Source organism: Convolutriloba macropyga, chromosome 14 (assembly GCF_964194025.1).
Source record: "Convolutriloba macropyga chromosome 14, txConMacr16.3, whole genome shotgun sequence".
Classification (NCBI taxonomy): domain Eukaryota; kingdom Metazoa; phylum Xenacoelomorpha; order Acoela; family Convolutidae; genus Convolutriloba; species Convolutriloba macropyga.
The window spans coordinates 19,056,669-19,194,168 of NC_134481.1; the positions used below are offsets into that span (position 1 = coordinate 19,056,669).

Here is a 137,500-nt window from a genome sequence, read left to right on the forward strand (position 1 = left end):
CACATCAACCTATAATGAACCAAATTCATTTAATTTATTCACTTGAGCGTGGTTGGGACCGTACTTTAAGGCTCTTTTAGAAATGAAAATTTTAATGAATTAAGATTAATAATTAATTATTGTATTGTGATTGACTTAAAATTGTAAGACCGTTTCTACGAGTTTCATTTTTTGAGATTCGTTTTTTTAAGTGTAACCCTTGCAAAACACGTGAACCAGAAAATGATTATCATGAAAAGACGTACAATTACCTATTCTGGAACTTTAAAATGCATCTTACACCTCAATGTCCCGTTGAATCTTACATCTCGGTCTCCCGTTGCCGTAATTGGAGCCAAATAAATTGGTGTTTTTGTCTCATCTCCTGTAAAAATGTCAACCAGCTACACAAACTTCGTACTCTTACTTCTTCTGGTCCCACTAGGCCACTTCTTGACTACAAGGTTTGTCTGCCCTTGTCCTCTCTGTCTTCCTCCCCCATTGATTTCAGCAACCCGCTTATGTAGCAAAGAGGCGGAGCAAAAAGATTATTTTATTTAGGAGGGTGGGAGTTTATTACTTGACTTAGAAAAGCTCTGGGCCCTTAACCTATCGGTTAATGGGAAGGCAGAGACAAGTTTTGTAATTAAATAATTAGCCCCTACTTATTACCCCAAATTACCACATTTTTACATTCATGGTGATCAGACTTAATTTTTAACTTCCATGACTTCTCATTACATCCGATCTTTACCAATTAATTACTCCAATAATTTACTTCTTCAAAAGGTCAAGGGTCAATAGATCACACAAAACAATATGAATAGTTGGGGACAAAGTTGGTATAAATAGCACGTGTTAGCTTCTTGTTCAATTCACTCGTTTCATAAGTAACCAAGATATAAATCAGCACATTGATGAGGTAGGTATATCGTTTCACACTTTAAACAAATAACATTATACTTTCATTATTTGGCAAGGGAATCGGGAAAATTACGCAAAAATCAGAGCCACTGGAATCCCAGTCCTTCAATTTATGAAGTACCACGTTTGACGCAAGATGAAAAAAACAAGGAAATGGTTGCCAGCTAAAACAAACTCCATATGTGTGTCTTCCCGAGAAATTTCGACCGACTCGGAAGTGTGGTATTGATCATATACGAATAACCGAGAAGAAACAGAACCGAGTCTAATAGCAGAGGAGGGAGAACTAAAAAAACCAAATTGATCAGCTGGTTGTGGAGACAGGCAAAATCAAAAAATGAGTCCATTAAGATATGGAGATTTAAGTCAAACTCAAAGCCACTGGAATCCCAGCACTTCAATATCTGAAAAACCCCAATTCAATCAGGAAACAAAAAGACACGGGACTTGTTGTCAACGACAACAGCAAAGTCTATTGGAGTAACTTCCTAGATATCAATTAAACGGCTATTGTAGGAAAGTACGGCATATACTAACCATAAAGAAGAAATAGAATCCATCTCTAAAGCAGAAAAGAAGAAAAAGGGAATCAGGACATCAAATGACTGCCTAATTCAATAATATAGGGCTTTTCTGGTTTTGCAAACTCATATGAATTAAATTCCTTGTCAGTGGTCAAAACCTTTTTAAAAGGGCTATTTATAAACACTAAATGAGAGGGGAACTCTAGCAAAACACTGAACCAGAAAATGATTAGAATGAAAAACGTACAATTATCTATTCCGGAACTTCAAAAGGCATTTTACACCTCAATGTACATCTCGGTCCAGCACCTGCGAGGAACACAACGAACGTGATAAAAAGCATTTCTGTCAAGATTGACAACATCAATGTTGGTGACAAAATGCTATCAAGGCCGCTTGTGAAAAAGCTGATCAAATGTCCGCTGCTGTAAATACTGTGGATAAAAATACAGCGGAAATAAAGTAGACAATTTGAGCAATAAAATAAAAAAAGACATTAGATTTACACCATCAATCAATGTGTCGAATTCTAAGGGCTACCTGAAGTTCCCGACATATCAGCAGGAGAAGTAGTAGATTCTGGAGCAGTAGTTTTGAATACTGATCGGAAAGAATGCGAAAAACGTCGTCTGTGGATGTCAGTTGGAGGTCCATATCAGCAATCTAGAGAAAAAAGTACTGCCTTGTTGATAACGTCCGGTCTGATGTGCTAAAAATTACTAGTTGCTTCCCTCAATTATCTTTGTTAAAAACTTACTGTTCTCCAAACTCTTCAATGACCTTCTTCAACTTTTGAGTTTCTCCATTACCTTTATTTTTGGCAGATAACTTGAGGGTTTTGATTATTAAGAAAACTTTTTGGAATAACAGAAAATTAAAACTAAGTGGACGAGAACCAGATGCAACTGGCTGACTTGCCTTAAGAACCTGAGGAGAAAGCTTCAGACCTCGAAAACAATTAAAACTTAGGCATTTATGTGTCAGAGGAACCCAAGCGGGAAAATAAAATTAGAAAGCAATTTTGGAAAACCAGCGGCGTCTTGTACCTTTTGAGGAAGAAAGTAGCCACCAAAAACAAAACAGTTTAAAAGCTGATTCCCTGCAAATCTGTTATTTTAGTCTTTTTTACATAAAAACTTTTTCGTAAAAGCAAAAAGTGTCCTATACATCTTATAATAATTCCATAAAAAAACCGTTACTTGGCAGAAAACGTTTTCGAAACCGTACAGCCAAACTATGGCCATCAGAATGTGTTCAACTGCACTTTCTGCAACCACCGATAATGTATTATGTGATCTCTTATTAATGAAGCAAGGAAACAATTAGACAAAAATGGAAATCAAAAAGCAAAAATAGGTAAAACTTTAAATTTTTTTCGAAATAAATACTTCCAAAGACATGAACGCCACTAATTACAGAATAATAAAATTAAATAGGTTCTTATATTCTTCCAAAAGAAGCCCATGAGAATTGAAATTATCCAGAATATGTCTCATGTCTACAGAAAGAACGTCAAACATGACAAAAATAAAAAATTAGTTCATTTTTTTTTTCGTGTCGAAGCCAGTAGAGTAAATGAAATCTTCAAAAACATTAGATTGAGTGACAATGATCACCTTTTGAAACGTTCCTCTGATAATAATGTCAAATTTGGCCTGTAATTAAAGAGGCTAGTAATTAACGAGGCCTGTAATTAACGAGGCTAGATAACAAGCAGACAATAAAAGGAACAAAATTGCGAAGTTAAAAAGTGTTTTTTTTTTAAATTTGGAAAACAATTGTTTTCAGAGTCATGAAAGCTATCAGGTATCTACTAAAATCAGGAAATCGTCTCATCAATTTTTCCATGAAAAGGCAATGACACCGGGTCATTGTACAGACAAAATTCATATGACTAAAACAGAAAGTAAAAACCGCAGTTAAAGACAATTTTAAAAAATCAACCAAATTCTTCTTCGAGAGAGTAGTGTCGAAGCCGTTAAAATCATAATCTATATCTTCAAACATTTTAATAATATCAATTGTGCTGTATTTTGAAAGCCAATAATGTGATATTTGAACTGTCAATAACGTGATAATGTGACAAAGCTGAAAATGTGAAAAATTGGCAAATGCCTAAAAATTAAGAAATCTAGTTGTATCAAAGCCAGTAGCCATAACTTTTTCGTAAAAACTTTTTCGTAAAAAAACTTTTTCGTAAAAGCAAAAAGTGTCCTATCCATCTTCTAATAATTCCATGAAAAAAACCGTTAGTTGGATAACGGGAAATAAGTGAGCTTGTTTATGAGCCAGTCCATGCTTCAGAAAATGCTTCGTTTCAATGTTTATGCAAATACATGATTTTATTCTCCTTAGAGTAGTCGAAAACAAAACCTCTACACTGAAGCTGCCACTGGGGCAATTATGTGATGGAATTGAAAATTAACAAGGCGGCTCGTTAATGTGCGATCGCACATAAGGTTCCGACCCCGCTCATCCACAATTTTGGCTTGATTGTCAAGCAAATCAGGAACATAGAAAAACCCAAAAATTCATGTATTTTTCAAAAAAATATTGGTGTATGAACAAAAATATAGCCTGCAACGCAAAGAAACGGTGGATTAAACATTGATGCATTAGTTTGATGAGATATGCCAATATTAAGAAACCGAGTCAAGACGAACAGCAAAATCAAACAACATCAACAAAAAAAATTAATTACATCAAAAATTTCATGTCCGTTTTAAAAAACAAAACTTCATAACAAAGTCATAATACCGTCAGATAGAACTGATATTAGAAAAATAGCTTATAAATCAAATGAAAAGATAAGGGAGTAGTCAATAAAAAGGCATGGTAACAATTAGACAATAAGGAACAAAAACAGTAAAGTTGAAAAATTCGCTTATTTTTTTAAACAATTAATTTTGAAATAATGAAAGTCATTAGAAATCAAACAAAATATCCCATAAGTGTACAAATACCAATGCTTCCATAGAAGGAATAAAGAGCTTCCGGTATTCAATTGTTTATGCGGTTACAAAAAGAACATATAGACAACGAACAAAAAATCAAATAAAACTTGGCAGAAAACGTTTTTGAAACCGTACAGCCAAACTATGGCCATCAAAATGTGTTTAACAGCATTTTCTGCAACCACCAATAATGTATTATGTGATCTCTCATTAATGAAGCAAGGTAACAATTAGACAAAAATGGAAATCGAAAAGCAAAAATAGGTAATTACAGAATAATAAAATTAAATAGGTTCTTATATTCTTCCAAAAGAAGCCCATGAGAATTGAAATTGTCCAGAGTTTGTCTCATGTCTACAGAAAGAACGTCAAACATGACACAATTAAAAAATTAGTTCACTTTTTTTTCGTGTCGAAGCCAGTAGAGTCAATGAATTCGTCAAAAACATTAGATTGAGTGACAATAATCACCTTTTGAAACCTTCCTCTGACAACCATAATGTCATAATTGACCTGTAATTAACGAGGCCAGATAACAAGCAGACAATAAAAGGAACAAAATTGCGAAGTTAAAAAGTGTTTTTTTTTAAAATTTGGAAAACAATTGTTTTCAGAATCATGAAAGCTATCAGGTATCTACTAAAATCAGGAAATCGTCTCATCAATTCCTCCATGAAAAGGCAATGAAACTGGGTCATTGTACAGTAAAAATTCATACGACTAAAACAGAAAGTAAAAACCGCAGTTAAAGACAATTTTAAAAAATCAATCAAATTCTTCTTCGAGAAAGTAGTGTCGAAACCGTTAAAATCGTAATCTATACCTTCAAACATTTTAATAATATCAATTGTGTTTTATTTTGAAAGCCAATAATGTGATATAGGAACTGTCAATAACGTGATAATGTGACAAAGCTACAAAATGTGAAAAATTGGCAAATGCCTAAAAATTAAGAAATCTAGTTGTATCGAAGTCAGTAGCCATAACTTAAGGCGTAAATCCGCAATAAAGATTGAATTTGATTGCAGCAAAAAGAATAAGTTTTTTTTCATTGCAGACAATGAGCTACAAGTTGACCAAAGAAAGAGAAAAATAGAGGCAAAAGTTCAATAAGTCATTATTTATTTGAAAATCAAATACTTTTAAAAGTCCAACGGCCATATGCTTTCAATTAATCAACCAGATACAATAATGTGGAGCTAATTAGGAACTCAATTGGAACTATCATTAATGAGCTAACTTTTGAAAAGTTCGGTTATTTAATTATTGTGGAAGAGATCGAATTTTTTTTAAAAAAAGACCGACTGTTTACAATCCGAATTCTTTTTTGGATTATACCAGTCCAAGATTGGTCCAAAACTAGCCCTGCTAATGCTGTTTGTTCTTTAAGAAGACTTATTCATTCGAATGTTATAGATATTGATTTTTGTAAGTTAATAAATCAAAAATAGATGCTGCGTTTTTGATAATCAACGAATAAATTTTGCAAAAAACGGCGAATTTTTAATTACAGAGCACTCTCAACGGAATTTGATGTAGAAAAAGCCCCCTTTTGAGACTACAAAAATTGTGTTGTTGGTTTTTGGGTCTGTACTTCCTTTAAATTTAATCAAATTGAACTAAAGAATTTGATTTCGTGCTGTTTTTGAAGAAAAAGTCTTAATTTTGAAATATATAGCCAGAACTTTTGACAAAAAAATTAATAAAAATAGCCTACAATAATCTTTTAATTTTGATTGTTTTTACAAATAAAAATCAACCAAACTTTCAAAAAAATTAACAAATTTTAGCAAACTTGGCGAAGTTTTATGCAAAAATTCCGGAAAAGTGAATAAAATCTCGCCGGAATTCACACTATTTTCTCAAAATTTAAACCCCGATAACTCCCTGTAAAAAACGAAAATTAGAAAAAAAATTTAAATTCCATATTCTAAGCTGGACCTCGAGGGTTCGGAACAATTATTCAATCTAACAAAGAGGCTTACTGAGAAATCAGTAGACAACATTTTAATATTCACGATTCGGAAACTAAATTGCCGCGCATGACGCAGATGCTGCAAACGACGCAGATCTTTCAGCGAATCTAGAATCATTTCAGGCATTACATATGATTTTTTTCCAGTTTATTTATTATTGAATAGCAGTTTAAGGTAGTGTAGCTGACAGAAGGTCACTGTTTGAAGGACGTTTCCTAGCGCATGGAGAAACAAATCGGTGTTCAATTAATTAGACTCTTTTTTTTTCAGGTATAGTACGTTAAAGCCAGTCTTAACAGTGTACCAGATGGGTTAACTCTGGGGGTTTGTTGGGCCTATTTTTGAAGCAATTTGACGAACAGATGTTTCTTGTCATGCGCATACCCTAAATTTTAACAGATTCAACTTTTCTCATGTCTAAGGACAGAAGCTGTCAACCTACGCCAACTTGCTTGAGTTTCTCTCGAGAATTTGGCAAAGAGAGTGATCCTCAATTTGGTTAGCGTTATTTTAAAGGCAGTTCCTGAAATTCTTTAATACTGTTTAGCTGTTAGCGCCAGCCATGTTCTTTTAATTGCGTGCTATTATTCGCAAATATGGAGTAATTGAAATAATGATTACCTCCTGACAGAGGAGAATATATATCATTTTTATTGATTTTTTTTGTATTTATTTCCCTCTCCTGTGTCTATGGTTTAGCTTTCGGATTTAAGCTAAGGCTCAAAAAATAACAACTAGTTGTTGCTTGTTGCCTTTAATGTTCTCAAATTTGGGTGAACCAATTGTTGGGTAATGTCGGATAAACCAAAGAAGTGGCAGCACACTCGACCATTTAACTATTAAGGTGGTCGCAGTCGCTTCAATAAGCTTGTTAACCTGATTGACATTTCTAGCAATTTTGTATTGTTTTTTTAAGATCTCTTCTTGCATGGGCGTAGCAGCTGGCCCACGGATTGGAAAAAATGAAAAATCTGATGCCACTAAAATACAGTAGCCCTACTAAAAGAACCAATTTCATGGCTGATGTTTTGGTGTCGATCTATTTGATTAGCTATGAAGAAGAGAAATTCGATAGTATTATTTTAGTGAAACTATTCAAAAAATCAGATTTTGCAATTATAAAATTAAGCTAGCTGCTGTGTGGATAATGCCAACTTTTGGATATTTCGATGCATAAAACAAATCGAACTTACACATGATCACATAGGTAAGTTGGAAATTCTTCTTTCCTTCTTTCAATTCGTTGTGCAAGTGTTCGCAACAGCGGTAACTAAGTGCAAAACCCTTATTCAAAAATAAGGACACCACGCTGACTTTGAGCAAAACCCTCCAAAAAAACCTCCTTGCAGATATCTCGATTTTGCTTTGACTGACTCATTCTCAAAAAATTTTCTACCCAATAGTACGTAGATGCAAAACTGAACAAGCACCAGTATGGTTTCCGACAGAAATGATTGACTGTACTCCAGCTACTGCCATACCTGAACGAACTCTACAAAAAATCTGATAAAACTGGAAAACTCGCAGTACAATTAATCTACCTGGACATTAGTGAAGGCTCTGATAATTTGGCTCATAAATTTGGCTCAAAAAATTTTATTCCAGTCGGAACCTGAGCTAACTTATCGATCATTCTGGCAAGCATCCTTGTTTGCCGAGAAGAATATGTTAAAGTTAAAAACGCCAAATTTATAACGGAAAAAGATATCAAGTGGTGGTCTATACTGGGACAATAGATGTGCCTTGTCTACGCGAGTGACTTGACAGAAGCCTCCAAAGACAACTCATGCTAAGGATTTGCAGACGATTATTAAAAGAATGAACAACAAGAAGGAAGCAGAAGGACAAAACGGTCTCGGAGACAAAAACTTGGAGCGGAAGAGACCAAACAGCACTAAACAATGCCAAAACGAAATACTATAACTCAAGGGTCAACCGGATTAAAAGGCACTCTTGGAACATGTAGCCAGGCAAAAGACCTTGGAGTCAGAGTAAGTCGGAATATTGTAATGAATCTCCAAACCTGTCCCCGCAGGACATCAAAAGTTGGAGTTCATTCTACTTCCTAAAAAAAATTCTTGAATATGTGGCGAAAAACTTGCTTAAAAAACGATTGATATAAAGGAATGTTCTTCCGCTCTTGACTTTTTTGAACTTTCCGATCTAACTCTCCCTAAAGACGGTTGAAAAAGGAAACTACAAATTTGATTCGAACCAGCTGCCGCACAGAAAAGATGGAAGAAAATGTGGAAAACACCGGCTGGTTGAGGACTTGAGGAATATGACGTCTTGTGCAAACAGTTTTAATTTATTGTTGATCTCTTAAATTCATATTTTACTCTAAGCTTACGTTGAGCTGATGCTACTATAAATCAGAGCTCTATAATTGACAGATCTTGTTTATCGGAGCCGTCCAGGAAGTTTTTAATTCCTCTGAAACGAAGTTTGTAACAATTTTATTTGCGATTATGCAATTTTTTGTCCAAAAAATTGACTTTTCGTACTCAAAAAACAAGTAACGCCGGAGGGCAAAGTTCTCGTAGAGACTTTTAGCTCACTAGACACTAAGTGCGTGCTTTGCATCGAAACTGTTTTGAAGACTCCGATTCAAATTCGCGGTGCCAGGACACCTCAAAACTCAAAACTACTTCCTTCTTGACCACTTTCAACCACAACCCCGCACATCGTTCCATCCTTAACGCAGAGCACTCGACGGCAGTACGGCCCTCTGCTCAAACAACCCCCACCCCTCACCGCGCCGCTTCAATTAAGTTGTGGTGGTGGTGGTGGTCAAGCACGCCAATAGGCAAGCAAGCCGAAGAATTTTGGGATACCCGTATTTTAAGTTGACCCTGGTGGGCCGGTGGGCGCGCGCGCCGCGATAACCGGCCCGCGGTTTCCGGATTACATCCCATAGCGGATGAGAGGCATAGCCATGGACAGCGGTCCGCTGAGGCCCGTACCCACTAGATGTCTAAAAATTGACGTATTTTTGTTTCTTTGGTGCATTGGAATACATTATGCACTATAATACTACATGCAGTATTGATTGTAACGGCTAACAAGGTAATTTCTGGTAGATTACATAGCTATTACATAACTTTCGGCTTGCTTCTCTGTTAACGTTAGCCTTCTTAAACCGTAACTAGAGACTGACAGAGGCCATCGATCGCCAGTTGTTTAGTTATTTAACGGCAGGTTTAGCTACGTTACTAAATTTTGCTTTGTCTTATCCCGGGTCGAGGGGTCAGCAGCTGTAAGCGGATATTTTTGTAAGAAATCCGCTGAATGTGCTGAAATTATGTAACGTTTGTGCTGATTTCGCTGAAAATCGATAAAAAGGTGCTGGATCCGCTGAAATAAAATATTTAAGCACATTTCAGCGCGTCTCTTGCATAAAATCAGCATTCAATTCATAACTTTTCTTACATAATTTCAACACTTGTGAAAATTTTAAAATCAGCGGATTCAGCGTCTTTTTTACATAATTTCAGCACTTGTGAAATTTTTAAATTCAGCGAATTCAGCGCCTTTCTTACAAAATTTCAGCACTTGTGAAAATTTTAAACTCAGCGGATTCAGCGCCTTTCTTACATAATTTTACGTGCAATTTTTTTTAATCACTATTGCTTATAACGTAGTCAGCATGTAGGCTCCTTCAAATTTTGCACTTAGGAAGAGCCACTAATCAATCAAAACTCTGCGTGATTTTTTTTAAATGAAAATTTAGTTTTCTGAAAAACAGACAGTGAAGAGCTGAGTGAAAAGCGTAACACTTCCATCATATGTATGGGAAGGAAGATAATTATACTTAAGCTACCTGGTTTCATTCTTTCAATTAATTTGGTTTTATGCCTCAGCTGCAATAACTGCTTTATCTTAAGTTTTGACAAAATTCTTAAGACTTTTGGCAGATTTCCAACTATTTTTAAGTTGAACTGCACTAGTGCAATGCTTTTTAGTCTTGCACAGTTGCTTCTTCTTAATGTACAGCAGGCAAAACAACTCAAAAAGTTTCGACTTGTGCAAGGAAACCATTGAAAATACATAAGATAAGTGCTGATAATGTGTAACATAGGTCCTGAAAGTTATGTAAGAAATGCGCTGACAACCGCTGAAAATTTATATTTTCAGCAGTTAGATCTTACATATCTATCCGCTTAATGTGCTGAAAAGTGCTGAAATCATGTAAGAAAGTGCTGAAAAATCAGCAGATTAAGCGGATCAATGTGTTAGATTTACCCGCTGAAAAATTTTTTTTCAGCGGTTTTCAGCGCATTTCTTACATAAATTTTGACGAATTCCTCGACCCGGGATCATGGGAAAGCCCTACTTTCTACACACAATTTTCAACTCCTTCACAATTTCTTTTTCCCCCTGTAAAAGATGCAACTGGCCTTCTTAAGTACAAGCTATCTACCAACAAAAGCAAACCTTCAACTGCCGTTCGAGAGCAATTTAATTGACTACAGTTGTTAATGTTTTTCCTGAAGATAAAAGTTATAGCAAAACTTTTTGGTTTGTTAAATTGATGAATCAATTTTATCACAAAATATCACTCAAATTGAAACGTAACTGTTAGTTGACTAAAAAAATTGGTTTCATACTGAAATATGAGGAAATGATGTTAATTTTGCATTGCGGATCAGTATGCCTTGGCGCAGACTGCACCTAGAGAACCCTGGAATGATGGCGTGTCATCCTCAAAATTGCAATTCTTGCCAAAAAGGGGAATTTCATTTGATGTTATTTTTGAGGCAAACTATCCATGTCCCCAGACCTGTCGACAAAGAAAAGTTCAAAGACAGCACATTCCAAAGTGAAAGGGATTGTAGTGATAAAAACCAGCAATTAAGAACTGTTAAGCAAAAAATTAAAGCTGGAATTTTTTGTGAACATTGCTCATGGAATGTGTGCGATAAAATAACGGTTTCCCTTTCTCAATGGATTCTCACAGCAGAGGTACGCCGAATCGTCTCTTGGCAAAAATTGAGCTACAAAATTTATAAAACCCCAAGAAGAGAGCCCTGGAAATATTTGACAATATCTTTACAGAAAAACAGCCAAACATAACATCCCGGGCCGAGGATTTTGCCCAAAAATAACGGGGAAAAGAGTGTAAAGAGTGTAAAAATAATATTTTTACACCGTTAGTGTCCCCCTTATTAAGGGTGGAATTCCCTGTTAGAGTGTAATTTTAGCGGTGTAATTTTAAGATTTAACGGTGGAAAAAGAGTGGAATAACTTATTTTTACACTCTTTTGATTACACTGTTGAAACTTATGTTTACACTCTTTATTACACCGTTAAAACTTATTTTTACACTCTTTATTACACCGTTAAAACTTATTGTTACACTCTTTGTTACACCGTTAAAACTTATTGTTACACTCTTTTTTACACTCTTTTTCTATAATTTACACCCGTAAATTACACTTTAATATGTAATTCCACCCTTAATAAGGGGGGCACTAACGGTGTAAAAATATTATTTTTACACTCTTTACACTCTTTTCCCCGTTATTAAACCCTTAGTTAGGGGGGCACTAACGGTGTAAAAATATTATTTTTACACTCTTTACACTCTTTTCCCCGTTATTTTGGGCAAAATCCTCGGCCCCTAAACCGTCTCGAAAGCACGTGGTAGTCTGATCAGATGCACTAAATGGGTCTATAAATTTAGCTACAGTAGTGTCGGAAATATCTCAATTTGATTTTAAAAAATCAACTTATGAGATTTTTCCATTATGATTTGGGTGTGTTTCCCTCCTCCTTATCTCAACCGGGCTGGGGACCGGCTACGGCGGAGTTATGAACATTCAACTATAGGAGATTTTTGAGCAAAGCACTGGCCAAAAAACGAGGTCTAAACTCTATCTCCAAAGAAAATAAAAGCAAACAATAAATAAAGCAATTATATAAACCATTATATAAAATTCAATAATTGCAATTTAAACGAAATAATAGCAAATTTCCGTATGAAAAACTAACTTTTTTCTAGGAAGGTTAGGCGGACCATTCTTTTTGCATTACAACCTAAATATTACTGGTAGTGTGGGATATCAATTTGGTTCACTTTGAACAACTCCTTGACCCGATGAAAAAGACCTATTTTTAAAATTGTTTATTTGAAATAATAGCAAATTTCCGTATGAAAAACTAACTTTTTTTCTAGGAAGGTTAGGCGGACCATTCTTTTTGCATTACAACTTAAATAGTACTGGTAGTCTGGGATATCAATTTGGTTCACTTTGAACAACTCCTTGACCCGATGAAAAAGACCTATTTTTAAAATTATTTATTTGAAATAATAGCAAATTTCCGTATGAAAAACTAATTTTTTTTTCTAGGAAAGTTAGGCAAACCATTCTTTTTGCATAACAACCTAAATAGTACTGGTAGTCTGGGATATCAATTTGGTTCGATTTGGACAACTCCTTGACCCGACGAAATAGACCTATTTTTAAAATTCAATAATTGCAATTTAAACGAAATAATAGCAAATTTCCGTATGAAAAACTAACTTTTTTCTAGGAAGGTTAGGCGGACCATTCTTTTTGCATTACAACTAAATATTACTGGTAGTCTGGGATATCAATTTGGTTCACTTTGAACAACTCCTTGACCCGATGAAAAAGACCTATTTTTAAAATTATTTATTTGAAATAATAGCAAGTTTCCGTATGAAAAACTAACTTTTTTTCTAGGAAGGTTAGGCGGACCATTCTTTTTGCATTACAACCTAAATAGTACTGGTAGTCTGGGATATCAATTTGGTTCACTTTGAACAACTCCTTGACCCGATGAAAAAGACCTATTTTTAAAATTATTTATTTGAAATAATAGCAAATTTCCGTATGAAAAACTAATTTTTTTCTAGGAAAGTTAGGCGAACCATTCTTTTTGCATTACAACCTAAATAGTACTGGTAGTCTGGGATATCAATTTGGTTCACTTTGAACAACTCCTTGACCCGATGAAAAAGACCTATTTTTAAAATTGTTTATTTGAAATAATAGCAAATTTCCGTATGAAAAACTAACTTTTTTTCTAGGAAGGTTAGGCGGAGCATTCTTTTTGCATTACAACCTAAATAGTACTGGTAGTCTGGGATATCAATTTGGTTCACTTTGAACAACTCCTTGACCCGATGAAAAAGACCTATTTTTAAAATTATTTATTTGAAATAATAGCAAATTTCCGTATGAAAAACTAATTTTTTTTTCTAGGAAAGTTAGGCAAACCATTCTTTTTGCATAACAACCTAAATAGTACTGGTAGTCTGGGATATCAATTTGGTTCGATTTGGACAACTCCTTGACCCGACGAAATAGACCTATTTTTAAAATTCAATAATTGCAATTTAAACGAAATAATAGCAAATTTCCGTATGAAAAACTAACTTTTTTCTAGGAAGGTTAGGCGGACCATTCTTTTTGCATTACAACTAAATATTACTGGTAGTCTGGGATATCAATTTGGTTCACTTTGAACAACTCCTTGACCCGATGAAAAAGACCTATTTTTAAAATTATTTATTTGAAATAATAGCAAATTTCCGTATGAAAAACTAACTTTTTTTCTAGGAAGGTTAGGCGGACCATTCTTTTGGCATTACAACCTAAATAGTACTGGTAGTCTGGGATACCAATTTGGTTCACTTTGAACAACTCCTTGACCCGATGAAAAAGACCTATTTTTAAAATTATTTATTTGAAATAATAGCAAATTTCCGTATGAAAAACTAATTTTTTTTCTAGGAAAGTTAGGCGAACCATTCTTTTTGCATTACAACCTAAATAGTACTGGTAGTCTGGGATATCAATTTGGTTCACTTTGAACAACTCCTTGACCCGATGAAAATTCTATATTTTTGAAAATAGAATAAGCGAATAAGTCAAAATTTCCGTATGAAAACCCAACTTTTTTTCTAGGCAAGCTATAGCAGAAATTCTTTTTGTTTTACACTCTAGGTACCTATGGGATTCTCCATACCGAGTTTAAATCGATTTGAACAACTCCTTGACCCGATGAAATTTCTATATTTTTGAAAATAGAATAAGCGAATAAGTCAAAATTTCCGTATGAAACAATAACTTTTTTCCCAGGCAAGCCATAGCAATTTTTTTTGTTTTAGACTCTATATATACAGGGGATACTCCATACCAAAATTCGTTTGATTTGGACAACTCCTTGACCCGACGAAATAGACCTATTTTTAAAATTCAATAATTGCAATTTAAACGAAATAATAGCAAATTTCCTTATGAAAAACTAACTTTTTTCTAGGAAAGTTAGGCGGACCATTCTTTTTGCATTACAACCTAAATATTACTGGTAGTCTGGGATATCAATTTGGTTCACTTTGAACAACTCCTTGACCCGATGAAAATTCTATATTTTTGAAAATAGAATAAGCGAATAAGTCAAAATTTCCGTATGAAAAACTAACTTTTTTCCTAGGCAAGCCATAGCAAAATTTCTTTTTGTTTTAGACTCTATATACACAGGGGATACTCCATACCAAAATTAGTTCACTTTGAACAACTCCTTGACCCGATGAAAAAGACCTATTTTTAAAATTATTTATTTGAAATAATAGCAAATTTTCGTATGAAAAACTAATTTTTTTCTAGGAAAGTTAGGCAAACCATTCTTTTTGCATAACAACCTAAATAGTACTGGTAGTCTGGGATATCAATTTGGTTCACTTTGAACAACTCCTTGACCCGATGAAAATTCTATATTTTTGAAAATAGAATAAGCGAATAAGTCAAAATTTCCGTATGAAAAACTAACTTTTTTCCTAGGCAAGCTATAGCAAATATTCTTTTTGTTTTAGACTCTATATATACAGGGGATACTCCATACCAAAATTGGTTCGATTTGGACAACTCCTTGACCCGACGAAAAAGACCCTTTTTTTAAAATTCAATAATTGCAATTTAAACGAAATAATAGCAAATTTCCGTATGAAAAACTAACTTTTTTTCTAGGAAGGTTAGGCGGACCATTCTTTTTGCATTACAACCTAAAAATTACTGGTAGTCTGGAATATCAATTTGGTTCACTTTGAACAACTCCTTGACCCGATGAAAGTTCTATATTTTTGAAAAAAGAATAAGCGAATAAGTCAAAATTTCCGTATGAAAAACTAACTTTTTTCCTAGGCAAGCTGTAGTAAATTTTTTTTTGTTTTAGACTGTATATAAACAGGGGATACTCCATACCAAAATTGGTTCGATTTGGACAACTCCTTGACCCGACGAAATAGACCTATTTTTAAAATTCAATAATTGCAATTTAAACGAAATAATTGCAACTTTCCGTATGAAAAACTAACTTTTTTCCTAGGCAAGCTATAGCAAAAATTCTTTTTGTTTTAAACTCTAAGTAGCTATGGGATTCTCTATACCGAGTTTGGTTCGATTTGAACAACTCCTTGACCCGATGAAATTTCTTTATTTTTGAAAATAGAATAAGCGAATAAGTCAAAATTTCCGTATGAAAAAATAACTTTTTTTCTAGGAAAGTTAGGCCGACCATTCTTTTTGCATTACAATCTAAATAGCACTGGTAGTCTGGGATATCAAATTGGTTCACTTTGAACAACTCCTTGACCCGATGAAATTTCTATATTTTTGAAAATAGAATAAGCGAATAAGTCAAAATTTCCGTATGAAAAACTAACTTTTTTCCTAGGCAAGCTATAGCAAATTTCTTTTTGTTTTAGACTCTAGGTACAAAAGAGATACTACATGCCAAGTTTGGTTCGATTTGGACAACTCCTTGACCCGACGAAATAGACCTATTTTTAAAATTCAATAATTGCAAAATAACCGAAATAATTGCAACTTTCCGTATGAAAAACTAACTTTTTTCCTAGTCAAGCTATAGCGAAAATTTTTTTTGTTTTACACTCTAGATACCTATGGGATTCTCCATATCGAGTTTGGTTCGATTTGGACAACTCCTCGACTCCACGAAATAGACCTATTTTTAAAATTATTTATTTGAAATATTAGCAAATTTCCGTATGAAAAACTAACTTTTTTCCTAGGCAAGATATAGCAAAATTCCTTTTTGTTTTAGACTCTATTTATACAGGGGATACTCTATACCAAAATTGGTTCGGTTTGGACAACTCCTTGACCCGACGAAATAGACTCATTTTTAAAATAATACTCGCAAAATTATTCGAAATAATAGCAAATTTCCGTATGAAAAACCAACTTTTTTTCTAGGCAAGCTATAGCAGAAATTCTTTTTGTTTTACACTCTACATACCTAAGGGATTCTCCATATCGAGTTTGCTCCGATTTGGACAACTCCTCGACTCCCCGAAATAGACCTATTTTTAAAATTATTTATTTGAAATAATAGCAAATTTCCGTATGAAAAACTATTTTTTTTCCTAGGCAAGATATAGCAAAATTCCTTTTTGTTTTAGACTCTATATATACAGGGGATACTCCATACCAAAATTGGTTCGGTTTGGACAACTCCTTGACCCGACGAAATAGACTCATTTTTAAAATAATACTCGCAAAATTATTCGAAATAATAGCAAATTTCCGTATGAAAACCTAACTTTTTTTCTAGGCAAGCTATAGCAGAAATTCTTTTTGTTTTACACTCTAGGTACCTATGGGATTCTCCATACCGAGTTTAAATCGATTTGAACAACTCCTTGACCCGATGAAATTTCTATATTTTTGAAAATAGAATAAGCGAATAAGTCAAAATTTCCGTATGAAAAACTAACTTTTTGTCTAGGAAAGTTAGGCGGACCATTCTTTTTGCATTACAATCTAAATAGCACTGGTAGTCTGGGATATCAAATTGGTTCACGTTGAACAACTCCTTAACCCGATGAAATTTCTATATTTTTGAAAATAGAATAAGCGAATAAGTCAAAATTTTCGTATGAAAAACTAACTTTTGTCCTAGGCAAGCTATAGCAGAAATTCTTTTTGTTTTACACTCTAGATACCTATGGGATTCTCCATACCGAGTTTGGTTTGATTTAGACAACTCCTCGACCCGACGAAATTGACCTTTTTTTTAAAATTATTTATTTGAAATAATAGCAAATTTCCGTATGAAAACCCAACTTTTCTCCTAGGCAAGCTATAGCAGAAGTTCTTTTGTTTTACAATCTAGATACCTATGGGATTCACCATAACGAGTTCGGTTCGATTTGGACAACTCCTCGACCCCACGAAATAGACCTATTTTTAAAATTATTTATTTGAAATAATAGCAAATTTCCATATGAAAACCCAACTTTATTCCTAGGCAAGCTATAGCAGAATTTTTTTGTTTTACACTCTAGATACCTATGGAATTCTCCATTCCGAGTTTGGTTTGATTTGGACAACTCCTCGACCCGACCAAACTGACCTATTTTTAAAATTATTTATTTGAAATAATAGCAAATTTCCGTATGAAAACCCAACTTTTCTCCTAGGCAAGCTATAGCAGAAATTTTTTTGTTTTACACTCTAGATACCTATGGGATTCTCCATTCCGAGTTTGGTTTGATTTGGACAACTCCTCGACCCGACCAAACTGACCTATTTTTAAAATTATTTATTTGAAATAACAGCAAATTTCCGTATGAAAACCCAACTTTTTTCCTAGGCAAGCTATAGCAGAATTTTTTTTGTTTTACACTCTAGATACCTATGGGATTCACCATAACGAGTTTGGTTCGATTTGGACAACTCCTCGACCCCACGAAATAGACCTATTTTTAAAATTATTTATTTGAAATAATAGCAAATTTCCGTATGAAAACCCAACTTTTTTCCTAGGCAAGCTATAGCAGAATTTTTTTTGTTTTACACTCTAGATACCTATGGAATTCTCCATTCCGAGTTTGGTTTGATTTGGACAACTCCTCGACCCGACCAAACTGACCTATTTTTAAAATTATTTATTTGAAATAACAGCAAATTTCCGTATGAAAACCCAACTTTTTTCCTAGGCAAGCTATAGCAGAATTTTTTTTGTTTTACACTCTAGATACCTATGGGATTCTCCATTCCGAGTTTGGTTTGATTTGGACAACTCCTCGACCCGACCAAACTGACCTATTTTTAAAATTATTTATTTGAAATAACAGCAAATTTCCGTATGAAAACCCAACTCTTTTCCTAGGCAAGCTATAGCAGAATTTTTTTTGTTTTACACTCTAGATACCTATGGGATTCTCCATTCCGAGTTTGGTTTGATTTGGACAACTCCTCGACCCGACCAAACTGACCTATTTTTAAAATTATTTATTTGAAATAATAGCAAATTTCCGTATGAAAACCCAACTTTTTTCCTAGGCAAGCTATAGCAGAAATTTTTTTGTTTTACACTCTAGATACCTATGGGATTCTCCATTCCGAGTTTGGTTTGATTTGGACAACTCCTCGACCCGACCAAACTGACCTATTTTTAAAATTATTTATATGAAATAACAGCAAATTTCCGTATGAAAACCCAACTTTTTTCCTAGGCAAGCTATAGCAGAATTTTTTTTTGTTTTACACTCTAGATACCTATGGGATTCTCCATATCGAGTTTGGTTCGATTTGGACAACTCCTCGACTCCCCGAAATAGACCTATTTTTAAAATTATTTATTTGAAATAATAGCAAATTTCCGTATGAAAAACTAACTTTTTTCCTAGGCAAGATATAGCAAAATTCCTTTTTGTTTTAGACTCTATATATACAGGGGATAGTCCATACCAAAATTGGTTCGGTTTGGACAACTCCTTGACCCGACGAAATAGACTTATTTTTAAAATAATACTCGCAAAATTATTCGAAATAATAGCAAATTTCCGTATGAAAACCCAACTTTTTTTCTAGGCAAGCTATAGCTGAAATTCTTTTTGTTTTACACTCTAGGTACCTATGGGATTCTCCATACCGAGTTTAAATTGATTTGAACAACTCCTTAACCCGATGAAATTTCTATATTTTTGAAAATAGAATAAGCGAATAAGTCAAAATTTCTGTATGAAAAACTAACTTTTTTTCTAGGAAAGTTAGGCGGACCATTCTTTTTGCATTACAATCTAAATAGCACTGGTAGTCTGGGATATCAAATTGGTTTGTTTTGAACAACTCCTTAACCCGATGAAATTTCTATATTTTTGAAAATAGAATAAGCGAATAAGTCAAAATTTCCGTATGAAAAACTAACTTTTTCCTAGGCAAGCTATAGCAGAAATTCTTTTTGTTTTACACTCTGGATACCTATGGAATTCTCCATACCGAGTTTGGTTTGATTTGGACAACTCCTCGACCCGACGAAATTGACCTATTTTTAAAATTATTTATTTGAAATAATAGCAAATTTCCGTATGAAAGCCCAACTTTTTTCCTAGGCAAGCTATAGCAGAAATTCTTTTTGTTTTACACTCTAAATACCTATGGGATTCTCCATACCGAGTTTGGTTTGATTTGGACAACTCCTCGACCCGACGAAATTGACCTATTTTTAAAATTATTTATTTGAAATAATAGCAAATTTCCGTATGAAAACCCAACTTTTTTCCTAGGCAAGCTATAGCAGAAATTCTTTTTGTTTTACACTCTAGATACCTATGGGATTCACCATACCAAGTTTGGTTCGATTTGGACAACTCCTCGACCCCACGAAATAGACCTATTTTTAAAATTATTCATTTGAAATAATAGCAAATTTCCGTATGAAAACCCAACTTTTTTCCTAGGCAAGCTATAGCAGAATTTTTTTTGTTTTACACTCTAGATACCTATGGGATTCTCCATTCCAAGTTTGGTTTGATTTGGACAACTCCTCGACCCGACCAAACTGACCTATTTTTAAAATTATTTATTTGAAATAACAGCAAATTTCCGTATGAAAACCCAACTTTTTTCCTAGGCAAGCTATAGCAGAATTTTTTTTGTTTTACACTCTAGATACCTATGGGAATCTTCATACCGAGTTTGGTTTGATTTGGACAACTCCTCGACCCCACGAAATAGACCTATTTTTAAAATTATTTATTTGAAATAATAGCAAATTTCCGTATGAAAACCCAACTTTTTTCCTAGGCAAGCTATAGCAGAAATTCTTTTTGTTTTACATTCTAGATACCTATGGGATTCTCCATACCGAGTTTGGTTTGATTTGGACAACTCCTCGACCCGACCAAACTGACCTATTTTTAAAATTATTTATTTGAAATAACAGCAAATTTCCGTATGAAAAACTAACTTTTTTTCTAGGAAAGTTAGGCGGACCATTCTTTTTGCATAACAACCTAAATAGTACTGGTAGTCTGGGATATCAATTTGGTTCACTTTAAACAACTCCTTGACCCGATGAAATTTCTATATTTTTGAAAATAGAATAAGCGAATAAGTCAAAATTTCCGTATGAAAAACTAACTTTTTTCCTAGGCAAGCTATAGCAGAAATTTTTTTTGTTTTACACTCTAGATACCTATGGGATTCTCCATTCCGAGTTTGGTTTGGTTTGAACAACTCCTCGACCCGACCAAACTGACCTATTTTTAAAATTATTTATTTGAAATAACAGCAAATTTCCGTATGAAAACCCAACTTTTTTTCCTAGGCAAGCTATAGCAGAAACTTTTTTTGTTTTACACTCTAGATACCTATGGGATTCTTCATACCAAGTTTGGTTCGATTTGGACAACTCCTCGACCCCACGAAATAGACCTATTTTTAAAATTATTTATTTGAAATAATAGCAAATTTCCGTATGAAAACCCAACTTTTTTCCTAGGCAAGCTATAGCAGAAATTCTTTTTGTTTTACACTCTAGATACCTATGGGATTCTCCATACCGAGTTTGGTTTGATTTGGACAACTCCTCGACCCGACCAAACTGACCTATTTTTAAAATTATTTATTTGAAATAACAGCAAATTTCCGTATGAAAAACTAACTTTTTTTCTAGGAAAGTTAGGCGGACCATCATTTTTGCATAACAACCTAAATAGTACTGGTAGTCTGGGATATCAATTTGGTTCACGTTGAACAACTCCTTGACCCGATGAAATTTCTATATTTTTGAAAATAGAATAAGCGAATAAGTCAAAATTTCCGTATGAAAAACTAACTTTTTTCCTAGGCAAGCTATAGCAGAAATTCTTTTTGTTTTACACTCTAGATACCTATGGGATTCTCCATACCGAGTTTGGTTTGATTTGGACAACTCCTCGACCCGACCAAACTGACCTATTTTTAAAATTATTTATTTGAAATAACAGCAAATTTCCGTATGAAAAACTAACTTTTTTTCTAGGAAAGTTAGGCGGACCATTCTTTTTGCATAACAACCTAAATAGTACTGGTAGTCTGGGATATCAATTTGGTTCACTTTGAACAACTCCTTGACCCGATGAAATTTCTATTTTTTTGAAAATAGAATAAGCGAATAAGTCAAAATTTCCGTATGAAAAACTAACTTTTTTCCTAAGCAAGCTATAGCCAAATCTTTTTGTTTCAGACTCTATATTGACAGGGGATACTCCATACCAAGTTTGGTTCGATTTGGACAACTCCTTGACCCGATAAAAATGACCTATTTTTAAAAATTATTTAAAATTAATTATTCGAATTAGTCGGAAATTTACGTATGAAGCAATATATATCAAGCAATATGAACATATTTGATTTATGAAAATAAGTTTGAAGCAATATTATATTGAATCAATATAAAAATTTTCGGAAAAAGTCTCTATAGTTGAATTTATAATCAACTTTTAGAATTCTTTCCAGTATGCTCTGTTCATGTTACCCTCCTCCTTTTTCATTCCGGACTTGGGACCGCCGGCAGTGGTGGAGTTACAAAAAGATTTAGGAGAATTGAGAACAGCACCAGGTACACAACCAGGCTCAAGGAACTCTCTCCAAATGTAAACAAACAAACAGATATTTCTTTTGTTTGAGGGTTATAGGAGAGATAGGCATAGCACTAGATACAAAACCAAGCTCCAAAACTCTCCAAATCTAAACAAATAGATACTATTTTTTTGTTTAGAGGTTATAGGAGAAATGAGGAGAGCACTAGATACAAATCAGGGCTCAAAGAGCACTCTCCAAACCTAACATAAAATTATCTATTATCTAATTAAACTTCGAAGCGTGCAGAAACACCCGCTAAAGTCCCGGAATTTCAAATTTAAAGATTTAAATCCGCGGTCGAAGCGGGCAGAAACACCCGCTAACGTTTATTGCGTACTTCAACATTATTAAAATTTTTAAGTAATATTGAAATTAACTTAAACAAGTAACAAAGTTAAAAGCAGAACTAGTAATAAAAATTCGAAGCGGACAGAAACACCCGCTAACGTCCCGGAATTTCAAATTTAAAGTTTTAAATCCGCGGTCGAAGCGGGCAGAAACACCCGCTAACGTTTATTGCGTACTTCAACATTATTAAAGTTTTTAAGTAATACTAAAATTAACTTAAACAAGTAACAAAGTTAAAAGCAGCACTAGTAATAAAAATTCGAAGCGGACAGAAACACCCGCTAAAGTCCCGGAATTAATTTCAAATTTAAAGTTTTAAATCCGCGGTCGAAGCGGGCAGAAACACCCGCTAACGTTTATTGAGTATTTCAACATTATTAAAGTTTTTAAGTAATATTAAAATTAGTATGTATGTATTTGTAATGAATGTATATATGTACTCTTGAGAAAATAAATTTCAGAAACCAGTAAATTCACTCAGAAGCTCCACTTAAACAAAGTATTGATTTAGTTCTCTTGCTATCAGAAACCTACGCAAGTAGGCAAATCTCGACTAAACTATCAGAACAAGTAAAAATTAAATTTTAAGAACTAAACGGTCCTTCAAATCTAATCGTGCTCGAAATGTTTTAGCACGTTGATAAAGTAAAGATCGCCCAGGAAGAAAAACTTGATAAGCTTATTTTGAACTGAATCCACTCTGAGAAGGTGAATGTCAGGCAATTCTGTAACACGATATGCAAGAGGCTCAAGGACACCTGATTCCTTTTCAAATTCTGTCGACCTGAGATCAATAACGACTGTTTCAATTATCTCGTACAGCTGTACTAAACAGAAGATTGCTGAACTTCGATCTACGAACAGTAGAATCTGACCCACCTTAAACTCACCATCCACACGAATTGCGACAAAACTGTTAGCGTTTGATCTCGTATAACTCTGGCTGTCAAGATGGAACAGCCCTCGAAATCTGTCGAATAAACGAGCTTCTGGAAACTTAGCTTGGGTCTCATTGAAAACGTCATTCCTTTCTACGCACAAGTCCTCTTTGAAATCGCTAGGTTTGTTTTTCAATTTTTTAATAAAACATGTCAGATTGTCTTTTTCGTTTCAAAGCTACCAAGTTGTCGATTACGAATATAGCGACTGACAATCAGACTGCAAGTATTTACCGTTCCAGTCAGAGTTCTTATAAGGTGGTTGTTTGCGTTCTCAAACATCGTAGCCGAAGTAGTCCACAATGGCCCAAAGGTAGCGCACTGCCATGCTAGATGTCTTAGAAAATGATAATTGATAGAATCATATTTTTTCAGCGGATAGCGAAACGACATATTATAGCAAAAGGCTTCTAAAATATGTCCGCATAGGCTTGCTTGTGATACGCTCTCGTACATGGATCGTAGTGAAAATGCTAGGTAATCAAGATTTTGAATGTTAGTATCATGGGCGACAGAACTTTCGAAAAACTTACGAAAAACTATGGGTGAAAAATAAAGAAGAAAAGTTTTCAATTCTTTTGCTTTGAAATGATCAAGTGAGCGCAGTGATCTGATCGACCGCTTGAACTCGCTTGGTAAACGTACTTTTTCAGTTGCATTGTCAATTTCGGCTATTTCAATCGAGCTGAGTTGTTCAGCGAAAAATTTGATGACATCGTGAGCAACACCCTTAAGGCATTGGTGCATGGTGTCTATAGGGCAGGTCAATGGCAGGTTCGGAACAATGTCGAAAATTTTCGAGCGTCCTTTGACACCCAAGGTGTCAACTTCTGGATCCTTCTCTTTTCTTCCCTTTCTTTCGTCAACGACTCCACTCTCAAATAGTCTAACCAAGTGCTCATGCTCTGCAGGATTCCTCATTGTGAAGGTGCGATCATTCGGGTACGAATGACTACCTGGAAATCTCTGAATTCCCCTCATAGTACAAAGCCCACAGCCATAATAACCGTTGAATTTTTTCATTTTTAGAACATCATGTTTGCAGACGAGGTCGACAATCAAGAAAATTGTAATGAAGCGGATTTGGTACGAACGTTCATTGTATTCAATATTCTCTAATTTTGAAATCTCAGAAGCATAGTGATCGAAAATGGGATCCCACGAAATTTCTCCTTTGCCGTACCACAAAGAACAGAGAAAAATGTTATCGAATGATGATCTGAGTTTTGGTGGCAGGTCAGCTAAAGCAACCCAGAGAGGGTAAGCGGAGCAATCACTAGATTCTCGAACCTGAACTCCGTCAACGTTAATTATAAGTTTCAAATGGATTGTACCTTCCTCAAAAAGACTCGAGAGTTTTAGATCTGTTTTTGTTTCTGGGTCTGCGTATTTCACTATTTCATTAATGTACTTTTGAACATTCTGCACCAATTTGTCGAAAAAATTTAGATAAATAACTTCCCCATTGCCATTGTTCTCTCTGTGCTTTATGTATTGCTCTGTCAGTTTCTTTGTCTCTTGTTTCAAAAAATTTGGAGCAGGTAGACGGTCATTTGGATGAATAATCTTTTGAAATTTTAAAAGGTCATACAGCGCTTCGTCGGGTAAACAATAACGGGCAGAAATTGCAAATAAACCAAGCGCAGCATTATGGACAGTGACGTTTGAATTACACAATAGAGGCTGAGAAGAAAATTGAAAGCCATCTTTGCTATGGTCGTAACAGTCTTTTTCCGTGTCGACTACGTCTTCACTGTCGTGGTCTGAGATGATGTCTAGCCGATTCGAAGACGATTCACCTATAGAAGCAACTTCACAAGATGGATCGGACATTATGTCATCAGCAGAAAAAGGCATACTCCCATGGGTACTATTCTCCTCAGTTTCAACATCTGAGGAACGCACAGAATCAACTTGGTGTATGTACGTTTGAATGTGTCTACTTGAACTGTCCACCAAGCTTCTTTTCACGCGCCTCTTCCGTTGATTCTGGAATTTTCTTTTTATGGCACTTCCAAAATCGGTAGGCGTACCAACACTCGATTGACTTGCTCCATAATTTGAACCGAAACTTTCTCCGGAATGAAAAATTTCACTTGAATTTCCTGAAGCATGTAAAGATTGGGTCGAAATATCACCCAGGCGTTGTTCTCGGGGTGTCGTGGGTGGCAAGATTTCATTATATGATTCATGCTTCTCTTTGTGCGGACATCTACATTTCAATCGGCTATCTTTAAAATAGTTGTTACCGTAGCTCAGTGTGATTTCTTCTCCAACTTCTATAGACTTGATAACTTGGAGAAAAATGCATCTATTGTGGGGGAGGAAAGAGCTTGTGTATCCCATAAAAAATTTGGTGTTCGAGGAGCAGGAGTGGTTGGCAAAACGAATTGGACCCAATAGCACTAGTTCATCCCTTTCCAACTCACCGCGCATGACTGACAAATCAGACATTTCGTTTTGTAATTCCTGAGGAACACTTTCAATAGGCCCAACAGGAAAAGGTCTTAGGGGTTCCAGCGAAGGCTTCAAGGTCTTTTCTGTATGATTGAAGAGGCCAAAGCCCCCGAAACTGTCTGGCAAGATTTTGAAACCCCTCTCAATAGAGGCCTCATAGAGTTCTTTTAAAGACGAGTATGCTTTAAAAAGTCGTCTGTCTGCTTTCAAACGTTTCTCATACTCTTCAAAACTGATCAACGGAAGCATTGTTTGAGGAACTACATCGAATTTGCTTAAGATTTGACGCACTACTTGTCCGTCCACAATTACCAATTCTTCGCAAGTTATCATCATATGACTTGAAAAACTTAATTAGAATTTAATCAAGGTGAATGAATGAATAAACGAATGAATGCATGAAGGGATTAACGTATGTATGCAAAAGAGCACTCTCCAAACCTAACATAAAATTATCTATTATCTAATTAAGCTTCGAAGCGTGCAGAAACACCCGCTAAAGTCCCGGAATTTCAAATTTAAAGATTTAAATCCGCGGTCGAAGCGGGCAGAAACACCCGCTAACGTTTATTGCGTACTTCAACATTATAAAAGTTTTTAAGTAATATTAAAATTAACTTAAACAAGTAACAAAGTTAAAAGCAGAACTAGTAATAAAAATTCGAAGCGGACAGAAACACCCGCTTAAGTCTCGGAATTTCAAATTTAAAGATATAAATCCGCGGTCGAAGCGGGCAGAAACACCCGCTAACGTTTATTGCGTACTTTAACATTATTAAAATTTTTAAGTAATATTAAAATTAACTTAAACAAGTAACAAAGTTAAAAGCAGAACTAGTAATAAAAATTCGAAGCGGACAGAAACATCCGCTAACGTCCCCGAATTTCAAATTTAAAGTTTTAAATCCGCGGTCGAAGCGGGCAGAAACACCCGCTAACGTGTATTGCGTACTTAAACATTATTAAAGTTTTTAAGTATTATTAAAATTAACTTAAACAAGTAACAAAGTTAAAAGCAGAACAAGTAATAAAACTTCGAAGCGTGCAGAAACACCCGCTAAAGTCCCGGAATTTCAAATTTAAAGTTTTAAATCCGCGGTCGAAGCGGGCAGAAACACCCGCTAACGTTTATTGCGTATTTCAACATTATTAAAGTTTTGAATGTATGTATGTATTTAAGTAAGTACGAAATTAAGTTTGTATGTATGAAAAACTATCAAGTAAACTTTGAATTTATGATCACAACACGAAAACCGAGCTTCAGAAAACTGCAAACTCATCAACTAAACAATATAATATCGAATGATTTAAACAGGGAATTAGGTTAAACACTAGAGTAGAAGTAAAGGCAGAAAGGCGAGTATTTTCTAAGGAACTGTATTTCTACAAATAGGAAGCAACGTATCAGTACAATAAACAAGATCAAGGAGATGGCCTTCACATTACAAACAATGATCTTCTAAACAACTACTCATTCGCTTCTAAACTAGAATGTCGTTTCCGACAATCCTTGCCGTATTGGTTGGCAGCTTTTCTTGCAGTCTCGAAAGCCAGTTTTGGTGTATCTGGGTACTTTTGCTCTACAACTTCTAAAACAGGCAGGAAAACTTGGTCATTTTTTGCTCATCAATTAACTTAGGTTTTTGGGTTTTCAGGTCAAGGAAAGATCGATCTCTTAATTCATGTTATTTAAGGCTGTTATGCAATGATGACTCCTACGGTGAAGCTGACGAATAAGTTTTATTAAAAACACCTACTCCTGAACTTTTCGAGAATTTCACTTGGCGCTTCTTTGCGGCCGTCAGCTTCACGTCTTCTCGGCTCAAGGATAACACCTGCACGCTCGTTTTCTGGCAACAATTTCTCAAAGAGGGCCCGCGCAAATTTCCCGACTTCAGATCCGGCATGCATTGTCATCAGATCTTCATCGTTGTGTATAACAGCAACTATAGATGTGCCGCGGGAAGGATGATTGTCTATGCTCTGGTAGCCGTGATGGTCAACAAAGCGAATTTCTTTCAACTCTGCAGTCTGAAACAAGTTTTCATGTAACCAACTGCGCCTATTTCTTGCAGAAACTCATTTGTCTACTACCACTTGTCACTACCAGTTGTCATGGGTAAGGCCGAAAAGGTCTAGCAATTAAGGCTGAGTGATACCAAATTGTTAAGCAAACAATAATCTAACTTTCTCGTCAATTCTTGCACACAGTTTTGCGCGCTTCTTGTCGTCGATCTTTCGTTTCTCTTCAAAGCTTTTCATCAACTCGTTCATCTCCAGAACGTGATTATCGAGATACTCTTTTAAAAAAGAGCAATTGGGACCGCACTCGTCTTTGTTGGTTCCACTGTTTGAAACCATGTTGGCGCTGATCTCAGGTAAAGAACTGGAGCAAGGTTGTGAGAAACTCAGATTATCAGAGGGCTGCTAAAAACGCAAAGAGCAAATTTTCCAATCACACCAAAATTCGAAACTCGAAGCGAGCAGAAACACCCACTGACGTCTGCGATGATTAAAATTATTATATATGTATGTTTGTATGTATGTATTTATGTATGGAAGTATGTATGTATGCATAAATGTTTATTTAATTTGGCGACTGATTTTGATTTAGAAACAACTGGAACCATATGATCTGATTTGTGATTAAAATTATTGAAAACGTTTAATTTTTACCATGTTCTTGTTCTGGCTGCCCTGGAGAACGCCTGGCTGCGTTAACTTTTCGACTTTAGCCTTTTTTGATTTCTTCCGCTCAGTTGATTGTCCTAGGCAGACTTCTCTGCTGCTCATAACAAGAGCGCGGGAACGACTCAAAAAGTTGACATCATCAACTACAGGAGCCTTCGGCGCAGCTAGAACTTTTTTGCGCAATTCTGAAGGACTTTTGCCACCGTCTAGTTCTGCTTGAAAACTCTTCATCGCTTCCTCTATTTTTTTATGATTGCCTTTAGACAACAAACGACAAGAAACAGATTGGTATTTAAATTGCAGGTTGTAACTCTCTCCTTCAATTAAACTCAACATTTCTGAGGGTTTTATTTTCTTAGGCCACTTGGTGCTGCTGTAAGTAATAAGAATCAAATTGTCTTTCACAAAAAGCCATGCTAAGTTGTCCCTCAAAATGCTATCCTTTATACTATCCTCTCTTTCAGCCTCAGAGTCGAATAGGTTATGGCTTTTCGCTGGTTCAGATCTCAAGTTGTCTTTTTTCATTTTCAACGATCTAAAAATTTGCAGACAAAGTAGAGCGAAACTATTGCTATGTTGTGTGCGAATCTGCAATTAGAATTTCTTACATTAAATTGTTCTTGTGTTAAATTATTTGAAAAAAAACTTGATTTTCAACAACCTAAATGAGTTGATTTCATTCAAAATTTCCAATACAAATAATAGCACCTTTAAGAAGACAAACTGAAACTAACTAGCATAAATTCTCATCTGTAACACTTAGGCGTACTTCTGCAAAAGACAACACTTACGTATAGGATATAGGAACCCAAATCAACCTCGTGTTAAACGTCTGACTCAATTACAATTTATTTCAAAACAGAACTAAAGAAAAACAGCCGATTCTAAAATCACTACAAACGGTTCCTAATCTTGATTACAATTCAATTTTCTTCATTCTTAACTATCTTAAAACTTTCAAACTAGCTAGAGCGAAATTACTTCTATGTTTTTTTCTGCGAATCTGCAATTAGTATTTCTTGCATAAAATTGTTCTTGTGTTAAATCATTTGAAAAAAAAGTGATTTGATTTTCAACAACTTAAATGAGTTGATTTCATCCAAAACTTCCAATTCGAGAAATAGCACCCTTAAGAAGACAAATTAAAACGAAAGTAGCACAAATTCTCATCTGTAACACTTTTGCGTGCTTCCGCAAAAGACAACACTTACATATAGGAACTCAAATTTACCGTGTTTAACGTCTGATTCAATTACAATTTTTCAAATTTCAAAAATCACTCGCAACAATTGCTACTCCTGATTATTGGATGGAAACTCATTGCTTTCGGTCTCAGATTCGCTCAAATCTACACAACTTTGAGAAGTCTCGGGGAGTTTCTTTCCCTGTCTCTTTTTCTTGGCCTCTGCCTTTTCCCTCATTTGATTCACCCAAAAAGGATCAGATTTTCGTTTCTTGTATCAAAGTGAATCCATGCCAGCTCTGTTGGCAGCCAAACGAGCTTCATTGTACGCATCTGGCCAAAGACGAGGTGGAAACTGTCTCTGTACAAGGCCTTAAGCAGAGGAAAACACACCTAAGCTAAGCTTTTTAGGAAAATCAATCATAAAAAATGGTTACAAAAAACTTCAAAAACGAAAACAGAAAAAAATCATTTGAGAAAATCAGTTTGAACTTCCGACAACTTATTCTTGAAACCCAGTTTTTGACAACTTAGTTTTTGATCATTATACCTTTAAAGATTTTTGTTCTCTTGGGAGATGCAGGCTTCCGCACTTCGCTTTCTCGGGTTGGGGATATGATATCCCTCTGTAGACCCTTCTCGCCCCATAATGCTGTTCGCACATTTCTTCCCAGTTCTTCCGGATTTGAAGTTGTTGGGAAATTATCCAAATCAACTTCCTCATAAAAACTTGGTATAGCTATACCTGCCTCTTCTGTGTCATTGTCTGCATCAACTTTCTTGAGATTTTTCTAAATACAGATAGTTTGGAATCTATCCAAAACTTGGCAAAATAAACCTTTCTTGACAGAAAAGTCTGAGCGCAAAAATTGAGCAAACTTTATAAAAACTTGCTAGAAACCACTTCTACCAAAAAATTGGTCAAAACTTTTGTATCACTGAGGCAAGATCTTACAATGGTTTTCAGTTTCTGGAGCTGGCTCTCCAGCTTTCTGTTGCAGGACAAAACCGTCTTCTCATATGCTTGTATAACCTCTGCGATGAGTTTTTTGTCCTCATTAAGAACTTCCAGCAATCTTTCATGATTAGCGCATTTCTAAACAAGAATGTTTTTAACTGACAAAACCAAAGAACTGATAACGAATCACCAAATTTTCGGATCGTAGCTTAACGATTGCAGTAGTCACTCGGTATAATATTTTATCTGCTTAAATTTCTCGCAAAAAATTACAATGTTTATCTTTTATTGACTTCTTAGACAGCAAATGTTTTATATTTATTGCGATAACTCTTTCACAGAGAGAAAAAAGAGGAGCTCTAACCAAAACCCTTGGACTTGCAGTTGCTAGCCTTGTAGTCGGTGTCCCACCTTGGCTGAGGGTCCACTTTGCACCTGTAGGTGGGGTACCACTTACTGGGTTTTCAAACTGTTGTGCGAAAGCCCCATAAATTTCTTGGTATCGCTCGAATTCAACTTGCATTGCCGCAGGAGGCCCGTGTTTTAACAACACGCATTCAATTTCAACACCATCGATCAACAGATTAGTTTTTCCATCAATCTCTAATTTCAATCGATCATTTATTTGAAAGCTCTTGAGCCAACGCCCATCAAATAACCCAATTTTTAACACCTGACAACCTGCTGTCAGGAAAACAAACTCGATTTTCATTGGCGTTTCTGAAATCGTTAGGTCAGTAAAAACAGATCAATCCAGAAATTTAAAAAATAACGGAGAAAATTGTCAAAGACGTTCGAGTCAACATTCATTTACTTGAGAGTCAATTGCAATCCAACGAAGAAAGCAAAAAGACAAAAAAACATCAACTTCATGCACAATTACTAACAATTTCAATCAAACTCTACAGCCAAATGAATTGCTTTGCGACTATCATTATCAAAAAGATCAAACTCTGAGAATAAGAAAAACAAAGTCAAACAAAGTAACACTACGAAAGTTTCACACTGCACCTTTGAGGAAACAAAAATTAATAAAATCCATTCATCGGCTCCATATTTTCAGCACTTGATATGGAAGCAGTTGTCGTGTAGCTGGACTCCTCATTGCTTTCCGAGAACTCAATATACTCAACTTCTAAGTCTTCTACTCGTTGCCTTAAGCCATCTATTTTTTCACGTAGCTGTTTTATTTCTTGCCACAGTTGCTCAATTTCAGACAAAGGACTTTCATGAAACCTGGTTTCAATCACAGTACCACTTTCCAAACCCAGAAAATTCGGTCTGAACACAATTTTTGTTTGTTGCAGCATATCAGTCGTTCAACTGAAAACATTTTTGATTTCCAAAAAAGTTTATATCGAATAGAAAAAAAATTATAAAAATTTCTAAAAGGTTTCTTAAAAAGCACAACATGTAATAAAAGATGACAGCTCAAAAAAACTTTCACCTCGTGTCCTACCGCAGTACATTCACGCCTAAATCCACCATCGCCATCAATCTTCAAGAAGTTATGGGTATTCTAATTTCAACTAATTATAACTGCTAATTTCTACTTCAGCTTAAGTTATAGGTCTAAAAATTGGAAGCGGACAGAAACACCCGCTAGTTTTCGTCAATTTTAATTTTATTGAAATTTTACAATAACGGTCGAAGCGGAAAAGATCCGCTTAGTGGAAATTCGAAGCGGGCAGAAACACCCGCTAACGTTCGTTAATTTTAAATTTTAATTTTGAAATTTTACAATAACGGTCGAAGCGGAAAAAATCCGCTCAGTGGAAATTCGAAGCGGGCAGAAACACCCGCTAATGTTTTTCAATTTCAACTTTATTGAAATTTTACAATAACGGTCGAAGCGGAAAAGATCCGCTTAGTAGAAATTCGAAGCGGGCAGAAACACCCGCTAACGTTCGTCAATTTTAATTTTATTGAAATTTTACAATAACGGTCGAAGCGGAAGATCCGCCTAGCGGAAATTCGAAGCGGGCAGAAACACCCGCTAACGTTCGTAAATTTTAATTTTATTGAAATTTTACAATAAAGGTCGAAGCGGAAAAAATCCGCTTAGTGGAAATTCGAAGCGGGCAGAACACCCGCTAACGTTCGTCAATTTTAATTTTATTGAAATTTTACAATAAAGGTCGAAGCGGAAAAAATCCGCTTAGTGGAAATTCGAAGCGGGCAGAACACCCGCTAACGTTCGTCAATTTTAATTTTATTGAAAATTTACAATAACGGCCAAAGCGGAAAAGATCCGCTTAGTGGAAATTCGAAGCGAGCAGAAACACCCGCTAACGTTCGTCAATTTTGATTTTATTGAAAATTTACAATACCGGTCGAAGCGGAAAAGATCCGCTTAGTGAAAATTCGAAGCGGGCAGAAACACCCGCTAACGTTCGTCAATTTGAATTTTCTACTACTACTATTACTACTACCGTGGCCGGTCAATTGGCCGACATACAAATTAGACGACACACCTTTTAGCCGACACTTGAGCAAATATAACAACTCGAACACCGCAATTCACGATAATTACCCGCGCATTAAGCGTTAAATGTAGCACTCTTTAGTTGTGAAACAAACATTAATCGGCTATTACTGCTAGCTAACATAGCCATGCCTCCGTGGCTCGTGGGACTTGATATGAATCTATCACAACCGAACAAATTATGACGGCCGAACGTAATTAAGTCGACGCCTCTAATAACACATTTTTAATTATACAGTTCCGATTTTGGTCATTTTCACGTCGTCTTGATGAAAGCTGCCAGCTAATTGGCGTGTCTTCTAACTTGTGTGTCGCCTAATACACCTAGCACCTACTACTACTAATGTAATCAATTTTTTTTTGTCAAAATCGGTCAAATGTAAATGGAATCAAATTGCAATAGTGCAAGTACAAATAGTCAAAGAAAGCAATCAAATTAAAATAGTACAAATAAATCAAAGTAATAAAAAAAAACAAAGGTACAAGTAGTCAAAGAAAGCAATCAAATTTAAGCTAACTTAATTGATTTTCTCGCACGGCTTTGTTGATTGCGCAAGCAAGCTCCTTTCTACCCTTCTCGTTTAGATGGACGCCGTCAGGTAAAAAAGACCTCGCTTTGTGCACTTCTTTGTGCAGCTTGAAAAAAGGCAAGTTTGACTGGCTTAGTTGCGCGTTGAAACGTTGGATGTTAAAGTGAGTGCAGTTTCGCTTCAGTACAGTGCACACGATCACTCTTGGACGGTTCGCCAAATTTCTGATGGCACTGTATAAGGCCCGTATTTTCTCCAATACATCAGTTGGATCTTCGCCCGGTCCATTGCGCGCAGCCAGATTGTTACCACCTACAGCCAGGATAACATTTCTGTAGACGGCCAAGGTATCCAGCAACACAAAAAACTGATTAACTCCCCCCCCCCCCCCCCGATAAGGAATAGGCAACACAGTTCTGAACACATGCTGTCGAAGATAGAATCGCCGACTATCGCGGTATGGACCTCTTCTTCATCAACAAAATTATTATAAATAAATTCAGTTGTGGTGCCGTCGATGTTGTCCTTCACAAGCCGTCCGTGCTGTTGATGGTTAGCAAACAGCGGTTTTAGCCTTTTCTTAGGCGGGGCTGAGTTGTTGTTCCCATGGAGGTTACCCAGTCGACTGCGATCCATTTCAACTGAAAGCGAAAAAAATATTTACAAAGCTCAATAACACAGCAGCAGCAAACCACCAATAGTATAATAGTACAGATATAGTATTAAGCGCGTATTGGGTAATGGCATATAGCCTATCGAGTTCGCCTTGACGAGAGCTTTCCAACGATATAACTTTTGTATGGGTCCCATCGAAACGGAGCGATGGGCCGCGCCACGCCCCTGTGCCGCCATCGCGACCCTGTGCCGCCATCGCAACACATCCGTCCAACACGCCATGAATCGCAACACGCCATCGCGACCCTGTGTCGATCCTGTGTCCGAACGATCCGTCTTTGCAGTGAAATCGTACAACGACCTATTGGAAATAATGAAATTAATTCCGGCTTACTGTCTGAGCTTTTGGAACTTTCGTATACATTGCGCAATTTCAAATGCTCTATTCATGGCAGTTCAGTGAGCGGATGCAGGTGATGCCGTCTCCACCAGTGTTGACTCACAATTAGCATGTCACGTTACCTGTGAGGCAACACACCAAACGAAATTTTCATACCCTGCTTTATGGTGAACAACTATGAAGTGAGCATTTCAAAACTTGAAATTCAAAAAGTATATCATTGCAAAGCTGGATTCAGATAGAATCTAACTAAGTAAACGGGATTTCAAAAATCGAACGGGAACACATTTAAAAAAAGGTTTGCATTTGGGGGGGGGCTGGAGGTTATGGTATGCGTCCGAAAAAGGCTTATATCTCGAAAACTACTGAAACAAATTTAAAAAATGAATATGTTTTGGAATCAGCTTGAACTGGGGCATCAACCTGGCGTTAAAAAAGTTAAAAAAGTAAAGGAATAAAAACTCAATTTTTGACAATTTGGCTAAATTTTGCCTTTTTTCAGCAAAGTTTGGAAAGTTGGAAAATAAGGCAATGAAATTAAACCGAAGCTTTTCAACCAATATACATTCGTAAAGAGAATTAAATGGGCAAGAAAATGATATAATATACTTTCAAATACGTCGGGTAACAAAAAAGTTATTAAACTAAACAACTTGGCCCTGATTTCGGTCTCTACATTGCTCTCGACCCTGATTTCGGTCTCTACATTGCTCTCGCATTCTCTTGTTTGGCAATACTTTAAACAGATAATAACATGGTTGTTGAAAACGTGAAATCTAGTTTACCATGATACCAAAAAATTGTATGTTTTGTCTTGATAAAGTGGGAAATTTAGTCAAAGTAACTCAAAATTGTCAAATTTTTGGCCCCTAAATCGCTAATTATTGAAAATTTTGAAATCAAATAAACAAAGTGGAAAAAAGATCTATATATATTCTGAAAGTACACTAACAGGTCAACAAAATGAGCTATTATAGACCTTCTAAATCGTCTTCGTCAAAAAGTTATTAACAGACGTTTTTCATGAAGTTCGACTTTTTCTTCACCTAATTCGACGGTTCTTTAAAATTTTGTGAAGAAATCAAAATATTGGCATTTAGTTCTACACAACCTCATAAAGTACGTTAACACGGCAACAAAAATGAGCAATTATAGACTTTCTAAATCGTCTTCCTCAAAAAGTTATTAACAGACGTTTTTCATGAAGTTCGACATTTTCTTCACCAAATTCGACGGTTCATTAAAATTTTGTGAACAAATCAAAATATTGGCATTTAGTTCTACGCAACCTCATAAAGTACGTTAACACGGCAACAAAATGAGCTATTATAGACTTTCTAAATCGTCTTCCTCAAAAAGTTATTAACAGACGTTTTTCATGAAGTTCGACATTTTCTTCACCAAATTCGACGGTTCATTAAAATTTTGTGAACAAATCAAAATATGAGCATTTACATCTACATAAATTCATTGGATACGTTATCACTGGAACAAAATGGGCTAACAACTGACAGAGACGTTCTAACTCCTCTTCTTCAAAAAGTTATTAACAGACGTTTTTCATGAAGTTCGACTTCTTCTTCACCTTATTCGAAGGTTCTTTAAAATTTTGTGAAGAAATCAAAATATTGGCATTTAGTTCTACACAAACTCATAAAGTATGTTAACACGGCAATAAAATGAGCTATTATAGACTTTCTAAATCGTCTTCCTCAAAAAGTTATTAACAGACGTTTTTCATGAAGTTCGACTTTTTCTTCACCTAATTCGACGGTTCTTTAAAATTTTGTGAACAAATCAAAATATTGGCATTTACTTCTACACAAACTCAAAGAGTACGTTAACACGGCAACAAAATGAGCTATTATAGACTTTCTAAATCGTCCTCTTCAAAAAGTTATTAACAGACGTTTTTCATGAAGTTCGACTTCTTCTTCACCTTTTTCGACGGTTCTTTAAAATTTTGTGAACAAATCAAAATATTGGCATTTAGTTCTACACAAACTCATAAAGTACGTTAACACGGCAACAAAATGAGCTATTATAAGCTTTCTAAATCGTCTTCCTCAAAAAGTTATTAACAGACGTTTTTCATGAAGTTCGACATTTTCTTCACCAAATTCGACGGTTCATATAAATTTTGTGAACAAATCAAAATATGAGCATTTACTTCTACATAAATTCATTGGATACGTTATCACGGGAACAAAATGGGCTAACAACTGACAGAGACGTTCTAACTCGTCTTCTTCAAAAAGTTATTAACAGACGTTTTTCATGAAGTTCGACTATTTCTTCACCTAATTAGACGGTTCATTCAAATTTTGTGAACAAATCAAAATATGGGCAATTACTTCTACACAAACTCATAAAGTACGTTATCGCGGCAACAAAAAAGTCTAACATAGACCTTCTAACTCGTTTTACTAAACAAGTTTTTAACAAACGTTTTTCATGAAGTTCGACTATTTCTTCAGTTAATTATACGGTTCATTAAAATTTTGTGAACAAATCAAAATTTAGGCAATTGCTTGTACACAAATTCATGAAGTACGTTACCAGTGCAACAAAATGGGCTAACATAGATCTTCTAATTCGTCTTTTTCAAAACGTTATTTGAAGACGTTTTTCATGAAGTTCGACATTTTCTCCAACTAATTCGATGATTAATTAATATTTTGTGAACAAATCAACATGTGGGCATTTAATTCTACACAAATTGATTTTGTACGTTATCACGGCAACAAAATGGGCTAAAAGCTAACATAGACTTTCAAACTCGTCTTCTTCAAAAAGTTATTAACACACGTTTTTCATGAATTTCGACTTTTTCTTCACCTAACTCGACGGTTCATTAAAAATTTTTGAACAAATCAAAATATTGGCATTTAGTTCTACACAAACTCATAGAGTACGTTAACACGGCAACAAAATGAGCTATTATAGACTTTCTAAATCGTCTTCCTCAAAAAGTTATTAACAGACGTTTTTCATGAAGTTCGACATTTTCTTCACCAAATTCGACGGTTCATTTAAATTTTGTGAACAAATCAAAATATGAGCATTTACTTCTACATAAAGTCATTGGATACGTTATCACGGGAACAAAATGGGCTAACAACTGACAGAGACGTTCTAACTCGTCTTCTTCAAAAAGTTATTAACAGACGTTTTTCATGAAGTTCGACTATTTCTTCACCTAATTAGACGGTTCATTCAAATTTTGTGAACAATTCAAAATATGGGCAATTACTTCTACACAAACTCAAAAAGTACGTTATCGCGGCAACAAAAAAGTCTAACATAGACCTTCTAACTCGTTTTACTAAACAAGTTTTTAACAAACGTTTTTCATGAAGTTCGACTATTTCTTCAGTTAATTATACGGTTCATTAAAATTTTGTGAACAAATCAAAATTTAGGCAATTGCTTGTACACAAACTCATGAAGGACGTTACCAGTGCAACAAAATGGGCTAACATAGATCTTCTAATTCGTCTTTTTCAAAACGTTATTTGAAGACGTTTTTCATGAAGTTCGACATTTTCTCCAACTAATTCAATGATTAATTAATATTTTGTGAACAAATCAACATGTGGGCATTTAATTCTACACAAATTGATTTTGTACGTTATCACGGCAACAAAATGGGCTAAAAGCTAACATAGACTTTCAAACTCGTCTTCTTCAAAAAGTTATTAACACACGTTTTTCATGAATTTCGACTTTTTCTTCACCTAACTCGACGGTTCATTAAAAATTTTTGAACAAATCAAAATATTGGCATTTACTTCTACACAAACTCATAGAGTACGTTAACACGGCAACAAAATGAGCTATTATAGACTTTCTAAATCGTCTTCCTCAAAAAGTTATTAACAGACGGTTTTCATGAAGTTCGACTTTTTCTTCACCTAATTCGACGGTTCTTTAAAATTTTGTGAACAAATCAAAATATGAGCATTTACTTCTACACAAATTCATTGGGTACGTTATCACGGGAACAAAATGGGCTAACAACTGACAGAGACGTTCTAACTACATGCCATTAACCTGCAAAAGTCTCTTCTACTGCAGAAAGAAGAACAAAAATAAGCCAAACCAAAAAAACTAACAAAAAAAGGCTTCATTGTCATCTGTATCCTCCTGCTGTTCATTCTGGGTTGAAGGCGTAGATCAAGTTTTTATTTTTGCAGCACAAATTTCTGTAATTTTTTTCCGTGCGGAGCCTGGATAAGATTTACACCCGTTGAAAAGAAGGAAATAAGTGGACAAAACAGTGTAATTGTAGTGTATTTCTAAGAGTGTAATTTATTAAAAATAGTGGTGTATTTCTAAGAGTGTAATCACTTCAAAATTACACTTTTCACTCTTTTCCCCACTAAAAATTGAACAAAAGAGTGTAATTTTTAAGAGTGTAAAAAGAGTGGAATGAAGAGTGTAAAGAGTGTAAAAAGAGTGTAATTTTCTAAAAATTACACTCTTACACTCTTTTCCCTGCTATTTAAGAGTGGAAAACGCTTTACACCCTAATCTCGCTTAATAACGGTGTATTAGGGGTGGACACCTCGGCCCGGGATACGAGAGGTATGTTTTCTTGAGCTGAAAGGTGAACCCATACAGAAATTCAATGTTTCTGTACAAGATCTGTCTCTAATATGCGACATTGAGAGTCAAGAAGGGTTAATAATGAAAAGATGTATCCATAATGAACATCGCGATGGTGAAATTCTACCAGAACTGTCGAAAAAAAATTTTATATACAAAAAGGCACTGAATTTGCACCATTGACAAAATGATACAGCGCTAGTTGAGAACCGCCGGGACTAAAGCTTATCCAGTTAGCAAATTCAAAAAATATGACAAAGAAATTACATTTGCAACAATTAGCCGCGGCACTTGTTTAAACTAGCAAATTTTTTGCCCATATCTCGTGAATTACAGCACATTAACAACATTAGAAAGGTAAAATGGTGAAGCCCCCAGGGATCTCAAACACCAAAAGTCCAGCTTATCAGATGAAACAAAAATTTTACTGATGAGAAATTGTATTAGATCTCTCTCAAAGTCAACCACAGTCTTTTTCCAACCAATAACCGACAACGAATATTATCCTTCAGTTTAGAAAGTAAGTCAGATAAGGCCAAACTGCAAGGACGGGAGTAGATCACAAATAAATTGATATCGGCCCATATGTTTTTTGAATTGCTTTTCCAAAACTCTTAAGAAAGCTATTTTTGATGCAATTTACAAATGTTTAATGTGCCATTTCTGTGATAACTTGTGTCGCTTCCACAAAAACCAATCTTTAACATTACAGATACTTCTCTTTATGGACACGGTGCACAAAAATTTTTACAATGTGATACGAAAGATACCACCAAGTTGGCGGTAAAGTGGTTATTAGATGTGTGCTAGATATTTGCCAGAGTTTAGCAGTGCCGTTTCACTTGTTTCAATACCCGGGCTTCTTTCACTACTTTCATCAAGGATTTTCCTGAAAAACTAATGAGGTAAATTTTTTGTCATTCCTGATGATGTGAAATAAAAAATTGAGGAGCATTGTATTACAGAAACCGTGAATCAATATTTGTCACTCTGGAGTAAAGAAAATCAAAAGAGACACTTAATAATACCCATCTCTTAAAATCGAAGGAAGCATAACAGCGCCCGGGCCGAGGCGTACACCCGTATTCCACCGTTATTAAGCGAGAATAAGGGTGTAAAGCCAATTCCACTCTTAATTAGCAGGGATAAGAGTGTAAGAGTGTAATTTTGAGAAAATTACACTTTAATGTACACTCTTTACACTTTTTAGTACACCCTTATTACACTTTTAAAAATACACTATAATTACACTCTTTATTCCACTCTTTATTACACTCTTGAGCGAATTAGGTGAAGCAAATGTAGAACTTAATGAAAATCTTTTGTTAATAGCATTTCGAAAAAGACAAGTTAGAAAGTCTATTTTCGCCCGTTTTTTTGTCCTGATATTTAACTTTCGAAGTTGTGTAGAAATAAAAGCCAATAGTTTGATTTGTATACAGAATTTTTATGAAATCTCCAATTAGGTGAAGAAAATGTCGAACTTCATTAGAAACGTTTAACAACTTTTTGAAAAAGACGAATTGAAAAGTCTATATTAGCCCGTTTTGTTGCACTGATACTGAATTTTTTTCGATTGTGTAGAAATAAAAGCTAATAGTTTGATTTGTATACAGAATTTTTATGTATACTCTATGTTTTCACTCTTTACACTCTTTTCCCCGTTATTTTTGGGGAAAATCCTCGGCCCGGGCGTCTATTGATCACCGTCTGCTAATCGAAATCAATAGCCAGCGCGAACTTGGGTTCCTCGATTCAGCGACACTTTCTTGGATTAAAAACTGCTCAATCAGGTTACAAAAAAATGATATGCACTTTTCATTCTGAAAAGGATTATTTAACAAAAGTGAACGCTTAAGTCGAAGCTAACTACTTAATTAGGTTCGGTTAATTTTTTTCTACTGCTTTTTTCTGCAAGTAAATAAATAATAAAAAACCATATATAAACATTAATCAATTTCCCTAAAAAATTACATTTGATAATATTCTACTGATTGTTTTCTTGCTGAAAATAAAATCACTTTCAGAAGCTCCTACGTTACTAAGGAGTTTTGCGAGAGCCCAAAATCATCGAAGTCATTCAAGGTTTTCCTAAAATGGTTTCCATTTTTGGCAAACCATTATTCCAAAGCCAATATTGGAAGCCATTGTGGTAACTTATCCCTTTTTTCTACGCAATGACAAAGAGACAACTTTTTTCTCAAGATGTTTCTGATAATCTGCATTATTTTAATTTGTTTCGTTGGAGCATTTTGATAAAAACTCAGATAACCATAAAATTTTGCAGAGTTTTTTTGTTTGTCTAAAGTTCTAATGAAAATTGCTTAGTGACTTTGTTGCTATTATTAGAGCAGCTGATGAAATTTTTGTCTGTATTAGCAGATCACTCGGTTTGTCATACTTTTCAAGTAGGAAGCATCCCTTTACAACATTCTGAATCAATCGATAAAGACCTTTCAGGTTTTTTTGCAGATAGTTTTTGAAAGAAAAACATTACCAAAAATAAAAGTGTCAAAGCACAAGTGATTTTAAAAACATATAGCGCGGATTTATGGGAAATTGTTGTCTTTTTAGGTATATAGATATTTTAGCATGAGCCAACGTTTTTTCCGGCTGGTCATCGAAACTACTGAACATCCTGCCAAATTGAATGCCAAGTTATCTGCAACATCTCGTGCTCGGAGGACTTTGCTTTTATAAAATTAGGTCCTAAGTCAGATTTTTTGCTTAAAAAATCTGTTCTTGTTTGTATTAGAATTTTTGCGCAAAATTAATTCGGTTCTTGTTTGTATTCAGAATTGGTTTGTTCATGCCTACACATCCTTCTGTTTTCTGTAAAGTTTCCTTGATTTTTCCATGCAAGCTACTTTTTTTTCCACGACAAACAATACTGTTAATCTGAAAATAAAGTGGCTCTTTTCCATTTGTGCCCCTAGATTAGGGAGGCATTTTAGTTGCACTCCCAGACGCATGTTCTATGTTTTTACATAATGAATTACAATGTAGTGCATGTATTGGCACGTGCTCTTTAACTGGATGTCGCATAAAGTAACAATCGTAGTAACAATTGTTTTCAAGCTTTAAAAATTAACGAAGAAAAAATATGACAAATGGTCTGATCCTCTGTTTTTTTTGTAACTAGAATACTCAATCAAACTTTTCAGGTTAAACCTTTAGATTTCCTATAGAATTTCCAGTTTCTGTTTTGGCCATCTAGCCTGTTCTGGCTCCTCCAGTTTAATGGGTTTACATGATTTGCGCCCACAGGCGCATGTGCTATTTTTTACACTAACATGCTATATAACAACATTTAATTTGTATTTGGGGGGATGTAAAGAACACTGGAGGCCGAAACAGAATAGATCAGTTTTCGAATACATGACTGAGTGACATCTGTACTCAATCTTTGCTGGTGTCTTTTGTTTCCAGTTTTTTTATAGCAAAAACAACATCAATATCAAAAAGGCCAATCACAGTCGGGGCAATTTTTTTAACGCTTCATCATAATTGTCAAAACTTTTTTTGTTTCTGCTGTGGCCAAAAAACCATTTTAAACTGCTGGAAATTTGAAGAGGGCAATTTTAAGAGATGAAAGTTTGGTTATAATTTCTGACAGAGACTCCATTAAAATATTAGCTGTTTCAAAATTACTATTTGGTGAATCAAGGTTGTTATGCCCAACATGTACAATAATATTTTAAATATTGTGAGAACTGTTTTTTTTGTTTTACAAAATTGGATAGATCCTGAGCTTTTGCTGGAAGATAAGAGTCGACGGAGTGCCAAAAAATGGTCAATAATTTGTACTATCCAATCTATCAATTTTTTTGAAAACTGGTGTTACGTAGGCTGATTTAATTTAGTTGGGACAAATTTTTTCTTAATGCAATCATTTAGGGCGAATTCTAGAGGTACTCTGATAGCTAATTTGCATAACTTTATGAGAGTAAATGATACTTCAACATGTCCTGCCATTTTGTTATCCAGAGAGTCAAAGGCTGCATACTGTTATTGCCTAGTCACGGCTTTTAATGTGAAATCATGTATGTGGAGTTTGGGTTTGTCTGGGTATATTCAACCAAAATCTGGAACTCTGATATTCCCTAGGTTATAAGTGGTCTATTTAGACGTTTGTCGATATTTGCTGTATCCCTTGAAACTTCGACCTTTTCTATTCCAATTTCATCAAACTTGACACTTTTTTCACTGAGAAAGATCTTCTACTCAACGAATTTCCTTGTTTTTTCTTGTTGGTATTTCTTTTTAAAAAAATTGATTAAAAAATTGCATTGTCTGCCTGCCTTAGTCTCCTATCAACTAAGTTTCTCACATGATGAAAAACTGTGTACGTCGTTTTGTCATTATTTTTTGCCATGATTGGTACAAGAAATGCTTTAGTTAATTGTATATTGCAACTCTGTGCAATCTTGAAAATTAAATCACGTAATTTAACAGTCGGGATTGGTGTTTTTCAACAGTTTTCATTAAAGTATCGATGAATCAACAAAACAAATGTTTGCCATATTCACTTTCTTACTTTTTTGACACACTGTGCAATGACGAGATCTCTGTTGATCTCGAAACGTGAGAAAAGGTGAAAAATTTTTGTTATTAGCATGGTATAAATCTCTGATTTCAAAGAGAGATTTGATTTGGAAATAACAAGAAATTGTTCTGAATAAAAGCTGTTGTTGTGATAATTTAGGAATTTATCTGATTTTCCGAAGTGAAAGAGTAATCAATTATTGTAACTGTTTAATCAGTACATCTGGTTGCATCCACGAGGTTAACATTTTCGAATCATCAGTTTGACAGAAAAAACATCTAACTTATTCTTTTGCCTTTCTCAGATAAAACAAGTAGCCATTTCCCAGCAAGAGAACTCAGTCATTTATACCTCATGTCCTCGATAATTCGATAGCTCACTGATCAAGACAAAAGTCCCCACGACGTCTTTTCTGGCAATAGGAAACATAAAAAAAAATTTCAAAGATTTGCTCATTCCAGTCTAAATGGAATTGAAAAAATTCTCACTAACCGTTTCGATGCTTGTTTAGTACTGGTGGTATTTTTGTTGGAATAAAAAACTTGGTCCTCCACCTTTCGAAGCCACTGTTTGTCTGACCTATTTTTACCATAGAAAGTGTGTCAAGCTAATAAAAAAAATAGTTCTTTTCCATTTGTGCCCCCCTCAGCTCAGTGGGCGCATTTGATTTGCAACCGCCAGACCCACGTGCCATATTCCTACATAATGAATTACTATGAGTGGCACGTGCTCTGTAAATGGGGTGCGCATAACGTACTGGGGGTGGGCACAAACGGAAAAGATTCAAAACTGTTTTCAAAATTAAAATTATTGTTCAGCCAGGTTTCAGTTACAGCGACAAACGTCTTAATGGGTACTGTTCGCAAAAAGTGTTTGATATTTCGTCGAACTTGATTTCCAGCTGACAATTAATGAGGAAAAATATTGCAGAATTGATGGATCCTCTGTTTTTTTTTGTAACTGGAATACCCAATCAAACTTTCCAGGTGAGGCCCCTTTGATTTCTTACAAGTTTTCGAGGAGCTACTCCGTTTTTGCCCCTCCAACTTATTGGTTTCTTTTTATACACCCCCTATTTTTTCATAGTAACGTACACTATAACAACATAAAATTTGTATTTGAGGGAGTAAAGAACACGGGGGACCGAAACAGAATGAATCCGATTTCAAATACCATGACCAGCTTATATGTGTACACTATCTTGCTGGTATCATTTTCCCAGTATTCTTTTGAAAAAAAAACAAGATCAATATAAAAAACGCCAATCAACTTTGTAGCCACTTTCTCTAACGCTTAATCAAAATTTTCAATGTTTTGTTGTTTCTGCTGCGGCCAGAGAAAACAATCTATATCTGTTGGAATTTTGCAAAGTGCAATTTTTAGAGTTGACAGTTTCTTTATAGTTTACATTAAAATATTAGCTATTTCAAAACCACTATTTCCTGAATCAATTTTGTTATGCCCAACATGTATAATAAGATTTTCAATCCTGTGATAAGCGTTGTTTTGTTTTTGCAATTTTCGATAGGTCATGAACTTTTGCTGAAGGATAAGTGAATTGAAATTTCGTGTATATGCCATCCGAGGAATAGGTCTAAACTTTGGATAAGATATCTTGCTTCGTTGTTGATGCTGTTCGACTTTGTTTTTGTCATTGATTTGTTTCGATGTTTTCTTTTCTATTTCGTTCAATTTGGAGGTTTCTATATAAGTCAAAAATGCCAGAAATCAAAAAATTACAAAAAACTTGTTACAATACGGATTTTAAAACCAGAACTACAAGCAGAAACTTTAACTTTAGAACTACTCCCGCTCAGTCTTTATATTGAAATGCAAGATTTAATTTACCCTATTGCTTTGAAAGAAGGTAAATTTGACTTCGAAGTATCAAATCTAGAATGTGCTAAGAAAGTACTACCCGACAACATAGTCAAGGAGAACTACACATAATCAGAAATCGACTAGTAAGTACTGATGAAATTTTCTTTCAGCGAACAAAAATTCTGTACAACCTAGAGCTTAAAGTGGATACAAAATATGGAAAATGTTTATGTAATAGTACTGTAATAGTACAGTGTTGAAATTTCAACTTGGACATTAAATAGTTTCATATTGGTTATGCTCTAAACAATGACACGACAGTCAGACCCTTGCAAGTGCAGTGTGTGTAAACGGAACATCAAAGACAATGATAAATCGGCAATATCTTGCGAGAAGTGTGAGCTTTGGTTCCATGGTCCATGTGTATCTCTATCAGTTGACGATGTGGACTGGCTTGGAGCAAGGAAAAACTGCAAATGGATTTGTGATACCTGTGATAGTGATCAGCTCTTCCCATCCGAAGCTAAGTTGACAAAGACTTTAGATGAGAATAAAACTGCTGACAAAGTTGCTGTTGCCTTGTCTGCTAAAATCGGTACTGAAATACCAAAATTTATTGAGCTAGCATTGCGTAATCATATCAAGGACAATTTCGAAAAAGTTTTCAACGAGACTGCCATCTTTTCGTGATGCTGTTCTAACGAATAAGAAAATTAAGGGGCACAAAACGGCTAATTGAGCCAATGCAGTTTCTGATTAACGGTCTGCCCGAAAATGCAAATTCTTATAACAAACTTATAGAGTCTGACACGAAGCTTCTTGACGAGGTTATCACTTTTATGGGTCTGAAATCAGACGGAAATATTGTGCAAGCAAGACGCCTTGGAAAATTCAAAAACCCTGCTAACAATGAAAGACGCCTTTATAGACCAATTCTGATTACAACAAACAGTCCACATTTCATGGAAAATTGTTTTGCACGCAGCCATTATCTAAAAGATTTTCGCATTCCAGTGTATATCAAAAACTTTTTGACGCAATCCGATCGAGAATTGGAAAAGAAGATTCTGTCAAAGAGATTTCAGATGATCGGTGAAGGCAAAAGTAAAAAGGATTTTCGAATCAGAAAATTACAACTTTTCTACCAGGGAAACCTGGTGAACTTGAATGAATCGGTAAATTGACTAACAACGAATGCTAATTGTCTACTTGTAAATTGCCAATCTATCAATTGTCTTGAAAAACGATTAAAATTGCTGAAATTAGTGCAGGTGGAAAAAAATAGCTTAATATTCCTTACAGAAACTTGGCTCGATAACCAGATCACAGATTCTGAAATATTTCCTGGTGGATCACACACTGTTATTTCACGCTTAGACAGAAAAAAAGGTGGACATGGCGGAGTTTTAATAGCAGCATCGTCTGCTATGTCCCATCTAATATTTGATTAATCAGAAGACAGTTACCCCTTTTCAGCTGCTTGTGCAGTTGTCCAAATAGAAAAAGCTGTGTTCTTTATTGTAGTGCACAGACCGCCACCGTCTTCGAAATTCTTCTTTAGCAATCATATTTTGATGGAATCGATTTCATTTTATATCATTAATTTTAATACATTCTGCCTTAAACGTGGTTTGAATTCGAATTTCGAGCTCTATGTTGTAGGTGAATTTAACATGCCCAAGGTAGCTTGGGCATGTCTCTCCTCGTCTAGTTCTTCAGATAATGTTTTATTGGATTTTTTCACGGACTTAGGTCTAAATCAAATAATTAATGAGGCTACGCACATTCGTGGGAACTGCCTAGATCTCATTTTCACTTCTCTAGAGTCAATTCCAATCCATCTTCCAAAACAGCCTTTCTCAGATCACTTTCCAATAATTTTCCAAGTTCCACTCATCAATAATTACAGAAGTATACGCATCTCTACTTACTCGAAATCATCTTTCAGTATTCAAGCGTTTAATCAAGAGCTTTTTTCGCTGTGCGAACTTCTAACTTTCCAAATTAAAGCCTCTGATTTCTATTCATTATGGTACGGTGAGCTGAACAAAGCGTTCTCGGTTTCGATAGCTAAGAAACGCCGAAAGCGTGTATCAGCTCCGTTTTTCTACTCTTCGCAAACCATGCATTTGTTAAATAAAAGCGAGACGATCAAGAGAAGGCTGGAAAAAGATTGGACACTATCGGACTCATTGAAAATGAGGGAAAGTCAGAAAGAGCTTTCAGAGTCAATTGAACTTGACACGAGTCTTCTTATTGAGAAATGTAATTTGACGAGCAGGAATGACTGTTTCAAGCTACTCAGGACTCTCAAAGAGACTAGCGCTTTTCCGCCTGTGATGAATTACGACGGTGTCAGTTTTTCAACTGACGTTAAAAAGGCAAATGCATTCAATGATTTTTTCAGCTCTGTCTATAGTTGTAAAATTCACGAAAATGTTCTAATAGCTTTAGATTCGAGTATTAAATTACAAGATATTACGTTTGCAGTTCTTGAAATTGAAAAAAAATATTGAGCAAATGTGATGACAGTTCTTCCATGGGCTCAGATCAAGTACCATCTTTCTTGCTTCGTGATGGCTGTCAAGTTTTAGCCCCAGCAGTTATGGCATTATTTCAAGTCATTCAAAATTCCTCGCATTCGCCTAAGGAATGGAAAACCTCATATATCACACCACTACACAAAAATGGTTCAACAAGTGACGTTAAAAACTATCGTCCGATCAGCTTGCTTCCAAAACTTTCTATTGTTTTTGAAAAAATGTTGTTCAATTTTTTGTATCCACTAGTTAGGCCGCCAGTCACAAACGCTCAGCACGGTTTTATGAAGAGACGCAGCACAACTACTCAACTTATTTCATATTTTGATGTTCTTTACAACAATCTTGACAAAAATTTTCCTTGTGCTAGCGTCTATTTTGATATCAAAAAGGCTTTTGATTCCGTTCCGCATCATATTTTACTAAGAAAACTGGCAGCATTTGGATTTGACGACGCTTTTCTTCATCTTTTTTCGGATTATCTCGAAGAACGACACCAAATTGTCCGTATAGGATCTTGTTTTTCTAGGTCCTCCGTTGTAACATCTGGTGTCCCACAGGGAAGTGTCCTTGGACCACTTCTGTTTATCTTGTACATGAACGATATTGTTGACCATGTGCAAAACTCCCATGTTTACTTATATGCCGACGACCTAAAGCTGCTATGCGTTGATTGTTTCAAAGGTCTGCAATGTGACATCAATGGTATTTATGAATGGTCACGCAAAAATCAACTTGAATTTCATCCAGAAAAGTGTAAAGCGATGAACTTTAAATGCAGCCAATCTCCCTTATTTCTAGGAGAAGCGGAAATTCTTTTCACTAGAGAGATTATGGATTTGGGAATGCTAGTTACTGAAGATCTCTGTTGGACAACACATGTTAAGACGAAACTTGCGAAATGTAATAAAATTTTGAATTTTTTGAAAAGAAGCATACCGTTTCAAGTTTCTATTCTCCGCAAGAAAACGTTGTACCAAACGATGATTCTATCTGTGCTACTTTACTGCTCCCAAGCTTGGTGTATTACAACTGGTATTTTGAAAGTGTTAGAAAAGTTTCAGCGCAAAGTGTTGCGCTGGGTTATTAGGTCTGAGGATTACAACGAGACACTTTCAAAACTAAATTTGTATCCAATTTGCTATCAAATTGCGCGAGCTGACCTTATTCTACTATGGAAAACTTGGCATGGAACAATGGAGAGTGACTTAAAGCTGCATGTCAATAGTACGACACTCAGCTCCCGAGGATCAGTCAAAACCTTTTTTGAACAACCGTTGAACAAAAAATTCAAAACTGACAACTGTTTTCTTAGTCGAACTATCCACTCCGCCAATTTCTTAATTTCTATCAACGTCATTGACTTTAGGTCATCTTTCAAAATTTTTTGTAAGAATTTAGATAATTTTCTCATAGCCAAAACATTTTCTTTTAATTACTTTCGGCCATGTACATATTTTCTTAAATGTCGCTGTGTGGACTGCAGATCTTAATTTGCTACTGTGCTTTGTTAATTTGTACTGTCATGTCTTTCTTTTACTATGTATTCCTCTTGTTGGAATTTAAGTCTTTTACTACTACTACTACTACTACTACTACTAGTAACGTGAATGGGTTCATCCGCTGAATGGGTTCTAAACCCTGAAGAACGAATTGAAAATCATATTCTACTACTGCTACAACTACTATTGCTTATATGAAGTCGATTAGTGGTTTTAAAAAAGGCTTTATTCTGTATTAGTCAGATGGCGAGTATTTTGTCATATATTTAGTTAGATGGTAGGTTATTAAAAATGTTGGCTTCATGCAGATGGGCTTTGTCTGTTTCTAAAACTAAACAACTGAACAAATAATGCTGGGTTGTCATAACGAGACTTGTATATGTTGTATATGACATTATTTCAAGACAATGTTTCAGTTCTAAATTGTAATGAAAAGGCCGTAAATGCAAAAAGAACGTACATCAACTGCGCCGATTGCAATTCGTCCGAAGCTCCCGAACCAATATGTTTTGGTAAGTACACGGTTCTGTCTCGCATTTGTTAATATCAATTGCAATTAATCGAAGAGTGTGGAAGCACCGAGCTACAAAAAAAAACAATCAGTTCAAAAATAGTTGCTATAATTTTTAAATAGAGTTTTCGCATTTGCCCCCCCCCCCCCCCCCCCAATAACTATATAGCACGTTACTATGTAAAAAATTGACACGGGCTTGGTGGCATGAAAGTTATATGCCGCATAAGCTGGAGGATAGCGTCGTTATTGTTTGGGAAATAACTTCCTGTAGCAACGTCTACGAAGTGAACAACAAAATTAACAGAATGTGCACGTGGGGTTATATTATCAGCTGTGTTCAGCCTTTTAAGTTTGGTCAAATTAATGTTTAAAATATTGTCAAATGGCATTGATTTTAAGTTAAACTAACCCCCTGGGTTCATGCGTAGATTTCTTTTAAGTTATAGTTTTGATAGTTATTTTTGGGGAGAAGTTAGTAGGAAATAATTCCATAATTAGTAGAGCAAATAGAAGGCCACTTCTTTTTTGCTATTAGGAAGCAAGTTTATATGGTAATCAATGAAGCTGCATGTTTTTATTAAGGTTCCAACAGCACAGGGAGTATTGCAGGTTTCTCCCTCCAGTGGGAGAAGCAATTTGCCCAGCAAGCCTATATCGATTACAGTCAACACAAACGACAAAGGCTTCCCCAGACCTCGAGTATCTCCCAACCCGGCCGGCATTAATTGCGTGCCTATCACCGCGCACTCAGCGCCTCTCGCTTGCAATCCATTAAATTACGGGTCGTTGGACAGCAGACGCAATGAGAAGTTGATACCTAAACTGCCAAATACTCCTAATTATCAACAATCTCAATTTCTTCAACACAGTCCAGCATTGCGATCATCTTTAATTAACAATTTATCTCTTGCCAGTTCATATCAAAGCTCGGAGGTAAATAAATACCAATATGCACTGACCGTGAAACGAGGATTAAAATTTATCGACGCTGAAGTTAGCAGTCATCCGCTAATTTTAAAAGGGCCTCAAACAATTTTCTGTTTTCAGAGCTGCGAAGCTGTCAGCTGAGCGTTTCTATATGGAGGTGTTCTTGGTTTTTTTTACAATGCAAAGAATTTGGATTGTATTATTGTGCTGTCTTTGGTCTATCAGTGTTTTTTTCTAAAAAATCTGTTCGCACTTTTTTCGTCTTTTTCACGTAAGTCAAAGTAGAGTGATGATTTTAGTCATGCTGAAGTAGTAATGAGAGCAAAAAATCGAGTAAGTTTGAGGTGTGATTTTTTCAAACTACCTGCAAAGCAGTGTGAGAAATTGGTGTTTGACCAAATTTTCAGGACCAAATTTTCAGTTTTTAAAAGGGTATTATTCACGTGCGTTAATTTGACTTCTGTTTTCAGTGTTTTTTTCCTCTTGAGTGCTTTTAAAATGACATATTTCCGTTCTGATTGCGCCTTTTTGCAATTGCTTGAGCTCATCAGCGTGCAGTTAATGCTTGTTATCATTCGACATAGTTTGTGGTCGTAAAATAGTAGTGAATATTTGTTTTTTGTTCCGTTTTTTCTTGTTGTCTTATTACTTTGTATCTGATTTAATTGTTTGTGTTCAAAGCTAATGTTTTCTATGACTGACAAAATTTTTTCTTCAAGAAATTCTATCAAATTTGCGAGTTCTTTGGCCACTTTGTTGACTTGTCTATTGAATGGCGAGTCTCATGGTTGCTAAGGACGATTAAATAATAATCGAAATATTTGATTCTGACTGCAGCTATTGATTTCTATGGTTTTTACTGTAATTGTTTTCAAAAAGTATTAGCGTGATTTTGAGTTTTTCTCAAAAAGTGTAAGTTGATTCTTTAGTCTTGTTTGCTGTTTTTCTTATGGCCTAATCTCTATGTGTCAATAATAACTGTTCTCCTTAGCCTTCAAATGTGGCGTAATTTTGGTCTACCTATTAGCTCCAAATTTTAACTTTTTAATTGACTAAGATGCGATTTGTTTTCGAAATGATCTGTTGAATTGTAAACCTTGCCTTTTGTAGTTTTATTGTCTCTTTATATGCCATTAAAACTCCTAGCTTTTTACTTCTAGGGTTGTATGGTATACCGATTTCAAAGACTGTGGCATCTAGTTATGTGGTTTTCTCACTTTGAGGCCGCTGACTTCAAAAATTTTTTGAAGTTGATTTTTGCCTTTTCTCGGGTTTTCCCTACTTTTGCTTTGTTTGTCATTGATTTATCACTGGGTAGTTGTGTTTTGCACTCAATTTAAGTTGAATCAATGTTAATTATTTGTTATTAAAATTAGTTTTTCTTAAAACACTAGATCTCGGAAACAGATATCCTCAAATAAGTTTTTTTTGGTGCTTTTAACACAATTTTAACACATTTTAGCCTAAATATCGAAATTTGTTCAAAAAGCATGAAACAGTTGAACAAAATATTGAAATTCAGTTTAATGCTAAAATTTCGAACTTCGACAACTGTTTTTGAGCATTCTAAGAATTGTTTAGCAAGCCTGTTGATTTTATTGTCGAGTGGTTGAATAAAGAGCGGCGACTGGTTAGTATATAGAAAGGACAAAGATCGATCGCTGTAAAATTCAGACAATAGAAAATTAATTCTCAATTCTGATTGGCTATCAAATTTGAGCCGTATTTTTCTACAACATAAATTGAGGGCTACACTAAATAATTAACACAACAAATTAACAGTTTAATCGCTGTAATACACTGACTGAACTATTAAGTTACACAATTTGATTCCTAATGGAGTTTCGTGTAATTAAATCTAAATATCGAGGTCAAAGTTTGCTAGGTCAGGTTTGCCTGTCCGAAAATTTAAAATCCACAAAATAATGCAAGTGCAGCAGAAAAAAATAGCAAATCCACTGTTACATTAATTTTGTAAACAGGATGCATTGAAAAGGAGCCAACTTAACATAAGCATTGTGCATCAGAACAAGATATAAGCTTCAATCTCGCGAAAAATCCAATTGAAGGGCAAGATACCCCTAGGAAAGCTTTGAAAAAGAAACTGTACAGTGGGCAATTGTACATTTACTGGCTAACGTATATAGATATACTATTTCTGAAAATTTCAAATTATTTTTATGGTGTAATTATTAATTATGGGATAGTTTGAGTCTTGGTCCTAACTCTATTGATATGTTGATTGTGTTTGACAGATTTGAGATAGCCTGACGAAAGAGTGAAGAGTTGTTTTCATTTTCCCCTTCTTTTTTCTCCATCGGATATTATAAACGAATATGAAGTAATATTTGTAAATTAATAAACAGCCACAACCACATGCTACCGATCTGTCTCCTTAATGAGATTACGATTTTTATTATACTTAATATTAGCAAAAAAAATACAGTCAGAAAATACGAAAATGGAGTTAATGAAAACTCTGATAGTAAAATTGTAAAAATCTTGCTTAAGAAACGATTTGCCCACGTTTGATTAAGCAATCATATTTTTTCGCATCCAGCGAGTGAAGTTTTTGTGCAGACATTGTATGATCATCTCAACGCGGCTAAAAATGCAAAGCATTGGTACCCAAGCATTGATTTTTTTCTCACTGAGACGCTTTTCAACAGCTGTAGAAAATTATTTTTTCCAATCTTTATTAAAGCGCAAAATACAGTTAAAATAGCAAGATTTGCTAAAAAAAAGTATTTTGGTGCCAAAGATACGAAGTATTTGAAAATTTTTGAGACCTCAATAATTTTGCATTAAAAAAGGATAGCATTTCTTTGAGTGCGGCCATCAAAGAAAGTGGACTCATCAGTTTTGTTGATATACCCCAACGTAAAATTGTTTAAAAGTTATCAAAAATATACAATTGCAAAAATACCCCAACATCGTATAAATGCTCAATGCGATGACCGGTAGCAACCGTAAATGAGAAAAACTTTAAATGTGAGGACCGTTAACAACTGGAACAGCAAAACCTTAACGAATGCCTCAATATCATTGCATACCTTAAATAGTAGAAAACTGGCACAACTGAAATTCTAGACTATTTACTGACAACAAGGAAGCAGTGGCCCTTTAATACATTCTAGCATAAATACCAAAATTTGATTAAAAGGTACGTAAATGTTGAACAAACAAAATTTTGATCTTCGACAACTCGTTTTGAGCATATTGAGAATTGTATAGCAAGCCTGTGGATTATATTGTCGGGTGGTTGAATAAACGAACTAAGTACGGTGACTAACCAGTAGATAGAAAGAACAGCAGATCGAAAGCTGTAAAATTGAGACAATGGATAGAAAATTAATTCTGAGCTCTGTCTGGCTATAAATAGATCAAATTTGAGCAGCATTTTTTGCAACATAAATTGATGGCTACACTAAATAATTAACACAGCAAAATTAATGCCTCAATTTAGTCGCTCTAATACACTGACTCAACTTTTAACTCCCACAGTTTGATTCATATTAGAATTTCGGGTAATTAAATCTAAATATCGAGGTGAAAGCTTGCTAGATCAGATTTACCTCAAAAAATATAAAAACCACAATGGAATTGAATATTATAAGTGCTGAAAAAATAATTGCAGGTCCACTGTTACATTAAATTTATCAGCAGGAAGCATTGAAAAGGAGCCATCGGAACATAAGCATTGTGCACCAGAACAAGATTTGAGCTTCAATTTCGTGGAAAACATCCAAATCAGGGGCAAGATTCCCCTAGGAAAGCTTTAAAAATAACGATACAATGGTCAATTGTACATTTCCAGTCCAACGTATATGGATCTTTGCGCTATTTCAGCAAATCTAATATATATTTTAGATTATATTTGGGGTAATTGGAGTCTTGGTCCTAACTCTATTGCTATGTGAAATTTTTTTTGCCAGGCTAGAAAGTTTAAGCACACGAAATCAGTGATGGGGGTGGGGGTTCGTCTTAAACCAACAAAACCAAGTTTATGGAAAGTTATATCTCGGCTTAGGCATCAGGAACTTTCAGTCTAGATATGTGGCGGAGATAGATCGTGGCGAACCCCCACCTATAAAAATAAAAAATTTCGTGACCTTGATTCAAGACTTCTAAGACGTTAAAACTCATATCCTGGTGGGCATTTGCCCGAAGAAACTTCCCGGGACGCAATTGAAATGCGTTTAATTTGTTTTATCTAATTCTTAATTCTGATTGGTTTATAAATTGAAATTCTTTTCGATCTATTGTCCCAATTTTTGCTTTCAATTTATGTCTTCCGATCTATGGTCTTTCGCTATATTGTCCTAGCATCACTTAATACAACCAGAGGTGGCGGACTTCTGAGTTTCAGGGATAATAACCTATGTGAAAGCGAATATTCCAAGAGCTATTTTCTGGGTGATGAACACATCGTTTATCGTTTCCATAACAGTTGCATACCTTGACAATAAAATAAAATGTTAACGCCCAATTAGCATTACGGAATACCCTTTCGTCATTAGAAAATGAGTATATCACACTCTTTCACGATCTCTGTTACAATATAAGGATCTTCTCCGTGCCCCCTCCCCCCCCCCCCCCCCCCAGTACGTTATGCCCCCCAGTTACAGAGCACGTGCCATTACATAGTAAATCATTATGTAGAAATATGCCACGTGCGTCGGGGGGTGCAAATAATATGCACCCACTAAGCTGGACGGGCACAAACGGAAAATATCCCAATATAAACAGTCACGATAAGTGTGATAAACTTGCAGTCTAGTCATGGCAGTGTGGTTTAAGTTGTGCCACTGTTGTAATCGAAAGTTCATGAAAAACATTACCACAGGTTGTTATCGAGGTTATTAAACGACTCCGCTTCGCCTGATAACTTCTTGATGGCGATAATAAACGTTTGGTAACATTCATTACTCTACTCCCGAGCGCGCAAATCAATCAACCTATTTCAATTATACTAAAAAAATCGATGTTTTTACTGACATGAAGTTTCTCTATAATTTGACGTCTTTTCTAATTTTCTGCATTATATATATCAGGCACAGTATTATTTAGCTTTTTAATATTTTTTAATATTTTAAATTCAAATTTTTGTGGGTAAGGAGACCTTAAATGAGTTTGAATGTCTGTTTTCTATACTTTCTGCTGAACTGCGATAGATTATAATGATGCACAAGAGGCAAATTTAGATGTGTGTGTGAATTTAGATGTGAGTGAAAGACCTCGTAGATCTTAGAAATTTAGAGAGAACAATTATTGTCATAAATTTAATAAATATATCAAATGGGTTGTTCTAGTTTTATATTAAATTTCACGAGTAACGCTGGCCATTTTAACTGTCTTTGGCAAATAGCAATTTGAGTGTGTTCGAGAGAAATACTGCTTCTTGTATTTAGCGCCCAAGTCTTAGAGTTTTATAATTTACGACTAGAAACTCTAGGTTGCTCTCAAAAACATTGCATGTATTATAGGACAATGACTCGGTGTATGCTGACTCTGATTTCATGGACGACGGAGGCAACGTCACTGCGACCCCTGAGATTGACGAGGAGGAGGAAGATACTCTCGATGGCATCAATCCAAGCATCGATCTATCTCAGGTTTGTTTGTTGTCACCGTGAACTAAGTATTGCGGGTATATACATTGTTTTGTCCCCAAGTGTGGATATATACTCTGATGTTGGAAAGGCGTCCAGTTTGATTACTGATTCAAAAAAGATGATCGCAATGTAAAAGGAGATCTATGTAAATTATGAAATAACTCAAACCAAGAACAGGTCTTTTCAATCGAATTTTAAATGTTTACGTGATAACCTCACCTATCAATTTTTCTAAAAAAATGGAAGCTGCCCTGATGAACATTGATATGACCATATGTGCCATTCAATTTTGTATTTGACAGAAGTGACTGAATTACTACCTTCATATTTCCCTAAGGTGGAAATAGAAAAAGTATTCATATTTTTTATTTGCCCTCGAACAATGTTTGAAGCAATTATTCTAAATGTGTGTGTTTTCATACAAATTTTCTCTTGGCCGTTTCTGCGCTTTTTTGTAACTGTTAGCTGTTTGCCTTATTTGAGTGACTTTTTCACGCTTGAGTTCTTCAGTTTTGAGTGATCTAAGTTGCTCTCGCTATAAAAAGTTTTTTGCTTATATAAAAGCGACTGTGAGCGATAGAAAATCAAAGTGATTGTAGCTTAGGTATTAAGATGTGAGATTGACAGCCTTGAATTCCGGGGCTTGGACCCCTGAGTCGTTTTTTTTGCATCCAGAAAGCATTTCTAAGCTCCATGCGTATAAATTAAATTGCGCCTGTCGTTCGAGATCAATTTATCCGACGTTAGGTAGTTTATTTTTGTGAAGTGCATGCAAAGTTCTTGAATGACGAAAATTGTGTTGTGATTTATCAGACGACAAAATTTTCAAAAGTTGCAAATTTTAACATGAAGTGGTGGTCAAGCTCTGGCCAAATTTGGGATTTTCTCTAGCGAGAGACTTTCTGTGGGCTAAGGGCTAAAGCATAAATAGGGTAATAGACGCAAATAATACGCATAGGTAGCGTACGCAATAGAACCTAAGGCTGTTAAACGATAGGCATGGGTTCGAACCCGATTGAGTGCGAGACAATTTTTAAATCTATTTATTAACTCTAACGAATGCTATGTCACCATATTTAAGTTCATATTCTTGCACGTTTTAACGCTCCCTAAACATGAAGCCTAATGTAAATATGCGTTTTGCGACTCGCTAGGCCACCATGTAGAAGCTCGTTATCTGCACAAGCCTTAGCGCTCCTTAAACATACAACAAAGTAAAGCCAAAGAAGCTGAACAAACAATTGCTGCTACATAAAGGGCATGGGTACGAGCCCGAGCTGGTACGAAACTGAAATCTTAAATTCGTCGAAACCATCTATTCCTTTAAATGATTTTGTTGTGATGCTTTTGTAGCAAAGAAGTTAAAGTATAAATCATTTTTATAAAAATGTTGCGTGTTTACTCAGAGGCTTAGCTTAATGATGGCTCTATTGATAAAGAGACTATTTAAACATACTGCGAATTGGAACCATGATATTGGAAAACCACGGTTTTTCATTAATTGCTCTCGAACAAAGTCTGAAGCAATTTTTGTAAACGTGTGTCTTTTCTATGCAAAATTTGCACTTCAGCGTTGGCGTTTTTAATGTAGAACCTTCTCTGACTGCTTATTCGACGTTTTCAAACTCTAGTTTTTCCATATCTGAGTGATCTCAGTTGTTCTCATTCTGTAATAAAATTTGTTGCTAATAAAGCGATTTTGAGGGAATGGAAATCAAAGCCATTTTAGATAACTGATTAAGATTTTAGATTGCCAACTTGGAGGTCTAGGGTTCAAACCCCCTTTGGGGTCAGTTTTTAGACCCATAAAACATTTCCAAGCTACAACCCTCAAAATTAAATTGCCGCCTTCTGTCGTTCGAGAGCATTTCATCCGACGTTGGCAAATTCATCACAGCGACAAAATTCCCATTTTTTTCCCGCCGGTGATGTAACTTCAGATTAATTTTTTTGAAAGAAAAGCGCTTCATCTAACCAAAAAGTTTTGTTTGAAATATTGTTTGAATAATTCGATTGTTTTCAAGAATAAACGCGGGCGGTTTTATAAACAGTGGAAGCCATTCTTTCAATATTTGGTATAAATGTTCTTTTGAAATAAGTTTGTTATGTTAGGGTCGAATGTATACAAAGCGTTGTTTTAGGAAATTATTTTTAGGAGCAAAATTTTCTTTTTTGATTTCTTGATAATTCAATGAATAGTGGGCAATTTTGCTTCTTACTATTGATTATGCGTTTTGCGTTTTACATATTTCACGATTTTCACGCTTGACTTGACTTACCTCACTCGCTGTTTCAACTGATTGGATTTTAATTTGTTTCGCGCATTAAATTACACAATAAAGTGAATACAGTCAAAGTCAAAAGAGCTAAATCGAAAGAAACAGGATAAACATATAAAGCCCGGTCATTAAGTCATAGATCATTAGGTTATCAAAGTTCAGTGTGATTGCTAGCTGACATTAGTATTAAGCTTAATATAAATAGCTTTCAGTTTAGGTGAACTTAGTTTAGTTTTAGAATCTAACTGAAACTGAATGCCAAATTAAACACAAAAAATGGTCAACTTTTAGCTCCTCTTTTTCTGTTTCAATACCGATGTGCATCAAGCGCGTTAGCGGCGGCTATTTTCCGGCAACTTGGCGGCTGTGTGTTTTTTTTTCTATAAAAACTGCTTAGTTCGATGAGATAGCTGAACTTGAGGTTAAAATAGCTGTTTCTATTATATTTCAACAGATGAGCTTTTGGAGAAAAGATCAGAACATGTTCTGTGAACGCACTTCATTGTTCATCCTTGTTGAATCTTAACTGCTGAATTTCCATTACTTCTTTAAAGGAAGTGTTCAAAAATATGCCGTTTTTTATATATTATTGATAGCCACCGTCAGCCTCTCAACGGCTATTATTTAGGTGCTCTCCTTTTTAAAATTCAAAGAATTTGAATTGTATTGGGGCGCTGTTTTTTTTTAAGATCTGTTCACAAATTTTAATGATTTTTGAAGTCGAATTGGAGTTTTAATTGGTTTTCCCAAATCACTCATAGTCCGTTCTCGGTCTAGGTTTTGTTCAGTCAATGAAAATTCTTTGAATTGTACGTCAGGTCTTGTCCTGCTATGTTTTTTATTTCGCTTTACCTTTTGATCATGGTTTTTGTTTTACATAGGTCACGATTTTCACGCTTGACTTCTGACTTACCTCACTCGCTGTTTCAACTGAATAGATTTTAAAATTTTTCAAGCATTGAGTTACGCAATGTACCGAATACGGTCAAAGTCAAAAGAGCAAAATCAAAAGAAACAGGATAAGCATATGATGCCTGTTCATTATGCCATAATACATTAGGTTATCAGTGTTCATTAAAGCGATTGCTGGCTGGCATTAGTATTATGCTTAATAGCCTTCAGTTTTGAAATTTAATTACTTGTACTTTTAGAATCTAGCCGAATATGCAGAATTTGCACATCAAATAAAAAAAAGTTCACAATTAGAAAAATTTTGTCAATTTCTAACTCTTAATTTTTTCTGTTTCAATCCCAATGTGCGTTAAGTGGGTCAACGGCGGCTATTTTCCGACAGTTTGCTGGCTATGTTATATCAATAGTATTGCTGAACTGGTGCTTTCTTCCAAAAGGAAGTTTTCTTTACAAAAGTTTTCAGAGTGATTTTGCTAACTTTAATGGGAGGGATTGAGGTCATGGAGGACGTAGCTGTCTAAGAGTGACTGTAGGGCAAGGTATTATAATTTCTGCAGCTGTACGTCTACGCTTTTTATAAATACAATTTTGTTTAACCAAAAAAGGTCAGCTGATGATTAGAAAAATCAGAGCAGGTAGCTGGAAATTATTTTGTCTAAAATTGTTGATCTTTTGGTATGCGCAAATACTGCAGATCCATAATTCAGTTGTATTGATTTCAACCTCTACAGTTTTCATTAAAATTGCCTTTGCTATTTCTTACGCAACAATTGATATTGATTGCATCAGCAATAAATTGAGCTGCAGTCTCTAGTAGGAACTAATTTAAGATCCATCGACAAATCTTATGACAATATTATTATGCGTAATCAAAAATGGAGACACCAATAAGACTGAGTAAAGTCACCAATATGATTTAGTTGTCTCCAAAATCTGTGTCGTTAATCGTTTAAATACTTTAATAATGATCTAATATTTCATTGGCGTGATATAACATTCGCTAAATTGACGAAATAATGACGTTACTTTAAAATTTCGGATCGGAGCGAGAACTGATTTTCGCGACATCCGCTGATTAAATGCAAGCGTAATTTTTATAAAATGCGATTATTATTTCTTGCTAAATTATGAGTTTGGAAAAGCCACCCAACCCCGCCAGTGCACATAAAAATGAATCGTTGATTTATATACAAGCTTAAAATAAATATTCTGCGCGAATATCTGATTAAGTGATAAAAATAGGTGTCTGAATTTTGAGGGTCACTATTGCTTGTAAGTTAAATGATTGTTTGCATGTTGTTTAGTATCCGCAATTTCAATTCATCCATCTTGGCGATGACTCCGCTTCACAAGTGTTGCCAAGTGGGACTGGGGTTGGGACTTCTTCAGCTTCATCAATCCCTTTCTCAACGTCGTGTCCTGAAAACCTTGCCCGTAATCGCCCCACTATTGAATTGAGTGAAGCACATTCAAGTAAATTTTGATCCGAACTTTAATAATTTGCTCTAGTTTCTCTGCCAAGCTTAGTCCACATGTATTCTATACAGTTGTTGACATTACATTAGCACATGCTATTTTAGCACTTTGAGGCCATAGAGGTTTGCAATAGACAGATAGCATTGGGTTATCAGAATGATCTTACAATTATAATGCGACTTTGTCCAGTATGCTAATGATGTATAAGTTTTTCCCGAGAAATTTTTATTATTCGGCTTCAAATAAAGATCTGTGAAGTTACTGAGAATCTGGCAAAAGTTTCGATGAAAACAGCCCGAGTTTAAATGTGAAATAGTATACTTTCTGCAAGAGAGGAAAAAAAATTGCGTTGAAAGTTCCTATACGTTGGGGAAAAATTTTCAGTTTTTGTAGCAGGAATTTTTTGAAAATGTGTCTAATATGCGATGTCAGTTCATTAGTTATTTGTGGATAATTTTATCAGGTGAATGACATTTGATTTTGTGTTGTGCTTTAGCAACAGAGAAAGACCTGAAAGATCGGATAAAGAAAGACAATCATAACAAGGGTAAGTAGCGATGACTCTATTTTAAATAAATTTATATGGCCTGACAACAAATTATGTCAGACGTCTGTCTTATTTTAGTTGAAAGGCGGCGGAGGTATCACATTAATGACAGAATACAAGAATTGGGAACGCTGCTACCCAGAAAAGAGTTAGTTGTTTTGCTCATTGTTAGAATAAGTTGTATCAAATAGAATCGTTTTCATGTAACTCTTGAATCAGTGAAAGTTTCAAGTGCTCTTAATCTTTTGGCGTTTATAAGGGTCCGCTAGTTTCATCAACTTCATGCGCCGACCGATTCCGACTTTCAATGCGATTGAAGTCCATGAGATAAAAATACTAGTTCTCTTCTGCGTATGAAGTCAGTTTAACTCAATCGTAAGAATTCTTACAATATTCACTACCACGAGATCTATTTTGCAACAAATAACATGTACCTTTACAAGTTATTTTTGAATGATGAATGCGCTTATAATAGCCTCCTGTTGTACTTAGTTTATAAGTTTATTTGGTCTTCAATTGTCATACCATAATGGGTCGTATTTGATGCTTCTCAACTAGAATAAGCTGTTGTTTCCATGTCAGATGATTTGAAAGGGGTCTAGGAAATAAACCCCCACGGAAAAAACCCCCACCTAAATTTAGATAGGAAATAAACCCCCACGGAAAATAACCCCCACGGAAATAAACCCCCATTTTAAAATTGAATTTCGGTCGTCATAATTTGTTCGGTTGTGATAGTTTCATATCAAGTCCCACGGGCCGCTGAGGCATGGCCATGGCCCGCGAGGCATGGCCAAACGCGCTAAATGCGCAGCTCTTTAATAGTAAAGTGGGGGTTTATTTCCGTGGGGGTTTATTTCCTATCTAAAACGAAGTGGGGGTTTTTTCCGTGGGGGTTTCTTTCCGCAACCGTTTGAAAATTTAGTGATTTGAAGTTTTTTGTTTTTAAAATGTGGGTTGTGTGTTTTAGGGACATGAAAGTGAATAAGGGCAATATTCTCAAGTCAGCTTGTGATTATGTGAGAGGAGCGAGGCAGCTGGAGGAAGAGTACAAGTTGATGTCATCCAAGATACAGGATCTGGACAAGGTTGCAACCTGTCTGGTACAGAGGATAGCGGTGAGTAATCAAACTCAATCTCGTTAAAGTCAAGTTGGCAGTCATCAGCATGTCGTAAGTCAATGGATTGAGTTTTGTGGTCAAGCCCGTTGGACAATAGCAAAACCATGTATATTGTTGTTCGATCATGCTGAACCACCAGGCTGTATTTGAAGCAGCTGAAGGTCTTGGTTATATTACGTCTTTGTCTAAGGCGAAGAGGTGCTATATCATCTATTGATTTGAGGGCAACAGACCCATTGAGAGGTACCATGTACACTATATTAAGTGATTTCTGGAGGGGGGTTGTATTGGTTGGGGTAGAATGTTCCGAAATTTGAAGATTACGGTTAGATCGCAGGGCTTATATCTATTATGGTCATCCGTTCTCAATTTTAATTGACTGTTGTAAGGCAGTAACTAAATTTTAGGACCTGGAGGCGCAATGCAATAAGGCGGGGGTGAGTATTCCCAAGGCAACAGCCGATCAAGAAGTGTCTATTCAAGCAGTTCAATCAGGACGCCTCTTTGCCGGACTTTCAGTTGTTAATAACGGCCTTCTCATGACCTCTCTGGGAATCGGCAATCATCAGTCTTCGGGAGGCACTCCACTATCAACATCTCGACAGCAATCTTCAATGTCAGAGAAAGGCCCAAATAGCAGTAATATCAGCCCATTAGTAGCTTGTCAGAGTCCCTCACTTTCAAGGATTCCGACTGTCACTGGACCCAGATCACTGGATCATAACTCAACATCTGATGCGAATTCGGAATTGCTGACGCTTTTAAGCAACAATAACTCGACCGCATTATCTGCTGCTTCCGCAGTTCCTGTTTACCAGCAACAAAAATCACAAGCTGGCGTTACTCCTGAAGCCAAGTTACGCAGTGTTCCGCCAATAATTATGACCCCAGGTCGGCCTTTTACTGCAACACAGTTTCCCGTGAGAATTGTGACACCTCAAGGCATGAGAGGTGCCGGTAATATGGCGCTGCGGAACCCTAATGAAGATATGAGTATCAAAGCAGAGCCTTTAACTCCGGCCATGACGACTGAGTTCTGCCAAGCGCACAACGAAGCAAGAGACTTGACCAAAGGGGCAACAGTTTCTCCCGACAGCTTACGAGCTCAAAATCAACAACGGCATCGTACTCCAATTGTACATTCCAAAACTCGAATAAACCCCATGTTCTTGTCCTCGCCAGGACAAGACGTCAAACCACCGATGTCAAGTATGGCAACAACAGCCATTTCAGATGAGATGTCGGCAGCTGAGATCAATTTATGCAACGTGGTAATGGACCTTGATTTCTCACCCGAAGTTCCAAGCGCACAGCTTCCAATGAACCCAACTGGGATCGTCCAAGTATCAGGACCCCAGCCAGAGTTCAACATGGGCATGATGAGTAATCGTCAGGAGAATCCAGCTCATGAAATGCCGCCTGGTTCTCAGAATGTGTACAGGTGTACTTCTACAGGACCTATGATTGACGCCAACTGTAGAAATAGTAGCAGTGTTGTTATGGATGAACCACAGTTCGATTTTGATATTTCGATGGCAAATATGTGATTGATTTGTCTAACAATTTATCAATTCTTTAACTCTTTGTGGTTTCTTTGCTTGTTTTTGTCGGCCTAGGTGGCCTCTGGTCTTCATACTCTTGGAACCAGGATTTCTCGACTCAAGTGGCCTAAATGGCCTTGCTAAGAGTTTGTCAATAGCAAGCCCTAAAGAATTGCTTATAAAAATAATTTTGGGTTAATGGGACCGTTTAGTTATTATTTGTGAATCCAGACCAGCAAATCTCAATTGTTTGGGAACTATTTTTTCCGAGGGTCGTCTATTATACTTTAATCGATTTCCAATACAAATTTGCAGCCTATTAAGAAATTTTTGCTCGATAAACAGTATCATCCCTGGAGATTTCAGATTGGCCTCTTGCATAAATTGTAACTGCTCGTAGTAATAAATACTTCTCTGAAAAGTTTAAACCCAGATCAGTGAGGTCCTGACGACAATGGGTTACAATTTTGACTCAAGTGAGCCGAAACAGCTAAGAAACAGACGCAGAATAGTTTTAAAATGTTATGAACATTTTATGCGTACATTATATCAGGGGGCATTTGCATGTTCGTTTGATTCCAAAGTGGTTGGTATATTTCTTCGAACCTGATTGTGAAGATTGTCGATGATTGTTGAAATCGATTTACAATGATTTCCTATCTCTGTTGCGCTGAAGTAGTATAGCCTGTCATAATCGCATTGGTGTTGCTCTAATAGCAATGAAAATTACCTTTGCGCTCTAGTAGTAACGTGATTCGGTTCTGCTAATTATTTGGAAATGCTTCTCATATAAATTTTTATCCGCCCATTTGTAAAATTGTGATTTTCTTACTTGGGGCAAAATTTCGGTTGTTCTTGTTTAATCCTATAATTAATGCATTTTTTGTCAGGGGAACCGATTTTGAACAAATCGATTAATTGGGTTAATGGGGAAACATTTCTTTCATGGTGATTATCTATTTAACCAATTGATTAATATTTTTTCTAAAAATAGTGCCTTTCGTCATTTAATTTATTTTCTGTTAGAATTACATTTACTATTGTAGTCCTTATTTTTTCCTTTGATGTCTGTCCTCTGAATTTGATAATTTTAATGGCCAGTGTGTTCTGAATGTTTGTGAAAATCAATTGGTAAATATAATGTAGGAACTGGTTGAAAGTAGATGTTGCGTATCATTTTTTTTTCAATATCAGCTAGAAAATCGCTGTCATTTATTAAGAAATTATTATTAAAGCTAGCAACAAATACTATCAGCCGCTATATAAATTTGATGCAAAACTAAAAAAAAACAACTTTGGAAAAGCAAATTTCAGTCTGAGTTTTGTATCATTTCTCCTAAATTATTGGAAATTTGGTAGATTTATGCTCTATGATTAGATATATGAAGCTATGGTATGATTGAGATAATAATAACTATGATCTGATATACCTGTTGCCGATGTTTTGATGAAGCATAATTTATTAGTTACTCCTGCTTATTAGCGTGTAGTTTACTTTCCAAGTTAGTTTACTCAAGTTAGTTAGATTAGCCAGGCGCTTAGTTGTTAGTGTACGATGATCGATACATCAGTCTTTATTTTAGTGTTACACAAGTTGCTCTTCTCTGCAACTAACAGAGAATTAATTCACTCTTCTTCATCAAACGATGTTTTTAATAGGCGGAAATCTAGCCAATCAGAGAAAAGACAAGGAAGGCACAAGTACCGATTGAGGTTGCGAAATTTGGTTATATTTTCTTAAACTACATGCCTGGAATGCAAAGAAATACCATTTGAGGCTTAAGTTACAAAATGTTGTAGTCATAAAAAATAATTGAGCTGCGAAGTATTTTGTGGGAACCAAATCGAATCATCTAGTTATAGAAAAGCAGGTTAGCTGTCCCTGACGTTTGAATTAAAAAGATGTTCAAAAAATTTTGCGCTTTTTGAGAAATTTATTAATATTAAGAAAATACCTAGGATAAGCCGGACCGGTCCAACCTTTACGTGACAAAAAATATATTCAGCTTTCAAAAATTTACCAGCTATTAAAAAAAATTCTCACTTCTGTAGTGCGAGGGACAATAATCGCAGAGATCTGAAGATTGCTGATGAAACACCGTGAAGTTCCGCTATTTCACTTATTTTTCCGCTCATTGTTATTTTAGAATCTCATGCACTAGCTTCTCTGCTTGTTTTCTGAGATCTTCAGAACTTTCCTTTTCACAATCTTTGCCTTATCAATGGCTCCCAAACGAAGTATGTACCAATTGTATTAGTCTTGTTGGTCTTTTTCTTCGCTATTTTTCGCCTCACCAATTTTTTGTCTGACACATTTGACTTCTCGTCCTTAAAAACGGGATAAACAGGTAGCGCCCAGCGGGAAGTAAGTTTAATTAGAGGCCCTTATCCTCGTTAACTAGTCCCTCTAATGCGTAGTGTGCTGAAGCTACTGGGAAGGCCGTATTTTAAGGTTAAAGGGCCTTGTTCAGGAGTATTGGAGTCCAAACTTTTGCAATTTTCGTGTTTTTCGATTTTTTGTTGGACCAGTCCAGAACTGAGACTGTTTAAAGCTGATAAAGGTCATTTGCCAGACATAAGCTCTTTTTAAGTCCATTTTAAGAGCTATATGTTTTGGTACTCCAAACAAAAACACGCAATATACTAATTTTCACATTTGTTTCAAGTTTTTTGACATTTTTTTTGTCAGTTTTTAAGTTTTTTTCGGCCGCGGGTGAAAAAAAATCTTCTCTAGGGTTTGATAATAGGATACTGCATAGTTTATAGTGGTAATGGGAAGGTTTTCAACTTTTTGACTTCACGAAATTTAGCATTTTTAAAATTCAATTTGCATATCATTTTTTTTGAAATTTATTGTCATTTTTCAAGTTTTTCCTGCCCCAGGGGCTAGAGAATCTCGTCAAGGGTTTGGTAATAGGATACTGAGAAACTTTTATTGGCCGTGGAATAATTTTCAACTTTTAAATATCGCAAATTTGATCAATTTTTGGATAAAACTTGCAATTTAGTGTTTTATAATAGATCAGGGTTTGATAACTGGCCCCCGCTTCTAGGGTTTGATAATAGATCACTGCATAGTTTCTTGATGTAATGAAATGTTTTGCAAGATTTTAGTCATAAACTTAAGCATTTTTTAAAAAAGTTTTGCACTTTTTTTCAAGTTTTTTGAAATTGGATATAACATTTCAGTTTTCTCTGGCCTCAAGAGCCAAGGAACCTTCTGTAGGTTTTGCTAATAGGACAATGCATAGTTTCTAGTGGTAATGGAATGGTTTTCAATATTTTAACAGCAAGAATTTCAAAGTTTTTTTTTGGATAAAATCTGAATTTTTGTTCAAATTTTTGTTTTGTCTGGCACCAGGGACCTCCTAGGTTTGATAATTAGCTGCTGCATAGTTTTAGAGGTAATGGAATGGTAAATGGCCTTGCTGAGAGTTTGTCAATTGCAAGCCCTAAAGAATTGCTTATAAAAATAATTTTGGGTTAATGGGACCGTTTAGTTATTATTTGTGAATCCAGACGAGCAAATCTCAATTGTTTGGGAACTATTTTTTCCGAGGGTCGTCTATTATACTTTAATCGATTTCCAATACAAATTTGCAGCCTATTAAGAAATTTTTGCTCGATAAACAGTATCATCCCTGGAGATTTCAGATTGGCCTTTTGCATAAATTGTAACTGCTCGTAGTAATAAATACTTCTCTGAAAAGTTTAAACCCAGATCAGTGAGGTCCTGACGACAATGGGTTACAATTTTGACTCAAGTGAGCCGAAACAGCTAAGAAACAGACGCAGAATAGTTTTAAAATGTTATGAACATTTTATGCGTACATTATATCAGGGGGCATTTGCATGTTCGTTTGATTCCAAAGTGGTTGGTATATTTCTTCGAACCTGATTGTGAAGATTGTCGATGATTGTTGAAATCGATTTACAATGATTTCCTATCTCTGTTGCGCTGAAGTAGTATAGCCTGTCATAATCGCATTGGTGTTGCTCTAATAGCAATGAAAATTACCTTTGCGCTCTAGTAGTAACGTGATTCGGTTCTGCTAATTATTTGGAATTGCTTTTCATATAAATTGAATTGATTTTATCCGCCCATTTGTAAAATTGTGATTTTTTTTTACTTGGGGCAAAATTTCGGTTGTTCTTGTTTAATCCTATAGTTAATGCATTTTTTGTCAGGGGAACCGATTTTGAACAAATCGATTAATTGGGTTAATGGGGAAACATTTCTTTCATGGTGATTATCTATTTAACCAATTGATTAATATTTTTTCTAAAAATAGTGCCTTCTTTCGTCATTTAATTTATTTTCTTTTAGAATTACATTTGCTATTGTAGTCCTTATTTTTTCCTTTGATGTCTGTCCTCTGAATTTGATAATTTTAATGGCAAGTGTGTTCTGAATGTTTGTGAAAATCAAATGGTAAATTTAATGTAGGAACTGGTTGAAAGTAGATGTTGCGTATCATTTTTTTTTCAATATCAGCTAGAAAATCGCTGTCATTTATTAAGAAATTATTATTAAAGCTAGCAACAAATACTATCAGCCGCTATATAAATTTGATGCAAAACTAAAAAAAAACAACTTTGGAAAAGCAAATTTCAGTCTGAGTTTTGTATCATTTCTCCTAAATTATTGGAAATTTGGTAGATTTATGCTCTATGATTAGATATATGAAGCTATGGTATGATTGAGATAATAATAACTATGATCTGATATACCTGTTGTCGATGTTTTGATGAAGCATAATTTATTAGTTACTCCTGCTTATTAGCGTGTAGTTTACTTTCCAAGTTAGTTTACTCAAGTTAGTTAGATTAGCCAGGCGCTTAGTTGTTAGTGTACGATGATCGATACATCAGTCTTTATTTTAGTGTTACACAAGTTGCTCTTCTCTGCAACTAACAGAGAATTAATTCACTCTTCTTCATCAAACGATGTTTTTAATAGGCGGAAATCTAGCCAATCAGAGAAAAGACAAGGAAGGCACAAGTACCGATTGAGGTTGCGAAATTTGGTTATATTTTCTTAAACTACATGCCTGGAATGTAAAGAAATACCATTTGAGGCTTAAGTTACAAAATGTTGTAGTCATAAAAAATAATTGAGCTGCGAAGTATTTTGTGGGAACCAAATCGAATCATCTAGTTATAGAAAAGCAGGTTAGCTGTCCCTGACGTTTGAATTAAAAAGATGTTCAAAAAATTTTGCGCGTTTTGAGAAATTTATTAATATTAAGAAATTACCTAGGATAAGCCGGACCGGTCCAACCTTTACATGACAAAAAATATATTCAGCTTTCAAAAATTTACCAGCTATTAAAAAAAATTCTCACTTCTGTAGTGCGAGGGACAATAATCGCAGAGATCTGAAGATTGCTGATGAAACACCGTGAAGTTCCGCTATTTCACTTATTTTTCCGCTCATTGTTGTTTTAGAATCTCATGCACTAGCTTCTATGCTTGTTTTCTGAGATCTTCAGAACTTTCATTTTCACAATCTTTGCCTTATCAATTGCTCCCAAACGAAGTTTGTACCAATTGTATTAGTCTTGTTGGTCTTTTTCTTTGCTATTTCTCGCCTCACCAATTTTTTGTCTGACACATTTGACTTCTCGTCCTTAAAAACGGGATAAACAGGTAGCGCCCAGCGGGAAGTAAGTTTAATTAGAGGCCCTTATCCTCGTTAACTAGTCCCTCTAATGCGTAGTGTGCTGAAGCTACTGGGAAGGACGTATTTTAAGGTTAAAGGTCCTTGTTCAGGAGTATTTGAGTCCAAACTTTTGCAATTTTCGTGTTTTTTTTTCAATTTTTTGTTGGACCAGTCCAGAACTGAGACTGTTTAAAGCTGATAAAGGTCATTTGCAAGACATAAGCTCTTTTTAAGTCCATTTTAAGAGCTATATGTTTTGGTACTCCAAACAAAAACACGCAATATACTAATTTTCACATTTGTTTCAAGTTTTTTGACATTTTTTTTGTCAGTTTTTAAGTTTTTTTCGGCCGCGGGTGAAAAAAAATCTTCTCTAGGGTTTGATAATAGGATACTGCATAGATTATAGTGGTAATGGGAAGGTTTTCAACTTTTTGACTTCACGAAATTTAGCATTTTTAAAATTCAATTTGCATATCATTTTTTTTGAAATTTTTTGTCATTTTTCAAGTTTTTCCTGCCCCAGGGGCTAGAGAATCTCGTCAAGGGTTTGGTAATAGGATACTGAGAAACTTTTATTGGCCGTGGAATAATTTTCAACTTTTAAATATCGCAAATTTGATCAATTTTTGGATAAAACTTGCAATTTAGTGTTTTATAATAGATCAGGGTTTGATAACTGGCCCCCGCTTCTAGGGTTTGATAATAGATCACTGCATAGTTTCTTGATGTAATGAAATGTTTTGCAAGATTTTAGTCATAAACTTAAGCATTTTTTAAAAAAGTTTTGCACTTTTTTTCAAGTTTTTTGAAATTGGATATAACATTTCAGTTTTCTCTGGCCTCAAGAGCCAAGGAACCTTCTGTTGGTTTTGCTAATAGGATAATGCATAGTTTCTAGTGGTAATGGAATGGTTTTCAATATTTTAACAGCAAGAATTTCAAAGTTTTTTTTTGGATAAAATCTGAATTTTTGTTCAAATTTTTCTGTTTTGTCTGGCACCAGGGACCTCCTCCTAGGTTTGATAATTAGCTGCTGCATAGCTTTAGAGGTAATGGAATGGTTACCAATATTTTAATGGCTCCAGCTTTAGAATTTTTTGGATAAAATTTAAATTTTGTTTTCAAATATTTGGAAAATTTTTACCATGTTCCAAGTTTATGGATCTTTATGTGCTAGAAAAACTATTTTTAGAGTTTTAAATGGGGATACTGCATAGTCTCTTGAGACAATGAAATGGTTTGGAGGTTTTAATACCTCGAATTTTAGCTTGATTTTGTTAAGTTTGCGATTGTTTTAAAGTTTTTGAACATTTTTTTGTCGTTTTCTATGTTTAACGACCATTAGTGGCCAACGAAACTTTTTACGTCTTGCAGATTGTGCGGATTGTCTACAAGAAGGTACACCAGAGACAAAAAATAGTTTGGAACACTGTTTTTAATGCGCGTTCTGAAAATGTTCTTTAAAATTTTCGCACTTTTGTTTTTTATATGATTTAATTATTAACGTGTCTAGAAAAGTAAAAGTTGCTAAAATGCTTCCAGCTCCCTTTCGCTCTGTTGGTTGGGTTTTTCTCCTGCTCTTACTTTTCCTTATTTTTTTCTCTAGCTCTTTCCTTAATTCATTTTTGATGCCGCACATCAGCTGCTGTTATGTGGCGTTATGCATCATCTAATACCCTCATTGACGCTGAATTTGAATACAAATGTTTTATCATAAATGACTCAACTAGCATGTTTAGGAAATCTTTGTTAATTGCTCTCAGACAAAGTTTGTAGCAGTTATATTAATACTGTTGGTCTTCTTATGCGATTTTTTGCTTGGTCTTTTTTTAATCTGACCAATTAAACTTTTCGTCCTGTGAAACGAGATAGAGATAGTCTCTTAGAGCCGTTGAGCTCACCAGTCTCCAAGTATGCGATTCACAGACTGTTTTGGAGACTTATACTTATGGTATGAAAAGCGGTTCTTAGAAATTGACCCCCTTGCCATGCCCACACCAGCTCCCCCACAATCCCCACCCAGTCACATCGTTCAGGCCGTAAGGGCCCCGTGCAGCCAAAGATCAACTCCCGCCTTTGCCCACTGTTGTCCATCGCTGGCTGTGGTGCTCCCCCCGCTGCGCTCATATCACGCCCCTTTAATTAAGGTGAAGCTAGCCTCACTAAACCGTGGCTAGCTATTGCCAGAGCCAACCGCTTGCCGGTCGTCTGAGAGCAATTCGCCCAACGTTAGTCGGTAATGATTATATTTTGGAGATTTGATAATTCCTCGAAAAATACAAACTGATAAAAACTGATCGAAACTGGAATCCTCGCAACATTTCACAAATTATCATACATATAAAAAGAAATATGAATAGTTATACGCCACGTTTTTTTGAAATTTTATCTTTGATTTTAATTCTAATATCCGAAGGTGTATTATAGCAGACTAGTGGTTTCAAGAAAATTTTATGTTAAATTTTGTAACATTCAAATCTTTTGTGGAGATCGAACAATTGTCTGTTGGTTGGTATTAATGCTGGAAAATTGTCACATTTTTTTCCTGAAATACTAGGATGAATAAACAGTTGGGAGATAATTAATCATTTATATGTAGATGAAAAAATGAAAAGTTTTGCAGTTTTACTCGAAAAATTGTCAAGCTGTGTTTCCTCAGCAGGCAGCGAAAAGAAGCTCTGTATATATCAGAGTCGATTGCTATCAGGTACGTTTAATTGCTTTCAAGCTAGGTTTTTAGCAATTATATTAATCCATCGGTCTTATTTGAGCGATTTTTTTTGCTTGAACGAATTTTCACCTGTTGTTCTGAACTTTTCGTCCTCTAAACGGAAATAACAGACAAAATCCCGAGGGCATGGAATGGCTGAGCAGCTCTCTTAGAATCTTGTGTCTTTCCATTCTCCAAAAATTTCTTAACCTTTGAGTTTGAGCCCCCTCAGACTCCATAACCATCCCCATTCAGCCTCCACCTAGCGATTTGAACCCTTCTGATTTGAATTTTTGTTTAATCATTTTACACGATATAAGACTTTTTAAATTCTTTTTCAATTGAGCTAGAAAATTTAGTCTACTACATGCATCTGTTTTGTAATTCATTTTTCATTACTCTTTTTGATTATCGAGCCTTAGCATTTCTTTTTAATAATATCAAGTTCTCACGAGAAGAATTGTTTTATTTTCTCTTGTGTCGTATCTTAGTAGTTTTTCCAATTATACAACATAGTAGGAGAAAAATTTTTGACAAAATTTTATCGTTCTTTGTTATAATTTGATTTTAGTGATCGCTGGGATCTCAATCCGTCTATATTTTCATCCAATAATGCGTAAATAATTTAGTTGATGTTTTCAAATGATTTTTCAAAATAAAGCAGTAATCAATCATTTGCTATTTTGATGTTGTGTTAATGATGAAGGTTTTATCAATCGCTGTTTTTGGTCAGTATATATATATATATAGAAAATGCAGCATTTTCAATTGCTTTTCCTTTTTTAGGTTTTTTAATGTTAAAGGACAATTGTATACCTTTTGCATATTTAACGCAACTCGCGTTAAAATTTTTGCAATTATTACACGAGTAGAGTGTTTAGTACAGAAAATAGTTTTTTAATTATATATTTTAGATTTCGACCATTAGTTCAATCAAAGTTTTTTACATAAAACATAAATGATGAGTAGATTTCTCGGTCTCAAATAAACATATAAACTCTCAAATTTATGAACCCATTTTGTTCTATATGTCATTGGGAAAAGTTTCATACAAAAAATACGAAGGTGGTTTAGAAGGCAGTATGATCGTAAGTTTAGTAGCTCTCTCCAACCCTTTCCTCGAAAAACTCAGACAAAAACTTTTTTAAATTTTCTCATGATTTCCCGACAAAGATTTATACTGCCCTAATTTTTAGTGTTGAATATTAAAACAATGGGATTAAGATGTCATAAACCATATTCATTTTTTTGTTTTCTTTGACTCTTGCTCATTTCGATTATTTGTAAGTATTTTAGTGGAATCTTTTATAATGCGTATCAAAAAAAACTAAGATGTCAATCCGTAAATCAATTTGGTCACAAAGTGTGACGGTCTTTTGTAAAAAAAAACTACGGTCTAAGAAGACGTCTTCTAATACGGGCAAAAAACTTGCAATTGAACGGCTGGTTTCTAAGTTGTCAATAATGAGATTTCGTAATGACATAAACCAACAAAACGTTGCCAGACTCTTGACACTCAAGCAGAAACATCTAACAGAACATCTCAAGATCAATCAAAAAATAAAAACGCAAGGTATGGTAGGATTTCATTATTCGCCAATGTGTGCATAAAAGCGATAAATTACCGAATTATCTGCGGTCACCAAGCAGTGAAGGAGAGTATAAAAGTAAAATGAATGATTTCTGTTTTTCTGGACTTGAGCGCATCACTTTAAAGAGCAATCTAGTCGCACTATTAAGTTTTGTTCTTAATTAATAGGAAGAAAACACGTTTCTTAATTTAATATTTTTTAAATTTTTTTCAGTAGTTTTGGCAATATGAGTTTTTTGTGTAACATACCTAATTTCAAAATTTTTCGTCCACACTGAATAAAATTAAATCAATTTTACCTTAACGGAGTTAAGGTAAACCGTTGACAAGGTAGAGTTAAGGTAAAGTTTACCTTAACTTTACCTTAACTTGAGTTCATAAAAAATTACGTTAACTTTGTTAAGGTAAAAATACCTTAAATTAATTTAACTTTCTTTTGTAACGTTCTGTAGTAAATTGCCACAAAAAGTTAGTCCTGTATAACAATTTTAAACGCGCCTCCAATACTCTTTGAGTCGCAGAAACAGATGAACTAGACGATTCAAAAAAATTTGATCCAAAAACAAGAACTTCTTTTCAAGGTGAAAATCGTAAATGGTTCATTTTGTCAGCCTTCCCATCCTTCAAAAAGCCGTTCTATAGCAGAAAGGCACTCCTACTGAAGATAACACGTGATAAAAAATGAGTTAGAAAATTGTGTCCAAATTTCTTTTGCCCCAAATCAATTTTTCTCTCTGGCCTAAATGGACAGTTTCATATCAAATTTCACGTCAATAACATATTTGCATTATTATTTGAGTTGATTTGAATCATAAGGGAATTTTTAAGGTAATAATATGGTAATTATTTAAGGTAATTTTAAGGCAAATTAGAGTAAAATTTATGGTTTTTTAAGGAATTGAGGCCTTAGCTTTTCAAGTAAAGTTCAGGTAAAGTTAGGGTTAATTTAGGTGAGTTAAGGAAAGGCAAATCTACCTTGACAGTTAAGATGAGTTAGGATGTTTTTTAAGGTGAAATTATCTTAACTTTATTTATTGTTTCCGCCGAGCAACCACCGAGCAGAATGAGCTCAATGTCGTACAGAAATTATCCCTATTCAGCTTTTTTGCAGCAATTTATTCATTTAATCCAATTCTCATTGAAAATTTGTAATAAAACTAGATTTGAATTTTATATATTTGTTGATAATCTTTGATATCTGATCTTTAAATTTTGACGACCCAGCCAATCAGTTTTGGAATTTAATAATTCATAATAATACCACAAAGAAAACGTTTGTTAATGCTTTTTCCGCTTCCGTACCTTTGCTAAGCATTTTGTCAAAGTCTCATTAAGTACTTATTGAAGCGTCGCTGCATTTCGACCAGCAGTAAGAATAATCTCTTAAAATGCTTTTTCTTTTCCCATTATGCTATGCACTATCAGAAAAGTTACCTACGATTTAATTGACATCACTAACTTTATCATCAACGCGTCTCAGTCGCAAAAATTTCTTATTTCTTACTGACACTTTTTAGGCTGGCTACTTCGGGATACAATTTGTACGTAGTGAAGCGGACAGATTAATTGCTGAAATCTTTTTCACTTGACCTGAACATGGTCAATTTATCGATCTCCCGTCGCGCAAGAAACAGTCAAATGCATCGCACGTGTAACACTTGACAGACAAAAGAACAAATTCAGGAAATGGCTTTGCGGGTACTCCATTGACTAAATCCGTTGGAAAATCTCCGAAGAGAAATAATAACTATTTTTAGGATCAATTAGGTCGGTTAGATATTACAAAATTAGGTTGCAGTTCTTGTTAATCACCCTTTTTTATGAACATTTTTGCGTTATATTTTGCTAATAAAATCAAACTCCGTTGATCAGATTTCATTCACACCCAACTACCCAAAAAGGACAGTACAGCGCATCAGTCTACTTAAAATCTAATGTTGGTGAATAAAATCTAATGTCGGGTCTTATTTCACCCTTATTAAAATTTCTAAATACATAAAAATGAACCATAAGAATTCTTCATAAAGTTCTTGTGCTGCACGTCAAACGAATTTATAGAAATTTTCCGGTCGGTTTTTTATTTTTGATTTTCTATCCTGGCTTGTACTAATGGAAAGAGTAGATATATTTCAGGCCACTTATACAAATGGTTTAATCCTCTATCCTCTAAAAACCCTCAACCGATGGTAACGTTTCATAAAGTATAAAGCATTTATCCATTGCAGAATCTGAAAACTAGCTGCCAAACCATTCCAGGTCTTGCCAGATCTTTCTAATTCCAGGAAACATTACCGTGCATTTTTTTTAGTAGCATACCAAAATGCACGTATTGTCACGGGGGGGAGGGACGTCCCCCCCCCCCCCCCCCGTGACAAATCGTGCATAACGTTTTGTCACGGGTGGGGATGTCCGCACCCGTGACGAATCGAGCGGTACATTTTTGAGGTCGAAAAACTTTGTCTCTCAATTTTGCCGGAGGGACAAAAACTTGTAAAAATTTTCTCGATTTGTGCCGGGAACAAAAACTTGTAAAATTTTCTCAAGTTTGCGGGGGACAAAAACTTGTAAAATTTTCGTCAATTTTGTGCGGTGAGAAAAACTTGTGAAATTTTTGCCAAATTTGTTCGGTGGGCAAAAACTTACGATAATTCCAGCTATTTTGTGCGGGGGATAAAAACTTGTTAAAATTTCAGAGTTTTCTGGAATTATTGAAAAACTTGTGAAAATTTTGCAATTTTTTGGGGTCCCTTAAGTTGATTTTAAAATTTAAAAATTCTTAAACCCTTTTTTATTCAAAAAGACTATTCATGGGTTTTCAAAAGACATAAAATTGACTTACCTTTTCTTTGTTTCAATCTCTTGTTTAGTTTTATGTAATATAACTACCTTTAAACCAAAATGGAGTCAAATTTTGGTGGTTTTGATCCAACAACATGGTTTTAATTTGATAGTTTTATTGCCCATATGTTATCCCAGATTAGAGATTGTGGGCAGATTAGAAAACCAATAAAATTTAAGTGCCAGGACTCCAAATTGAGAATTATTGTGTCTGGTATGAAATTTGCAGCGTCCAAGGTGAAAAGAATGCAACTATGCAGAAAATAAGAAGAAATATACGTATGAAATGGGCAAAATAAATGCTCGAAACTATATGAAATTTTCCAAAAAAGTACTGAAAAAGTGTTTGAAAGTGTGCGGTAAAGCAATTGATTTACCACGTTTGTATGACGGGAGAGTTAAAAATCGAGAAAAAAATAGTGTATTTTTAGAGTAAAAATTGTTGTTTTTGAACAATTTTATGGAGAATACTTCCTCAAAAAGCAATTCCATTAAGCGCAAATTGTTTTGCATTGTAAATGACAACAAGTGCAGACCGGTAAATTGTGTAAAAAAAGGTGTTTGAGGGATAATGCAAATGTGATCACGTAATATAGTGTAAAACTTGGGGAAAATTATAAAAATGACAAAATTTTAACGGGAAAAACTGATGTCCGACTGAACCTTACTGCGTAACTTAGGCAAAATGATAGAATGAGCAGTCTGTTTCCCTTAAATACTTAAGGAAACTAACTTGTATTTTTTGTGAATGAAATTCTAGTTTTTCTTTACATTAATAAACAGTTTACCTGTTCTGTTTTTGTTCTCCAAAAATCTTCATAGCACTAACAATAACCTAACTAAAGCTGTATGTCTACAGTGTTTATCAATTTTTATCTAATCTGCACTTGTTTTTTCCGACCTCTGATTAATTTTAGACTGGTGCATATGACAAAATATTTTTTTGATTTTTGTTTGTTTTGCAAGTTTTGGTCTCGGCGTTTGTGATTGGTCGGCCGAGTTTTAGGAACTATTATGTCTACTACATGTGCCAACATATGTCTTTAAATTCCATATGCAATTCAGTGTGGTCGTCTCAGCTTCTGTGATTGGTCAGTTGAGTTTAAGCTTTATTACTGTCTTGCACATGTTTGAACACGTGTTGTGTTATTATCAAAGACAAGGTGTGGTCTCTTTTCTTACCATTAGCAATTCAGTGTGGTCGTCACCGCCTCTCTGATTGGTCAGTCGAGTTTACGCGTTATCACCGTCTTGCACGTGTTTGAACACATGTTGTTTTATTATCACAGACAAGGTGTGGTCTCTTTTATTACCATAAGCAATTCAGTGTGGTCGTCTCCAACTCTCTGATTGGTCAGTCGAGTTTAAGCTTTTTTACCGTCTTGCACATGTTTGAACAGGTGTTGTTTTATTATCAACGACAAGGTGTGGTCTCAAGTTTGAGTTTGTGTTTAAAAAGAAAGTAGTATGTCGTCGTCTCAAGATTACTTTGATTTTCATCACGATAGCGCATGTTCAATAGAATGTGTATACTGTTTACTGTGTATAAGATAAAAGTGGAGTGGAAGCAAAAAACTAATTTCAAGAGGAACAATGTGCGTTGAGACAAAAAATAGAAAGAAATGTTAGGCTATATAACACGGAACAAACAATACTAACAAAATAATTTTCACACTAGAAGATCTGAGAAAAAGAAGAAACAATGTCTTTAAATGGGTATTAGAAGTTGATATCAAGCTTCCGTTTCTTTGGAGCAAAGCAAAAGCTCACTGGTGGCGTCTCAAGACTGCTGCTGGCAATTATGGAAACTTCCGCTACCTTGGGAGTTGAGGGAGTTGGCGTTGAGTCTGGTAGAGGAGAATTTGACCGAGTTGTAATGTCTGGACTTTCGGGGCTTTTTGGAATCCGCCAGAAACTATCTATAATTTCCAGGTCCCTCCAATAGCCCTCCTGATTTTCGTATAGAGGAATCTCTTTGATATAGTCGTAAAGAGTTTTCCTAACATTTTCATCTATCGTCTCTGGATTGAAAACAAATTCTCTTACGTAGCCGGTAACATGTTCGATCGTGTACTGTGCTCGTTTCATCAGCGCCTTTTCAAATCTGAATGATTGGATGTAGTCAAAAATTACAATTGGTAGCGCCATGTGGTTAATTGTAATCCACTCTTTGTCCCGCAATTCTTGTTTCGCAATAACGGCTTTCTCTTTTTTGTAAGTTTCATATGCTATTGTTCTCAAATCGGGATTTGCCTCTTCTTTCAGAATAATTGCCACCGGAGACATCTTCAAACTTTAAAGACAATGTTGCAATTAATGATTTGTTGTGGTAATTTGTCAGTTCGTGAAAACTTTTGGTCAGCTTTTCTATATAATCAAAAGATAAAACAATTTGTTCTAGAACTTAAGAATTTTGTATCAATCCTGTTTCCAGAATAATTAGATTGTTATCAAAAGTGGAGAAAGACAAAAAGAAATGAGGAAAGACTGTGAAAAGAGTTTGCGAACAATTTTCAGTTTGTTGTAGAGCAAAGATTTGGATTTTGTGAGCAACCAAACTGTATGCAAGAATTGAAAGAAAATGATTATTTGTGTTCAATTGTTTTTGCTACATGTTTAGGCGCGTTGCTTCTAAGAATAGCTCAAAAACATACCTGTCACGTAAAGCATAATAGTTGGATATATTTGGTTTTTATCTTAGCCAATCAAAATACAGCAAATTTTGAAATTTAAACTTAGTTCTAGTAAGGCGAAAGTAGAGTGACTACAGACTGTATACGAATGCGTTGTTCTATGTCTTATCATAACCAATTGGAGAATTCATGGACAAACAAAAACAACATGCAGTTAGCATTGCGGTTATTGGTTCTTAGTGTTTCAAACTATAAAATTTAAAACCCGATAAGTTAGTGTGTCGCTATTATTAGAATGACAAAATCTTATTCACTCGTTGTTTAAAGATTGTTAATAATAAATGGTTTAGACTCTTCAGCGAAAAGCATTAAAAACTTTGTTGAGTTGAAGTTTAGTAAGTGAAAAAAATGACTTGGCATGCGTTTTGATCAACCAGTTCTTTGTAGAAACTGTTTGGAAAACATTCACGAGAAAAACTTATCCATTTCTACATCTTATCCTGAAAAATCAGTAAGATTTAACTATTTCCTGGCAGCAAGTGAATTTTTTAGTGAGTTGGACTCCTTTGATCATGATATTGCTCTAAAGTTGCGTCCATATGGAGGTCTAATTGGCATCGACAATTAATCTCTCGACAAGTGTCTAAAAGTATCAAAAATTTTACGTTTGCACGCTATTTTACACGACGCAGGAGGTTTCATATACGAAATGTATAACCAAGGACCTGGTTATTTTTATATGCTTCCGTGGAAAAGCAGCAACTGTTTTAGCGGGCATTTGTCGGGAATATTATTTTGCCTTTATATAAAGATTTTTTATCCGTCAATTTTTCACTTATTGGAATGCTGAGCAGCAAAACGTTTGTGTTAGACGTTGAAGGGTTTCGTCACAGAAAAGAAAAATTTATTTTTAAAGAGTTTGGATTTTGTACTGAAGACTACCTTGACTGTGTGTCATTTTTACCACCAACAAGTTATAGTGAGTTAACAACTCAACAAAAGCAATCTTCCAGTTGGTTGAGTAGAAATTTGCACGGTATTGATTGGGACATAGGAAATTATCCCTATATTTATCTAACACAAATAATTCAAAGCGTTCGCTTGCGGAATCCTGGTGCAATATTCTACGCTAAGGGAGAGGAAAAAGTTAAGTTTTTGTCAGAATTGCTTGAATGTCCTGTTATTGATCTCATTTCACTTGAGTGTCCTTCTATATCTGTGAACTATTTTACACAAAATTGTCAAAATCATTCAAAGGGCAAAAACTTGTTCAACAAACATTGTGCAAAAGAAAAAGCCATTTTCTATTTCTACTGGTTAACCAATGAGAGACGAATTGACGAAAGTGGAGGCACCGATGTCACCGAGTTCAACAATTTGTGCCTTGATTACGGGGGACGGGAATCTGAGTCTTTCAATTTGCAAAGACGAAACCATAAAAACCGCAAACCAGTTTTGACAGAGAACAATTAAATTGTTGCTGACTGAGGACGAAATTCGCTCATTCACTCATTTAGTGTATTATATTGAACCTTTTCTTCAGTGGAGAAAGCAGAATGTCAAAAAATCAACCCAGAGTCTGTCTTCCGAAACTCTTACTGATGTCGAAGCACCCGGTTGGTGAGGAAATTGACAAAAACGATCCTTCACTGCCAAAAGAGATTCAACACTTGGTTAAAGAAGAAAGAGTGCACAAAATTGTTCATTATAACAAAACTGAGAGACTCTCTGAGTGCCTTTTGGTTCATATAAAAGACTTTCTAACTGAGTTTAATTGCTATGAGTTGTTTTATGTAAACTGACATCCAATTTATAATTTTTTAACAAGTTTTTATTTTGTTTTGAGATGGAGGGAGTAACAGTCGATCAAGTTGAGGCTGTTGTAGAGGAAAATTATTTTGAAAAAGAAAGTAGCAGCAAATCGTCTTGGAAATTTTGTAACCAAACAACTTTGCCACGCTCGGAAGTTGTATTTTTTGTGCAAATGTTTGTTATTTTACTGCTAATATCACTTTGTATTGTGAAGTTAACCGTGTTAAAATCAAATTGTGAAGAAACCTTAGTTTGGATATCCATATTGTCAAGTTTGGTTGGATACATTTTACCAAATCCAAGACTATGAATAAAATTATATCGACGCAAGATAGAGTCTTCATGGCCGTTGTAGGGCCCTTAGGTTGTGGCAAAACAGAGTTAATTTTCAAAATGTGGAGTGGAAACACATTTTACCCAAAATTTAACCACATTATATTTTTATACCGAGAAATGCAACAAATATACATCAAAATGGAGCAGAAACTTGGAGTTATTTTCGAAAACTAGGACAATTTAGAATTTTTGAATAACCTTGAAAACTGTCTTTTGATAATCGACCACTCGTGCGAAGAAATTTATAACGACAAAGAATTTGTTAAGTTGGCCACTGCAGTTCGTCACAAAAACATTAATGTTATTTATATAAAGCACAACCTTTATCAACAGAGCAAGTGGTCTCGTACAATAGAATTGAACACAACACACATCATTTTGTTAAAATCAGCTTTCGATATTCAACAAGTCAAATTTTTAGGCAAGCAGTTAAATCTTGTTAAATTTTTAGAACATTGCTATCAATTGGCAACGAAAGAACCATTTGGGCATTTGCTTATCGATCTTGATCCAAAAAATTCTGATTGTTTGCGATATTGTTCAAACATAGTTGAACCCGGTCCTTCAATCTTTTATATACCATCTGATAAAGCAGAAACAACCCCTCTAAACAATGAAAGAGAAAAAATTATCTATACTGAAGCAAATGGTGCATTTGCAACCCAAACGGTTAAGGAAATACCTGCGCAATTTAAATAGTGATGTTATACTGGTTCTATGTGAATGTCTTCACAATGTTTTGCTGGGTCATGTTAGAGTGAAAGTAAGAGACTTAGAAAAATACAGACATATATTTGAAAGTGTTCTCAAGAAAAAGTAATCGATGGATAAACTACGAGCGCTTTTTCTAACAAAAACCGGTGTCGAATTGGTTTAACTCATTATAAAATTTTGTTTCATCCATTTGAGTTAAACCATGTCAACTGCTGAAGAATTTATTTTGATTCCCAAAAATCAGTTTATGAAAGAACAACCGTATACCTCACAAATTCTAAATGATCCCAGTGTTCAGCATACCGGTGCTCAATTTTTCTTTTTGAACCGTATGCGACCGAATGAAAACACTAAAAAAGAGTACCAGGAAATTTTAGATACAAGGGAAACAATTGATCCCACTGAGTTGTCAAAAAAAACTGCGAACAAAACTCTTCAAAATCTTAACATTTTAGCGCCAGCGAAATTCACCAGGACAGAGAAAATAGTTAACCTCATTAAAGAGTCGAAAAAAATTGTTATAGACGAAAATGAAAATTTCATTGTTGACGGAACAGCAACAGGAACAAATGTCCCTATTTTTCTCTATGATTTGCAACAACCAACTAAAAAACTAAGTAATCCAGATTATTTTAGGATTCTTGAGGTTTTAAACAAAAAAGAAGACTTGGTGATCAACAGAAATGCTAAAATTGCGATCCGGAAAAGAACTCAAAGAACTGCCAAATCAAAAAAGAAAAGGAAAACTATTTCGCCAAAAGGAATCAAGCACAAAGAAACCAGTCAATTACTTACAGAAAAATCCTCAGACGCCGGAATTGGTTTCGAAACTTCGAAGGAAGACAGAACTCTGCAAGAGGGGAAGGACTGGGAGTCTTTCGACGAATGAGAAGAAATTGCTTGAGTTGAAATATACGAAAGGTCCCGCAGCATACGGAAGCGTAAAAAATCTACAAAGAATCACAAACTTGAAACCAAGTAAAGTTAAGTTGTTCCTAGAGGGCAAAAATGCCCACACAAAGCATAAAAAATACAGAAAAAAATTTCCAACACTGAAGGTTATTGCCTACGATATAAACAAAATTTGGTCGCTAGACTTGGCTCATGTGGATAAATTAGCAAAAGAGAACAAAGATGTAAAATATTTATTGGTTGTGGTGGACTGTCTCTCAGGTTATCTAAGAGTCGAACCCTTGAAATCAAAGTACGCAACAACAACAGCAGATGCGTTTAAGAAAATGATGAAGAACAAGCGACCTAAAAAGTGTGGGTAGATGCTGGTACAGTATTTAAGGGCTCTTTCAGCACTCTATGTCAGAAAAATGAAATTGAAGTTTATGAAACTTTCAGCGAGAAAAAATCAGCATTTGCGGAAAGAAATATACGATCGCTCAAGAATTTGATATACAAATATTTAGAGGACAAATGGACATACTCGTATATTAATCAATTGCAGAGCTTTGTACAAACCATTAACTATAGAGTCAACTGAGTAACGAAATTGGCGCCGAATAAAGTGACCAAGAAAGACGTTCCTTACTTGATATCTTTAATTTTTAACGATTCAGCAAATCTAGTGCGCCGACCAAAGTTTGACGTTGGGGACTTTGTGCGAATATCAAAAGCGGATCTTCCTTTTAGAAAAGGATACAAGCAAACATTTACCAACGAAGTTTTCGAGATTTAAGATATACCTACAACTACTTATAGTCTCATTGACGCATCCCAAGAGCCAGTCAAGGGAAAATTTTATGAGTTAGAGTTGGTCAAAGTTAGAGACAACAGTAGTTAAATAACAAAACGTGAATGAATTCACGGTTCACTTAGTTTCATCAGCCTCTATGAATATTTTTCCTCAAAACACCCTGTCCTCATTCAAAAATTATTTCAATGAAGAAATTAAATTGGAGGGGGACTGGCGAGTTGCACTAAGTGAAATTATCTTCCCGGCAAACATAAATCAAGTGAACAAAGGTGATTTAAAAATATATTCTTCTGAAGGCCGTAAGTTTTATGAGAAAAGTATTCCATTTGATGCTGTCTCCAGACCATACGGAGGAGAACGAGCTATTATTGCAACTGGTTCCTATGAAAACCGTGATCATCTTTTGAGATACTTAAAAGCAGCTACTGGATTGCCTCATTTTGACTATCAATTTAAGAAAATCAACGGAGTTTTATTCCTCTTTTTTGGTAAAAACGAAGGAATTACTTTTCCGGATAACGAAATTCCAAGGATACTAGGTTTCAACGGTATTCATGATGGGTGTGGTTATCATATTGGATACAAGATGTTGGACACTTTTGAAAATCTGACCATGGCTGATGACGAAGAAAAAACTTTTGTTGGCGATTATCCTTTTGATTTGTCTGCAGGGAAGCAACTAATTTTTATTTACTTTAACATAATTGAGTATCAATACGTAGGTGATACCAAACCACCTCTTTTTCGAGTCATTGATTCAAAACAACGACTGAAAAACGGTAGCCCCTGCGAAATAGAGCCAACACACAGAATTGTTTTCAGCAACTTGGAATACAAAAAATTACTATCAAAAAATTTTCAATCAGTTGAAATTCAATTGCGGACAGAAATTGGAGAATTAGTTCCATTCGCTGGAACAGGAAAAGTTATTTTGACTTTAAATTTTTGAAAAATTCGACTAAATGGAAGCCTACTATCAACAGCAATTGGTGTCACCATACTTTTCAGGACACTATCGCCAACGAGGAAGTGATTTTGGGGCTTTAGCAGCAGGTATTGGCAGAGCGGCATTACCGATTGCAAGAAAGTTTCTTTGGCTTGTAGCCAAAAAGATTGGACGTGAATTAAGTGTTCAAGCAGCGCCTGAGCTGGTAGAGGTTGTTACAAAGAAAAAGTCTCCAAAACAAGCATTAAAATCGACTCTTCAAAAAACTGTAAGAAAACAAGTGGGCGGATCAAAAACAATACGTAAATTAAAAACCAACGGTGAAAAGCCAAAACAAGGCATTCGTAAGAAGAAGCCTTTGACGAGAAGTCGGTCAAATTTCTTTTCTAAAGTTCAAAATGATTACTAATTTACTGCCCGCAGAGGCAACACACACCACACTTGATTTGTTTGAAAAACAGCCTCTGCTTATTACTTTTGACAATGCTTTTACTCAAAAAGTCGGACCATCATATTCACCGGACGGTCCAATGCTTGAGTTTGAAGTTTTGGGTGACAGGAACAATTTCATAGATTTACAGAAACTTCTGCTTGAAATTAAATGTAAAATTTCCCGAAACAATGACGGCGATTTAAGAACAGGAACTGATGCTACAAATACAGACGCGCCATACTTTAGCAACAAAGCATTACATGCTTTGTTTTCAGACCGCACTGTATCTGCTAACGGTGTTAAAATTTCCAATACAAACGGAAAATATGCGCACAAAGCATTCATCGAAACGGAATTTTCTTCAGGCAAAACTGCAAAAAACACATGGCTAGTTTGTCAGGGATATTATTACGAGGATGAGCCAGCTAAAAGTGATGGCACCGACGGTCGCGCGGTCGACGTAGTGGCCAGAAAAGCTCTTGTTGCTAATTCCCAGGAAAACTATTTTATTGGAAGGCCGGCGAGTGATATTTTAACATGTGATAAACACCTACTTCAACGCAAGAGGCTTCTCATGATTTCATTCATCCAGAACTTACAAATTGCCCAATTTTGGTTCAACTTACATTTGACGGAGCATTGGCGGCCAACGTAGAAATTTTATTGCTGGGCGAAAGAAGCTCAACGTTTTATGTTAATTCGGAACGAAAGGTGACAAAAAACTCAATTATCACCTACCCCACCAATGGATCGTGATGAAATACGCTATTTGTTGGGAAAATGTATTCAATTGAAATATTGTTTTTACGGAGTTTTTGCAGCGGTTATTTTCCCAAAGCTAACAAGAGAAGGTTTTTTATTGTTAATGCTTCACCAGCGCAATATGAAGGAAGTCATTGGATGGTTATTTTGTTTCACGAAAACAAAGTTTATATGGCTGACCCGCTTGGAATCCCGATACAAAACTACCAATTATTGTATTGCCGACTGTTAAAAGTTTACAATGGAGTAACTCAAATACTCAAACTTAAGCCAATTCAAAATTAAAATTCAAAACTTTGTGGTCTTTTTTGCATTTATATTGCACATGTGATGTTTGGTTATGAATATCTTTTGATGTTGAATATGAACGATAATGATTTGCTACGCTTTACTAATCATATTCTCTAACATTTCTTAATTACTTTTTTTTTGCTCAATTCTTTCTTCAAAGACAAGAGAACAAGACAATTGTTAATTAAAAGATTTCGATTCCATATTAAAATTTATCAAAATCAAACTATTATCAACATGCAAACAACCATATCCACTATTTAATATATCAAGTTTTTTGGAAAGCTCACCGTACATACCACCATTATAAATACTATAAAATCTATCAATCGTGCCAGTAGGTAAAAATTCAGTTTGCGTTTGAACATCCTGTGTCATTATCATGTTTAAATTTGGTATTTTTTTCTTAGAATTTGAAACAACTAGATTGTGTTGGTCGTTGTAACTGGCTGCCTCTTGAAGCTTTTCCATCACTTCGCCATAATGCACTATCTGAGAGGACCCCCGAATGAGCAGTTGAAAACAAGTGAGGAGACATGGTATTGTATATGGTTTAGAAGAAGTATCCTTGAAGGACTGCGGTAATTGATCAACAGCAGCAATGACATGGTAATGAAATTGTTGTATTTTGCAATGATCTTCATTTTTGTGCTGGCTGTATGCAAAGTTTTTTGTAAGATTAGAATCAAATTGAGGCTCATTATTGCAAATAAAATATCGAAAAAGTTTTTGGAATTGTCGAAAATATTCAGGTGTACTTTCGAACATTGCTTGAACCATTTTCATTTGATATTTAATTCTCTTTATCACTCTCTGAGGCTTTTTTGATTTTTTGAATCTGCAGCTACGATTTTGACCATTCGTTTCTAAACTGGAACCAGGCTGTAACTTCCTTTTGCCAGAGCTGCTCTGCTCGTTTGCAAACTTTGAGAGAGTTATTCTTCTGATAGCATCAATATTTTCTCCCACTTGCTCCAATTCCTGCATAGAGAGAGTGAGTTTTTGGTTGAAACGAAATTCGTTGTCTCCGTTTTCTTTTTTGAAAAGTTTCAGCGATATATAAGTACCAGTATTATCATATGTTTTCACACAGGCAACTACATATCGTTTTTCAGAACGCGCTATATCGTGATAAAAATCAAAGTAATCTTGAGACGACGACAAACTACTTTCTTTCTAAACACAAACTCAAACTTGTGACCACACCTTGACTTTGATAATAAAACAACACGTGTTCAAACATGTGCAAGACAGTAATAATAAAGCTTAAACTCGACTGACCAATCAGAGAGTTGGAGACGACCACACTGACTTGCTTATGGTAATAAAAGAGACCACACCTTGTCTGTGATAATAAAACAACACGTGTTAAAACACGTGCAAGACGGTGATAAAGCTTAAACTCGACTGACCAATCAGAGAGGCGGTGACGACCACAATGAATTGCTTATGGTAAGAAAAGAGACCACACCTTGTCTTTGATAATAACACAACACGTGTTCAAACATGTGCAAGACAGTAATAAAGCTTAAACTCAACTGACCAATCACCAATCACAGAAGCTGAGACGACCACACTGATTTGCTTATGGAAATTAAAGACATATGTTGGCGCATGTAGTAGACATAATAGTTCCTGAAACTCGGCCGACCAATCAGAAACGCCGAGACCAAAACTTGCTAAACAAACAAAAATCAAAAACATATTTTGTCATATGCACCAGTCTAAAATTAATCAGAGGTCGGAAAAAACAAGTGCAGATTAGATAAAAATTGATAAACACTATAGACATACAGCTTTAGTTAGGTTATTGTTAGTGCTATGAAGATTTTTTGGAGAACAAAAACAGAACAGGAAAACTGTTTATTAATGTAAAGAAAAAACTAGAATTTCATTCACAAAAAAATACAAGTTAGTTTCCTTAAGTATTTAAGGGAAACAGACTGCTCATTCTATCATTTTGCCTAAGTTAAGCAGTAAGGTTCAGTCGGACATCAGTTTTTCCCGTTAAAATTTTGCCATACGTCCCCCCCGTGACAATACGTGCTATTTGGTATACTACTACCGTGCATTTCTCTTTTCGAATGTATTACATATATATTATTGGTCTCTTTAGCTCGTATGAAAAAACTGCCCTCTTCAGTTTAAAAAAACTACAACTTGAAATTTTGTTTAGCCAATTTGAAATTATGCATGCTTATGGTACACATTGAGGTTTGTAACAAAGAGTTTTTACGAAATATGATTGCTACCGGAAAATGTTTGCAGGACCTTTTATGCTTCATAGTAGCATCGCATAAAAATTGACGTCAAAAATTAAGTTGGTTGATCTTCAAAAGCGAATATGTAGTGAATATTGTTATCAAGTTTAATACAACAAACAAGGAGGCTCGTTAATGTGCGTTGTGTGTTCGCACATAAAGTTTCGAAACCGCTCATCCACATTTTTGGCATAATTGTCTACCAAATGAGGAACAAATAGAAGCCCCAAAAATTCAAGTATTTTTCAAAAAATTGGTGCATGAACAAAAATATCGCCTCCGAAGTAAAAACTTCAGCGAAGTAAAAAATGCCGCATTAGATTGATGAGATCTGCCATTATTATGAAAGCAAGGCAAGAGTAACAACAAAATCAAACAACAACAACAAACACTAATTACATCGAAAACTTTACGTCCATTTTTCAAAAAGAAAACTTAATAACAAAGTCAAGATAGCGTGAGATAAAATTGAAAATGAGCAAAATCACTTGTCTTTTACTAGGAAATATATGGGACCAGTCCACTGTAAGACTCGGTTACAATTACCCAAAAAGAACAAAACAAGCAAAGTTAATAATTTCGCTTAAATAACTAAAAACAATTTCAAAGTATTGAACACCATTAGATATCTGTTGAAATTATCCAATTTTTTATATCACCGATGCCTTTATAGTAGGCTTTAGGACCTGTCTTTATTCATTTTTGCGGCTACAAAAAGAAAAAAATAGAGACAACAAAAATTTCAACTGAAACTTGTGAGAAAACGCTGTCGAAGCCGTGAAACAGTATTCTGCCCCTCAAAATGTTTGTTTGCGCCTTTTTCAATTGTCAATATTGTGGTGCGTGACCTCTAATTAATGAGACTTGGTTAAAAGTTTATGAAAAGGAAAAAGAGTTTAAATTAAAAAATGTCTATAATTTTTCTGAAAACAATTATTTTCAAAGTCATAAAAGCCATTAGCTGCAAAATGAAATAATTAAATAGGTTCGTTTACTCGTCCGAAGGAAGCCCCCGTGATCTGTAATTTTTCAGAATACGACTTACATTTACAAGGAACTTCAAATATAGACAAATATCAAAAATGAATTTACTTCTTTTGTTAATAAAGAGACTAGGTAACAAAAACACACAAAAATGAATGAAAATGCAAAGTAAGAGAGTGTTTTTTAAACAAAAGTTTTCAAAGTCAATAAAGCCGTCAGCTATCTACTCAAATAAAAAATAGGCTAATCTAATCCTCAATAAAAAGCCATTGAAACCTGTCTTTCCCCAGGAAGCTTCATACAACTAAAAGACAAAGTGAAAACGACAGTTAAGGAGAAAGTAAAAAAAACTCAATTAAACTTTTCGAGAAAATGGTGTCGAAGGCGCTAAGACCATAGTCGGTATCTATAAAGTTTTTGATATGTTCAAACAATTATCATTATGAATGCCAGTAATGTGTTATTAGAACAGTCATTAATGTGACAATGTGAAAAAACGAGAAAATGAGTGAGAAATGGGCAAGCGCCTAAAAGTCAATTTTTTTTTTGTGAAATCGGGTATTATCAAAGCAAGAAAACCATATTTTATTGCGTAAAACTGCATTAAACATTAATTTTTATTTCAGATGAAAGAATAGGCACTCTTTCTTTTCTGACACCTAGCTGCAACTTGATCAAATTAATAGAGAAACAGTGGCAAAGTTCAAAAAGCAATTGTTTATCTAAGAAACAAATAATTTCAAAAGTCAAAACGACCACAAGCTTTCGAGTAAATAACTAGATATATTTTTTGGAACTGTTTACGAAGTCAACTGGACCTATCACTAGTGAGCTTTGATTTGATTTGTTCTGTTCTTTAATTAACATAAAAAGAGCGTTTTTTTTTTAAAAAGACGAATGATTACAATCCGAATTTTTTGGGATTGAAACAGTTCAAGATTGGAACAAGACCTAGCTTGCTAATGCCGTTTGTATATTTAGAACACTTAATTGTTTTGAATGTCATAGATATAAATATTTTGTTGTTAAAAAAATGCTGCGTTGTTGATAATCATCGAGATGAGTTAGCAAAAAACGGCAAAACTTTAACTCCGGAGCACTCTCGATGCAAGTTGAAGTGAGACTAGCCCCCTTTGGAGTTTACAAGGATTATGTTTGTGGTTATTGCGTGTGTACTTCCTGCAAAGTTAATCAAAGTGGACCTAACGAAGCTTATTTCGTGCAAATTTTGATGAAAATTGTTGAACTTTGAAATATTTAGCCAAAATTTTAGCCAGGGAAATTTGATCAACAAAGTCATGATCCTTTTTTTGTCTTTGAAAATCAAATCAACGACACTGTTTTTAACAGTTTTGACTTATTTTAGCAAAATTGACTTGTTTTTAGGCAGAACTTCCGGAAAATGTAAAAAGAAATAACGCAAATTGGTCTAATGTTGACAAAAAATATAAACCATGGTAACTCGCTCTAGAAAATGAAATAAAAAAATTCTTTTTAATTCTATATTCTACGCTGGATGGGTTTTTAATGATGCCTCTCACAACTCTCTACGATGAATATGTCGATCTGTCAAAATTGACCGAACAATAAAACCATTTGAGTAATAGTTCCTGCTCCCCCTCAAGAGGGGTCGGACCAATAAAGCGCGCCTGCATAGAATATTATAAGTGTTTTTATACAAAAATTGGCTGCCAAAATTGATGTATGCAGAAGGATTATAGCAATGGTTTTGTTTCCGAAAAAAAAGAAAAAAAACTTCGGACCCCTTTTTATTCTGCTGAGATACCCTGCCCAGTGGATTCCCTAAAAAAATTTCAAAAAAATTTGGTACCAAGGGCATAAAACTTTCTACTCAAAAAATGAATGAAAAGGTTTTTGTTTGTTCTTAAATTCTATCAAAATGTACAGCCAATTTTGAATCAATCTTTTCACTTCAGATTTGATTTTTCAAAGTTATAGAGTTTTACTGAATGAACACAAAGTTTAATGAGTTTTCTTTTTCAATGAGCACAATTTGTTCAAAGAATTATGCTTTCGTTTTTGCTAAATTGTAGGGTCTACGATACTCTAGTATCTTTAATAAAAAGTTGCGATCAATATTTTATTTCCCCAATATTTCTACAATCAAAAAATTTTATCAAAAAATATTATCAATATTTTATTTCCCCAATTTTTCTACAATAATTAAATACCGAACATCGACTCACTAGTTGACTCAATTGTTGGCTCTACGATACTCTAGTGTCTTTAATAAAATGTTGCGATCAATATTTTATTTCCCCAATATTTCTACAATCAAAAAATTTTATCAAAAAACTTTATCAATATTTTATTTCCCCAATATTTCTACAATAATTAAATACCGAACATCGACTCACTAGTTGACTCAATTGTTGGGTCTACGATACTCTAGTATCTTTAATAAAATGTTGCGATCAATATTTTATTTCCCCAATATTTCTACAATCAAAAAATTTTATCAAAAAATCAAAATCAAGTCCCGCCATAAAAGTGATTTCACGTCACAAAATACCGCCTATCTTTCCATCATCGCTCTCAAGTACTCGAGTAGCCAACTAAATCTTCGTCATGATGTCTGCGCTATGTCGTACTCAACTGAATTTGCGTACTGATTTTGAGGAGCCAGTATATACACTTTTACTGTTTTCAGATGTGATCTTGCTAGAAGAAATACGCAACTAACTATTCTAATGACAAATAAAGTAGAAACGATTAAATTGAGCAATTGTTTTCTCAACTGCAAAAAGTATGAGAATGAGAAACATGAATGCTAACAACTGAAAAAATAAGGTTTTCACGAATCGGAAAATGAAATACCAGACAGCGAAGTGAAAAAATTAGCCAACATAGCAGGACAAGTCCTGACGTACAATTCAAAGAATTTTCATTGACTAAACAGAAAAACTAGACCTAGAATGGACTATGAGTGAATTGAGAAAACCATTTTTAAAAAAAATAAGAACAAAAAATTAAGAAATAAACAGAAAATCAATGTCAAAATGCCGCATGTGAACAAAATAACCACAAGCGAGAAATGAAAATTTAATTCAAACAAAAAACTAGGCCTAGAATGAGCTGTGAATGGATTGGGAAAACCATTTAGAAAAAAATCCGATCCAAAAAATCGAAAAACAGTAAAAATCAGAGTGAAATTGTCGCATGTGAACAAAAAGCCACTACCGAGAAACCGAATTTTTGTTCAAAAGCCGTTTTCTCACTCTACTTTAAAATTAGAGCGCAAAAAATTCACGCCGCAAAACCCCTCGCTTTTTCGCTCCATTTCCTGTTTCGGCGTGACCAAAATCACTACTCCAATTTGACTTGAAAAATCATGAAAATGTGTGAACAGATCTTAAGAAAAAGACAGCGCCCCAATACAATTCAAATTCTTTGAATTGTAAAAAGAATGAATAATATAAGTGGAGAGGACAAATTGCAGAACTAATAATGATTGTATGAAGATTTACAACTGCAAAAAGAAAAGTATCGGATCCATAGTTGACAATTTGTTAAAATTTTGCTAGCATTGTGATAATTTAAATCAATATTAAACCAAAATGCATTATTAAAATTTCAGTAGATAAAGACACTTGTTTGCCAATTTGTATTACGCAACGAGAATTATTTGGAGGAATTACGAGTTTTCAATCGGCCCGCAGCTAAATAGCAGCCAGTTTTGGTCTTATTTCGGATTTTTACTATCAAAAAGGATTTGGATCTCATTGGGGCTCTACATTTTAAAAAGTTCTTTCGCAGTTATTTTTATAGCCCATTGCAAACGAGTTTCTTTCCATTTAGAAGATCAACTATTGGGAGACATCGTTTGTATTCCTTGTAAGAGAAAAGCTCTTAATTTTCATGGCCCCGAAATTATTTTAAGGGCTCCCTATTTGTTTATTGAAATCTTGAGACTTACTTGCATTTGTTGTTCCGTTGGAACCTTTCCACTTAGTTTCATCAATAACAGTTGTAATGGGCTACCTGATGAGATAAAGGTGAACCTGTCTAATGCTTTCGGTTGATACCTAATGCCTCCTATGCTCCTATTTCTTTATATATATATATATATATATATATATATATATATATATATAAATATTCAAAGTATTGTGAATATTCTATCTCTGCGAGGCTTTCGGACTTCTTTTCTGTCTATTAGGGGCCTTGTTTCATATATAAGAGGGCCGCATTATTTCTAATGATGCAAAACGTAATCGCTAAGGGGTTGTTGCTTTAACTTATGTCACTTAAGACATTGAATGCATTTGTTTTTTTTAATTATCAATGAATTTTTTAGCTAATCTATTTTTCAGGCTACTCTATAGAGCGCTGTTTTGTTTTTACTCTAAGTTTTTTTTACTTTTTTATGACTTTCAGTTTTGATGATAAGAGTTTTCGCAAAAATTTTAAATATTTGTCATCATTGAAAAGAATCGTAAATGAACATAATATAAGTTTTCAGTGAATAACTTACGGTTTTAATGCCATCGACGCTTTTCTCTCAAATTGTAATTGAAGTTCCGATTGTCTTTTTGATAAATTTTCCATCCAATCGGTTCTTATGTAGGCATATGCGAGCTGTTCAATATTGTCAATTAATAGCTAATGGTTTTGATGACTGGAAATTTTGTGGCAGACTTTATTTGCTACTGGTTTTATGTTTCAGCTGCCGATTTTTTTTACTTTGAGAATTTGAGTTTTCAAAAAATATCTTGATACTGGTCAGTTTTTGTGGCTCTTTCTATTGTCTATTGCAGTACCCCTCCAAAATTTGACCCTTCGGTCCAGGAGATCTTTTTAGTTGATATTGTTGAGTTTTTGAGCTTCTTCTTAAGTTTCTTCGTATATTGTTTGCGTTTTTTTAATTTTTGCCTGTAAATTTTGATATCTTGCCATATGATATAGCCCCTATAATTGCAGGTACCATTAGTTTCCCCCGGAGTTACATGCGAGGTTATCTAGCTTTTTAAGTTAAAAGCTAATGATTATATTGAAGTTATTTTTTTTCAAATAAATCATTGGACTTCGGCCCGTTCCTTCGTTTTTGTTCACTTTTTACCTGGTCTCATTGAGAACAGGTCCCATCTACTTTTTACTGATTTTGGAACATGTTTCAACATTTGAAAATGGGTGCTTGAGAGCATTTTGCCGTTATGGCCTAGGCTAAGATATGATGAAACCAAAATCAGTCTCAACAAAACAAATTTACGATTTACATTTGTTTGAACCAGTCAAACCTAGCTTCGTTTCTATGGCAAGGGAAATAAATTACTGTACCAAATGTTTTCTATTTTTGGGCAATCAATTTGTCTCATTCACAAAATGGTTAAGTGTCTGTCACAAAATGAGGTTGAACTGTTTTTCTCGTCTATTTCTGTTCAATTTCGATCTAGTCTTTTTTATTCTCTCTTGTTCACTTTAGTCGCTGCGAGGTGTAATGTTACTGACAAGGCTATATTACACCGACATTAAAGGCTAACTGAGCTTGGGGAGTGGGTATTAGAGACAAACTGCTATAGTTCCTCAAAAAGAAGATTAAAATTAACAGGAATAGACAATCGTGTGCTATATGTCACATAGGAACATACCCTACCAGAAGGTTTCCTTTCACACCGAGATAATAGCCCAAATTGCCCGGAGCAAGGGGGTGTCGTAGATTCATTATTTTTATTTCGCTATAATCACCTTTTTCCTAAAGCTTTCTCAATTTCGCAGGCAATACAACCCCCACCAACGGTGTTGTAACCTTTATCTGTCTCTTTTCAGCTTTTTAATTTATACCATTTGTAACCTGTTTATTTTAACCTTGTTTTTATTCGTTCTTTTCGCGTTCAAAGTGGAACAACTTTTAGAATCAGTTACATGCACGTCACAATAAAACCCAAAAGTGAAAACAGAAGAAAAAGTGAAAAAAATGTGAACAAAGTAGTATTCATTTAGTAAATTGAAGGTAAAATTATTAGAATTATATTTTATTGTATATCACCAACAATTTGACAACAGTTAATGCAACAAACAATTGACCTTGATGCGGAAATTTAAATTTATTTTTCCGAGCATTTTTTGACAGTGATCAGCTTAAATTTCAGGTTAGTATCGCTCAAAGCGTGCTAATTTTGCGAAACATTTCAAAATATCAGGCTTTTCTAATAGACAATTTGCTAGGCAATAAACAAGTACGAAAAAGAAAACTTCAAAAGAGTTATTGATTTTATTTACGGTTCTTAATGCACTACTTTATCTTTGATTCGAATGCCTTAACACCAGTTTTAAACTTTTTGATAGAATTAACTGAATCGATTAAGTGATACGGCAGTTGCGAGCAGCAAAAAAATCGTGGACCCACGCAACCCACACGACAACGGGTAAAAACTTTTTTTTGTCGTTTTCGGTCAATTTTTGGTTTATTTCATTGTGCTCAATGATGAATGTTCATGTAGTTAAAAGAAATCTGTCTTCTGAAAAAATTGCATGCAATATTTTTTTGACCCAATTTTTAATTTTTTTAAACTATTTATGAGTTAACCTGTGTCAATTTCATCTAGTGAATTTTTTAGATGTCAAATTTGTTTAATGATCTTTAAGAAAATTTTTTAAGATAATCAAGTTTTAAAAAATGTATTCAAAATAACAAAATTGTTTTTAACCTTATAAAAATCTTTGTCGAATACTTTAATATCAAAACTAAAATTTTTGAAATTATTGCAAACGCAGGAGTTAAAGCTAATTTCGCTTCCTTACCCAGCTATGTGAAAAAAAAATAGCGCGTACTTCCACGAAAGCTCTTCTACGGGAGAAAACAAATCGGAAGTTCAAAATGCATTGTCGAGATCCTATGATAGATTTCATGACCTCAATTTTCATTCGTTTACGATCTGTTGCTTGATGAAAAAAATTTTCCAATTTGTTTCATAACGGAAGGATTGACAATAGTAAAAAAAAACAGAAATTTGGCGCGTTTGCTCGATGAATATCTTTTGCTCTACAGCCACCAAGTTTCCATGCTTTCATGATAATATGAACTCTTTTAAATGAAACAAAATGTACTAATTTAATCTAAATTAAGCCTTATTACATACTGTTTGCCCGTTTGAGACCAGGAAAGCTCGAACGATAAGAGCCAATTCTGTTTCAGCGGTTATAAATTTGTCCGTGTGTTACGTTTTTGTCGTTAGCCTCTGTGTTCTGTATTAACCGTTATGTTATAAATTGCCGTTACATTTCTGCATACTCAATTAGTCCAATTGTTTGTTTTGATGAATAGTTGATTGCATTGCTTGTATTTATCCAATAACTAAAATTCCAATTATTCAACCGCTGGCAAAAAATTCTTTGCTTTGGCAAATACCTCCAAAACTAAAGGTGTCAAGGATATATCAAACTTAGTGGAAATGAGCATTATAAAGACCCATTGTTTCGTATGAGAATAAACAACACTCGCTGGACTATATTGCTGGGCCTTTTTAATTTATACCGAATAATAATAAATGAGCTAAGTGTAATATCTGGTGATTCTCTGTAAAAAGTCAAAAATCTACCGTCTAAGTTACAATCGGGACGCGAGGTTTAGCATATACCTTTGCTTCGTGGATGATAGCAAAATATTTTTTTTAATATGACTACAGAAATCTGATTACGAATTTAATTCCGCAGAAGTAGAAACTGGGAATATCAAAGTTAATTTCCTTTTTGATCCGAGATTAAAGTTAGCGCAGCACAATAATAAAGCTGATTTTTAGAAGCAAGACATAGAATCAAGTAATATTCTGTCAAAAATTGAGCTTCAGTGCAAACCGTTAATAAATTTGAATTAAAAGAATTTTTTGGGTTTTTGTTGTTAACTGTGAAGAACCTTTGTTGAAAATTCTATACCAGCAGAGACTTCGTCACAATCAGATTTTGAGCATTCTGATATTACATTGCCGTCTATTTTTTTAAATTTTTTCTTGCATCTGAATACTGAGTCAGTGATAGCTGATTATTCCTGTTTGAGTTGTATTTAATTTTGACTACTTTCATGATTCATCTGCTAAACAGAGTTACTGTCTAAGTATATCGACAAACACAAAAAATGAATTTTGTTTTAATTGAATGTAGAATTAACTTTTGCCTTACATGTTATTCTATTATTTTGTTTATTCGGCCATTGAAAGCGTTTTTTGGTTAAGAAGCTTGGACATAATCTTTGATCAAATCTTCCCAAATTTTTAGTGAGTTTTCTTAGTACTGTTGTTTATCCCAGGCGTAGTGAGGTTGCTAAGTGATGGGAATTTACGGATTTTTCCCGTGGGAAGCTAAAAAAGCTATGTGAGTTTTAAATAATATAATTTCTGAAATTTACATTTGCATGTTCTCGGTCAACTCTTCTGCAATCACAGCTAGTTTTCATTGTTCTTAATGCTCGGATATGATTGACCAAAACGTAGAAAAAAACGACATTCGAAGATGCTGATACGCTTTGCTTTAGTTATTGAATAGGAACTGCACAAAGAGTCAGGAGAACGGAGAAGTAATAAAGTGACTTTTGAGTATTAGTAATCAATTTTCTGAAGTATTACTTAAGAGGACAAAATTTTCAGATAAACATCTGAATTGTTCCTCTTTTATATTGTGACTTATTGGTTTAAACTCAATAATTTGTTGCTTTCTTGTGAACTGAGATGTAATAGAAAAATTTTTTTCGTTTTTGTGTTTTACTATTCAATTTTCTGAAGTAATTCTGAAGAGAACAATTTTTTCAGAAGAAAAAGAAACTTGAAATGGTTATTTTCTTCTTTATATTGTGACATATTGATTTAAGCCTTATAGTTTAGATTGTAGTGCGCGTCAATACACTTCGATAAGAGACATACAAAGAATACTTGCTAATTGCCAAGATTTTACCGAGCGGCTTGATAAAGATATATGTATCTTTATATATGATAAACATAAGATTCACATCATAAACAAATGTAAAATCTTGCAAAATTTTGTTAGGTGTTTTACGAGTTTTAAAATAAATTAACTTGAAAAGGCAATACGTACCCCAAGGTAACACTTAAAGAGCACAAATAGACAACCAACTTGCTTCGACTCGCGCTTTACATTTAGGTCTGAACCTTGTCTTTCAATTCTAGATTAAATAACTAATATTTTAATTAGTTTTTCCTAAACAAATTAGGATTTTTGGGTTTTTGATTCGTATTGCTGTTTTTATGCTGAAAGCTTTAAGAAAAAAAGTTGACTTTAAAATTTATGTAATTTTTTATTTTAGTTGGAATTTAGTTTTCGGAACTCCAGCGCACCCATTATTTCTACATTTAGAAACATAATATCTATAGTAACCTATAGTTTGTATCGGGGATTCATAAACGACAGAAGAGACGGAGGGACAGACATATCTAAGTTTAATATTTTTTCACTTTCTAAAATTTTCGGCAAACCCTAGAATAAACTATTAAAAATTGTGATCAATACAAATTGAGAAGTCAAGGTAAAGAATTGAATTAAAATTGCGTAGCCTAAGCAGCAAATTCACGATCTGACGAAATCTATTTTGTCCTTACCATGCCTAATATCTGTTTTTCTTAAACGATAGCTGCAGTCAATGTCGCTATGAGTTTTGCGATTAGGAAACAAATTTAACATTTTTTTCGCATGATCTCGTTTTGCATGTTTTTTATCCATCAACTCATTGCTGCAAAAATTTGATGATTGAGTTCAACTGTTCTTTTGTTTTCTGCGAAAAAGAAGTCCTAAAGGTTAAAAGCAAACATAAAATGTCAACGATTCTGATCCAACAGCGTAAAATAGAGTGAATGAGAAAATGAGCACGCCGTCTTTTTGTCTCTCCTCCCGTCAATACTTGTCATTAGGGCAAACAAAAGAACCAATTTACACCAACCCATTCTCTCGATTGTTTGACGAATTAAAAATTGTGCAGTAGTTATTAAAAAGTCTAAAGCAGCCGTGAAAGGAATTAGCAATGACTGCATGTCATGTGTCGATGAAAACAGGCTACTCGATGAAAATTGAAAGTTGTTTTTTTTTGAGTTGTGAAAGTTAATTTCCAATTTTCAACCCTTTAAACTATCCAGTACCGAACTCTAATCAATATCACAACTGCGCAAGACTAATTGTGAGTACTTTTTCAGTATTTTGTATTTTGTTCATTACTCGGCAAGTCTAAATTCGAGCATTGCAGTTCTGTGCAGACTTAGCCACGACTTGGGCAACCCCTGCATGTTGAGTACCAAGTCAAAAGCAACTTTTCTAAAATTTTTTTTTCAAATGTAAAATTTCTACAAAGTCTGCAACTATGTTGTTTTCCTGAAGTGCTTCAAAACTGATTATTTTCCGCAACTTTTCAGACAATTCTCTGGGTTTTTGTCGTTTTTCGGACTTTCCTTCTCAGAGTTGGTTGAAACTTATAATTTCGATCAAGTAATCTTACAAGACTCATTGTACTGGGTTGCTAAGTCTAAGAAGCGACACGATCATAGTTCCGAACTCTGACCTTGACAATAGACTTACAATTAGACTTTACCAGTACTGAAATTAACTTGGCGTTATGTCCGGACCTCATCTGCTAATTCAGGTTAGCGAGTTTTTATAAAATTTCCTAATGTTTTTTCAATCGTATGCATATATGATGCTAATTTTAATGTATATAATTGTTCAAGTATTTTCATCCTTGAACATAAATCGTTCAGAGTGCATTATGCTGTAGGTTTTGCTCATGGTGTTCAATTAAACCCGGTTCAGACAACTTTATAATTCTGATCAGTGTAAAATCATGCCAAAGCGCATTACTGAAATTCGCTGATTCAGCGCTGACATTGTCTGCGGGCTAATCTATATTTTTCAGTCAGAAAAAAGTGGATCCCTTTTTCCATTTAGATTGGGCATCATGTCTGTCTAATTTATCGTCTCGTGTTATCTTTGCGAGACTTTCCTTTTTGGTCGCTTCCCGTCACTTTTGATAAATTAACCATAAGGAGCATAAGAAAAAGGTATAAAGAGGAAAAGTTTTGTCTGTGACGCATTTATTGTGAATGTATAGAAAGGATGGAGATAACGATATCTTTGTTCCTTTTTTTTCAGAGTAACCATAACAAGAGCTTCTATTTATATTGGTTTGGGTACTCCGCGGGTTAATTCTTATTTGAAGGGGGGAAAGGTTGATAAGAGGTCTTAGGGGGATTGCGGTCGCTATGAGGTCTTATATGTATTATACCTTGTGGGTTTTTAGAGTGCGGGCGAGAGTGCGCAGGGGGGGGGGGGGGGGTGGGTGTTGAGGGTTGCTAAATCCATTTGCGCCACTAGTTATTGTTCCCTTTTTGCGTTTAGTATGGCATTTAATCAATTGTTCTAATAAGCACAAGTATCTCAATTTAATAAAAGCATTTAATCTCCGTTTTCAACGCATGAAAACACATTTGTTCAGGTAATGTCTTTTGATGTTTTTAATTTTTGAATTAGGTTAGAGGCTATATTGCATCTGTGATGTTTAATACCTCATATAGATGAAAAAGATAACACTTTGTCCCAAAAACAAAAACTGAGCCTTTGAATACTGTTATTCTTTTAAATTTTTCCAGAAAAAAAGTCATATAAGACAAATTTTGAAATTTTAAAAAATAAACTATAGTGAGTTGAATTGCAATAGATATTGTAGTTTAAAATTAGAGAAATTCAAACAATCCGATTTTTGTGATTTTTTATGTACCCCACTGAGCGTTCACAATTATTGCACCTTAATTTTTGAATAGTTATGAGATATTGCGCATGAACGAAACTGCAACAAGCAAGGTTGAAATAAACAGGACAATATTTATTTTTTTTGAGTCCGAGATTAATAGCTAATAAACATTTCAAGCACAGTGAGTAGCGTCGAGAAAAAAAATAATACATTTTTTAATTTCAATCTTGTAACAAAAATAGCTTTGATAGAAATGAATTGCTGAAGAAGCTGGAAAATGAATGGCGGTTCCTCCTAAAAAACTAAGTTTGCTTGTATCTAGAAGTGAATCCGATCTAAGAAACTGTTCTTCTGAGAAGCAAGCGATGACCATATTTCAGGGGACTAGGAAAAAACTCACGGAAGCAAACCGCCATATCAATTATGTTTCCGCTATTTCTTACACATAATTAACAAATTGCTTTCGTGGTTAATTTTTTCTGAAACCGAAATCTTGTTCCTGAGGCGGAAACACTGGAAACACTGATTAACTAAGAAGAAATTGGCTTGTGAATTTTAATAAAAACGATAGATTTTCATCACGAATGATGCTATAATTTAATGAAGATTTCTATAAATATCTCAAGAAGACCATGAATCTGTCTTAAAAATAATAGCTTCAATGTAATCTTTTTTACGGTTTTTTACGAAAAATTACTACACAAAATGAGACTATAATATCAATGCATTTGACCAGTTTTTGGTACTCTTTTTAAACCACTACCAGAAAAAAGTTACCATAAAAAGTTTTTGAATTCACAAAAACAAGAAAACAATTCTAAAATAGCGTACACGAATTTGAGACAAATTTTAAAAGTGATCAATCCTCTCAGGATCAATTAAAACAATTAAACAAATATATCGTGTATGATCATAGAGTGTTCTATATTTCGGTTTTTTGAAACAAATAAGATCAGTAAGTAACCTAACATACTTGTAACAAAATGAAACAAATCACTAATTTTTCTGTCATAAATAGAGTACATCAATTCAAATTATATTCTTTAATTTGGAATCATAAGTGTTTAAAACATGAAAATCCATATTTTCTTCTTAAGTTAAAAAAAGCTCCCCCATTTTACTGTTTAAAGGAATTTATCATGCTGAATAATCAAGAAGATAGTTCAGTGATTTCTTAAAAGATTAATCAAGGCTTGGTGAACGAATGTTTAGCAGCGGCTTGTCCAGTTTGAGATTGTTGCTGAACACTTAAAAGCCGTGAATTTTTGTAGTTGTCTATAACTGAATTATATCTTGACAAACTCCCATGACTAACTTTCTATCTTTCCGGGAAAACTCATGTCAAGTTTCCCTCATATCAACAAAACTCATGTTATATATTACCGGCATTTTCACGGCTTATTCAGTTGAAAACTATGAAGTAATTGCGCTGAAAGAGATACTTTCTAAAAAAATGTAGCGTTTTCAGTTCACTGTTACAAACTTTTCAGCCCCTTCCGTTGAAATTGTTTACATTAATTTGCGAATGTCACCATATCCCAGCGCCTTTGATAAAATGGTACCATTTATTGTAAAAAAAGATGCTCGTATTTTCAAGGTCATATGGCGCTGTGAAAGTTGAGGTCTGTTCAGAGGTTGTTTGGGTTCAAAGTTCTTTCAATCAATTTCACTAAAAAAATATAACGAACAATGCCCTCAGTGCTATAACGTTTCAGGTGGTCAGAATATCCTCAGTCGGTGTTGCATAGAAACTGAGAATTGTTTCAGCACATTATACAGATTCACGAGTGAGTTATTGAAATGATTAACATGGAAAAAGTGATCTTCCTGCTGACTACAATTTGCGTCGAAATTTTGCCTGCAGCTCTTCAAACATGGAACATAGGTATGTTATGGTTGATATCTTTTTTAATATCATTACAAAAGGAGCGATACGAATAGAATCAAAGTTTTTTCATTATTTCCATTAAAAGGACGATCGTTTAGCATATGCGCGGGTGTCTGCTGGCAGCTTATTTTGACTATGTAGAGAGATTTATTTTTTGGTTCCCCTGGACCATTGTCATAATCAAAATCTTAAAAAATGAAGACTATTGTATTAGCTTTAGTTGCATAAAGCAAATTTGCTACTTTCCAACCATAGTCAAAGGCAGAAAAAAAAACAAAAATTCAGAATTCAATTTGGTTAAGGAAAACTTTTGATTGGCTCAACGGATTAATGCATTTCTAATTAAGGTGTTTAAATTCCGCGATTAGCTCAAAATAGTTTAGCTCAAAATAGTTGAATAGTTTTTCGGTTCCTCAGTTTTCACAATTATTTGATGAGAGACAGTTTTAATTGAAGAGTTATTAACAATTGAACATTGTGATGTGCCCTAAAATGTCAAGGAAGGTAAATTATATTCAAATAAGGTTTTCATTGTCAAACTTTTTTTTATCATTACTGTCACTCGTTTTTGACTTGGAATATAATATTCAACTGAGAGTAAGTGCAGCACTGTGGCAATTTTTATCAATCCTTTCTTTTCCTTTTCAGGAATTTTGAGTGAATATGAAAGTCTGCAATCAACAGTGGTGTATAAAGGCCTCTTATCAGCAGGTCTCTTCCCTTATTGGAATCAAGGTCTATTTGGTCAAGAAATGGAGACAGCACGAGTCTCAATTGAGGATACCTTTGCATATCTGCCCAATCAGACATCATTCAATGCCATCTCTTCAGGTATACATTACTCCTACTTCAATCTTCCCAGAGTGAGGCGTGGTTCTGCAAGATATCCAAAATTTTCTCTAGGCTGAGAAGACCGAAGAAAAACTATATATGACTTATTCGAAATTTTATTCAATACATCCAGTCATAATCGGACGACTATCTTGAAAGATCTTGTGGAAGAATGTTACAACATTATGCATTACCTTGCAAGATCTTGCCAGATTCACAAATTAAATGTGTCCGGTTCATGCAGGTTGTAAGATAAATGTTATTTGCGAGAATCATGCAAGATCTTAAAAGTTAACCGTTGGAATTGGACGTGGGGCTTCTTTTTTTTGTTCCGGCCGTTTTTAATGGGGTTAGGAGCTATATAATCAAATGTTTTTTTTTGCTCAGTCAATTCTGGTCGATCTATATAATGATCGTAGAGAGTTGTGACTGGTATCATTAGCAAGCCCCTCCAGCGTAGAAATTGGAATTTAAAAGATTTTTTTGATTTTCGCTGTTTACAAGGAGCTATTGAGCTTTAAAATTTTGTGAATAGGACACGATTTTCCGAATAGGACATGATTTTTTTTTCTTCAGATTTTCCGTTTTTTCCGCCAAAATAATAGTATTGTTGTTCTATTTCTCTAATGGAAAATGCACAGTGTTGAAAAAGGCGTATCTGAAAATGCTAATTGTTTTTGTTGAATATTTTATGTTTTTGGACTGAAACACAATTCTCTAGCAAAATTTATTGAATAATCTATATTTTTGCCTATGTTTCTCTTCCTTTTTGTGGTTGCACAATTTATACCTGACAATGATATGTCTCAATTGCCTCCCAAGGACGTATAATTGAGCGTATTCAAAGGTTTCTGTTTATAGCTATTTGTTTTGATGACTTTAAAATTAATTTTATTAGAAACATTTTTTTTCAATTGTCTCCTTTTTGCTCTAATTGTCGTCATCATGTCACTCATCTCAATTCTAAGAAATCGCAAAAACAGTTTTTGTTAGTTATAAGTTTTGACTGTTGGCTCGATACTTCATTTCCTAAAATATTTTACGAGTTTTCTGTATTGTTCAAGCTTTGGGTTTTTCGTTTTAATTTTTCGTTGTCTTTTTATAATGAAGACCCGTTGATGTTCAGATGAGAAACAATGGACGATTATAGTTTTTGCAGACAACATTATATGATTTTAGTGCCTTGAATACTGTGATGTCGTAAAATTTGCACTCTCGTGATTTAGGCTCATTAATAACAGGTCCAATTGTTTTCCTTGTGTTGTAACTTAATCCATCTCTTTTCCTTTAAATTATTTGTCTGCTGTGAATTTTGAAAACAATTGTTTTGGAAGACATATTTAGATTTTTGAGCTTTGCCACACTTTAAATCGTTTTTTGGTTGAATTGGAGCTTAATCTTTGCAAACAGGGGTTACAGCCCATTTGCAATGCGCTATAACTTAATCCTTATGCCAGTTTTAACTTCAACTGTTTCTTTCTCGGCTTTGTTACTACTGTTACTACGATATTTCATGAAAAGTTTGAGATTTTTAAAAAGTTGTACATTTTAAAAGATTTTTTTCAAAATTATAACATTAATGTTAGGCCCATTGGTTTTCAAATATTTTCGGTTGAAAATTTTTGATGCTTTTAGTGACAATTTTGTGGTTTTAACGGCTTCACTGACATTTTCGGGCAAACTTTAATTGAACTTTTTTTAATTTTGCCCGTTATTTGTCCTTCGCTTTGTAGCTGTGTGACATACACTGGATGATGACAGCTCCCAATTGATTCCTATGATATTAACTGATTTATATCTTACGTGATCTCAGTTAGATATTAACTGAGATCATTTAAGATATAAATGGACACTTAAGTGATCTCAGTTAATATCTAATGATAATAGCAATCATTTTGAAATCAATTGTTTTCAAAAATAGAAACATATTTTGAACTTCGTGCCTTTTTGCTCTTTTTTGTCGACCTGTGACCCAGTTGACTGTGGACAGGTCCCATATCTTTTCTAAAGAAGTATAGGTCAATCTGTTGTGTTTAGGTTTTATCTTTTGCGAGTTCAATGTTGTTGTGATATATTTTTTAAATTATAGACATCGAGTTTTGGTCATAATTAACGTTCCTTATTTGATTTTTATTATTGTCTTTTCTAGTAGTCCTATTAACAACAACTTTCATCGGCCCTCTAGCGTGGCATTATTGTATTCCATTAGTGGTTTACTGAACGATATGTATGTTTTGAAAGTTTTCTATCTCTTCATCATTTGGTATCCAATTAATTAAAGAATATGGATGTGCGGGTTCGAGATATTATGTGCGTACGCACATTACCGAGCCTCCTTGTTAATTATAGTCCTTTTGTTTGTTCAGTTCTTAAAATTAGACAAATTGAATGAGGCTTTCTCGTGTTAATCACAAATTAAAACCAAAATTACGATTAAAAATGGGCTTTCATCGTTTTAGTCTAATTTCTGCGTGTTTTAAGATTACAATCAATTTTCTGTTTCAGTGTGCGATTTCCTGGAACAGCATAATGTCAGTGCATTAATCAGCTATGCATCCTGCTACAGCTCCAATGCACTAGTGGCTCAGACTAACTCCCTTAATCTCCCACACATTATGCTCGGTGCTAACGGTGACTGCAGCTTTGATGATGAAAACTTACATCATATGGCACCTGTGTCAACTCTCGAGGGTTAATTTTTTTTGAACGGTTTCATATTTCTTTATTTAAGAAATTGTTTTTCATGATAACGATTGTTCTTTTAATTTTCTACATACAATTTTTAATTGATTCTATATGTAAAGAAAATTCAGATCTTTTCCGTTTGTGCCCTCGGCTTAGCGGGTCATATTATTTGCACCCCCAGACGCACCTGCCATATTTTTACTAAATTTTATTGATTTAATATGTAATAACATGTGTTATGCAACTGGAGGGGGGGCATAACAGACTTCCCGGGTCGAGATGTCAGCGGGTGTAAGCGGAAAGTTTTGTAAGAGACTAGCTGAATGCGCTGAAATTTTGTAAGGAATATGCTGAATGTGCTGAAAGTTTAGTTTTAGGCGCTGAATGTGCTGAATAAAAATATTTTTAGCTTTTTGTCAACGCATTTCTTGCATAATCTCAGCACATTTTTCAGCAATTCTCTTACAAAAAATCAGCATTTCCAAAAGTGCCGAATTCAGCACTTCAGCACATTTCTTAGATAATTTCAACACATTTCTTACAAAAAAATCAGCTCATTCAACACATTCCTTACATATATTCAACACTTCAAAAGTTCAGCCCAATTCTTACATAATTTAAGCACTTCAGAAACAGAGAATTTCAGCGCTTCCAGTGCATTCCTTACATAAACACATACGTGCAATTTTATTGCTCACTATTGCCTATAACGTAGTCAGTATGTACAGTTCTTCATCTTCTGTAATTTTGTAGAGCCATTAAACAATCAAAATTCTGCGCTACTTTTTTAATGATAATTCATTTTTTTTGAAAAACATAACAACTGAAAAGCGTCACACTTTCATCTTATCTAACGGAAAGAAGACAATTATTCTTAAGTTACCTGGTTTCATTCAATCAGGTAAGTTGGCTATATACTCCAGCTGCGATAACTGCTTCATCCTGTGAGTTGGCAAAATTCTTAAGTCTTTTGGCAGATTTGCAACTTTTTTTAAGTCGGACTGCTCTAGTGGAATGCTCTTGTGCACTGCTCCCATTTGGACTGCTCTGGTGCAGCTTCTGTATGCACAGAGGGAGAAAAATTCCAAAAAATTTGTAAGATAAGTGCTGAAAGTGCCGAAATTGTGTACGTAAAGCGCTGAAATTATGTCAGATAGGTGATGAAAAAACTTGAAATATATGTAAGGAATGCGCTGACAAGTGCTGAAAAAAAATATTTTTCACCGGATCAATCTTACATAACTATCTGCTTAATATATTAACAAGTGCTGAAATTGTGTAAGAAATGTGTTGAAAATTCAGCTTAATAAGCGGATAAATATGTAAGATTTGTCCGCTGAAAAATATTTTCTTTCAGCGCTTGTCAGCGCATTTCTTACGTACTTTTTGTGAAAAATCTCGACCCGGGTTGGGACTTGGGGCATAACGTACTTTCGTTTTTCTCGCTCATTCCAGTCAATCCTCTCAAAAATGCAAAGCTTTATACCATACTTCTCTCGGCATTGTGGTATCTTAGTTGGACTAAAACCTATCGTTAAATTGCGATAGGTTTTGTGACAAGAATTTCTGACCTTGGTTCCTTTCCCCGAGCAAATATTTTTTGTTTTCACCAGCACGCATGAACAAGTTATATGTAGAATATACTTTTATGTGAGATTGATTTCAAAATATTGCAGAAAACCATGGAACTTAACCGAATGACTAATATTGTTACATGTACATATCGACACCCTCTAGCGAAGAAAATGCTTATTTAACGAGTAATAAAAACAATAAATCATGAAGGACCCGGGTTGACCACCATTAATGGTTCTTGGAATCCATACATAAGACCATAAATGGCTCTTGGAAACCATATATAACGGTATAAATGTTTCTTGGAAACCATATGTAAGACCATAAATTATTCTTGGAAACCATAATTAAGACCATAAATGGTTCTTGGATACCATATGTCTGACCATGAATGGGTCGTGGAAACCGTGAATAAAAACATATATTGAGTTAATGGTTTATCTGTTTGCCACTCGTTTCCAATCAATCTTGTACGGATTCTTTGAAAACATAGATAAAACTTTTTGTGGTTCTTAGAAACCATGGAAAGAGGTCCTTCTTGGTTGGAACCATTTATGGTTTTACATATAGTTCTCAAGAGCCACTTAAGGTCTTTTTTATGTTTTCAAAGAAAGGTTAACCCGGGAAGCTTGAAGAATTTGTCAAAAACCTTGTTCAAGAGACAGCTAACAGCTAGTTATCCCGGTTGACCCAGGCAAATCTATTTTAACCATTTTGCTAGACTCTATAGGAATTGTACAAAAAGAATACTTGGGAAAAAAATTTGGACACCCGCTTAAAACGTGAATAAAACTTTTAATAGTAGAAAATATTAAGTCACCCGAGAAAATATGTACTGAATCCCTTTGCGATAAAAGCTCCACGATGAGTCCAGGATGAGCAGAAATCGCGATCTTTTCTTACGACTCGAAGAATTGTAATGTTGGAATGTTTTGTTTTAATCCAGTGGACAAGGGGAGGATGAATGGAGCGCGAAAATACAGGGACAAATAACTCTTTGTGGAGCGGGAAGATTATAAGGCGGTTGCTTTATTGATAACCTATTGAATCATTGGGACTTGATTCAAGCTTCAACTCCACTCGATTCCTTGTTTCTCGGTTTTGCTTCAATTTGTGGGTTAGTCTTTGATGAGTCCTGTTAGGTTTTCGCCAGCCTGCAGATCAGTTTCTTGTAGATTTTTGAGGGAGATTTTGACTTTGCAGACAAAAATGTATGGATTTCTCCATTTTTTTAAAACTTTTTTTTTGAAAATTTGTTATAGTTTTACCTGAGGTTAAGTGGTCTGCAAAACTTATTTTGAGCTCGACTCTGGCTTTTTGGTTTATAGAATTACAATTTTGGTTTTTGAGATGCAATCATCAAGAACTACAAGGTAATCTTGTTTATTTTTCGGTACTTTCAAAACATTTTGGTCCTTGTTGTTTTTCCTTGTCTCTGTTTTCCCTGATATATCGTTGAAAAAATTATATTAGCTCCCATGTTTTTTGTTCTTGATTTCCTGCGTTTTCAACACCAAAGCACTTAAATTTATTTACCATTTTTTGCCAATTTTCTCTCAATTATTGCAGCTAATTTCCTGTCTGCTTAGCTCGTAGTATTCAGTTGTTATATAGGTCAAGTCAAACACTTTCAAGTTTTTCATTCAGTTCCTAAGATTGTATTCTAAGAGCTTTCATGCTACATTTTTTAGGAGTTAACCAGTAGTTTCTTAGAGATCGAAATTGTAATCCTAGGCAAAAAAAAACACGTCTACTACGTAAGCTCCGATTGGAATCTTGACTAGCACTCAAAATTTGAATTGCTTGGGTGCGCTGTCTTTTTTAAAAACAAGTTCAAACTTTTTTCGACCTTTTCTCGTCAATCAAAAGCCAAACTGGAGAAGTGATTATGAAGTGTAACAAGAGCGGAAATCGATTAGTTTTAAGTCTTGACCTTTTTCAAAATGTTTTTTAAGTAAAGTAGTGCAAAAAGTGTTACAAAAGATGTTTAGTTTTTGGAAGCACTTTTTTTCACGTGCGGCGATTTGACTTCTGTTTTCTTTGTTTTTCTCTTCATTAGCTATACGAATTCGTTTAAAACGTGACAATTCGTTTTAAAAAAAACGTAGTTGCAACATTATTTTTTCATGACTTTGAAGCTTTTTGACTTCATGAAATAAGTTACTTTTTAGATTCTGTTTTTTTCAGTATTTTTGTTGCTCTGTCATTTTGTCTCAATGACAATTCTCAATGGCTCTCAAGTGAGATTTTATAAGTGATTTATCAATTTCAATTGAACTGTGATGGTTTTACCAAATTGAGACACCTTGTTTTAGACGTTGACACGACCTGCTTCTTGCTTTACAAAACAAGTTTTTTTTGAGATTTTTATTTTTTGTTGCTCTTTTGTTCTTTCAACAGTCTTTATTCAATTTAGCTCTCATTGGCCTTGGAAAAAGTCCTTTTTAAGCACACATAAACTGCTTTGACAAGACTTGTTTTCAAAAACTGTTAAGGATACTTTTATACTTTTCGAGGCCTTTCAGAGTTTTTGTTCGTCTGTCACTTAGTGTCACTAATGATAGGCCTCCAGGCTCTCCAATGAGTCATGTTGGCTTCTACTTAATCTTTTTTTATCCATAGCTAACATTTTTCACGACTTTGGCACGGCTTGTTTAAATATTAATTTTTTAGTTATTATTTTGTCTTTGTAATTGTTTTTTGTTGTTTCGTCGCTTAATCATTTTTGAGAGGTCTCATTTGCTCAAAATTTGGCATAATTGAATCCGTTTAATGGTTTTAGCTAATTACTAACATTTTTATGACTTGGGTGTCATTTTTTGACAATATGTGATTGTCTCTTGCATTTGTAGCTACTTTTACGTGGTCACCCAACAGTTTTCATTGAAGTTGATATACGCTTTCTATCTAACGATAGTGCAACAGATTTTGAAGATCTCAAGGTTTAATTTGGGTTTTTCATGACTTTGGTGCCACATTTACAATAGCATCGTAATAACAGGTTTTTGCAAAAAGTTGTTTGTTGTTTTTACAAAGTCGGAGTTTGCTGTCCAAACTCCCATTGAGCGAAGGACTTCCCATTGCGTAATTGACAATGTTGGAAATAGTAACTTCGGTAACGTTTTTTTAAGAAAAGGAGATGAAATATATTTAGTTTTAGATTTTTGTAGTTTTATTTTTTGTTTATTTTCGTCAACGTCTTGTATATGATTTGTTCATCACTTTGTTAATCTTTTAAAGTGGCTGATAGTGTTGTCTTCAGTTTGTTCAATTGTTTGGATCGCTATTCAGGACTAGTCCTGCTATGTTTTTTTTCTGTTTTAGCCGCCACGTCAACATTCAGAGAAATATTTCCCTTCTTCAGTTCGAACGACAACAATGGCGCTAATCAAGTACGAAGAAATAAGACTGCCAGTAAGACTCGTTTGTTCACAGTGAGTCTCTCAGGTACGACAGACTTAATTGAAGAGCCGCTGATTGACTTCATAGTGATGCGGAACTGGACTAGACTGGTTTTAGTCCACGATAACACAATGTCCAATGGATTCGGTTCGTATTATTACAAATTACGTGTAATTCTTAAACAAAATTGCAATGATTTCTCGACTCATATTTTGACAATATTTGACAAATTTGTGTGTCTCAATCTTTGCTCGACTGAAATTGATGCGTCTAATTTTGGTTCGAGTTGATGTCCTATTTAAGGGTCCAATAAATCAAAGGCTTTATTATCAGGTTGTTGAGCCTAATGTTTCCTGAATAGTTTTCTATCATTTACGTATCAGCTACAAGATGTTAAAATATTCTTGAGATGCAATATTCTAGAACTGAATTAGGTTTTTACTCGTGAAAAGTGCTGGTCCAGCGCTGAAAAGCTCTGAGGCTCAAGTCCGGGATAAGATATTACATAAAAGTTTGTATTAGAAAAGTAAGATATATCATCAAGAATTTTATAACCAAAAGTATGAACGAATATATTTACTGCTTTACTGCTTATAATGAGGGATGGGAAGTTATGCGAAAACTAGACTAGGTAAAGCTAATTTTGGCAGTGGTCCAGCTAAAATTTTCAATTTACTTTTTGTGGAAGTTAGGTGAAAAGCAGTTTAAACACTTACAGACGGATTTGCAACAAAATCTACTGGGCTCTTACAAATACTCTAATGTCACAAAGAATTGTCTTAACATTAAAATACCTTACAAAAACACAGAAAAACGTTTTGAATATTGTAAAACTACAACTTTTCATTTCAGTTCTATCTCACAGTTAAGCCAAAAGTTTTCTATCAGCTACCGACGCACCATAGCTCTCAACAATTAAGAAATTTGCAGTTTTCTTGAAAAACAAACATCTTCACTCTTTCTGCAGTAAATTTTATCAAAATCGTCTTCTCCGATATTAGCGAAGGGTGTAAAATTGATTTGAAAAGTGGATAATAGCGTCAAGCGGATATTGAAGTTTTAGACATAAAGAGAACACAAAACTTTGTTCTATAGAGATACGTAGTGGTTTCAAAGTAACTGGAACCGATAACTTACTTGCTTAGAGAATGTTCAAACTTAGCCTCCGAAGAAATAATACTCAACTTCTTGTAATATCCAAAGTGACAAAGAATTAAAAAGGCAATCAAGGATGGCAAACAGGGTGTTAAAAGTTGGCTTCATACTGAGGCACTTAAACAGAACGATACGTGCCTCATTAGTATACCCATCTGAACTGATACAGATGCAACACTACAAAAAACAAAAAAATCCGAGTACAAATTAGAATTTTAAAGACTTCTTTAGATAAACAGTTTAAGCCATAAAGTCATCCGCTCGCGGCTCAGACCCAACCAGTTGCAAGTATAGTATGTCATTACTCTTGTATCCTTTTTGAGAGCATTCTTGGAACATTGGGATTGTGCGAGAATCCAAACCATTGAATACACAATTAATGTTGTCAAACATGAACAAAATACTTCGAAACTTAAAACTTTCTCTTAATCAAAACTTTTTTTTAATTGAAAACTCATTGCGATAAAAAATAATTGCATAATTAATCTATGAAATAGTTTAAATTTGCCTGTTCCTTAATACGAATAAGTGACACATTAGCAAAACTTGTCGTACACGCTTACTGTACGAGACAAAATTCTAGTGATTCGCGACGTGATTCAATCGATTTAGAATGAAGGGCTGAATCACAGAGCGGACCAGGCTTATTAGATTTAGTCATTGAATTTATTTTTTCAAATTGATTTATTCAACAGTGCTGCACAGGCTTAATATTGTTTGTATATGAGTTGCTAATTGCGGGGCGATTAGGCTGAATTATTAGAGTGTTGTATTCGCTTAGCAATTGGAAAACATGTTTCATAAGATTGAATTACACCTGATTATAAAGAGAAATCTGACTGCCCTGATTAACTTAGCAGCAGACAAGAATGATATGAAAAGATCTAAATGTTTACAACGCGGAATGAACAAAAGTATGAACAATCTTAAAAAGGAAAGTGTAAGGAATGAACAAGTTTTAAGATAAACATCACAGAGGTAAACAAAATATGAATAGTGGTTAAATGGAACTACAACTATAAATGGAAATTGTTATAGAAAATGATAAAGTAGCAACTAAATGATCGGAGTTAATGGCACATTGGTACCTGTGATACCCCCTTTACAAACGAAATTTAAGCTCTGCCGAATTTTCGTTAGAAGGTTGGAATGATGACAGAAAATTAAATAAAATGTGTGATAATTATCTGCTAATAATAAATGTGATTTTATGTTTTGAGTTTTCAGTTTAAAATTTTACAGGCTGTGTGAGTCGGTTTGCATCTCCGCGTGAAGAGTGGTATGTGTTCGGGTGCCAAATTGGCTGTGTTTAGGCGCGTTTTGCTCTGCAAGTGATTGAATTCCCCCGACTACCTTTGAACGCGGTGCAACTGGCTGGAATTTGGATGTACTGCAGTGTGCGATTGGGGTCGACTCTTGTCTATTCGCACGTTTTTTCTTACACACTGGTAATTTTGAGGGCGCAAGAAACTGTGGATTCGTTGAAGTCTGGTTCTCGTCTTGAACGTTTGCTGCGTCTGGGCTCTAGCGGGACGATTGTGATCGCGTTTCATTGTGTTTTCGGGCTTTTGTTCGGCGAGGGTGGTGGGGATGGTAGCGGCTTTACCGGCATGCGGACTCAAAGCGGCTTGATTTCTGCGGCTTATCTTTTTATCGCCGCCCATTTTGCGTTTCAGATCGGATGCATGTTTTGTGATCTGGTTTTCTGTCACTCTTGTCCCACTTGTCTGCCGGAATAAATTGATTCCAATTTACGGCGTCTTGGACTAATTATTTAGCAATAACATCCTTATAAGATAATTTAGACGTGTTGGGTTTGGTGCTTATATTGCTTAGCGGCGTTTTTGGGCGCTTTCCAAATTGTTACTCAACTGGAAAGATCTTCAATTATTTCAGCATGCATACACGAAGTTGATAAACTATTGAGTTTAATGAGTTTTTCATTTTAAATGGAATTTAGCAGCTTCGTGGATCCTAGCTTACGTTTGATTGTTTGGTTTAGACGCTGGACTAGACCTATTGCGCTGTGGTCATTGATTGTCGCCACAATTACTTAAACTTTATGCTGCTCGCAGAAATTGCTTATTTGCTTGCTTAATTCACATCTTGCTTGGTATAAGCAAATGCGGCGCAGTACACCGTGTTACAGAGTATTTTTATGTATAAGCATTTGTATGCTAATAGTGTTAGCTTGTTCACTTACTTCCGCTGAATGAAACTTGGAGAAACGGTCTATACGAGCCTCAAAATGTATTTGTTGATTTCGCTCACTATAGGTGTATCCGCCAAAGTCTATTTGTATCTCATCGTTTGGTTCCCTGCTTGGTTTATTAGGTTTACATTTAGTTGAGGCAATAGTTTTCAAATTGTTACCTAATTTGATGCACGGTTAGCGTTTTGCAGTGTTGGACAGAAGATCTCCGTTCAAGTACGGCCTCCTGGCTTGGGTACGCATGTTCTAAGGCTTTGCGATGTGGTCATTGGTGCGAAAACAAACTGATTTGACGTGCAGGTTTCGCCAGAATGAGTGAGATTGAGTGCTCTTTAGTTTAGACCTTTCCACACTGCCGGTCAGTAGCAATCGCGTACCTCTTTAGGTATGGCATCTTTTGTCGAGTAGCATCTTTGTGAAATTTTTGCTTAAGTCAAAGTTAAGGGCGTCCAAGTACATTTCCGTCGATGCGTCTGGGGTTGATTGCGGTGTGCCGATGGCATGAGTAGTGAGTGTGTACGGTGTTTGCGTTGCATTTTCATCATGGCATTCACGTTCTTTATCACAGTGCCCTCGTGTTGGAGAATTTTGTTGTTTGCTTTTGCGGGGCATATAAATTAAGTTATTGGAGCGATTGGTAATTGGCTCAAAATTATCAGATTTATGTTCGGACTGGTTTGCAGTGATCATGTTTGTGAAATGATTTTAATAAATTTTTTTCTTGCATTGTACGTTTTATTGAAGGAATTTGTAGAATATCTTTTTGTGCTATCATTTGCTGCGGCGTGAATGCAATCTTCCATTTGCGGAGACATTTGAGTGCAATTAGTTATTTTGGGTTGCGTGATTAACAGTCTACTTGTAGTTGCGGCGCTTTTGGCTCAGAATTGAATTTGTTTAATAGGAAGCATTTCGCGGCGCGTTTCATTAAGTCAAGTTTTGCGACTATGAATTGCTCGTCAAATTGAGGATTATTTGGTGCTATGAGATTTGGCTCGAGCAAAATATAATCGACTAATCCCATACGTGTGCCTGGCAAGCGTTCACTTTGAAAATTGAAAAGCAGTATTATGTCGAATCAGTGTGTAGGTCGACTAAAATACGATTTATTAGAGCAATGCTTTTTCAGTATAGAAAGCAGGGCGCGATGATCTGTTGTGACTGTAATTTTTTGGCCAGACGAATAGCATTTGATATCCTCTATGGCCCACATGGCTCCCATTAATTCTTTTTAACTCAAGCTATATCTTGTTTTGACTGAATTTAAAAACCTTGATGTGAAATTTTCCACCCTTCGTGGTTGAGTTGTTCTATGGCAGCGTCTAGGAATGGTCGTGATGCGTCGCGTTTTAATCTAGTTTAGGTATTAGGATTATAATGTCAATTTTCTGTTGCTTCACAAATTTTCTTTTTTATTTCTTTGCAATGCATTGTTTGATTTTTCCTATGGAATTTTCTAATAATTGTTTGGGTTGTTGGCTTAATTTTTCTAATTTTGGTATCTATTTAGTCAGATGGTGGACAGATACGAGAAAAGATTTTGGTTTTTTCAGAGTGTTGGGCGATTTCAGATTTAATATTTAATTTTTTCTAAAATAGTGGTTTGATGCCACTTTTTGTAAATTTGTAACCAAACCGTTCTATCTTGTCTTTTGCAAATTGACATTTTGGTAACTTTATTCTCATATTCTTGTCGTCCAGCTTTTTTAAACATTTCTTAACTAGTGTCATGTGCTCTTCTAAATTTGCGCTGCTCACAATGAGTATGTCCAAGAAACCATATGCAATTGTTAACCATATTGGAGTTGTGTCAATTGCCTTTTGAAATGAGGTCCGTAAGGTGGCAAAATTGTGTTTTGAAGCAATACGTGCAGATCATATCTCCTTTCAGAGTATTAAAGTTGCAGTGGCGTGCCGTTTCGGGATGCAAATTGAGCTGAAAATACGCGTACTTCAAATCTATTGTTGTAAAGAATGAGCCGTTTCGCTCCGCGTTTACGCTTAAACTGTGAAAAATCAATCGAAATGGACTGTCAATATTAGGCATTGGGATTATATTTTAATGAATTTAATGACTTTTGAATCAAGAGCTATTTTAATAGAACCGTCCACTTTACTGTTATGACGACTGGTGGAATGAAGTTATAATGTGAACACCACTCAATTTTTTCATTGAGTCCTCAGTCTAATAGTGTTTGTAACTCCTGTTTAATTTTGTGTTGATTTTTTATGTGAACTTTTCTGCCTTTTTGATGACGAGCTTGCTAATTTTTACTAAAAATGTAATTTTACTGTGTGACTTTTTGACTTTCCGATTCTGCTTAACAATCTGGGAGTTTCTTCAGCTAATTGTTTTATATTGGTTTACGTGTATTGATGCATTTCACTATTCGTTTAGTGGCTATTTGTGGTTTGATGTATATTCCAATGTTTTAAAAAAATCTTGTCCTATCAGCGGTTGTAGTCCATTCTCCACAGTCACGAATTGTGCGTTATGAGTACTCTAATTGTTACAATCGAATGGTGCTATTCATGTTCCCACAATCTTTATTGGTTTATTCGGAAAACTCTTTATGTTTCGTTTCATCTCCGTTACCGATTTTGTTTCTTTGCAATTTCTATCGTCGAAGTTGCCAAATCCTCTCTGACTATTGAGCACACACACTTCCTGAGTCAAGTAGTAAGGTTAACTGGTTGTTTCCTGTTATAACTTTTACGTTTTTTGGTCTATGTTTGTTTTGTCGGCGTTTTTGTTTGAGATCATTGCTCCGCAATTGTCTTCTGATGAACTATAATCAAGGCTGTATCTGTTTTTTCACTGTTTCTTTATCAATTCCGCTGTCATTTTTGATATTCTGTACGTTTTTTTGTTTTTCTTTGTTTCGGTTATCTACACATTTTGCAAGGTGATTCATTATACCGCAGTTTTTGCACTTTTTCACTCATGCAAGGCAGGTTTGTTTGTGGTTAGGCTGCCGCTTTTGTCCACAATTTCAGCATTGATTTTATTGATTGTGAATTTTGTATTCGTTTTTTATTGTTGATTGGCGGGGCTTTTTACGGGGCTTTGTTATTGTCTTTTCAATGTTTCCTCAAGAATAATAGACACTTATTAAAGGTAATGTTGCGGGGTCTCACGAATTCTGCTTCCATGATGGTCCAAAGTTCATTCAATGATACTTACTTTATTACGGCGTGTGGTTCTCTCATGCTCAAAATGCGCCTACGTTTGATGCCGATACTCAGATACAGTAAAGAAACTTTTTTTTGGTCAGAAAGGTCCCAAGATCCAACAAAGTACCCCGGCGTCCATTATCTTCTGGCACTTCAACTCCCACAAAAGTTTGAGTTGTGCGTTTCAGAACTTCCTTTCTCGTTCAGTAGCCTCTGTAGGATTGTCGATCGGTTTTCGGTAACGGGGTTCTGAGGGCAAATTTATTTTGATTGAATTATGTTTGGGTAGTACGTCTAGGTTGATGCCCTCCTTTGCCAGTATTGCCAGTTTTATTGTTTCCTCCTCTTTTCCCAACGTAGTGGCCGTTCTGATTAGGCCTTCTCCCAAAAAGGATCAGTCGCCAGAATGGTTTTCGACGATCCTGCTGGCTGCGCCATGTCGTACACACTTACTATAGGAGACAAAGTTCTATTGATTGGCGACGGGAATCAATCCATTTAGAATGAAGGGTTATTTAGAATGGCGGAGCGAATCAGGCCTATTAGATTTGCAAATACTCAATTGAATTTCAACAAGCTGATTTGCGGAGCAAGTCGGGCATATGTTTGAATACAAGTTTCTAAACGCCTGCTAATCAGGCTGAATTACTATAGTATTGCTTTGCTTAGCGATTCGGAAATTTATTTTTTATAAAATTGAATAATAACTGATTACAAAGAGAGTTTTGACTGGACTGATTTACTTAGCGGCAAACGAGAATGGTGTGAACAGATCTACATGTTTACAACGTGGAACGAACAAAAGTGTGAACAATCTTAATATGAACGGTGTAAGGAATGAACAAGTTTTGAAGATTCACATCACAGACGTAAATAAAATATGAATGGGGGGCAAGCTGAACAACAACTAAAAATGGAAATATGTAGTAAAAATGATAAAGTAGCAACAAAATGATCATAGTTATTTGCATATTGGTACCTGTGTAACACAAAATTGATTGCGATAAGACTATCAGTTCTGTCACTTTTTATCGCCTTTGTTGCTATACTAGGGGTGGCGAGAAAGAGGACGAAAAATTTTGTGCACCCTTGTTGTACGAGAAAAATTTATGTTGATTTGCGGCGCGAATCAAGTGGTTTATATGATTATGCTGAATCGCGGAGCGAATTAGGCTCAATAAATCTGAGAGTACTGGAAAATTGATCGCTGTGATGTTTCACGGGGCCAATCAGGCTCATTATTAATTCAGAGCTTATTGTCAATCACTTTTCATTGTTTACGGGTTAGTTTCTTGTAATCGGGTTAGTTCATTGTTTTTGCCTGGCGAATAGAAAAGATAACTTGGAAGAATTGAATTCACGTAATTATATTTGAAAATCCAATTGGATTCAGTAACGTTTGAACAGAAAAATGGGCATACACTTGACATAAAACATGAACAACTAAAATGGTTTGCATCAAAACATGAACAAACTTAACTTTGTTGGAGAAGTTGCATGTGATGAACAACCTATGAATAGAAACGTCACACACATAAACAAACTCTAATTTGAGGGAAATTTAGTTAGAGACGAAAACTTTGAATGTAAAGGAAAATAGGAACGAAATGGTAAATAAAAATGGTAATGCTGGTAACTGAGCACCACATATCTCACTTGCTAATGAAATTTTAGCTTTGCTCTTTTTTTGTAAAGATGATATTGACAGAAAATTAAATAAAAATTTGTAATAGTTAACTACTAATATAATATGTGCTCGTAAAATTTTCGTTATTCTGAGTTTGTAGGACTCTAGAGCCTCCGACTCGGAATTCATTTAGGCCTCCAAGGCAGTGAAGATATAAGCACTAAGGTTGGGGGACGTATAGGTTTGTACAGCTGGAGCTATTTGCGGTGTAATTAAGCGTAACTGGAGGTTCCTTTTTGGGGAGAATTTAGATGCGCATGTGATTGCATCCCTTCAATGTGCGTAGATCACCTGGCGATTGTCTCAAATGCCGACATGCTACACTGAGCGATTCAAGTCGATTGTTTTGATTTACTGCTATTTGGGACAGCAACAATTTTTGGGCAAGAGATAGTGGACATGTCTTTCTGAGGCTCATTTCGTACCCGTTTGCTTCTTCGCTTAGTTGTTGCCGTTGCCTTGCTTTGAGGGGCCTTGAAGCTCTTGATTGGCGGTTGTGGTGGTGAAGGTAGATGCTTCACGGGCATTCGTACGCGTAAACCGCGTGAAACTTTCGATTTGATCGATGATACTGCACTGATGTCATTAGGATGACCTCGGAGTTATTGGAGGTCTTTAGGTTGAAATTTGATTTTGCTGCTTTTTTAATACACCTAATTCTACGTTTGGTTGATTGTATTAGGCGATCGACTAAGCCTATTGCTCTGTGATCATTCACTGACGCCGCGATTACGTCAATATTAAGTTGTTTAAAATAGTTGCTAATTTGCCTACCTAGTTGGCATCTACATTGATTGAAGCGAATGCGTCGCAGTACCGCATGTAGTAGAATAAAGTTTGTAAGAACTTTTGTGTGCTATTAGTAATAGCATGTTCAAGTAAATCCGCTGGTGGAAATTTGAAAAAAACTATGAAAACAGGATAAGAAATGTTTTTCTTGGTTTCGTTGGTTATAAAAAGGGCCGCCAAAATCAATCTGGATTTTTCAATTGGCTTGCTTCCAGGTTTAATAGGTTTTTAATTTAATGAAAAAATTACAGGCGTTAGATTTGTACCAGTTTTGAGACAATTTGTGCATTTTATTGTTTTGGAGAACAGATCACGCTTCATATATTGCCACCAAGCAAGGATGGCCATATCTGTAATATCCCAGCTTCCGGGGTTGGTACGGTGGATAACATCGATTAATGCAATTTTAATGGCGTGCAGAATCACGATGCGATTGTCAATACAGAGAATGTACGCAATCATTTATCTCGTTTAGGATTTCATCCTTTTTTGTCGGACTAGCTAGACGTCTCTTTGTAAAAATTTGCGCTGAAAGCAAAATGAAACAAATCTGCTTATATATCCGCTGACAGGTTTCGTGTTTTCTGCAGGGTGTGCGTTGCGTCTGTTGTTTCTGGTGCTTGGGATGTTTGTCGATCGCCTTTCTCGTTAAATCGGATTCTTGTTGGTGCGTTCTGTTTAATGTTTTTCAGCGTTTTTATAATGCTAAGGAATTGTTTAAGCGATTTGTTTACAGTTTTCATGTTGCGTATCTGACTGGTTTGTGGCTATCAAATTGATGGAATGAATTTGTTCATAAATTTTGCATAATTTGCCCGTTCCATTGAAGGAATTTTTTTGGATTTCTTTTCGTGTTGTATTTTGCTGCTGCGTCAATTGAACCATCTAATCGCGGAGTGTTTTGAGTGGTAATTAGTTTGATCGTGTTAAAAGATTGACGCCAGGTGCGTAAACGCAGCTCGTTTTGTGATGGGTTTCGAAGCGCGTTTCATTAAATCGAGTTTTGCAACAACGGATTGCTGATCATAGTGGGTAGTATAAGGTGATTTTTGATAAAGTTCGCGAGGAATATAATTAACTAAGCCCATTCGTGTGCCTAGCAAGTGTTCAATTTCAAAATGGTAAGGCAAAAGCCTTTCGACTTAGCGTTTGACTCACCTATTGTATAATTTATTGGAGCGGCGCTCCTTCATTAATGAAAGTAAAGCAAGTTGGTCTGCTATAACCGTAAACTTTTGACCATTAAGATAGTATTCGGAATACTCAATGACCCATACAACCTACAACAACTCTAGTTCTTTTATTCTGTATTTTGTTTCTACCGAGTTTAGGAAACCACATGTAAATGCGATTGTCTTTCATCTTTCTTGATTTAATTGTTTGAGTGCGGCACCCAGTCTCTGTTTTGATGAGTCACTTTTTACTCTGGCTTCAAGGTTTGTGTTGTAGCGTCGGTTTTCTGTTGATTCTGCCAGTTTAGTTTTTGTTTCACCAGCACGAGCGTCATGTTCCTCTGTCTAATGATGATTTTCCGATTTTGTCAGCAGTGGCCTGAGTTGTTAACATAGTTTTTCTAGGTTTGGTATGAATTTGCTTAGATGATGAAATGAGCCAAGAAAAATCTTAGCTTTTTTAGAGTACTGGTTGTTTCTAGGTTTAGGCGGATGCTTGTTTGCGGTAAGTCAATTGGTTTTGTTTCCGTTTTTTTAAATTTATTTCCTAGTTTTTCAATTTCGTCGTTTGCGTAGTTTTAATTTCGGTAATTGTTCTGAACTTTTTGTCATCTATTTTCTAAAGGCGTTTTCTGACTAATGTCATGTGTTCTTTTAAGGTTCCGTATCTCACGACGAGCTCGTCGACATAAAAACTATATATGTTTTTAAATCAAATTAGCTCTATTTCGATTGCTTTTTTGAAATTAGGCCGGCAAATCCATAAGTCCATAGAATCCGCTTTCGAAGTAGTATGTGCCCGTCATATCACTGCTTAAGACGTTACACTTACAGTGCCTCGTCGATTTTGAGTGTAAAATGATTTGATTATTAAAGTACTTCAAATATATTGTGGTAAGGAAAGATTCGTTTTGCTCCGTGTTTATGTGCAGGTTTTGTAAAATTAATTGAATCAGACTATCTATGTTCAGCATATAGTATTTGTTTTTGTGTAATAACTTGTTTGGGACTTTTGAATTAAATGCAAGTTTGATGGAGCCATCCTTTATAACTGTAACAAAAATTGGTGGATTGAAGTTGTTATCAGAACTTTCACAGTGTTTATCATTCTGTCCTAATAGATTTTCCAGCTACTTTTGACTTTACCTTGTATTTTTGAGGGAATTTTTCTGCCATTTTGTGACGAAATTATTGTTTTTTTGTGGAATTGTGAACTTACTCTTTGGTTCTTTGAATTAACAACTCTACTGATTAGTCCTCGGAAATCTTCTGTTATTTGTTGCTCTAATGGATTTGGTGTCTTGTAGCAGTTAGCTATTTTGTTTGTAGTTTTATGCTGTTTGATATATATTCCTAATGTCCCAAACAGACTTTGCCCTATCAATGGTCGAAGTCCATTTTCTACTAACACGAAAGGTGCAATTGTTCGTTCCAATTATTAAACTCGACTGTTGCCATTAGTGTTCCAACAGTTTACACTGATTAATTTCAGAAATTTCTAAAGTTCCTCTTTTTTTCTGTTAACCAGTTTGCCTCTTACAATTCTCCGAAATCTTACAAATGACCGATAGTGCGAGATCCGTTGATACTATTGAACAGACGCTTCCTAAGTTCAGTAATAATGTTTCCTGCTTACTTCCGATTTTGACTGTAACATTTTGTGGGGTGATTTTGTATGAAATTCAATCATAGTCTTACAATCAATGTACTTTGTTTCGTAATTTTCCAGAATGTTGACAAATTTTTAGTGTCATTGTCGTTTTTGACGTTTTTTTACGTTCTTTGTTATTTTTTTATTAGGTTTCCGTAACGTTTTTGCGAAATAATGCATTATTCCGCAATTGTTGCACTTTTTTCCCCAAAGCAATGGAGTTTTGTTTATCAATTGGTTGCCAAGCTTGTCAATATTTTTTACATTGATTTAACTCGTTTCGCTTAAAACAATTAGTATTGAATTGATGTTTTGCTTTTAATGCTTTTATTGTTAGTTTTGGAGTGCTGTTTATTATTAATTGATTTTCTACTCCTACTTTCTTGTTTTTTTTTGCTGCTTGGAGTGCTTTGTTGGGTTCAGTTGTTCCACGCAGCAAATGGCGTCGTATTTCAGTGCCTGCCTTGTTTGTGATGACTATGTTTCTTCACCGTCTGAAAAATTAAAATTCTTCGCCAATTCCCTGATTGTGCTGTAAAATTGCTCTACACGTTCGGCTTTTTCTGTTTTTTTTCAAATGTCAAAGGTATCCAGTGAAGGTGATGCCGCGAGCTCTCACAAATGTGGCTTCCTTTGTGATCCGCAATTCGATCTTTGCTTACACGTTTAGCACTGCCTGTGGTTCTTTATGGTTTAAAATGCGCCTACCCTCGTTGCCGATGCTCAAATACTATAGGGACACACACTTTTGATCGCAAAGATCCCATGGTCTATCGCAGCATAGTATCCCCGACTCTGCTCCGTTCTGACGTTTTTGTTCCCACAGTAGTTTTAGTTGCTCGTTTCTGGACATTCTCTCCATTTTGGTTACGTCGGTTGGGTCATCGATTGGTTGTTCAAAATGGTGTTCAAGTGGCATGGTTACTTCAACCGGTTTCGGTGTGAGTAAGACGTCTAGGGTGATGCCTTCTTTGGATAAGGTTGCAACTTTACTTGCTTGTGCCATTTTTCCTCCGTAATGGTGGTCGGGATGATTTTTTTCCTAGAAAAAATTGATCACTAACGGCGTTTTCCTGTCTGCGCCACGTCGTACACGCTTGTTGTACGAGAGGAAATTATGTTTCTTCACGGCGCAAGTCAAATAGTTTATTTGATTATGCTGAATCGTGGAGCAAATCAAGCTTTAAAAACTTGAGAGTACTGGATAAATTATTGCTGTGCTGTTTGGCGGAGGCGAATCGGGTTTGAAGTTAATTCAGAACGTATTATCATCAATCGCGGTGCGATTAAGTTGGTGTACTTGTTCATTGTTTTTGCCTGGCGAATAGAAAACATGCAAGAACTGAACTTAAGTGATTACTACGGAATCAGTTGGTCGACTAAGCCTATTGATCTGTGATCATTCATTGACGCCGCGATTACGACAATATTATGTTCTTAAAAATAGTTGCTAATTTGCTTTCCTACTTGGCATCTGCATAGATTGAAGTGAATGCGTCGCAGTACCGCATGTATTAGAATAAAGTTTGTAAGAACTTTTGTGTGCTATTAGTAATAGCATGTTCAAGTAAATCCGCTGGTGGGAATTGGAAAAAAACGATGAAAACAAGATAAGAAATGTTTTTCTTGGTTTCGTTGGTTATAAATAGGGTCGCCAAAATCAATCTGGATTTTTTCATTTGGCTGGCTTCAAGGCTTAATAGATTTTCAATTTAATGAAAAAGTTACAGGTTCTAGATTTGTACTAGTTTTGAGACAATATGTGCATTTTATTGTTTTGGAGATCATATCACGGTTCATATATTGCCACCAAGCAAGGATGGCCATATCTGTATTGTCCCAGCTTCCGGGTTTGGTACGGTGGAAAACGTCGATTAATGCAGTTTTAATGGCGTGCAGGATCACAATGCGATTGTGAATACAGAGAATGTACGCAATCATTTATCTCGTTTAGGATTTCATCCTTTTTTGTCGGGTTAGCTAGACGTCTCTTTGTAAAATTTTTGCTTAAAGCAAAAGAAAATAAATCTGCTCAAATATCCGCTGACGTGTTTCTTGTTTTTGCAGGGAGTGCGTTGCGTCTTTTGGTTTCTGGTGCTTGAGATGTTTGTCCATCCCCTTCCTCGTTAAATCGGACTCTTGTTGGTAAGTTCTGTTTAATGTTTTTCAGTGTCTCTTTTATGTTAAAGAAATGTTTAGCAATTTGTTTACAGTTTTCATTTTGAGGATCTGACTCGTTTTTGGCTATCAAATTGATGAAGTGAATTTGTTCATAAATTTTGTATAATTTGCCCGTTCTATTTAAAGAAATTTTTTGAATTTCTTTTCGTGTTGTATTTTGGTGCTGCGTGAATTAAACCATCTCTTTGCGGAGTGTTTTGAGTGGTAATTAGTCCACTTGTGTTGAAAGATTGACGTCAGGTGCATAAATGCAGCTCGTTTTGCGATGCCTTTCGAAGCGCGTTTCATTAAATCGAGCTTTGCAACAACGAATTGCTGATCATAGTGAGTAATATAAGGTGATTTTTGATAAATTTCGCGAGGAATATAATTAACTAAGTCCATTCGTGTGCCTAGCAAGTGTTCAATTTCAAAAAGGTAAGGCAAAAGCCTTTCGACTCAGCGTTTGACTCTTCTATTGTATAATTTACTGGAGCGGCGCTCCTTCATTAATGAAGGTAAAGCAAGTTGGTCTGCTATAACCGTAAACGTTTGATCATTAAGGTAGTATTCGGAATACTCAATGATCTATACAACCTACAACAACCCTAGTTCTTTTATGCTGTATCTTTTTTCTTCCGAGTTTAGGAAACGAGATGTAAATGCGATTGTCTTTCATCCTTCTTGATCTAATTGTTTGAGTGCGGCACCTGTTTAGATGCGTCACTTTTTACTCCGGTTTCAAATTTTGTGTTGTAGCGTCGCTTTCCGTTGATTCTGCCAGTTTAGTTTTTTTGCTTCATGAGCACGAGCGCCATGTTCCTCTGTCTATTGATGTGTTTCCGGTTTTGTCAGCAATGGCCTGAATTGTTGACATAGTTTTTCTAGGTTTGTTATGAATTTGCTTAGATGATGAAATGAGCCAAGAAAAGTCTTAGCTTTTTTTGAGTATTGGTTGGTTCTAGGTTTAGGCGGATGCTTGTTTGCGGTAAATCAAATGGTTTTGTTTCGGTTTTTATAAATTTATTTCCTAGTTTTTGAATTTCGTCGTTTGCGTAGTGGATTTTCGGTAAATTTGTTCTGAATTTTTGTCATCTGTTTTTTAAAGGCGTTTTCGGACTAAGGTCATGTGTTCTTTCAAGGTTCCGTAACTTACGATGAGCTCATCGTCCTAAAAAAATATATGTTTTAAAATACTATTAGCTTTGTTTCGATTGCTTTTTTGACATTAGGCCGGCATGTCCATAAGTCCATAGAATCCGATTTCGAAGCGTTTGTGCCCGTCATATCACTGCTTAAGATGTTACACTTGCAGTGCCGCGTCGGTTTTGATAGTAAATTGATTTGGTTATAAGCGTACTTCAATTTTTTTGTGGTAAGCAAAGATTCGTTTTGCTCCGTGTTTATGCACAGGTTTTGTTAAATTAACTGAATCAGACTATCTATGTTCAGCATATGGTATTTGTTTTTGTTTATTGATTTGTTTGGAACTTTTGAACCGAATGCAAGTTTGATGGAGTCATTCTTTTTAACTGTAACAAAAATTGGTGGATTGAAGTTTTTTTCAGAACTTTCACAGTGTTTTTCAATCTATCCTAATAGATTTTCCAGCTCCTTTTTGGCTTTAACTTGTATTTTTGTAGGGATTTTTCTGCCATTTTGGTGACGAACTTATTGTTTTTTTGTGGAATTGTGAACTTACTCTTTGGTTCTTTGAATTAACAATTCTGCTGATTAGTCCTCAGAACTCTTCTGTTATTTGTTGCATTAATGGATTTGGTTTGTTGTTGCAGTTAGCTATTTTGTTCGTAGTTTAATGCTGTTTGATATATATTCCTGATGTCCCAAACAGACCTTGCCCTATCAATGGTCGAAGTCCTTTTTCTACTAACAAGAAAGGTGCAATTGTTCGCTCCAATTATTGAACTCCACTGGTGCTATTAGTGTTCCAAGAGCTTACACTGGTTCATTTCAGAAATTTCTAAAGTTCCTCTTTTTTCTATTAACTAGTTTGCCTCTTTTAAATCTCACTGATCGATAGTGCAAGATCCTTCGTTACTATTGAACAGACGCTTCCTGAGTTGAGTAAAAATTTTTCCTGCTTACTTCCGATTTTGACTTTAACCTTTTGTGGTGTGATGTTGTATGAACCTTCATTCATAATCATACTATCAATGTACTTTGTTTCGTAATTTTCCAGAATGTTGATAATTTTTTAGTGTCGTTGTCGTTTTTGATGTTTTTTTACGTTTGCGTTGTTAATTTTCATTGGTTTTCCGTAACGTTTTTGCGAAATAATGCATTATTCCGCAATTGTTGCACTTTTTTCCCAAAGCAATGGAGTTTTGTTTATCAATTGGTTGCCAAGCTTGTCAACAATTTCTACATTGATTTGATTCGTTTCACTTAAAGAAATTAATATTGAATTGTTGTTTTGCTTTGAACAATTTTATTGTTAGTTGTGGAGTGCTGTTTATTATTGATTGATTTTGTACTCCTTCTTTCTTGTTTTTTTTTCTGCTTGGAGTGCTTTATCGGGTTCGGTTGTTCCACGCAGCAAATGTCGTTGTATTTCGGTGTCTGCCTTGTTTGTGATGACTATGTTCCTTATGATTGTTTCCTCAAAGTCTGAAAAGGTAAAATTCTTCGCCAATTCCCGGAGTGTGCTGTATAATTGCTCTACACGTTCCGCTTTTTCTGTTTTTTTTTCTCAAAAATCAAAGTTATCCAGTGAAGGCGATGGTGGCTTCCTTTGTTGTCCGCAATTCGATTGTATTTAACTCGTTTATCATTGAGTATAACTCTTTATGGTTTAATATGCGCCTACCCTCGGTGCCGACGCTCAAATACTATAGGGAGACACACTTTTGATCACAAAGATCCCATGGTCTATCGCAGCATAGTATCCTTGACTCGTTTCTTTAGTTTCACGTTTCTGGTTATTCTCTCCATTTCGGTTACGTCGGTTGGGTCATCGATTGTTTGTTCAAAATACTGTTCAAGTGGTATGGTTACTTCAACCGGTTTAGGTGTGAGTAAGACGTCTAGGGTGACACTTTCTTTGGATAAGGTTGTGACTTTACTTGCTTGCGCCACTTTTCCACCGTAATGGTGGTTGGGATGGTTTTTTTCCTAGAAAAAATCGATCACTATAGTCGTTTCCCTAGATCCTGATGTCTGCGCGACGTCGTACACGCTTGTTGTACGAGAGGAAATTATGTTTCTTCACGGCGCAAGTCAAATAGTTTATTTGATTATGCTGAATCGTGGAGCAAATCAAGCTTTAAAAACTTGAGAGTACTGGATAAATTATTGCTGTGCTGTTTGGCGGAGGCGAATCCGGTTTGAAGTTAATTCAGAACGTATTATCATCAATCGCGGTGCGATTAAATTAGTGTACTTGTTTTTTGTTTTTGCCTGGCGAATAGAAAACATGCAAGAACTGAATTCAAGTGATTACTACGGAATTTCTTATTGGATTGCATAACTTATCAACAGAAGAATGGGCAGACATTTGACATGAAACTAAAATGTTTCCATCAAAATATGAACAAACTTACCTTTGGAGAAGTTGCAACATATGAGCAATATATGAATGAAGCTCCACAGACATACACAAGTTCTAGTTAGAGCGCAATTTAACTTTAGCTATTAAAGGAAATTAGGAACGAAATGGTGGTTTAAAATGGTAATACTGGTACCTGTGTACCACAAAAAAGGTTGTTTTAATTGAAAACATCACCACGCGGTTGCTATCGAACATCACACGATTGTTATTCAACAGCTCAATTTAACCTTGATAGCGATACCAACCGTGTGGCAATTTTCATTTTTTTTACAAGAGGTTTCGAAATATTATGGTTTTAATCAATTATTCTTTTGCAATTTTTAGTACCTTGCGTCGAATCATCTTAATGATTCGACTTCTAATTGAATTGCAAACTAAATTAAAACTACTTGAAGAATTAAAAAACAATCAGAACACCAATACATACCGAATTTCCCGATTGTATAACGGGAGCAGAACGATACGATCCAATTTAATTGGATTATAAATTGTTTTCAATTAGTTTTTGAACTTTGAAATTTGGATTTTGAAATTGTGAAGTTTGAAAGTCTTTTTTCAACTAGCTTCTCATCTATCGTTCTTTTCACGAACTTGAAATTTTGTGACACAACAAAATGCGACAGTCAGTTTTATTTACAATGGTCATTGTTCTATTAAGAATGCATGTTTTATGGATTTAAATTTGGGTTGACAATTTTATTTTACACGTTCTGGAGAACTGCTCTAGCGTAGAACGTCGAAATGAACAAATTAGTTGAGTAAAAGAATTACGATGAAACTTAATAGAAGCCATGCTTCAAAGAGAAAAATATATCTTTCAAAATTCTGAAGTAAAGGTAACCAACAATTGAAATTTGGTTAATTTAAATTTTGTTGTCTCTGTGAACTACTTCACTATCAATAAGAAACAGTCAAAATGGTCCATCGTTCTTCGGAAAATTTTGACAAGGTCTGCAAAAAAGCTGGCTTAAGGAGGGGGAGGTGGTTTATAAGTTGGAGGCAAGCTCAAGTACAATATATTGGACCTGTTTTGTGTATTCGAAACAACTCCGACTGGCAGACCCTTGTTCTCTGTCAACCTTCTAAGTGGTAAGAACGGATACACGATCTCTCTATCTCTCTGAGGTCGTGGAGTTGGGGGGGGGGGGGGGTTCTGTCATAACATTAAGCTCTCAAACATGGACTACTTTCGCTGAGAAGTTGAAACTTTATCAACAAAGCCAGCAACCAGATACCTAAAGCAGAATTTTTGAAAGCTGATAAACGGTTGTTTGTATATGATTGGTTTCAGACGATGCCCGCAATGCCAGATTTCGGAGAAAATTGGCACAAACCAATGTGTTCAGATATGAAATTGACACTAGCAAAAAGTTCCAGGTCGACTTGGAGACCGAACTGAGGTAAGCTGTATTAATTATATGTACTGAATATATGTTACTATATAGTTTTTATGCCAGCTTATCAGTATGATTTAAAGTAAAACTGACCTGGTTTGACCGAAGTTGAGAGCAATACACTTTACCCTATATTGACCACGCACGCCATACAAAAATACTATGCATGTTCTTTGTATGATTTCTAAATTTTCTACATCTGGTATTTATATGCCATTCGCTTTCCCTTTTATGCCAATTCTCATATTTTCTCCAATAAATAACTTTCAAATATTTTACTCAACGCTTGGCTATCGTTTTTTGATGTAATTTTTTTACATTTTCCAATTGTTATGAAATTGTATGGTATTTCAAACTTTTTCATTATGGCAATTGTACGATTAAACAATTTTTCAAATTTAGAATTATTAAATATTTTGCTTGGCCCATCTTTTGGATCAAAATTGGGCATCTAATTTTGCATATAAACATGTTTTCTAAAGATAAAGCTGGCATTTTCTGTGTGAAAAAAGATAGATATTTTTTTCAGTCAGAGAACTAGCAAGTGGGAAAAATGAGTTTAGATTATATTTTTATTGGCAGAATTTTGACAAATGGTTCGGTTTCAGCACATTCAACAACTCACATAACTTTGAGAACTTTGTGGTGATTGCATCAGAGGACAACTGTGTGAAGATTCTCGAGACAGCTGCCAAGTACAACATGTTCAGACTCACATTCACTTGGGTGCTAGCTTGTCCTGTAAGTTGAATCCTTAGATGAGATTAGGATTTATGAAAAGGCCGTGGTCGACCGATATTGAGTATTTAAATGACCGATATTGATTATGAAAAGTTTTTGGGGTCGAATTTAATGGTCAAGGTTAACTTTGAATTGTCGAAATTTAGACTTGTCCTTGGCACAAAAAGGATGCGTTTTTTGTACTTTTTAATAGCCGCCGTCAGCCTCTCAACGGCTATTATTTAGGCGCTCTCCTTTTTTACAGTTCAAAGAATTTGAATTGTATTGGGGTGCTGTCTTCTTTCAATAGCCGCACAGCGATAGCTGGGGCTATTATTGGCCTTCTCTTGGTTTTTTACAATTCAAAGAATTTGAATTGTACTGGGGCGCTGTCTTTTTTTAAGATCTGTTCACACATTTTCATGATTTTTGAAGTCAAATTGGAGTAGTGATTTTGGTCACACCGAAACAGGAAGTGGAGCGAAAAAGCGAGTGGTTTTGCGGCGTGAAATTTTTTGCTCTAAATTTAAAGTAGACTGAGAAAACGGTGTTTGAGCAAAAATTCGCTTTCTCGCTAGTGGTTTTTTGTTCACATGCGGCAATTTCACTTTGATTTTTACTAATTTTTTGATATTTTGGATCAGATTTTTTTTCTAAATGGTTTTCCCAATCCATTCATAGTCCATTCTAGGTCTAGTTTTCTGTTTAGTCAAGGAAAATTCCTTGAATTGTACGTCAGGACTTGTCCTGCTGTTTTTTACAATTCAAAGAATTTGAATTGTAATGGGGCGCTGTCTTTTTTTTAAGATCTGTTCACACATTTTCATGATTTTTGAAGTCAAATTGGAGTAGTGATTTTGGTCACGCCGAAACAGGAAATGGAGCGAAAAAGCGAGTGGTTTTGCGGCGTGAATTTTTTTTTCGCTCTAATTTTAAAGTAGAGTGCAAAAATGGTGTTTGAACAAAAATTCGGTTTCTCTGTTGTGGTTTTTTGTTCACATGCGGCAATTTCACTCTGATTTTTACTGTTTTTTCGATTTTTTGGATCGGATTTTTTTCTAAATGGTTTTCCAATCCATTCACAGCTCATTCTAGGCCTAGTTTTTTGTTTGAATTAAATTTTCATTTCTCGCTAGTGGTTTTTTTGTTCACATGCGGCATTTTGACATTGATTTTTTGTTTCTTTTTTCTTATTTTTGATCTGATTTTTTTAAAAATGGTTTTCTCAATTCACTCATAGTCCACTCTAGGTTGTTCTGTTTAGTCAATGAAAATTCTTTGAATTGTACGTCAGGACTTGTCCTGCTATGTTCTTTTATTTCGTCGTCGTGATTTTTGTTACGACCATATGACGTCACAACCACTTCAAATTTGCTTTTTGTTCATTCGTTCATGAAATTTCAACTGAAGTGCGTGTGTGACGTCATTTTTCCCTCTTAGTGGAGCGAGTTTTTTTGTTCATTCGCGTGATTAAATTTTTGGTCACACTTGACTTCCCTCACTCTCAAAAATGACTTCCTCACTTTGAAACTGACTTTTATTTACTTTAATTCAAAGAGATAAGGTCAAATGGGTGTGTGTGTGTGTCACTCTAAATGAAAATTATTTGAGAGCAGCTAATAGAGGCATCAATAACTTATACAGATTTTTAATCAAAATATAACATATCAATCAGCCTTCAATGAAAAGACGATTTTATTGTCTCTCTTTGTTACTGTTTTTTCGAGACTGCAAATCTACGAAGCTATTGCGGCTATTTTCTGGCAATCTGTCAGCTATGTTAAGGATCTGTTCACACATTTTTTAGATTTTTGAAGTCAAATTGTAGTAGCGATTTTGGTCACGCCGAAGCAGAAAGAGCAGCGAAAATGAGAGTGGTTTTGCGGCGTGAATTTTTTTTGCTCTAATTTGAAATTAGAGTGAGAAAACGGTGTTTGAATGAAAAATCGCTTTCTCGCTAGTGGTTTTTTGTTCACATGCGTCTATTTCGCTTTGATTTTTAGTGTTTTTTTCTATTTTTTGGATCGGATTTTTTTCTAAATGGTTCTCCCAATCTATTTATAGTCAATTTTAGGCCTAGTTTTCTGTTTGAACGAAATTTCCGTTTCTTGCTGGCGTATTTTTGTTCACATGCGGCATTTTGACATTGATTTTCTTTTTTTCATTTTGATCTGATATTTTTAGAAATGATTTTCTCAATTCACTCATTGTCCGGTCTAGGTCTAGTTTTTGTTTAGTCAAAGTAAATTCTTTGAATTGTACGCCAGGACTTGTCCTGCTATGTTCTTTCAATTCGCTTTATCTTTTGATCACGTTTTTCGTTTCACATGAGTCACGATCTTCACGTTTGACTTCTGACTTACCTCACTCACTGTTTCAAGTGAATGGTTTTTAAGGCCATTCACTCGATGAATTACGCAAGATAGTGAATACAGTTAAGGTCAAAAGAGCAAAATCAAAGAGACGGGATAAACCGATAAAGCCCGGTAATCAAGTCATTGAGAATTAGGTTATCAAAGTTCAATAGAGTGTTTGCTAGCTGACATTGGCATTAAGCCTATCAGCTTTCAGTTTAGAAGCTGAGTTAAGTATAGTTTTAGAAACCAAGTGAAACTGCTCGCCGAATTAGAACACCTTTTGGCACTGAAAAAATAGAAAAAAATTTGGTCGGCTTATCTCTTCTTTTTTTTCTTTTTCTGTTTCAATCCCGACGTGCATCAAGCGCGTCAATGACGGCTATTTTCCTGCAATCTGCCGGCTATATTTTTCGTAGATTGTACGTCTATAAAGCGCCCCTGATCTTAAAAATGCACCAATTTTGACCACGGGTAGACTTATAACAATAATTTTGGTAGACCGTGTCTGAGTATTAAAATACTGTGGGTCCAGCTATGAAAAGAAAGCGGGTTGAATTATGAACAAACGTTGGGCACACAAGACGTAAACACACACACACGCACGCACACACACAGACACACACACACTCTCTCTCACGCGCACACACGTCCACACACACACACACACACACACACACACACACACACGCACACACACACACACACACGCACACACACACACACACACACACACACACACACACACACACGTCCACACACACACACACACACACACACACGCACGCACACACACACACACACACACACACACAGGGGCACCAACACAAACACACGCACTGTAAATATGCATACATAAATCTGTTTCAGGATTCAGATCCTGCTTCCCTGAAGATAAACCAGAATTCAACTTTTGGAACAATCGTTCTCTTCAAACCCGACAACCACATCTCTCTTACAAACAGTTCAGATGTTAGTGTGCAAACTCAACCCCTTTTTTTACGCTTCAAAACGTGTCTTCATTAAATGAAAATAAGGGCTTTTCATTGGTTTGTCCGGAAATGAAACGGTGTCAATAGTTTTCTTCACAAGAGTGGTCAACATCCCACATTTAATTGAGCCTTAATCTATACCACAGTTTCCGTGCATATGCTGTTCTGTGCTAAGCTTTGTTTTGTTTAGTTTATCGACCAATCATACTAAAAAGAGGGTTTGCAATTGCTCCACGCCCTCTGTGTACGCGCAATGTGATTTTTTTTATTGGGATGGCAAATTTTAAAAAAAAAACAAAAATAAATTTAAGTTAAGAAATTTGTCTTTGAAACTAGAGAGCTTGTTCCAAATTAACACATACAAAGGATTTCCCAGGCTAAATGCAATAATATAACAAGAATTATTATCAGCAATCGTGACCCGACAAAAAAGCAACACAAAACTGTCCCATTCAAAAAGTTCTAAATTGCAGACAGAACGTCCGAAGCATTTAAAAGATGGTGACTCAACTTAATAATCAACAAATATAAATCTCTCAATTAAGTAATCACATTCAGTTCATCAAAGTAAGAAAAACTGTAAGAAAAAACACAGTGAAGCTGTCTGTGTAAGGAAGAGCTCTTACTTAACCATAGCTTCAGGTTGACCATAGCCTGACCAATGTTGGCTGCAATGATGGTACCACGTGAAAGTTTCAGACGCAAAAAAGTGGCCATCGTCACCAAAAAAAGCAATGATGCTCATAAAAAGAACAGTCTGAAATGTGGGGAATAATAAGAAAAAGGGCAGCTGAGAACAGGCCGCTGTGGCCTAATGCTGTTCCGCTGCGATTACGCAGGAACAAATTATTAAAAGTGGATGCAAAGTTGGTTATTAAACAAAACAACAGTTTTCGTATTAATTGACGGACGAGCATATGGTCCCGCAAAGACACAAAAGCATGAACTATTGAGCCGCAATGGCCAAGGAGACACCCAGCCAAAAATTATTTGCTAATCAAAAAGATCAACAGGGAGACAGCGACCAATATACCAACATATAATTCGAACTTTAGAGCGGTAAATTTTAAGCGGCTGCATCATCATCCAAAAATGAGCGATCGCTCATCACTGTTTTGATATGAAATTTCAGAAAGCTTATAATAGCCTAAAGTGATGAAAAAATATGTACCGCGACTCATGTCACAGGATGAGAGAAGTAAAACTGTTTTTGCCATTTTTCAGCCAATGACTTTCTCGAACATTCGCTTTATTGGTTATGCGATGGGAAATTACCAACAGCTACAGACGTCTATTATTAGGTCTATTATTAGGTCGGTCGTCTTCACAATTCTGGCTGCAGGATTAAAATTTCCTATCCTTTATGCTCACCTACCTTAAAAAACAAAATGAACCATTTGAAAACCAAGTTTGTGTATTCATTGAGATAATTAACTTTGCGTTGGTTTAGTACTCAAGCCAGCGCTTAAATATTCAATTTTAGAAACAAGCAAGAAAAACGAAACAAAAACTACGCTGATGAATATGTCTTAACTAAATGTAATTAAGCTATACAAATAACTCAATTGGATAGACAAGGTTTGTAGCAAAGTTTTAGTGTTTTTTTTCTGTCTAGTCCAAACTACCGGAAACCACTTTGCCAATTGGGCGACGTTTCAGTGGACCCCATTACCTCAAAAAAGAGTTTTCAAATGCAAATCGGATAAATTTTGTTTTTTCCTTTGAGCGTGGTCACATGATCGACAGGCGTCCTTAAGCATTAAAACAAGCTCGATTTGTTTTATGTTGCAGCTGATCATATCTATAAGATATAGTAGAACGTTCATATGCCTGACGAAAACAATTGCATATTTTGCTCGGCAATTTCTCGACCTACAATCTTACGTTTTTGTTTTA

At 35.1% G+C, this 137,500-nt stretch overlaps 2 protein-coding genes across 4 annotated transcripts in view; both read left to right on the forward strand.

Annotated features, from left to right (window-relative positions):
- Window positions 1-6,628: 6,628 nt before the first annotated feature.
- On the forward strand, window positions 6,629-66,457 carry LOC142353574 (uncharacterized). Of its 2 annotated transcripts, none has more exons than XM_075405852.1 (9): window positions 6,629-6,855; window positions 50,298-50,393; window positions 50,978-51,328; window positions 56,809-56,937; window positions 61,433-61,601; window positions 62,101-62,151; window positions 62,230-62,299; window positions 63,122-63,269; window positions 63,680-66,457. In XM_075405852.1, exons 2-9 carry the CDS (start codon window positions 50,325-50,327, stop codon window positions 64,817-64,819), a joined length of 2,127 nt encoding a protein of 708 aa, XP_075261967.1. In that variant the 5' UTR covers window positions 6,629-6,855; window positions 50,298-50,324; the 3' UTR covers window positions 64,820-66,457. The 2 variants fall into 2 exon arrangements, with proteins under 2 accessions (XP_075261967.1, XP_075261966.1); XM_075405851.1 differs by lacking the exon at window positions 6,629-6,855 and adding an exon at window positions 40,113-40,377.
- A 37,466-nt stretch (window positions 66,458-103,923) lies between these two features.
- The window catches only part of LOC142353684 (glutamate receptor ionotropic, delta-1-like), a 335,919-nt gene continuing 302,342 nt past the window's right edge, over window positions 103,924-137,500 (forward strand). For both annotated transcript variants that reach the window (XM_075405992.1, XM_075405993.1), the window contains exons 1-7: window positions 103,924-104,080; window positions 104,732-104,914; window positions 107,420-107,605; window positions 112,499-112,723; window positions 131,436-131,544; window positions 132,147-132,279; window positions 135,483-135,584. In XM_075405992.1, coding sequence (XP_075262107.1) covers window positions 103,996-104,080; window positions 104,732-104,914; window positions 107,420-107,605; window positions 112,499-112,723; window positions 131,436-131,544; window positions 132,147-132,279; window positions 135,483-135,584 — 1,023 coding nt within the window. In that variant the 5' untranslated portion in view covers window positions 103,924-103,995. The remainder of the gene's footprint in view (window positions 104,081-104,731; window positions 104,915-107,419; window positions 107,606-112,498; window positions 112,724-131,435; window positions 131,545-132,146; window positions 132,280-135,482; window positions 135,585-137,500) is intronic.

Excerpts from the sequence above, each read along its gene's own strand:
- LOC142353574 (XM_075405852.1), top strand. The coding sequence starts at position 50,325 with ATGCAAAAAGAACGTACATCAACTGCGCCGATTGCAATTCGTCCGAAG. Across the intron at positions 62,300-63,121 it reads ACGCTGCTACCCAGAAAAGA|GGACATGAAAGTGAATAAGG; the intron begins GTTAGTTGTTTT and ends TGTGTGTTTTAG. Across the intron at positions 63,270-63,679 it reads GTCTGGTACAGAGGATAGCG|GACCTGGAGGCGCAATGCAA; the intron begins GTGAGTAATCAA and ends ACTAAATTTTAG.